Source organism: Phodopus roborovskii, unplaced genomic scaffold, assembly GCF_943737965.1.
Source record: "Phodopus roborovskii unplaced genomic scaffold, PHOROB, whole genome shotgun sequence".
Lineage (NCBI taxonomy): Eukaryota > Metazoa > Chordata > Mammalia > Rodentia > Cricetidae > Phodopus > Phodopus roborovskii.
Genome location: NW_026126658.1, coordinates 1 through 122,575, shown reverse-complemented (window position 1 = coordinate 122,575; position 122,575 = coordinate 1). Strand labels below are relative to the sequence as shown.

Sequence of the window (122,575 nt, the reverse complement as noted above, 5' to 3'; positions counted from 1 at the left end):
AAGTGGGAAGATGAAGATAACTTTATCTAGTGGTCATTCTATGATGTGGGAGTACGTTTCCTACCATTATGTATATTAAGACTAAGTGACTAGGTGGCTATGGTAGGACACACATGCCATCCCAGTGTTTGGAAATATGAATCTGGAGGGGTCACCAGTCTAACTGTGATGTCATTCTACTTAGCAATGAACAACAGAATGTGTTTGCCTCACTGAGCACTCATAGCCCACAAGGAACTCTTACAACAGTCACGCCACATGCCAATATGAATGGGAAGGTGGTTTTATTAAAATACCCGCATAGTGTTGGATATTTGAATATATGGTCCCCAGCTGATGGTGCTGTTAGGCAAGGCTTAGGACATGACGCCTTACTGGAGGAAGAATGTCACTGAGGGTAGTGTAGTACTGATTCCTGCTCGGATGAGCTTGTGCCTCATCAGCTTCTAATCCAGCTGCCACATCCTACTCTTGCAGCCATAATTTCCTGCCACACGATGGACTCATAGCCCTTTGGAACCATGAGTCAAATATACCCTTGTTTCTGTCCTCAGCCATGGTGTTTTCATGGCAATAAAAAAATAACTAATGCAAATAGATTGTGACCCACATGTCCAGGCAGGTGGCATGGACCCCTCTGGGGGATTGTCTGGCCTATACACATAGTCTTCTTCAGTCACTTTTCCTTGGCTTCGAACATGTATCAACATACAATATCAGAGGATGACCTAATGTCATGGGCAGCTAAGAAAAAAACTAGATAGCTGTTCCATCAAGGATGCCGGGTGTGGCTCAGTTCATACAAAGAGCAAAATCTCTTCCTCCTTTTCCAGCCCTTGTTTCTTGCAAAAACCCACAGGTGCTCAATCACCAGCCCACTGTGGGAGTGGGGGTGGGCACCCCAATCAAAGAAAGACATAAACTAGTTAGTGGAGCAGCCAAAATACCTAGATAATCTCACTCCCACACAAAAAGGAGGTAGTGAAGCCATCCATGATCTGCCCTTTGGTAATTTCTTTCTCCTCAATAGAAAAATAAAAATATACAAAATAACATATGAATGTTAGTAAGGGTAATTCTCTCTCTCTCTCTCTCTCTCTCTCTCTCTCTCTGTGTGTGTGTGTGTGTGTGTGTGTGTGTGTGTGTGTGTGTGTCTACACACATATGTGAAGGTCTATAGTGAGATGTTTAATTGAAAGCACCTGTGGAACAGACCATGCCCATTGTAAGGGTGGGGACAGGGGTGGATGTTACCTAGGGGAACTAGGTCTGAGGAAGGGCTGTGGGAGCTTTCTTGCTTGTAGCATGGGGACAGGAGAACAACAGGAGGCATCCTTTGGGGCCAGGAACCTGCTGGTGTTCATCTGTCTCTCGTTGTAATTTATTTCTCCATGAATAAATATCTATTCAGCCTGTTTCTCCTGATCCTCATTAAACCACAATAAAGGTCAATATCATCTCCTTAATGTCTCTCAACCTTACATTTTGAGAGACCATATGAACCTGGAGTTCATCAGTTCATCAGTTTAGCTGAGGTTAAGCTGGCCTATGAGTCCCAAGGATCCACCAATCTCTGTTCTCTGCTGCCCCTGCCTAGCTTTTATCTGGATGCCTGGAGATAATGTACTCAGATTTTAATGTTTGTATAGTAGGCAGATTTACTGCTGAGCCCATCTCCCACCCTTTAACTCACATTTTGATACAGCACATGTATAGCTGACACTATTGCTTTCCCCTTCCCCCTTCTTAGTGTCACACCCTTACCATCTCTTGTAGCTAAGAATGGTACTGGTACTTGCAGAGCAGGGCACTCTAAGAGGAAGCTGTTCTGGTTTCAGAACAGACTTTTCCTTCTAAGGAGGTGGGGGCTCCAGGGCAGGCACTTGTTGTGCCTCCTGATCTGGCTGTTGTCGTTTGCAGTTTGACAATAAGTTCCATGGGAAAACCAGCAAGCTGGATAGCAGGGGCCAGGCGTCTATGCATGGCTTAAATAACCAATGCAGGCTTGTCTTGTGGGTTACTGGGATCTGAACTGCCTCTCTTAGCCAAGCCAGTTTTCATGGGTCTTTCGATCACTTTAAATCTTCCAAGCTAACACAAGACTCATATCTCTAAAATTGGCATCTGGCCAATCTACTATTCGTGACAAAAAACAATTATTTATTGTCTCTTCAGACACACCCTAGAATGATTTTAAAGTTATACAGTGACAGTGCCATCTCCACTTCCAAATGGCAGGTAAATGTAAAGAGGATTCCAGATCTAAAACTGACCCCCTCTTCACATGGACCTTGTCACACCAGACACAGTGAGAGTCCTTCTTAAAGAACTCTTTCTAGAGAAGAAAACAGAGGGAGGAAAGCCAATAGAGCTTAGGAAAACAGAAGAATTAAGAAATAAGCAAATAGCCTTTTATACTGTCCAACTTCCTGTTTCAGCAGCATGCATCTGAGACCAATGGCCCACAAAGAGGGAACATTAGATTAAAGAGGCAGATATTCTAGTCCATAACTGGGTGGGCCTATATGGCAAGGTTGCACAGAACAGCAGGAAGTATGTGCTGGAATAGAGTTCACCCCAGTGGTACAGAGGAAGAAAGAAGACACTGGGGTCTCAATACTCAAATTCAAGGCCACAACCCAATGACCTCACTTCCTTTTTACCAGATTTTGATCTCATAAGTTCCCCTGCCTGTCAATAACATCACCATAGTGTCCAGATCTTTAATGTACAGGTGTCTGTGCACACTGGAGACCAAACAGCAGCATTCTTGTTCATTTCATCATAGATTGAAGTAGATTTGGTTATTTAAATTTTCTTCTGTTTGGAGGCCAGAGACAGTGTCCTTGGAAACACAGAATAAAAGCATGCCAAAATACCTTATTATTCATATTCTATCAATATAATGCTTGCTCTTTCTAAGGACAATAAGCATATAATCAGGTATAACCTGAGAATTCTCATAACTTATAAAATAAGTTTCCATCTACTCTCTGGAACATATAATTTTATTAGTATATTTTAGGCTCTCTCTTATGTCGAGATTTACTTGTGTTTTGTTTTATTTTTATTTTTAAGATGGGGACACACCCATAGCCAAGCCTGACCTCCAACTTGTTACATAGTCAAGGTTGATTTTCATTTTCTGACTTTCTGCCTCTTCCTCCCCCATGCTGAGATTACTGGCATGAGTGTGTCTAGTATTACATAGTGTTGAGTATAGAACACATGCATGCTAAGCAAATTATATACATCCTGGGGGTTGAACCCAGAGTGTTGAGGATGTTAGGCAGATGTTCCACCACGGAGCACCATCCTCATGTCATTTTCCTAGAAAAGCTTGGATATCAGTAGGACACTCTTGGGGGGTCTCCAGAGTGCTCCATATTTTTTTAAGCCTTTCTTCTCCAGATGTAGATGTGTGCCTTTTAACTGTTCTATCTATCACTGGGATATAGAATGTGCCCACCGAATGGAGCATCCCTAAACATTCCAGGTCCATGGGTACATGTGCTTTAAAAAGAACTGTTTAGGGCTCCTTCTTTTCTGTCTCTTGCATTCCAGCTATGGGATGGGGTTCTGCCAAACAGTCCCTGCAGTGCTATGTGGACTTACCACAAGATTATTGGGGCCAGCCCTGAGGGAAAGTATAAAACTATGGGACGCAGAAAACCCTTTCTTCTCTAAAAAGTCTGTCTCCTGTCTCTGATATCAGTTAAATGGAAACATTGTTTGCTTTGTTTTGAAGTGCTGGGAATTAACCCCAGGAACTCAAGAACAGTGTCCTCAAACTGCAACCAACCAAATGTATTTGCTACTGTGTTAAAGGACAAGTAATGTTTGGTTACCTATCATTCCTAAAACTATTTCCTACCCCTAAAATGTAAACTGTGTTATATTCTTAATCACTGTTTTCTTACACATATGTGTGTAATGATTTTGATTCCTCTTTTCGTGCCTGTCATTTTGTGTGTTCACTGGCCCTGACACCACTCTTACTCTGAAATGCTAAGAAACCGTTTACTAATAGTGTTAAATGCTATAGTTGTATTTTCTCAATTAAAAGTAAATTTCTATTCATTTTTTTTTTAATGTGTGGCTTGATGTCTTAAATCAGTTGTCTTCAAATAGCCCATGGTTTTGGAAAGTCTGAACTTTTGTCTGCTTGTTAGTTCATGTGAACTTAATATTCTTACCCAAACTTTCCACATTCCACATCCTCAAGATTCATTTTGTCTCTAAAACTTTTTAATGCCAATTAAAAGCCAAAATCAACTATTTTCAGCCTCAGTTTTCAAATGTCAGTTTGTTTTACCTAACTCTACTCAATTTATATACTGTAATTCTAAACTTCAGTATTTGACATTTCTCTACTGAAGAAAAACAGTAGAAACTCGCCAGCTATGTGGCTTTTAGAAAGTTGACTCCTCCCACCTGTGGTCTTGGGAGGGGGCAGTCTGGCTTCCTGCGCCTGCGCAGTCATCTAGAGGCGCTGCCTTTCCTGATAGCCTGGGTCAGTGAGTGCCTGAGCCCAGTAAGGTGGGGGACAGCCTATGGCGACTTTCCACGTCTGAACTCACGAACTGAACTTGGGGTGGGGGGGGGGGCTGTCGTCTAAAAAGTAAACAACAATAAAGTAAAGAGTAAAGGCTGGCTTTTCCTCCTGGCCCGTTTTCGGCTGAATCAACCAACTTTATATGCTTTGAATTCTGGATTCTAGAGGAGTTAGTTCTTGCTTTCAAGAGTAGGAAACGTGCTTTCACTATGACAATATACTAAGTAGATTTCAACTTTAAAATAATAAATAAATAAATAGAAAGGTGGTGGGATGTGCCTATTAGCCTAGCAGTCTTGCGTGGGAGGGCAAAATCCTGCTGCAAACTGCGGGAGCGATTTTTCTGCGACCTACAGAAGGCGCAATTCCTAAGAGGTTGCTGCTCAGAGAGTCAGAGAGCAGGAGAAAGACAGAATACTAGAACTCACGATACACCAAGGTTGCTAATTTTGCTTTGCCACAAGGTTGTTTTTATATAGATAACTGCTATCTCCCAGCATTACCCCCACCACTCCATCCCAAAGAACCTGCATGGCCTGATTGGACCTGCAGTAAGCCTCTGTCTCTAGTCCCTATGCAAGTTTTGTTTCTCTAGTTCCGCTTGTTCCCGGTATGAAATTGGACAAAGAACAAAAAGAAAAAGAAATCCTGAAACAAAAGAAAGGAAGAAAAGGAGAGAGGGAGAGAAGAGGAGGAGAGAGAGAAAGGGAGGGAGGGAAAAAGAGGAAGGGAGGGAGGAAGGAAGGAAGGGAGGAGAGAGAGAGAGAGAGAGAGAGAGAGAGAGAGAGAGAGAGACCGCTGGCGCCTGCCACCCTCCTGGCTATCAGAAATGCTTATTCCCGAGATTACAGTAATTACAGCTGCAGCATGAGTTCCATACAAGCGCTAAATGAAACAGCACATCAATTAAAAAATAAACACCATTCTAGGAGAAAGACAACCCCCCTGGGACGTCCTAACAAGCGTAAATGAACCTGCCAAGCCCTGGCCCCTCACACCCCCTCCCTTCTTAAGGTGGTCGCTGAAAGCGCTGGCGCTGCTGAACCCTCTTCGATTCTGTGTGTTGAGCCTAGGCAGTACCGGTCCCAGCGTCCCCGCTACTGCACAGCCCCCGCCTCTCACAGCAGAAAAGGAGGCGCATGCAAGCACATGTTAAGTTTTTAGGTAGATGAGTATATATCTTAAAAGTAGCAAGCGAATTCTGAATGCAGTAGTAATTGTCAGTGTGTCTTATTAGTCAGTTTGTGTTTGAAAGGAGGTACTGGATCCACGTGCTTCAAATATTTATTTTGTCTCATCCAAAGATCAACACCACACACACACCTTCACCCCCTCCCCCACGCAATGACATCTGTTCTGATCATTCCCGCTTTCTAGGTAAGGAATTAAGGTGCCCCAGATCACACAGCAATGGGCACTTATGTACCCTGGCATTGCAAGGCTCGGAAGTACTCCATGGGCTGCCCATGACCAAACCTGATCATCTGACTGCAACAGAAGTAGCAATACATCACCAAATCTCCAAGTCTGAAAAGACCTAGCTATGAAAATCCCTAAATACCCAGCTTCAGGTCTGGACCAGACTCGGAGCCTTCGTTGCGCTTTTGAGGCTTTTCAGAACCAGCAGGTGTTGTCCGTGGACTGAGACTAGCTGGTCTGACAGGTTCAGAGAGCCAGGGGAAGTGCACACACTACCAAAACACTGTCCCGTAAAGTCCCCAGGTGAAGACTCGGAGAAATGCGATCACGATCTCTGAAGCGCTGAGCTCTTTGGGGACAGTCTGGTAAATGCTCAATTCTTGTGGTCAATTCCGAGGTCACCAAACTCTCCATTCGCCCAAACCCAGAAAAGCAGTAGCGGAAAATACAGACTTCCTTAAGGAAGGCTGAGCCTTGAGAGCGCATAGACTCCGCCCCTGTTGCCCAGTGATTGGTGATCCCAGAAGAGGGCGGGAACCAAGTACAAACTGTATAAATATTCATGAGCCGGCCTGGAGGCGCTTGCTGACTGGAGCCGGGGTTGGGCGAGGGCAGCTCCTGCGGAGGAGGAGGTGGCTGCTGGTGCGGACCACGGCCCTCAGGTGTCCCCTTGCCTTTTGCTCTGTGTTTGTTTGTCGGTCTCGCAAGAAGGCACAGACTGCGCCCCGACCGACTGTGACCAGAACGCGACGCGGACTTTCGGCGGCGGCAGAGGCAGGAGGACCGACTGGGACCGACGCGGGAGTGAGAAGGCGGCGGCCTGACCAGAGGAGGGCCTGGAACTCTGGCAGTGGCCGGGCGGTCTGGGACGGACATGAACCCTCTGGGGCCCGAAGAGGGGCCGCTAGGTCGACCCCAGAGGCGAGCCGTCAGGCACAGCCATCTTGACTGCGGCCCGAAAGAACTTGCTGCGCGCCGCCCTCAGAGCCTTCGCTGCTGGGCGCCACGCGAAGTGGCTGGGCGTGCAGGAGGACCTGCGCGAGCTCTCTGGACGATGAGCGCAGGGGCCACCACTCGCTCCGGGAGGACTGAGTGCCACCCAGAGGGCGTAGGGCAGACCCGGTGGAACTGTGGCGCGCCTGGGGTCACCCTCGCCCCTGGAGAGGCACGGAGAGGGGCCGGACGACTTCTGCCTAAGCTTGCAACCCTGCTGCTAGATTGTTGGCGGATTCTCAGCTTTTCGGGGAGAAGCGGCACAAGACCCGCTGGTCGCCTGCTCTCCACCTTGCCTCGGATTCCTCGCTGGGTCCCCTGGGGCCTTATCGCGCGCCGCCTAGAGGAGGAGGACGTGGGGGCCGCGGCGCGCAACATGGAGTGGGGTTACCTGTTGGAAGTGACCTCGCTGCTAGCCGCCTTGGCGCTGCTGCAGCGCTCGAGCGGCGCCGCCGCGGCTTCGGCCAAGGAGCTGGCGTGCCAAGAGATCACGGTGCCGCTGTGCAAGGGCATCGGTTACAACTACACCTACATGCCCAACCAGTTCAACCACGACACGCAAGACGAGGCGGGCCTCGAAGTGCACCAATTCTGGCCGCTGGTGGAGATCCAGTGCTCCCCCGACCTCAAGTTCTTTCTTCAGCATGTACACGCCCATCTGCCTGGAAGACTACAAGAAGCCTCTGCCGCCTTGCCGCTCGGTGTGCGAACGCGCCAAGGCCGGCTGCGCGCCGCTCATGCGCCAGTACGGCTTCGCCTGGCCTGACCGCATGCGCTGCGACCGGCTGCCGGAGCAGGGCAACCCGGACACTCTGTGCATGGACTACAACCGCACCGACCTCACCACGGCCGCACCCAGCCCACCGCGCCGCCCGCCGCCGCCGCCGCCGGGCGAGCAGCCGCCCTCCGGCAGCGGCCACGGCCGCCCGCCAGGGGCAGGCCCCCACACCGTGGTGGCGGCAGTCGAGGCGGCGGGGACACGGCGGTGGCGCCCCCTCGCGCGGCGGGAAGGCGAGGCCCTCCGTGGTGGCGCAGCTCCCCCTGCGAGCCGGGGTGTCAGTGCCGCGCGCCCATGGTGAGCGTGCCAGCGAACGCCACCCCCTCTACAACCGCGTCAAGACCGGCCAGATCGCCAACTGCGCGCTGCCCTGCCACAACCCCCTTCTTCAGCCAGGATGAGCGCGCCTTCACAGTCTTCTGGATCGGCCTGTGGTCGGTGCTCTGCTTCGTCTCCACCTTTGCCACCGTCTCCACCTTCCTCATCGATATGGAGCGCTTCAAGTACCCCGGAGCGGCCCATCATCTTCCTCTCCGCCTGCTACCTCTTCGTGTCAGTCGGGTACCTGGTGCGCCTGGTGGCAGGGCACGAGAAGGTGGCCTGCAGCGGTGGCGGCTCCGGGTGCAGACGGAGCTGGGGGTGCTGGCGGCGCGGCCGCGGCGGGCGCGGGGGCGGCGGGCGCGGGGGCGAGCGGCCCGGGAGCGCGCGGCGAGTACGAGGAGCTGGGAGCAGTAGAGCAGCACGTGCGCTATGAAACCACCGGCCCCGCGCTGTGCACGGTGGTCTTCCTCCTTGTCTACTTCTTTGGCATGGCCAGCTCCATCTGGTGGGTAATCCTGTCGCTCACGTGGTTCCTGGCGGCTGGCATGAAGTGGGGCAATGAGGCCATCGCGGGCTACTCGCAATACTTCCACCTAGCCGCGTGGCTGGTGCCCAGCGTCAAGTCGATTGCGGTGCTGGCGCTCAGCTCCGTGGACGGAGACCCGGTGGCGGGCATCTGCTACGTGGGCAACCAGAGCCTCGACAACCTGCGTGGCTTCGTGCTGGCGCCACTGGTCATCTACCTCTTCATTGGCACCATGTTTCTGTTGGCTGGTTTCGTGTCGCTGTTTCGAATCCGCTCGGTCATCAAACAGCAAGGAGGCCCAACCAAGACGCACAAGCTAGAGAAGCTCATGATCCGCCTGGGCCTCTTCACCGTGCTCTACACGGTGCCTGCCGCTGTCGTTGTTGCCTGCCTTTTCTATGAGCAGCACAACCGTCCACGCTGGGAGGCCACTCACAACTGCCCGTGCCTTCGGGACTTGCAGCCTGATCAGGCTCGCAGGCCCGATTACGCGGTCTTCATGCTCAAGTACTTCATGTGTCTGGTGGTGGGCATCACGTCGGGCGTGTGGGTCTGGTCCGGCAAGACTCTGGAGTCCTGGCGCGCGCTGTGCACTCGCTGCTGCTGGGCCAGCAAGGCGCAGCAGTAGGCACGGGAGCCCGGAGGCGGCGGCCCAGGGGGCGGCGGTCCCGGCCTGGCGGGGTGGGGGACCCGGCGGAGGCGGGGGATCTCTCTGGCAGCGACGTCAGCACCGGCCTGACGTGGCGGTCTGGCACGGCCAGCTCCATGTCTTACCCTAAGCAGATGCCATTGTCCCAGGTCTGAACCCCTAAGCAGACTCCCAGAAGGAGCGGAGAGGGGTGGGGGATGGGGAACCCGAGGGCGGCGAAGGGACCCCAGACCGGCCGGGGTTCCCACCCCTTCACGGTGTTGATTGCTATTAGCATGATAATGAACTCTTAATGGTATCCATTAGCCGCTGGGACTTAAATGACTCACTTAGAACAAAGTACCTGGCATTGAAGCCTCCCCAGGCCCAGCCCCTCCCCCTCCGACGCTCTGGAGCGCCTCCCCAGGCACTGGTTTCAGTGGGCTAGGAGAGTTGGAACCCTTCTGGGTACCCTGGCTAAACCTTGAGGTCAACCTACAGACTTCACCCAAGGGACCGCTTCACCCCGACTCCGCCTGCATAAATTCACTCCTCATACACCCTGGAGGGGAGGGACGACTGCTACCTTGTGGGATTGCACGGTTTGGGTATTCTTAATGACCAGGCAGATGCCTTAAATAAACAAGAGATGTCTTAATTAGGCACCCCAAGTAAATACGGGTTTCTTACATTAGAGGATGTATTTATATAATTATTTGTTAAATTGTAAAAAAGAAAAAGAAAAAGGAAAACGTGTAAGATATGTATATATCCAAAGATATACAACGTGTACATTATTTGTAAAAAACGTTTAGAGGCTACCCTGTAAGAACAAATATAAGTATTCTATTTTGTCAATAAAATGACTTTTGATAAATGATTTAAATACCACCCTGTCCCCCGACTTTTCTGAACTGTTCCCCTTATGCTTGCTGAGGACATGTGGGGAAGCGGACATTTTTTGGCTTGCCATTCTGTACACTGACTTTAGGCATGGAGACAATTACATGTTAACCTCTAGTTCTTAAACTGTTAGCAAAGTAAATGTCATTGTTGAATTGAAATCAAAAATCTGCGTTTTTGCACTTTCCCCAAAGATGGTGTCTTTCATGGTCTCTCCTTGCTGACCTGTGAGTGACAGCTCATCTTGGTGTGTGTGGTGTGTGGGTGGACAGTTTGCATAGGCGGCCAATCCACTCAGACTGTTTATTTCGCTGGTATGATGTCACTTAAGTTGAAACAGCAGCCCTATGTGAGTATCCCGTGTGTGGTTTTTGAAAGCCATGGCCTTTTTCAGACCTGGCCACACTCTGAAATGTGGAGAGTATTTGAAGCCACAGGTCACCTCTGCACTGTAAGTCACCTGGTGTAACAGGGCAGGTGTAGCTAACAGATTAAACGAATGGGTTAACTTCTAATAGCGATCCATGCTTGTGTATTCCAAGTGTGCTGCTTTTCCTGGAGAAAAAAAAAAAAAAAAAAGCTATTGTTCCTCTGTCAAGACTAAGCTAATTTATTTGAACAGAAGGCTGTTGAATCAGCAGAAGAATGTGCTGGCAATTGTTGAACTTTTTACCTGTCTGCCCAGTGGCTCCGCACATCATTCCTTTAAGAGGAGCTAAATGAATAGGGTTAATCTGTAGGGAACTTGGTCTTTTGAGTTTGAAAAAACTTTGATCTTTTCTCCTCTCCGAATGTGCTGTGTAGTCTGAAGTTTCTTTCCCTGCTGCCTGGCTCCTCTTGGTGCAGACCAATTGGCCACCGCAGAGCCTTAACGCTCTTCCTTTAAAGGGATGTGGGACTTTTACTTTAAAAAGGAGAGGGAGAGAGGGAGACGAAGACTTGTAACAGTTAGTGAAGACCAGAGGCGCAAGTGCGCCTCAGCCTTTCAACAGCTTTCCATGGCTTTGTTAGCCAGCCTGCAGGCAGCTAGGCCTGGGCTGTACATTATAGAAGGGCTCTGATACCCACAGGTGGTCGTGCACATAATCCCCAATTTAAAGCGGTTTCCTTTGCTGGACAATTGCATTACAAAACTCCCTTCTTTTTCACTCCTAATTGAACCAATGAACTATTATAAACTACAAGTTTTCCTTTAAAAAAAAAAAAATCGTCAGTGCCTAAGTTCTATTGACTAAATGCTGGCAAATTTTCTGAACTGGACCTTTCAAACCACTTTCAGGAAATGCGTCTTCAGCAGATTTTTTTCCAGATATTTTTCTTCCTTAGGCTTTTTAATTTCTGGAAGATTAGCAATAATTTAAAAGTAATTGGTAAGGTTGTATGTTCATACTGAAAAGATGGCCCCAGGTCCCTTATTAACCTGTCAATCAAGCTAAGAAAGTGGCAGCTACCCTGCTAATAACTGGAGTCCAGCATTGTGACTGGGGAGGGGCCCTGGGTGCCCTTCTTAGATGTTTGCTTTTCCTTCAGTGACTAAAAATCTGAATTAATAAGAAGAAAACTACTTCTTTTACTGATCTCCACTGAAGAACATTTGTTTAAATGCTCTGTTCCCTTCCAGAGCCACTGTTTGTGTTAACTGGATTTTTAAAATTAGATATGTGTAATGGGAATACATGCTTCAGCTATCACACCCATCTAACCTTGAAAGATTGGGCACCTTGCCAGCAGTTTTATTCATTAAATAATTGCTGGTTTGTGACCCAGGTGCCTACATGCACTCCCATCTAACCTATGCACTGATTTGGAGGCTGTGTGTGTGTGAACTGACCCATGAACTCTGCAGAGTCAGCAATACAGTCAAAGCTGGGAGTAGGGCTTTATCATGTGTGTGTGTGGGGGGAATTGCTAAAAGTTGCTGAATTTTTGACATAATGGTATTCTTGGTGATGGTGTTCAACTATGACTTTGAGGAGTTGTCATACTCTGAAGGTCTTAGCTCATTTGTTTTCCATATACCCTTATAAAATGCCATATGTGATAACTTTTACAAGATGGCCATAAGTGTACACAACTTAGCAAACTTATGAATCAAGAAAAAGCACCATTTCTGCTCTGAGGACTCCCAGTGAGAAGGGCTGCTGCTGTCAGTAGCAGACTGCCCCCTGAACCATAGCGCTAGTTCTTGGTTTTGAAAACTGAAACATGAATCAAAAGTTGCCAACCTCCAAATGATACCTGAAGTTGATTGTAGGGGTAGGTGAAGTAAAGGAGGACCCTTCTAGGTCCCTGTGCATTAAACAAATGACATGGTAGTTGCCCTAGATACCTCTTTAAACTATGCAGGCCTGTCCTTAGTTACTACATTTAAGACGTGTTAAGATTTATCAAACATTTGAGGGCAGGCAATGTGGTTGCTGTGTGCCCAGAAGACTAAAGCAAATAAAACCCTAATGTGATTAATACGACCAGGAAACCAAAGCTTGTTGAAGCCACTTGGCAGGAATCTTGCTGAATGCCTTGTTTTTTTTTTTTCTCTGTAGTAAAGGCAACCTGGAAGTACTGTAAACAGAAGGTAGAGAGTTAATAGGAAAGCAGACCTTGTCACATCCCTCATTTCTACCCTTCTCCCTGGCTGTGCTGTGGCCACCTGCAACACTCCAAAGTTTGAGGAGAGGAAGTCAGATTGTCTTATTGAAAGGAAATCACACAGAGCCCATTGCAAAACAGGATCAATTTAAAGAACCCTGCAAACATTTTTGGTGCCGCTCAAAACAAGGGCCAGTAACCCTTTATTGGTTTCAAAAGACCGATGCTATACTGCCATCTTGTGGTATAACAAGATTCCAGAACCTGCAAAACACAGCAGTTCCTTCATTCAGTTTCTTCATTGAAACCCCACCATGAGCTGGGAGGAAGTGCTTGGCTGCTCCGGTGCTTGAATAGCATGCTCAAAGCCTTGGGTTCGAGTCCAAGCACTGCATAATCTAAGTATAGTGGCACAGGTCTGTGACCCTTTATCTCAGGAAGGGAGGCATCAGGTGTTCAAAGTCATCATCAGCTACAAATCAAGTTTGAAGTCAACCTTGGACTAGAGACTCAGAAAATGCAATCTTGAGTGTTGGCTCTGTTTCTCAGCAGACCTGCTTGCATTTGTACTCTTAATATTACAGCCATTTTCTTAAGAAAAACAACCATACTTGCCTCAGTGTAAGGTGCCACAAGACATCCCTGCCACACGGTCATAATTCTATTAAATTCTCTTGTGTTGAAGCCCAAAGTATTAACCTCTAAAATAATATTATTTTGAATGATTTTATTCAAGGAGTGGCTATGTGTCAGAACCTTAATGCCCCACTTCCATAGCAAGAGGATACAGTTTTCTTGCGTATTGATGTATTGTTTCACCTATCGTTGGAGAGAAGCAGATCTGCTGGTCCATGAGATGTCCTTCAGAGCCACACAAGGATGCACTCAGTTGTCATCCACCCAGGTGTTAGGAAACTCACCAAGGAGAGGACACTACACTAAAAAAGAGGCTAGCCATAGGGTGGGTGAGCAAACCTTTTGCTCTAGCTCTCCAAGAAGGAGGACATACAGGTGAGCAGGCCTGTGCAGGACTAGGTGAGAACTGCCTCACCAAACACACATGATTTCTTTTCCCCTTGACTGCAGCAGGCAGGCAGGCATGGCACTAGAGCAGAAGCTGAGAGTTCACATCTGATCCATAACCACGAGGCAGACAGAGAGAAAGCTGAGAACAGCATAGGCACTGGAAACCTCAAAACTCACCCCTCTGACCTCCAACAGGGCCATGCCTCTTAATCTTTCTCAAATAGTTCCACCACTTGGGGACCAAGCATTCAAACAGATGGAAGCCTAAGGGAGCCACTCTTGTTCAAACTACCACAGGTCTGACACCGTCCTTGCTACAGGTTGGCAAAAATTAATTGCTGCACTTGTGTAAGACCACTCCATCCAGAACAGGGCTGGGCCTAGAATTTGCTAGGACTGCTTGCCCCTCCTATTTCTGTAGACCTGTTCCCACTGCTCCACTCTTCTATCTAAAGCACCTATGTGGGCAGACCTATGGAAAGAGTCAGCCCTCTTGGTCCTAGGGTATCTCTTTAATCACTCACTTTCCACCTGGTCTACAAGGTCTTCTCTGAAAGGCTTAGCTCTTGGGCCCTGGGCTGACTGAGGGTAACTCTCTGATTCCTCACACCTTGTGATCATAGTTATCCTGTCGTTCCCAATGGATACCTCACTGGGGACAAAGGCCAGATATGGAAAGACTGCCTTAACCAGCAAAGTTGAGGGCCTTTCAGAAAGTGCCTCAGTGGGCCAGGGAAGGCAGTGTTGACCAGCCCCTCTTCCCTGGTGCTAGCAGGTTGGGGAGGTAAAGCAGAAAGGTCCCTGAAATGCCAGGGAGCTAACATACAGGAGACAGCTGGAGCAGGTGGCCATGCAACAGTCTTCCATAGGCTATAGCCATGGAAGTGTTCTGAGAGGATGGTGGTAGCTGGAAAGGACAGATGCTAACCAGAGAAAGATGGAGAGCAAGAGAGTGAATGATAAAGTGCCAAGGACCAGCACAAGTGGGATGAGTGTAAAATAAAGAACTAACTGGGCATGTCTTTGCAAGCCTCAGGGACAACTGTTATTTACATTACTTTACTTAATCCTCCAGGGAATTATACACTGGATTAGAAAACCAGTGACTGTTGTTTTGCTTCCACAAAACCTGTTCCTAATCACACCATGCCCCAGTGGTAGTTTCTATTTCTGCTCACTTGTAAGAGCCTTTGGAGTGATTTTTTTAAACTGCTGAGGCCAAAGGCCATGGTAATGGTGTCATGCCTCTAGTCCCTGAAGTCAGAGGACTGAGTTGGAGACTAGGATGCTCAAAAGATGAAACCATGAGTGCTTGTCTAGCATCCACAAAGATCTGGTTTTGACTCCAGAAAACATATATCTATAACCCCAGCACTCAGGAGGCAGAGTCAAGGGGATCAGAAGTTAAAGGACATCCTTTCTCAAAACAAACAAACAGGAAAACAAAATACCCCACTACTGTCCAAGATTTATCACAGACTGATAGATTTAGAAATTGTTTTTAGGGACTCTATCTGAAAAGTAAACATTTTTTGAAAACTACTGCTGGCAACTCTGATAAAAATCAGCAGATGTGATTGAATATGTCATCATCTCTAATAAAATAAATATTAATAAATAGAGATTATCAGCTGAGTGTGGTGGTGCATGTCTTTGGTCTCAGCACTCAAGAAACAGAGACAGGTGGATTTCTGTGGGCTCAAGGCCAGCCTGGTCTACATAGTGAATCCCAGACCAATTAGAACTGTGCATTTAGAACCAATCTCAAGAACGAAAAATAAAATGAAAAAATATAAATTATTAGCACTTAGAATGGTAATACTTTTCCTGTCACTAAAAGAAAACTTATATTTATTAGCATGTATTAGTAATAATTTGTTTCCTTATTAAATTTCCATTCATTTAAGTAATATATTTTGATCATATTTTTTTGAATGTTAAAAAATAATTTTTAAAAATACACACACCTTCCTTATCCCTTTATATTTCCTACTTCCAAGAGGTAAATTTTGGGAGAAAACAGGAGTGCCCCCATCTGGTAGAAAGATGGAACTTTAGTATTTGCTGTTAAGTGTTCACTATGCAGAGCAGGCATGTCACAATATACAGAGGGCACACGATTTGTAATTTTTGTTAAACTTAAGAGCCTATGAGTAACACACAATTTCAATATGTTAATTATAAAAGTAATCAGTATCAACTTTTGTTTAGTAAATGTGTATTTACTGAAACCTGCTCAGTTAGTTGGAAGTGATGGCCAGCACTGAGCCCTGGGAGAGACATGACTATCCGTTCCAGGATCAAAACCAGCCATGAGTGGGGGGGGGGGTCATCACCTCTCTGTCTCACCTAACACTGGAATGTCATCACAGCTCTGTGATGATAGGAAATTCTTTCTCTGAGCTCTTCCCTGAAGGCCCAGAAAGTGAGGCTTACACTTGTAGCCAAACCCTGGCATTTTGCTAACTGCCTAGCATGCATGCTTTCAGATCTTAATTGCTGTACTTCACCCTAATTCTTTGGGATAAAGCCTAGCCACAGAAACCTTCCAGTGGGGTGCAGACTTTTTGAGATGCTGATGATGTTACAGGCTACAGTGACGGCAATTAACTGAGTATTTCACTTCATTAAAGAGAGGATCTTAGAAGTCTCCAACAAGAGACACTTAATACTTAAACTGACTACAATAGTTTGGACTTTAAATAGTCCCCATAGGCCCATCTGTTAAAGGTCTGGTCTCCACTACAGTGTTACTGGGAAGTGACAAACAAGTAAAAGGTCTTGAGGTCATTGGGGTGTCCCTTCAGAGGACCATGGGACCCAGCTTGTACTTCTCTTTTGGTTTCCTACTAAGCGTAAGTGAATCTGCTCAGCCAACAGTCTCTACCATGACCCACAGGCCCAGCGCAACAGGGACAACTGATGACAGGTTGAGATCTCCAAAACTGGGAAACAAACTAACTTTCCTGCTATGCACTGGTTTGTATCCGGTACTTGTTACAGTAACAGAAACTAGAGTCAGGCAGCCACAGGTACAACAATAACCTGACCTGATCATTACATGTTGTATATCACAGCATACCCTGTAAATATGTTATTACTAGGTGTCGAATAAGAACATTGTAATAAAAATAAACACCTTGGGCTATTTGTTGTGTCTGTGCTTTTGGGTGAGGAAGAGTGGAAATCAGCCTTAGGGGCTCAGGCATGGGCTTTTAGGGGATTTTTTTTTCTCTTATTAGCCTAGAATTTTCCAAGTAGGTTAATCTGTCTGTACAGCAAGCCCTGGGTATCTGAGCACCTGTGCCCACCTTCCTTTGCCTCCCAAGTGCTGGGATTAGAAGTGCATGGTTTCTGTTTTGTTGTTGCTGCTGCTGCTGTTGTTTCTGTTGAACTGAAACAACACTCCAAACAAGGTTCTAATGGCTGGACCACAAGAACAGTCCCTTCATGCACTCCAGCAGGTCAAAGATGGCGCAGCTGTTAGGGTGGGCAAACCCAAGAACCAGGTTGTGGATGTGGGTCATTGGGACCACCCCCTCAGGTGAGGGCCATAGCAGCTCTCCTAGGCCTATGCTGTTGGGACCAGTGAACGGTGAAGCCATTTATCCCGAGTGCTAGGGTCAGCTCTCCCATGTGCAAGGAGTGTTGCCAGCTGCCCTGTTGTAGTGACCAGTTATCCCAGGGCCAGTGAAGGACAGGGCTGGGTCAGCACAGCCTTTAGATTTCAACACACATGGTTTCTGTGATACCACCCCCCACATACACACACCCTATGGTAACATGAGCCATGGACATCAGCCCAGACCCTAGCTGCTGTTGGGCCACAGTCCCAGACATGGCCCACAGCAGCAGCCCAGGCCTGGCCCTATGCAACTGTGTAGGCCACAGGGATTGGCATGGCCCCCATGGCATCAAGGCCCTTGAATACCAATATAACCACAGGTAGTGTCCCTGACATTGGCATTGCCTCTGATGGTATCAAGAGACACAGACATCAGCCTAGTCCCTGGCTGCTGTTGAGCCACAGACTCAGACATGGCCATAGGCAGCAGCCCTGGCTCAGACAACACCATGTCCTGGCAGTAGCATAGACCTCAGACACCAACACGATGACCACAGGATGCAGCCTAGACCCCTGGGCATTTGTGTGGCCTTTGGGGGGGGCACCATTGGCCATGGATATCACAGCCCATGCTCCAATAAAAATCCAGGGTTTACAGAAACAGACTTTGGCAAATGGTCTGCCCTGGGTTCCTTTTCTGGGTCAACAGAACCTACCTGCTGTTTCTCTCCAGGAAAAGTCAACACTCAACAATATCTGAAAAAAATTTTCACAACTATCATTTTCACTGGATAGATTTTTAATAATCTTCAGTAAACTGCAGAAAGTCCAGAACTCAATCTGCAATGTCTTTCTTCAGGCACAAACCACCTTATTTTTGGAGATGTGGTCTCTCTCTGTATGGTGACTCACTGATTAAGCTATGCTGTCTGGCCATTGAGCCCCAGGGATCCAACCATCCCCATCTCCCTATGTCCTAGGATTCTAAGCATGCACCGCCACACCCATGTTTTTGTGCTGCAGAGGGAACTCATGTCCTTGTGAGGCAATCACTTCACCAACTGCGATATTTTCCTAAACCTGGTGTCTGGTGTCTTAGAATAGTGATATGTTTTCTTGTCAGATGAGGAAATGAAGATATAGGAAGAAAGCTGATGTTCTAGAGGCCCTATATAATGAGAGAATAGAATTTCCTTGACCTGAAACCAAATTTTTCCCCTGACCTCCTTTTGAAGATTCATGCAACAAAACTTAGTGAACATTTATAAGTTGCTATAAGTCTAAAATTCTTCTAATGGATTAATGCTCATTCCCATGGCCACCTCTAGGAAATAACAGCAGACATGACCACTGAAAACTTTAAGAGTCTCTTCTCTACCAACTGAGCTAATTAAGCACCACACAAAGCAAACCCAAAGCTGTTTTCAGATCCAATGGCTCAGCTGAAAAAGACCAATTCATAAATATTTCATTGCCTTTTAAATACATTTCTAAGATGAATGGCACTTAAACTTTCTAAAGCATTGCAATAGAGTGATTCCTTTCTCCGCCCCCCTGTGGTAAGAAGCTTTTATTTGACTTACACTTTCAATTCCATAGTCCATCACTGAAGGAAGCTAGGACAGTGACAGAGTTGGAATCTGGAGGCAGATGCTGATGCAGAAGCCACCAAAGTGTGGTGCTTACTGGCTTGCAAAGAACCAAGGCACAGACCCAATCTGAACAAAGCAAAACCACACTTCAATAGTGAAAATAATTGAATGTAAAATGTCTGGGATTTACTCATGATATCCTGGGCTCCTCCAAGTGTCACAGGTCACTTCTCAGAAGCAAAGTGTGTGTGTGTGTATATATATATATATATATACACACACACACACACACATATATATATATATATTTGTTATTACTATTGTCATCGTCATCACCATCATCCTGACTGCAGTTTCCCCTCCCTCCACTCCTTCTAGCCCTTCATCCCCCCACTTCCTCTCTGTCCCCCTCATGCACTGCTCCTCCATTTCTATTCAGAAAAGGGCAGGCCTCTCATGGATACCAACCAAACATGGCATATCAAGTTGCAGTAAGACTAGGAACCTCCCTGCCAAGGATGGATTCCTAACTATAAAATAGCATGTTGTTTCATAAGCCAGTATGGAAAATAGTATGTGTCTTTGCAGATAGCCCTTTGACAGGTTGCAGCCATAAGGGTTCTTTGTAGCCAAATTGTGAACTGCTTGATGGGACAGGGATGTCCCACTGTTACATCTGATCAACAGTTTTCTGAGAATTGACACTGCAGGGTTACAGCATCTACCGCTACCATCTGTCTTGGTTGGTCAAGTTCTCAAGCCAAGTCTTTGTAGTTTTGGTAGAAAGTCGAGGGGGGGTAGAGGGGGGATGATCAGATGCATGTGAGTAAACTCATAGGAAGAAAGTCAAAACTAGGAGCTGCATCTCAAACCCACAAGGACAATCCCTTGCCTTGTTAAATGAGCTCCTTCCTATGAGACTAGGTTGTTCACACTCCCAAGCCCTGACCATATTTTTGTCTAAAATCAATCTAATAGGACTTCCCAGATGGATTGTAGGGAATTCTTAAATCCTGATTTCTATGAGCAAAGAAGATAAATATGAAAATAAAATAAAGGGGCAACGATGTATCAATGTGGAGAAGACAAACTCACATTTTATTTTGATACCTTTAACTCTTGAATCTTAACTATGATCCAAGAGAGCCCTCTGCTGGCACGACTGGGAGCAACCGAAAACCTGGAAGCCTCACCAGGTCCATCCACCACATGTCATTTCAGTTCCTGAAGACTTGCTGGCAGTTGTCTCTCAGACATCTGTGATCTCAGCTCAAGAGGCATCTTATGGGAACACGGTTAAGTGTGTCCTGAGGTTTCCGTGGTTAACCAAGTGGGATTCCCACATTCACCTGCTCCCATTGGGCGAGCCCTGTGAAAAGGGCGCAGTTTGCTGGGGTTCGAGGACTTGAGAGACTCTGGACAGATGTGCACCTGAGCTCACCCCACCTCAGATTTCTGACTGCTCGTGGCATGTGGAGAGCGCTAAAACTTCATGGAAAGGAATAGAAGAAGATGCATATGCAGAGCCCATGTGCCATAGATGATGCTTTATTGTGACTCCACAGATCTTCAAGTCTTGTTAGCCTACTGATGAATCTGTGTGGGTCTGTGTGCAGGACAAGCAGTTCTGCCTGAGAGACTGAGGGAAGAAAATCTGCCCAGTGACACCTAGAACCTTTCAAAGAATCAGATGGCAACCAGAGATGTGATGGGGGCTCACTCTGACCCTTTGCTCCTCCATCTGGGGAAGGAGGAGAGACTTCCTACTAAAATACAGGTTTTACTCAATGCTTGGGATCAAATATATGTCCTCCTGCACACTAGACAAATGCTCGATGCTGAGGCATGCCCAATTGGCATTTGCTGTAATTTTCTCAATTCTCTATAAAATGAATTTCACCTAGGTTCATCATATAAGGCTATGAAACCCTAGTATCTCACCTCTCTCTGGGACTAACTATAGAGTTGAAAGTCAAGTTTAAAGATCCCCAAGGAAGGCATTGTTGTATAGATAGATGTTGGGAGCAAGAAAACCACACTTGCATATATATACATATGCATGTAGACAAGGACATATACACACAAGGATATATGCATAAGTGCAAACACACACACACACACACACACACACACACACACACACACACTTGAAATTCAAGAAGGAGGGTGTCTGAAAGCCACTTCATTCTTAGGGAAACAAACATGTCCTCCTACCCAGCCAGGAAGATTCACCAGAGACTTTCAAAACCAGCCCCAGAGTTGGCATGGAATGAGACCCATAGGATTTACTCTTCAGTCTGTGGTCCTCACTTTGCATTCCTTACTATGCCACACTGCTCATCTTTCCTGGAACTGAATCTACACCCAGAAAAGTTGAAAGAAGTTCCCAGTGTAGATATCTGCATCTGAGAATGAGGTGCCTACTAAGCGCATACAGTACCATTTCCTTGGCTCCCTAGACTGCTTTCTATGTATACCACATTGATCCTCGTGAACTAATAAAGATTCTGCTACCTGCCTCTGCCTCCTAAGTGCTGGCATTAAATGCATGCATCACTATGCCCACCACCTTTTCATTCCTGAAGAAATGGACACTGGATTCCCCCCAGTGTAAATCCGACAAATCCCCAAACCTTTTTCAGGTCAGATATGTAACCCAAGGAATCTATCAGTGACTGTTCTGAACCCAAGGAGCCCATCAGAGGAGACTGTGTGGAGCCCATTATGCTGATCCCAGGGATCTGTTGAATACTTCTTAGGAAGCAAAGTGTACAGAAACAATCCTGCCTGAGGCACACACCAGCTAATGGTCCCTCTGATTTTCCCGCCACCCTTCTCAGTCTAGCCTCTTGCCATTAAGATGAAGTTCCTGAGAGAGGGTGTAACGAGATGTGACAGTGCCACCCCAGGTGGGCCTATGAGCCCATCTTGTCCTTTCCATGTGAGCAGATAGATGGAACTCTAGTCAAAGCAATCCCTAAGGCACCACCCGAGGCTCCGCTGATAAAGACTAAAAATTTCCCCCTATTCCCCTCATACATTTTTAAAAGTCTTTTTAAAAATTTTATTAGTTCTTTGAGAATTTCATACAGTGTATTTTGACCAGGGTTATCCCCACAGTCACACAACTTTCTGTCTCCCTGCCACAAGACTCATTTGTGCCACACAAACATTCTTGGGTGTGTAGCCTTCCACCAGAGCATGGATGATGGACCACAGGCTAGATTCTTGCAGAAATCTGATTCTCCCTCTCCCAGTAACTAACAATTGACCAGAGCTCTATCTATGGCTGGGAGTGGGACTTGGTGTCTGAATCTCATCTTCATCCTGGGCTTTGGTCTGATTTGTGCTTGCACAGGTCTTGTGCATGATTTTACAAGAACTGTGAGATCTTTCAAGGCTTGAAAACCATTGAGAGCTGCAATGTGATCCATCACAGGGTGACTTTCAGTCGTGTTGACACAGCAAAACAATCACAATCGGCATGTATTGGAAAATTAATTACAAAATCCCTGTGTTAATGGTATCTGGAGACAGGGCCTTGGGGAGGCAGTTAGAATTAGGTGACATTCTGAGGGGTGAAACCTCATGATGGTGTTAATGATATTTTAAGAAGAGAAGGCCTGAAAAAATTAAAATAAAGAGAAGGCCTGAAATGGCTTAGCAGGTCAAAGTTCTCCTCATACCAGTCTGACAACCCGAGTTCAATCCCTGGAATACATAGTAGAAAGAGAGAACTGACTCCTGTAATCTTCACAAGCACATTATGGCACACACATACACACATACAGACACATGTACACATGTACGCACTCATACACATGCACACACACATGCACATCATGCATTTAATAATAAATAAGAATCTTTTAAAAGAAGAGGAAGGGAGACATGAATTGGCCAGCTGTTCATTCTGACTCTTCATGGAATTCCCTATTGTGTTATGAAACAGCTAAAAGGACTTCTTTAGTCCAGTCTTGGCATTCCCAATCTCTGTTGATATATATATATATATATATATATATATATATATATATATATATAATTTTTTTCTTTATAATTTAGGCTCTGGTATTTTGTTACAGCAACACAGACTTTTTTGTTATTATAGCACAGCCTATGCTGGGTATTTAACAAGACGGAAAGACGGAAAGATGACCCTTAGTATGTTAGCATAACCGATGGCCATACTCAGGCAGTCTTCAATCTGAAGAGCAAAAGAGAACATGCTAGTCTAGGTCCCCCATCACTCAAAGGAGAAAACTGAGGTTTGTAAGAGTGAAGGGAGTTGGGGAGCAGTGGATGGCGAGGGAGGAGAGCTTAGGTCCCTTGCTTACAATATCACCTTCTCTTGTGGCACCCACTCAGTACAATGCTGTCTTTGTGGAGCAAATCTCAGGTTCTGATCACTCATTATAGGATTTTGGCTTTACACGCACAGCCTGTTCCTGTTATGGGGAGCCCACCAGAGATGACCAATCAGACACAATTTAGAGCCAATTGAAAGTCTTTATTACAGCTGGCAGAGACTACACAGGTATTTGGGACACAAGTGTCCCACTGAGTTTTTAGGGAAAAGGCATTTTAAAGGCCAAACACAAATCTTGGTATTTTGCCATGCAGCTGAGAGGGAGGTTTTGCTTAACCAAGCACTTTAATAAAAGCTAAGAGAAGTGGGTAGGTGTTGGGAGAGGTCTGCACCAGCAGGTAGTTTAACAGAAGGTAAGCTTACTGAATCCTAAAATGATCTCAGTACGAAGATGAGACCAAAGAACCTCTGCACTGTCTTGCCCTGTCACAATGCAAAGGGCAGCGCGGTGCTGGGGAAAGGGTGTGTGGGCTCTGCACGATTGTCTTCACACCCACTCGGACTTTTTGGTTCTCAGGTGGGGGGCGCTAGCCCGAGGTGGCCAGCAGACCAGGAGCAACAGGCTGGCTTGCTGAACAGTGCCTGGCCAGGTGGCTCTGGGTGACCAAGGGGATCTCACCTGACCGGGCGTTTTGGACCCCCAGGTCTGCTGAAGTCTCTCTGTGGGATCTGAAGGGCTCTCTGTGAGCCACTGCCAACCTGTCGCCAACTAAGGAAGTGGCCTCACTATCATCTTGGTCTGAATGCTCCATCCGCCCTGACACAATGGCCTGGTGGCTGTCATGGCTGTCGCCGCCCTGCCCTGCTGTCCACATGCTGGTGAACTCAGGCACACCCTGCTCCTCCTGCCCATTTTCACGGTCCACCTGACCCTGACTATGACAGCCCTGAGGGTCCTGTAAGAGACCAGGGGGGAGTGTGGAGACTTTGCAGACTGGTCTGGCCTCGCCCTTCACCCCCTGCATGGTCCCCCGTGTTCTTCTCAGGCTGCAAAGCAGGTCAGCCAAACTGAGCAGGAAGGATAGCGCACTCCACGGCCCACACGAACAGCATCAGAAGAGACTTCTCCGTGGGCCGCGACACGTAGCAGTCCACAGCCCCTGAGCAGGGCACACGCGAGCAAGAAACTCGGTTGGGCACAGAGAAGCCGTACAGCAAGTAGTGCAGGGAGGCCAGCCCAGCCTCCAGCAGTGTGCGCAGCAGCAGGTGCACTAGGTAGGCAGAGGACAGGTCGGGCACCCCGGGGTCTGCAGGTTCCCTCCGCAGCCAGCTTCGCACCACGGTTCAGAGCATAGGCACCAAAGACCACCGAAGGCAGGAGCAGTGCCAGGCTCTGCACCAGCCAGAACCGCAGTGGCGACACTGGGAAGAAGAAGTCGTAGCAAACGTTGGCACATCCTGGCTGCAGAGTATTGCAAACAAACCTCTCCTGTTCATCCTGGTAGATAGGGGACCCTGCCAAGACCACCACCAGCATCCTTAGGAGGACTGCGACGACCAGCCAGAGTATGCCTAGACAGTGAGAGCAAGTGGCCAGGGATCAGTGCCTAAGGTGCTTTCACACAGCAGCTTAATTACTACACTCTGGGAAGTCAGTAGCACTCAAAGCAATAGGGGCGATTATTTACACACATGCACGCATGCACTGGTGGTAACAAGGATCAAAACCAGAACCTGTTGCATGTTATGCTAGGAAAGTTCTCTACTACTGAACCCCACCACCAATCCTTTGGGGCCATTACTTCCTAAGCCTTTGCTGTACCAGAAACAGCCCTGAAATTCATGAAGGATATTTCCAGTGAGTGTATCTGTGAAGTGCATCATGCATTAAAGATGCCTTTGCATGGCCTGGACTAAAAGATCCAGAGATCATTTTGGCTGAGCAAATCTATAATGTGATTCAATTTCACCCTTCTTAGGGACTAAGCTTTTTAAAGGTCCTTAGCATATCCCCTTCATCATACTGAGCAAACAGAAGCTGGTCATTTCAGTGTCTCCCTTATTTATGATGCCAGCCGATAGGGTCTCCATAAATCATAGGTCCTGTGGCTACCATTACTTTGAATGTCTTTAAGAATGTTCCCTTTTTCTAGTATTTCCAGATTCCTTTCCCCTTAGTCCAGTCACTGTATTAACAAAAACTGTGAACAAACAGAAGAAAAAAGAAACAAGTCGTCATTTATAAAGGCAGTCAAGCTCAGAGAGAAACATTAGTAGGTGATGAGTCATGGATTTAACCTTTCAATACCAGGTTTGTTAAGATTCTACAAAATAAGAGTGAAAAAAAAAACTATCAACCTCACATCAGGCAACTCTCAACCCTTTCTCCATCCTCTTTTCAGACACTCTGAAACGGACTCATTTGGGTCAATCTCGGGCATCTTGATTATTCTTTTGTCACAAGAATAGCTAAGGTGATATATGATTATGAAAGACTGCAACCCAGCGCTTGGAAAGCTCTGACAGGAGTGGGTCAGAAGTTCAAGGCCAGCCTGAGCTATATAGCAAACTGGGGAAAGAATGAATATGTCACTAGGGGTAGGGGACATAGCTCAGATCACCTTGCCTCGGTGTCTCAGCACCTCACACCTGAGGCCCTGAGCCCTATCCTCAAGGCTACAAACAACTAATTTAAACTTGGTATCTGTTAGAGTGCTTAAGAGAATTAGTTATATTTATAACATAATCTCCACAGATAACACCTAAAAAAATAGATGAGGAGGTACAACAGAAGCACTATTTTTTTTTTCTTATTCCACCTGATTCTGCCTTTAAATTACCAACAAATGCTGGGAGAACAGATCTTGCCTGAGACTGATGCTGACCTCCACACATCCTCCCATGTTGATGGGAGCAAGGTACAACCCTTGCTTAGCATTAGCCAGGTTCTGATCACTGACCTTTCTTTTGGGGAGTGGGTCCAACAAATTGAAAATTGGAATAAACTTTTGAAAAGGCAATCTGAATATGGCAATAAAACCAGAACAAAATTTGGGAGTTTTTCCCCACAAGACTCACCCACAATGGTCATGTTGCAGTTTAAGGTGATAATGAGGAACCCCAACAAGTCCAAGTTCTCCATGCTTGCAGAAAGCCACAGGCCTGGGCTGCTGGAGGGTTGTGAGGCCTATGTACTCCAAGGATGTTTAAAAAAAAATGGATTCTTTCTACATCAGACTTCAAGGTGAGCACCAAGCTGTGGAAAGAAAGATGTGCTCCCAGGCCTGGAAGGTCAGGTCTTCTGTCTCCACACTGAGCCGGCTCTAAGCTGCTTGCCAATGAGACACTCCTGACAACTGCAGGGCCCACAGCAGGAATTGTCTCTGTGTGGCTATTCTTACCCTCACAGGACATTCCAGGCTTGTAGCTGTGTTTGCATGTCTCCATCAGGAAAGCCAGGCACTTGGGAAATAGAAGCAGCTACTTTTAGCCCAAGAAAGAAAACTTCTGTTAATTAGGCAATGAATTTTTTCTATACTTGACCTGGGGAAAATGGCTCAGGTGATAAAATGTTTGCTGCGTGAGCATGAGGACTTGACCTCAAACCCCAGCACCCACACAGAATGCCAAGCATGGTGGTGCATGCTTTTAATCTAAGTATTGGGGAGGCTGGCATGTGCAGATACTAGGGCTCCGGACTGACAGGACTCTGTTGGTGAGCCCTGGGTCCTAATGAGAGACTGTTTAAAAAACCAAAGTGAACAGCACCCGAGGCTGACACCCAAGGTTGATGTCTGTGGTAAACTGTTCCCATAGGCTCATATGTTTTAAATATTTGGTCCCAGATTGGTGGGATCAGAAAAACTATAGAAAAAATCCAAACATATAGAAACTGAACAAATCACTTTTGACTCATCAGTGAGTTACTGAATAAATGGGAAGTGAAATAAAATACTGACAAATTTATAGTAGTTATGGCCACTACAGTTGCCACCAACACTGACTTTATGAATGAGGACTGCTTGAGGGAAATACAGGGCTCTGAATTAGCCAGCTTGCATTTACAGTAACAAATACCCAAGATAACAATGAAGGAAAGGCTTCTGACACATGGTCTCCATCCATGGTCCTCTTGCTTGGGGGCAGTAGCAGCATAAGATTTCACAGTGGGACCATGTGATAGGTAAGACTGCTCATCTGGTAGTAGCCAAGAAGCAGAGAAAGAGGGCAACCAGACTCCAAGTTCACTATCTCCCCAAGCATACCCCCAATGACTTCCTCCCACTTGACTTCATCTCCTAAAGGTTCTACTAACTGTCAATAGCACCCTAGACAAGCAACCAAGCCAAAACACTTGGTTGGTCTTTGAGAGCATTTGAGGTTAAACTAAAGTGGGTTTCTGTGAACCTCTGGTTGTAACATTTCTTCATCCAAAATTGTTTTTGTATGTTTTATTGGTACACACACATATGCTTTATATGTTTAATAGATACTATTAGCTCACTTACATAAACTCATGATCAATAGCACTAATACTCTTCCCTAAATGAACATGAATTGTCACCTGGGAGGCTCATCACATGCTTCTTATATCCTGAATGAAGCAGAGATTTTCAAGTCACAGGACATTTCACAGCCTGGTTGTGCATGACTTGAGAACCCAAGACACTAGACACTCACAGTCATCAAAGATTTGCTCAGTTGGAGCTGGTTCCTCAGTTAAGAGCCCCTTTCAGAGACTCTGAATTAGGTTCCCATCACCCACATTCTGGTTCACTGTCAGTTCTAATTCCAGTTTCATGGATCCAGAGATCCAATGCCACTTTCTGGCCATTGTGGGCACAGGCATACATGTGGTGCATTACACATATTCAGAAACACTCATACACATAAAACAAAAATAAATAAATCTTTAAAACTTTTTATGCAATATATTTGGATCAGATTCTTTTCCCTCCCCATTTCCCCCCCAAAGCCTCTGTACCTCCATAACCACACAAATTTATGTTTTTTGTCTCTCTTAAAAAAAAACAAGAAAATAAGAAAGACAACATAAAGAAAAAGACAAATAATCAAAACAAACTCTAAAAAAGAAAGTCAAGAAGAGAAAACATACCAAAACAAAACAAAAAGTACACAATAGTATGGAATCTGTTTTGTGTTGGCGTGAAGCCTATCTCAGAATGCAGTTGACTGACCTAATGACACTTCATTGAGAAAGTTCATTGCTTAAACATCCCATTTAAGGCTGAGTCTCTCATTATCTGCACCATGTCCAATTGTGGTTCTCTTTATTAATTATCATCTACTCTGAGAAGAACCTTCTCTGATAACAGTTGAGTGATGCTGTGGTCTATGGGTATATCAGTGTGTTCTTAGGAGTCATTTATTGCTGTGTTCCTATAGAAGAATAGTAGGTTTTCTCCAAGTCCATGACCTGTGGAGTTTCAGGTTCTTGCTCACTTTAGCAGTGCTAGGAATGGGTTCCATACCATGGAGTAGGCATTAGGTTCAACCAGCATCTCTTCCCCCCCGCCCCCATTGTGTATGTTAAAGGGTATTCAACCTAGGGCCTCAAATTTCCCTCATATCCCTTCAACTTCATGCCTTTCTGGGTTTTTTGTTTTGTTTTGTTTTGTTTTGTTTTGTTTTTTGAGAATGTGTTTAAGTCCAAAAACACTTCCCATTCATGGGTGTGGGGCCATCCACTGGACCATAGAAAACCCACCAGTGGCCAAATTCTCAAATTCTCAAGAAGCACTTTATTGACTGAGCTACTTCCCTAGCTTTAATGTTGGGGTTTTAAAAGACAAAGCCAAATCCATTAAAAGGTAGTCAAGGTAGTGACTGGCCATCAAAATACTAGGATGGATAAGTCAAAACAGGCAGAGCTTCAAGGTGAAAAGGACTTAGTTCTAACTGCTTACTAGTGTTTTACCCCAAGGAAACATTGTATGCCTGAGCGTATTCCCAAGTGTAAGGAGTATGGTTTTCCTCCCGCTGCCAGTCTGGTCCCGCCGCCACGCCAGCCCCAATTAACACACTGAGACTCTGTATTAGATATAATTCTGTTGGCCTGGTACTAGTTTCTTATCGGCTAGCTCTGTCTTAAGTATTAACCCATTTCTGTTGATCTATGTATTTCTCTTCCGGGGAGCCGGCCGGCATACTGCTTTCTCCAAACTCTCCATCTTGACCCCTCCCCCACTACTTCCTCTTCCTCCTTCTCTCCTAGTCCCTCCTATCTTCCTTTCCTATTGGCCAACAGTGCTTTATTCATTAACCAGTATGAGAAACATTTACAGAATGGCATCTCCCATCATCTCCTCTTTTCTGTCTAAAATAAAAAGAAGGGTTTTAACCTTAACATAGCAAGATATATTACACAACAGTTATCAAGTAAGAATCACAGTCAACAATATTTAGTCCATTAACATTTAGCAAGATTTAAGAAAATATTTCATCATCTATTCTATCTTTGTGAGTCTAAAGTCCTATATGTAACTTATCTTTAAGTTTAACTAAGGAAATCTATAACCATAACTATCTGTCTTCAACTCCTTCAAAGACCACAGAAGGATAGTATATAAACTCTAGAAATGACAGAGATCTCGCCTTGTTAGTTACCTGAAGTTCTTCTGTAATCTTCCATCTTCAGTCCATAGGCCATAGTGTGTCTAACAGACTCTTCAGCAAATCAGGAAACTTTAAACTGTCTTCTTGTATTGGCAGTTTATCAGTCATTTTTCTCTGTGTCCTGTAGACTGTCTGGCAGACTCTTTCATGAAGCAGGAACTCTGTAGCAATGTCCATCTTGAATCAGCAGTCACTTTTCTGTGGGTCCTGCATGTTCAGTTTATACAGCATAAAGTCAAACAGTCCAGACAAGAGCAGTATCTTGTCCAAATGGCTAGTCTTGCTATATTGAAAGCAAACTTCATAACGCTGTTTCTTCGATGTCCATCTTCATCTTCCTTTCTGACTCAGGTTGTGTTGCCAGGAGCATTTATGTTTTACTGTCAAGAAAAACCCTAAACCATTTTAAGTGCCATATTCTGTAGGTCTTTGAAAGGTTTGAAGAATGCCTATTCATCTCAAATACATCTCTGTATATCTAGAAATCCTAACTCACTTAGCTATAAGTTTTGACTATGATAGGTATCTATAATCTGTACTAAATTATACATTACATTTCTAAATGAGCTATATAAACACAATACCTAAACAAGAGGAGAAATACACACATCATAAGATTGACCTTAAATTGTATCAATAAATGAAAGTACATTCCAAAACAAAGTATACATTTCTATAACACCCAAGTCTTCACCACTTTATGAAGAAGGCATCATATTCTCTCTCTTAAGAAAAAAATCCACTTATCTTCAGTGTATTTAGCCCCTGTGACTTTGGCCAGGCCCTGGTAATACAAAGAAGAGAAACGGATAGGTTTCTGAGATGGGCATGGTGGTCCAGTCCTGCAAACACAGGAACACAGTACTCAGAAAGAGGCAGGATTGCTGGGACCTGCGCTTTTATTTTATTTTATTATTTTTTATGATGAAGGGGGAGGAGAAGGAGGAGGAAGAGAGGGCAGGAGGGCGAGGGGGAGAGAGGGTGGGGTGGGGTGGGGAGAACAGCTTTCTGCTAGGCAGTAAGGCAGTCCGGCACTGAAATGAAGAAATGAAGGAGACATTTCAGTATAGCATCCTGCTGCCCCCAGGGTCCAGCTTCATGGTAACTAGGGAGCAGCCCTCAACTCAAGTAACTAAAGGTTAAGTAAGAAGCTTACTTCCAAAAGAAATAGTTGCTGTAATGCATATGGCAGCAGCCACCTCCACCACACACATAACACCCCAGCCCTCCACCTCCCCATTGTGTATCAATTTCCTCTGTATTGAAACATCCCCTCCTGGATTGAGGAAGGAGGCTCACATGACTCAGGAAGCTCAGAAAATTATGAGATGCAGAATATACATCACCTGACCTGTAGTCTTTCTTGGTTTCTTTTTTTATATATCTGTAGCCAAAATTTTCAGGAGGTCTCCCCCAATCAAATCTGATCTTCATTAATTTGAAGAGAATTATAACTTTTTGTACACTAGCATTTAAAAAATGAAAAGTCACCTTGTACTTCCCATCTTAATGTGCCTTATTCTTATATTATTATATTCTTCCTCTAAAGACTTTATTATGTTCAAATTATTTATCTCTATGGCAGTCTATACCCATTTTCATTTCTTTCTTTAGCATCTAAGCACATGTTAAAACATATTGTACCTTTTTAGAGGTTTTCGTGTCTGAACCTGGCTTTACTATGTGCCTGCAGCATTCTCTGACCATGTGAGACTAATCTGAAACTGTCATGTCAGTCTCAGCACTGGCTCAGCTTAGTGCATGATGCAGGCTCATCCCGCTGGCAGCTGGTTTCAGCCCACAGGCAGTGGCCAGTAGTTGTGCCTCTGTATACCGCTGAGCACCAACCAGTCTGAGAGGACTGCAGGACTAGGAAGGCAAATCTGGGTCCTTGCCCAGAACTTTTCATAGCTTCCTCAGATCCTGTGTTTAGATATTTGAGCTCCACAATGGGTACCATATGTAATAGTACTTTCTTGCCTAGTCTGCCAACTCACAAATATAATGACATAGAGAGACTTCATTAATTTTGAAAGCTTGGTCATTAGCTTAGACTTATCCCACTAGCTCTTATAACTTAAATTAACCTTTCCCTATTAATCTATGTTCTGCCACATGACTCAGTTACCTGTGCTCTGTTCCGTATGCCCAACTTCTTCAGAGTCTCTTGGCATCTCCCTGGCACAATGCACATACCTAGATTCCTCCTCCTCTTCCCCTCTTTCCATGGAAATATGACTTACATCTCCTGCCTACATCTTAGCCATTCAGTTCTTTATTAAATCAGTCACAGTGACACATCTTCACACAGTGAACAAATATCCCATAACAAGCAGTAATTAAACATCTCCCAAATAAAAATAGCCCTGGGCTAAATGGATATGGAACAGAATTCTATCATACCTTCCAAGAAGTAATAACAATATTACTAAAGGAAGGAACTTTTCAAAAATTCTTTTTGTGGCACTAATATTATCCTGATACTGAGACTGGATAAAGACCCAATACAAATTAAATTATAGGCCTGAACACAGATGCAGAAATTCTCCATAAAACACATGCAAACTGAATTCGAGAGTGCACCAAGAATGTTATCCAACATGTTCTCATCAGTTTCATACCAGAGGTATGGAAATGTTCAACACAACTTATGTAGATCAATAAATATAATTTGCCACATTAATAGACTCAAGCCCAGAAACTACATGATCATCTCAGTTGATGCAGAAAAAAAAAAAAAGCCTTTGTCAAAATCCAGCATCCATTCATAAAATCCAGGAGAATTTAGGGATATAGGAGATATGATTCATCATTATAAACACTTGGTACTCTGAATCTTTTTAAGAGTAGAAAGTAGGAGATAGCTTTTAATATGTAGGCACAGAAAGGACTCCAGCAGTGCAGCAATTAATAACAACTGGGACCACAGAACTTTACAAAGCTTCTGTACAAGCAAAAAAAAAAAAAAAAAACCAAAAAACCAAAACAAAACAAAAAACCAAAAACCTCAATCATTTGAGTGATGAGAGACTACAGATTGGGGAAAATGCCTTTATCAGCTATACATGCAACAGAGGACTAGTATCTGTAACACAAAAAGAACTAAAAAGAGAAAAAAAGAAAATATCAAGGGCGGAAAAAACAAACAAAAATGTAGCATTGGTACATGTAATGAGATACCCACCCCACCCACACCTGTTGCACTGAGCATGCCTATTTGGGCGTGGTCACAGGTGGGGACATGATGGGAAAGGCTAGGTCTGAGGTTCCAGAGCCCAGCTCCCTCTCTCTTGGTTCTGGTCAGGTCATGGAGAGTGGATCCTTGGAGAGGTCATTGGTTTCTTATGTAAGTGGCTTCTCCCATAATAAAATATATTAACCCATATTAACCTTGCTATTCCCATGTATCTTAATCTGTGCATCTTTAGCAACAAAACAGGAAGCTCTCAAACAATCAAATAGAAATGGTAAGAAATATTCTTGTCCAGGGATGAGGGAAATGCAAACCAAAACTACTTTGAGATTTCATCTTAACCCAGTCAGAATGGCTAAGATTAAAAAAAATGTTGGTATAGATATGGTGAAAAGAAAACACTTAATTGTTGTTAAATGGAATGTAAACTGGTGCAGCCACTATAGAAATCATTCTGAGGGTTACTCAACCAACTAGAAATATATCTGCTATGAGATCCAGCTATGCCACTCTTGGAATATACCTAAAGGGCTTGAAATTCTACTACAGAGATACTTGCTCATCCATGGTCATTGTTACTTTATTCACAGTAGCCAGGAAATTGAAATGACCTAGATGTTTATTAGCCAATGAACTAATAATGAAAATATTTTCATAATGGGATACTGAGCTGTTAAGAAAAATAAAAGTATGAAAATTTCAGGCAGATGGTTGAAACTGGGTGCATCATGCTGAGAGAGGTCACCTATACTCAGAAAAACATAAAGTGAATGATTTTTCTCATGAGTGAATGCTACTCTGAATCTTTAGATATGTGTGTCTCATTTGGAATAGTCATACAGGTCAGGAAGCTAGTAAGAGGAGTTGAGGACTTTCAGAGGAAGGAAAATTGAATGCAGTGAGGAAAGAGTAAATGGAAGAGGAAGAGTTAAGTGGGGTGGGGATGGGAAAACAGAGTGGTGGGGGAAGAACATGGAAGAATAATGTAAAAACAAGCTCTTTAAAAAAAGCTCTTTTAAAAAGAATTAGTTTTCTTCAAGACTGTGACCTCTGCTAGACAGATGCTCCAGAGTATGTCCCATGTCAAAGAGTATTTGAGCAGCACACATTGGATTGAAGAGGTTTTGTTTTTAAAGGACACAAAAGGTAGTGGCGCACACCTTTAATTCCAGCACTTGGGAGGAAGAAAGCAGATCTGTATGAGTTTGAGGCCAGCCTGGTCTACAGAGTGAGTTCCAGGACAGCCAGGGCTGTTACACACAGAAACCCTGTCTCAAAAAACAAAGAAACAAAAACAAAAGGAAGAAGAAGAACAACAACAACAAAACACATGTGAAGCAACTATTATAAAAGCCATTCTAAAATACACACATATATAAAAAGAGTTCAAGTGAATAATTAAGAACAATGTCCCTCGTACATATGGCAGACTACAAAATAAAAGCCCCAATATTGGGAATGGGTTACCTCTCAGTAAGCTACTGGCCTTTAGAGTCCCATAGATCTCTAAACAGTACAGGCTATTACCATTGCTCTAAGACTCTATCACTGAAGAGACTACATTCTTGAGTCACAGATCATAGAGAGATCAAGCTAATACTGATTTAGACTCTTCCCTCATGGGTATCTTTCATAATGTTGTCAGGTGCTACCCACACTACTAGAGCAGAAAATTAATCATTAATCTTTTTGCCCAGCCATGAACCCTCTAAAATGATGATCAGCCTGGCTAGATCATCATTGTATAATAGTATAATAATAACTTGTATAATAGTGGCAAGAATATCATGGGAATAGTCAACCACTTTCTAATTGGACTTAAGGTCCACTCTTCAAAATGGAACAGTTACAGAGGCCAAGAACTTGGGTGGCTGGATAAGTTGTGGGGCCTCCAAGGAAGCCTACTATTTACTCTGTTAAATGGATATAGTGTTAAACCACATCTTTGTTACTTATTGCTACATGCACAGATTGGTCCATCTCTTAACCTTGGTTAGAGAAACTCTGCAATAGATGGTGATTAACACAGAGACCTACAACTGGACAATGTGCCAAGTATAAGAAACTGCAAGGTACTCACTCTGAAATGGGACATCTATATTACACACTCTCCAAGGCTCAGATGTCATCATGGAAGATAGGTAGAAAGTATGTAAGAGTCAGAAGCACTAGATGACTACAATAAATCTGTTTCCTCCACACAATAGGGCAGTTGTACATGTGTATTCCCAGTGGTAGTGAAAGCTATGCACAAGCTGAAGCCAGGCAAAATCCCAACATGGGGTGGGAAGGTGGGCTCAAAATCCTCCCCCAGCACCTGCAGAGCAATTGGTAACCAATAGCTGCTGGGAGATGGAGAATTAGTTTTCTTCAAGACTGTGACCTCTGCTAGACAGATGCTCCAGAGTATGTCCCATGTCAAAGAGTATTTGAGCAGCACACATTGGATTGAAGAGGTTTTGTTTTTAAAGGACACAAAGTTATGTGTGTAGGGAGATGGGGGTGGATCCAGAAGGAGTTGGGAGTGGGAATGAACATGATCAAAATACATTTTATGAAATTCTCAAAGGATCACATTATTTAAAATAAATATAAACATAAAAGCAGCAACAATAACAATGGATAAAAACCTTCCTATTTTGTAGGCTCTAGCCCTCTCACAAGGTCCAAGAGCAAGATTCAGCCTGTCATTCTTCATGTTGCATACTTAATACTAAGTAATACCTATTATATGTTCTTGTAACAAGAAGGGAGACAAAGAGAGGAAGAATGAGTGAGACATACATACAGAGAGGTAGAATAAGGAAGAAGGAGGGAAAAAGGAAGGCAGGCAGATATTGTTGGGTATGATCACAACTACTTCAGTGTTATAGGAATAATTCTTGTGAAGAGGCAAAGGCAAGCCAAGTATGGAGGAACATGCCTGTTAACCCAGCTAGTTGGAGGTAAAAGAGGATGATCACTTGACCTCATGAGTTTGAAAAGACTGTGCAACATAACATAATGAGACCCAGTGTTGAAAAACAAAAGTTGAAGATGATCCAGTGGTCAGCACTTAACTTAGGTTGCATGTGGATGTGTACACCATATACACAACTTGACTTCGTGTTCCCCATCTGTGTGATTATATCTGTTCTCTCCCATGAAAGACTAGAAGGTAAGGGATAAAACTGGATCTATTTTAAAACTCACAGCTGTTAAACACAACTCTCCAAATATTAATAGACACTTTGATTTGGGACAAGTGGTTAGCCTGTGTGTCATCACCATTGAATTATTCAAAGCACAGGGCAGTGGTGTCTTGAGGGTGAGAGCAACAGTGAATTCATGCCTGAGACAATGTCACACTCGGGATACTGGAAATTTGAAACCTCCTCAGGAGGTCTTGTCAATTCACATGTTTTCTATTAATCTGCAGAAATGGAAGGTAGGCAGGAGGAGTCACTGCACCTATCTAGGACAAATGGCCTAGCCTGGGCTTCTGCGAACCTCACAGTATGGCCACCATGTTCTGTTTCCTTATCAAAACAGACAGATGACAAAGCAAAGAAGTTAAGTATGAGGAAAATAAGAAAGTATTTAAAATAGAATGAGTGGGTCCAGGTAGCTTAGTGGTGATACATTGGACAGGTGAAGGCCTTGGTTTCCATCCCCAGAGCCAAAAAAACAAAAGAATGAGTGTATGGTGGGTAGATAAGAGCCAGATCAGGGTACCACTCCTCCTCTCCCCATCTCTGTTGCTTATTACTAATAATGGTATCTCAACATGGTGCTAGGAATCACATCTAGGGTCCTCTAGCAAGGACAAGCCCTCTAGCATTGAACGGCACCCTTTGCCTAACAGGGTCTCTTTGATATGTGTCCTGGGTGAACTTTCTATGCTTGGATAGAAACAAAGCAGGATCCTGGAGGCAGGACCTGAAGCAAAGACCATAGAGGAATGAATCTTACTGGCTTTCTTCCCAAGGTTTGCTCAGGTTGTATAGCTTCTCAATACAACCCAGGACTTCCTGCCTGGGGGATGAGGGAGTGGCTCACAGTGGGCTGGGCCCTCACTCATCAATCAGTCATTAATCAAGAAAATGCCCTATAGACTTGCCTATAGGAAGCCTTTCAATTTCTTTCTTTTCTTCTCCTTTTCTTTTTGTTTATTGTATTTTATTTTTTTGAGACAGGGTCTCCATGTAGCCCTGGCTGTCCTTGTCTACTCACTCTGTAGATCAGACTGGCCTTGAACTCAAGTTCTGCCTGCTTCTGCCTCCCACGTGCTAGGATTAAAGTTGTACACCACTACCAAGCAGCTGCCTATAGGCGGTCTTACAGAAACACTTTTCTCAACTGAGTTTTCTTCTTCCCAGATGATTCTAGCTTATGTCAAATTGGCAAAACACTGAGCAGCACACATAAGATAATGATCTGGGTAGGTGTAGGGGATAGGCCACAGACAAAAATGTCTGTTCCCTTCACAGAGCTTGGTGTTTCATTAGGAAAGAAATATTAAGTTTAAAAGAGGTAGTGAAAGGGGGCTGGAGAGATAGCTTGGTTGTGAAGAGCGCTGGCTACTCTTCTGGAGGACACCCAAGTTTGATTCCCACACGGAGGCTTACAACTATACTATCATTAACTCTAGTTCCAGGGGATTTGATGCCCTCTTCTGACTTCCCTGAGCATCAGATACACATGTTATGCACATACATACATGCCTGCAAAACACATGCACATAAGATAAAAATAAGTAAGTCTCCTTTTTTTTCTTTTCTTTAAAAAATGGGGAGTTAGGTTAAAGTGATGAAGCTAGGAGCACTAGGAATAAGAAATAAAGGGACATGTAGCTGGTTATGAGATAACCACACTGGCCAGATGAGAGAAGGGCTAGAGCTCTGGGGCAATCAGAAGATACTAACAGGCTCTCAGTCCCAGAAAGACCCCTTCCCTGAAGAACGTATGCACAGCACGACTTCCTTTTCTGATAGGCTTGCTTCTAAAATAACTAATTGTACCACACTAAACTATAATAATAGCTTCTAAAAAGCTTCCATCTATCCCAGAAAGGGGACCATTGGGATCCCAGAAGTGGGGATCCAAACACAGGAAAGCCATGGCTTCAGCTTCTGCTAGTCTGTGTTTTGTGTATCCCCAACGGTCTGTATGGTAAAGGTCTGGTGTACAGGTGGGACTTAGTGAATGGAAGTCATTTAGTGGGAATGTGCTCCAAAGGGATCTGGCCAGTACCGTCACTGGTGTCACCACCACCTCCTCCTTCTCTTTTACATCTTGCTTCCTGCCCACCTTATGAGTGGTTCTACATTTATCAGTTTTGCTTGGCCATCTTGATGTTCTGTCTGTTCACATGCCTAAAGCTATGAAGGCTAGAACCTCTGAAACAGTGAGCCAAAATACAATATAACCCTTTTCACTTTTAAATACCTTCCATGCTTATGGGAGAGAGAGACAGAGCAAGCAAGCAAGCAAGCAAGCAAGCAAGCAAGCAAGCAAGCAAGCAAGCGTGCATGTGCCATGACATAAACTTATGGGTGCTGGAGCATTGGGTGTTGAGCTTGATTTTCTATCTTGCTTAAGACAAGGTCTTCAATTGTTTGCTACTGTATATACCAGGCCAGCTGGTAAGCCAGCTTTCCTGTCTTCACCTACCCATCTCATAGTTTGAGTGATGGGACTGCAGACATGCACTCCTCTGTCCAGATTTACATAGGTTTTATAAAGGGGCCGAAAACTCAGATCCTCATACACATACAATCTCTGAGCCACGTCTTCAACTCACCCTTTTCTCTCTGTATGTTGGCCATCTTCTTTGTTGTGGTTGTAGGAAGTTGAACCACATCAATTTTTGAGCTACAAGAACAAACAAAAGTTTGGTTTGGTTTTGCTTTGGATTTCTCCCTTCCCCAACACAGGTAATAGGTCTATTTTAAAAGAGCAAAGGGATGTCAATCCACACTAGTGTTCCCATTGTCTGTTCTGGGGAAGGCAGTGGGCCAGAATGAGTGACAGAGGTGGACAATGTGGGTATTTTTAACAGGCAGAACACTAAAGAACTGTCCAGGTCCCAAAGACCTAGGGCATGGCCAGCAACAAGAACATGTAGTGAGGACTACAGTAGAGGCATAAAGTGAGTGCTGAGGAGAGAATGAACTTTTATGGTTTACACACTCAACTGAGTGGGCCCTATGTGTTCTAGAAGAATACACAGGTAGGAGCTTATGAACCAGAAACTCCATCCTAACCTATTGTCTTCAGCATCTCAATTCTTTCTCGTATCTATAGCAGAGGTCACTGGGTACCAGGGAGAGCCATGGAAATTCTCATCATGAAGAAGCTGTAAGTCTGAAAGCTGCTTTTCCTTCTTGGAACCAACCATGGTCCACATTAGGCCAATGGGAGAGCTATATGAATCTCTCTGAGAAAGAAATGGCATAAATCATTTGACACTTAGTGGCAGGCAGACAACAGAGCCTTTGCTGGCAAGGTAGGAGTGAAACAACTCATTCTAATCTAGATACTACCTCAGGCCCTATCCTTGGGGAATATGACTGAGTGAATTTTAAAAGAATCAGGAAAGTGGGTATTTTAGAATGACTTTCCCAATGGAATGACCACTTTGTAATTCTCCATGAAGCTTAACAAGTTTAAATTATTCAGGATTCATATGAAGCATTGTGACTTCTAACCAAACTGCTTATAAAAAAGCATTCTCACAATGCCAGTGCAGCTCCTTGCCAGCTTGAAGAATGAGTGAATTACAAGTATCTGTAACTGTGCACTCATGGGGTGGGGGAGCTTGAAAGACAACTGTACTCTAAAATCTTATAATGGTCTCCACTATACTCCAACACTCTGAGTTCTAATGCCCTACAGTACCCACAGGTATGTTAGGGACACATAACAGAGTTGCCATCACACATACATGAACAAGCACTAATGACCCAGCATGGAAAACTGAAAAGCAGATGGGGTGTGGTGGTGAATGCCTGAGGCTGAGACTATCTCCTGAAGGTTTGTGTCTCTCCAAAACCAAAACCTCCAAAGTGATGGTGACAGGAAACTGGGCCTTCAGGAGATAGTTATGTGTTGAGAGTGGGGACTTCATGATTGGAACTGGTGCCCTTATAAAGCAGAACCCAGAAGTTGGAGAGAAGGCTCAGTGGCTAAGAGCATGTGTCATTGTCTTTTCTTTTTCCTATAAATTAGAAACAAGCTTGATTTGCATGTCAATCCCTCTCCCTCCCCCTCCCCCCACCACCAACAACCCATCCCATCTCCTTTGTACTCCCAAGGGATGGTGAGGCCTTCCATGGGGGATCTTCAAAGTCTGTCACATCATTTGGAGCAGGGCTAGGCCCCTCCCCCATGTATCTAGGCTGAGGGAGTATCCCTCCAAGCAGAGTGGGCTCCCAAAGCCCATTCATTCTCTAGGGATACTGATCCACTACCAAGGTCCCATAGATTTCCTAGGCCTCCTAACTGACACTCACATTCAGGGGGCCTGGGTCGGTCCTATGCTCGTTTCCCAGCTATTAGTCTGGGGTCCATGAACTCCCCCTTGTTCAGGTCAGCTGTCTCTGTGGGGTTCTCCAGCCTGGTCTTGTTCCCTTTGCTCATCACTTCTCTCTCTCTACAACTGGATTCCAGTTCAGCTCTGTGTATTGAGCATGAGTGATTGTTACAGAGGTCGGGTGTTCGGTTCCCAGCATACATATGTTTGTTCAAACTATCTGTAACCCCAGTTCCAGAGAATCCTGGTGCTGCCTTTTTACCTCTGTGGGCATGTGCATAGTGTACATATATACATGCAACATAAAATAACTAAAATCAAGAAAAAAAATTTAAAGAAGGACGAGAGCTGCCTCTCTTCTTCCATCATAGTAAGAAGATGTTGTGTATGACCAGAAAATAAACCTTTTCTAGACACTGGATCAGCTGGCATCTTGACCATAGGCTTCCCATGAACTGGCTTACCATTGTTTGTAAGCCAATTCATGTTATCTTGTTATAGCCACCCTAGTGAATTGAGAATTGGTAAGGACATGAACTAAATTTTAGTTCTTTATGAATTATTTTTTTTGTCTGCAGCCCTGTGGCTCACCCTGAGTACTAAAAATGTGTGGTTAGAAAAAAAGACCCAAATATTGTTGCTTTATCACCTATTTGCATTTCTCCTATTTGCAAAAAGAATGTTTAGGATAAGCAATCCTTTCAAGACAGTTAGAATTGATAGCAAAATATATTTCTTTCCAACAACTAGATTATTTTTGTCTCATTTTCATCATTTTCTTTCTGTTTGTGCACTGAGGCAAGGTTTCTATATACTCAGGTAACTTTGAACTCATGATTCTCCTGTCTCTACTTCGTGGGTATTGGGAATCACAGGTGGGCACACTATGACTGGTAGTCATATTTTAATCTTGCACAAACACTGCAAGGTTTATTATCTCCTATTTCTAGTAAATGACAATCTGTAATGACAAAGTTCCATATCTAAAGCTTCACTGCCTAGAAGACATTCTGGCATCCTCAACAGCCCATCTTTTTCTCTCAACCCTCCAGAGTGCTTTCACACTCAAGAGTGGTTCCTCTAATAAGGACTGTCATTACATACAGAGGATAAGTCCTCTGTAAGGATGTGGGCACACTGCCTATCCTTTCACAAATGCCCTTTCCCTTCCCTGTAGGTTGTAATCAAAGCACAGCGTATTGCAATAGTGAAAATATTTTAACAAAAGAGTTTAAAGGGAAGAGATGGCTCAGTCCATAGAATGCTTGCTGTGCAGGCACTAGAATGAGAACCTGAATTCAGATCTCCAGCACCCACATGAAAAGCAGAGAGGAGTGGAGTCAAAGATGGGAAGATCCTTGGAGTTTGCTGACAAGTTGGTCTGGCTGAATTGATAAGCTCCAGGTCCAGTGAGCAATACTGCCTTAAAAAAATAATATAGAGAATGACTGAGGGCACCTGGTATTAACCTATGAACTCTACATGCATATGCACACATGTGCGTGTACCCCCACATATGTACACACATACACACAGGAATGCACGCAGGCAAACATGCATGCATACACACATCAGGGCTTACGCACAGGGAGAAACCCAAGATAGACCCAGGCAGAAGAAAACTATCTACAAGCTGAGGAGGACAACTTTAGGTGAAACTAGCCCAACTAATAAAAATTTGGGCTCCTCTATGTCTTCTGGGACTGGGATCTCTCCACTTAACCATGGAGCTGTCCACATACATTGACAGGCATACATGCACACAGCAGAGTTCACACATGCCAGGGTTTATAGAGCCTTTCCAAAGCTCTTTCCTGTGTAACCCTCTAAGTTCTTAATGGGAAGTGGGACTGGGGTGCAATCCTAGCAAGACCTCTCAGGAAGCCCATTAGTGGAAACCAAAGTAAAGAAAGTTGAGTAGCACATTTTGTAGTTTTAGTTGTGAGCCCAGCCTTTAAGGGTCAAACTATCTCTCCAGGCCAAGTAGCACATTCTAAATCTGACATGTGTTTTTTAGTGTGTGTGCGTGTGTGTGTGTGTGTGTGTGTGTGTGTGTGTGTGTGTGTGTGTCTATGTGTGTATTTCTAAGGGAATGTATTAGATTGGGCATATATGGTCAGAGACTGAAGAATTCCACCATGGATAACCACAATTATCAGCCATCCAGCTGAAGAATACAGAGCCTCAAAAAGAGAGGCCAAGGTGAGGCCCTGCCCAGCTGAAATCTAAAGTCCACTTATGAGCCATAGTGCAAGTCCTCATTCAAAGACTTTAGTATCCCAAACCTGAGGTCTACAGTGACATCCTTAACCTCAGCAAGGAAGCTAGGAGGAGAGAGTAAGTGTCCCGTCTCCCTTTGCCTCCCATCCAGATTGGCTTGCTGGAGAACACAGCCCACATTCAAGATGGGTTGTTCCCACTCTATTTACTGACCTGTATTCTAGTTCCTGCAGATACCCCTGTCTCCTCACCCCCCAAATCCTTCACATATTAGTGCTCAGGCAGACTTTGTAAGGTTCATAGTTCTCTGGGTCTCCTTCAATACAGTCTCATTCACAATGAGAATGGACCATCATAGCCACTTCCACACTCCTGCTTTCCAGTCTCCTTCCTCTTGGTGAAAGAACTGATGTCCAGTTTCTTAACCTGAGATGCACATGACAGGCCTAGTTTGGTAACAGGAACACCATGGGGGACATTTCTCTGCTTCATGAGTCTTCATGTAGAATAAGTAGAAAGACCACTTGCTGATTTAGCTGTGAAAGGGGCAGTAGTGGGTTTAGGGGCTGTCTTCAAAGAAGAGTCTTTGCTGGTCCAGAGAGACATGTACCAATTGGTAGGCTAACACAGGGAGGAGTCAGTATATAGAAAGCATAACCTGGACAGAGGCTTGCATCTATAAGTGATCCTGGAGGTCTTAGGGGACAGTTCATAGTTTAAAATCATCACAGCATGCATTTCAAGTAGGAGGGAAGTGCCACAGGCTGCAAGCAGGGCATAGACTTCAGGGCTATTAAAGGGTTAGACAGAATGTGTATGTTTTGCTGCAGACTAGGAAAGACCATTGAATATCGACAGCGGAGGTGGTACAGTCAGGTTTGTATGTTAGGTAGAAGGCATTAAGCTGCTGTGAGGAGGATCAGAAAGGTAAAACTGCAGTTCCTATAGGTGCTAGGGAGACCCTGTGGAGAGGAATGGGACTAATAAGAGACACACAGAATCAAAGGGACTGAGATGGCTCAGTTGAAAATAGGTGAAGGGTTGGGGGGCATTCCTGAGAAGAGGGCATCTCATGAGTATTGGCAGTTGAAGCTGCCCTTCTTTGTGATGGACACGTTAAGCAGATGTGGGGGCAGGACAGAGGGTGGCTTCATGTCAAGAGAAATGTCTATGGAAGATGGACATGAGAACATCCCAGACAGGAAACAAAGATGTATAAATTCTGAAGACCCTTCCTTGGATTTCTAGCAAGGTTGATTCTCCATTTGTTTCTAATTCTCATCTGATGCAATCTGCCTTTTGTATGCCTCTTTCAGGGGCTCCTGAAACCTAGTAGTTCTGGAATGATACTTAGAAGCAATAGGCATCTTACCTTGGATGAACCACATCCTAGGAAAAGAGATCTAAAGACCCTAGATTCACCCTGAGGCAGTTCTCACAAATGACTCAGTCCTCATTAAAACCTCTGATGTTCCCTGAGATGATTCTTACAAATGGGTCAGCACCTACATGGATGATAGCTTGCACTCTGGGTCACTTATCTGTGTCATACTTGAATCTTCTTTCTACAATGATTGCTGGCCCTGAGAATTCAGCCTTGAATATGGGTTCTAAACAAACACAACATGATGCTGGAAAATTCTGTTGCTCTAATTGTTTGAGGAACATTTTTTCTGCTATTATCCTGTTCCTATTTGTCACAAAGTGTAAATGAAATTTCAACCTCCAGGGATGCTCAACTTTCCTCAGTATTTGGCTGAGGAGATCTGAGCATTGAGACTCAGCGGGAGTTTCCCTGTGGTGTATAAGTTTGATCTGCATTGCATTAGGCTAGTAGGTTGCTAAGAACATACATTTCCTGTGAAGCCAATCACATTCTCAGGAAGAACGAGTGGGCAGAGAAAGAAAGAGAAGGGGAGGATAAAGAGGTGACACTGTTTTATCAGTGTCAACTGTCTTCTGTTGTTAAGTAGAGGCCTTTGAGCCTGCAGTTGTAACCGTAACCTATGAAGCTTTAGTAAGGCTTTCGAAGAAGATGCTGTCTTGGGTAGCTGCTTTTTAATTTTGAAGTTTTATTTTATGTGTATGGCTGGGGTGCCATACACAGCACCCAAAAGAGGGTATCTGATCCCTGAAACTAGAGTTATAGACAAGTGAAGGCTGGAATCAGCAAGGGGTCCTCTGGAAGAGCAAACTTCACTTTTAACCAGATACATTTCTTCAGTAGTTAGTTTTAATGTATTCATCAGTACTTAGATTGGGCTTTCTAATGAGAGTGTTCAGTTAGCATCAGATTTACACTCACATTCAGGAGATGTTTGTAAGAAATTTTCTTGATGCATCTCTTACATTGATGTTTCAGGATTTCTAGAGGCAAAATGGATAGAACTAAGAAGTCAAGAGATTGCAGCATCTTGGTTTATCCCCCGTCTCTTCTTAACTCTCCCTCCCCCAGAGGAGGTAGGGTAGGATTGTGAGCCTGACCTTTTCTGTCCTCTGTGGTTTTGTTTGTTTGTTTTTTTTTTCCAAGTAGGGACTCACTCTGTAGCCTATAGGATGTCCTTAAATTTATAATCCTTCTTGGCCTCCAGAGTGCTGAGGATACATTAACTACAAATTTAAAATTATTTTTAAAAAGTAGTTTTCATTATCACTTCATACATTCTTAGGGCTTGACAATGGTCTTTCAGGGAGTGCTAACTGGGTAGATTTCATATGACTTCTACTTAAGCAGGACCTGTGTGTCACTGTTTCTCCCTAGCTGGTAGCATCGGTGGGCTGTGCTGTTAGAACTAGGCAATGGTAGCTGCCTGTCAACACCAGTTATACCCACCCTGTTATTGCACCCCAATGTGTGATGTTTTACTCTTTTGGCTCTTTGATCTTCTCTGGACTTTTTTTGGGGGCCTACCACCCAACCCCCAAACAAATCACACAGAAGCCTATTCTTTGTTATGAATGCCCAGCCTTAGCTTGACTTGTTTTCTTGCCAGCTTTTCTTAATGAAAATTATCCCACCTATCTTTGGCCTCGGGCTTTTGTCTTTATTCCTGTACACCTTTTCTCTCCTTCTTACTCCATGTCTGGCTGTGTTTCTGGGTGGCTGGACCCTGAAGTCCTCCTTCTCTCTCATTCCCAGATTCCTCTCTCCCAGATCTCTTCTCCTATTTATCCTCTCTGCCTATCAGCCCCACCTTTCTCTTGCCTCGCTATTCAGCTGGCTGTTCAGCACTTAATTAGATTATCAGGTGTTTTAGAAGGTACAGAAACACAGCTTCACAGAGTGAAATAAATGCAGCATAAACAAAAGTCACACAACTTAAAATAACATTCACCAACATCCCAAGGTACTGGATCTTCTTTACATTGAGAAGAAAGCCACCCCGGGAGCCTCCCCCCGCCCACTTAAGCAACCTTCAATAAGAATTATGCATTAACTTCCTCCACTCCTCAATCATTTCTTCCTTTTATTTGCCCTTCTTTTCTCCTACTTAGTGAGACTTGCTTTTCCTTCCTATTTTTAAGGATTTCTTAAAGTTTTTTTTAAGCATAGAATGTTACCTTGACATTTTTATACATGCCACCTACTTTGCTTATACTCACTCATATTACCTTCCTTTGATCTTTCTCATGTTACCTGCCTTCCTCCCTTAAATAGTTTCTTTCTATTGTCTTCTCATATATAACCTAGACTCCACAGGTGGGAGTGAACACATGGCTCGTTTTATTTATTTATTTATTTATTTATTTATTTATTTATTTATTTATTTTGGAGTCTGGCTTATTTCACTGCATGATTATCTCCAGTTCTATTGATTTACCTGAAAAACATATTTTTTGTTCTGTTTTAGGTGAATAAAATTCTATGTATAGACATACCACATTTCTTTATCCATTCATCTCCTGATCAGCACTTAGGCTGCCTTCAAACCTTAGCTATTGTGAATAGTACTGTAATAAGGATATGTAAGCATGTCTGTGGGATGCTTGGGGTCCTTTTGATACTCCCAGGAGTGGCAGAACTGGTTCTAGAGTAGCCCTGGTTTTCAGTTGGCAAACCTCCAGAGACTGCACCAATCCCCACCAGTGGTGAATAATGGTGATGCTCCCCCACACTGTTGCCAGAGTTACTGCTTTCTTGCTCCAGTGCATCATTCTATTCACTCATCCATCCTACATGTTCATGAGGTGTATGGTGTGGCCACCTTAAGTTCTGGTACAAAGAACAAGATAGAGAACCATTACTTTCACGGATCTCTGTAACTTGAACACAGGAGATTCCTTCCTCCTAAGAGACTGGTTGCTACTTCACTTTAGTAACAAATAACCTTTAGTGCTAGCTTAAAATAGCTGAATTCCCAGATTCTCCAAAGCTCTTACAGTAAGACTTGGCAGAAAGTAGGAAAACAGGCACTACGTCTATAAAATGCCATCCACAGGACAGCCTCACCATCTGTTTGCTTTCTGCATTTAGCAACTATAAAAATAAGCACCCAACAGCAATTATGCATTTATAAGTACATTGTTTGCTAATTCTTTATAAAGTTAGAATGTTGCAGCTGTCTCTACTCCAGGACATACTTAGTGGGCCCTGGGTGACAGGTGTAGTTTGGCTTACCATGGCTCAAAAGGACAGCTGCAAAACTGATGGCCTTTGGATAGCTGATTATACGACCTTTCCCAAGCCATACAGCCTATACAGGCTTCAGCAACGTATCAAATACAATAGGGCATACCTGCCTCCCCCCTTCATCAGGAAGCTGCAAAGAGACAAAGAAAGGCTGCCAATTGGAAGTGTCTCAAAGTAGAGATCAATAGTGTATTTCTGAAAAAACAAAATGTGTACGCATGGCATGCTCTGTGGGTTGACTTCTAGAGTCTTCCATATGACCATGTGTCTACTGAGACCAGTTGCCTCTAATGCTGCTCCTCAACAAGGTACACAGGACATGGGGAGAATCTGTGACTTGGGTTCACAAATTTCTCACTTGGTATTCTTTTGCTTCCCATTTATTTTCATTCTAGACACTTAGATAACCTGTTTCTTTATCCTCCCTCATGGCTCAACTTTTATTTTAATTAATTTATGGCAGAGTGGATGGTTTGAGACAGGCCCAGGTTGGTCTTGAACCTGCTTCCATCCCAATTTGGTATCACAGAAGTGCACCATTATGCCCTTCTTGCTTTTGCTTTTAACTAACAAATAATAAATGTATATACTTTTGGGCCATACAATCACAGGGTGGTTAAGTTGAGCTAATATGTACATCAATTCAGTTTGTGACAAACTTTTCAGCAAATTTTTAATATAAATACTGTATTATAGCCTCTTCAACAGAGCACTTAAGAAATGCTCCATTTTTTGCTTGCCACTTCCCCTTCCCATCATCCTCCTCTGCTTGCAGTCACCACTTCTGAGTTTGACTCCCCAGAGTCCTTACACTCATGCCAGTCCACCATGGAGTGTGCCCTGTGCAGTGGGCTGTCCATATGCATAGAGGTCTGTACAAGTGGATTCAGTCAATGTCAGGTGAAAACTGAAAGAATGACATGCAGTTCTGAATGTGTTCAGAATGTGCATAGCATACTGTCCATAAGCAACAGAGTATGTGCATAGCACTTACGTTTCTGAAATTATACAATAGGATTACAAACACTATTATTTCCATTTTGTATAAGGAACTTGAGCAGTCATAGCTTTGCCATTTATGGTGCGTTTTTTTCCTGGTATCAATCATACCAGGTCGAATGCGTTTATCTTTGTGACCAGTTGATTTCATATGGCATATTCTCCAGGTCCATCACCTTTTCTCTTGCTGTGATGAAATAGCAAAGCACGATAAAGGAGCATTTTACTTGGGTTCACAGTTCCAGAGTACAGTTCAGCCTGGTGGGGAAGTCATTGCAACAGGAAGAGTTTGACACATCATGTCTGTAGTCAAGCAGAGAATGACCAGTACTCATGTTCACATCTCTGTTTCCTTTTCATACAGCACTGACAATGATGCCACCCACAGAGGGTAGGTCTTAGCACTTCAATTAACTGAATCAGATAATCATGCAGAGGCATCCCTAGAGGCTCATTTCCCAGCTGATTTGAAGTTGATATTTATCATAAATGTTAATTCTCTTCTTAAGGTTTAATAGTTGTGTGTGTGTGCGTGCACACACACACATACACACACACTCGTGAGTGCATGCGAGTATAAACTTTTGTGATGCTGAGAATCAAATAGCTTTGTGCATGCTAGGCAAGCACAGTACACTAAGCTACTCCTGGTTCCAATGCTTTAGGTATTCATCCAATGATGACATCTAGATATATACTGGTGATTATAGACAGTACTATAGAGAAAATAGTACAGGGACCTCTTTGACCAGTTTTTATTTTATTTTATTCTTCAGCTATATACCTGCCTCCCCCCTTCATCAGGAAGCTGCAAAGAGACAAAGAAAGGCTGCCAATTGGAAGTGTCTCAAAGTAGAGATCAATAGTGTATTTCTGAAAAAACAAAACGTGTACGCATGACATGCTCTGTGGGTTGCCTTCTAGAGTCTTCCATATGACCATGTGTCTACTGAGACCAGTTGCCTCTAAGTTATATGATCTCTGTTCTGAGGAACCTGTCCAGTTTTCCACAGTGGCTTTATCAACTTATATTCCAGCAATGCAAGGGTTCTTTCTTCTCCACATCTTCACCAACAGTTGTTTATCTCTATAACCTAACAGATTTGGGAGGTGGCATCTCATTTATAGTGACTTAACTTCCTTGATCTTGTTAGGTAGGACCTCCGTATCTACCTGTTGGCTGTTTGGTTATCTTGTGTGATGCCTCTAGCGTGGCTTTCCTCACCTACTCTGGCTGTGGCTCCACTTCTCTAGCTCTATGGACTGTGCAGTACAACCCTTTGCTCACCATAGAGGTACAAGATGGCTTGAGCCCTGTACAGCAGGGAATGAAGAACTGAAGACTCTACCTTAAGCATCCTAGTGACCAGAAGACCATAAACAAAAGGACAAGAGAAACAACAGCTGGGAATGAGAGCTGCATGAGGCCTAAAGGTGAACTATACAGGCGAAACAGTTTCCTCATAAAAAGATATGTGGATTTAGTTGAAAAAACCCGTGAGGTGTGTGAACATGTCAGAAGTCAACAGCTCCAAGACAGATCTAAAACAACAGCAGCTTGGTGGGCTGAGAGTACAATAGATGAAGGGTGGGGTTGGGAGGCATTTTTGTGCCACCATACCTTCCCATTTAGGAAAATGGTAGTGTCTCTTATCTTCAGGTCTTCTTGATGACTCCCATTCGCCTTATTTAGGAATTATACACATGCTAGTTTCCAAGGGCTGCACTAACAAGCTTCTTCACACTGGATGGCTCCCAGCATACCTTCATTCTGCTTTGAAGTAATGTCTGTGTCAAGCCAAGGTTTTGAGAGCTATAGGGAAAGGTCTTTCCATCTCCTGGTAGTTTCTGGTGGCACAGTATACTGGAGTTCCTTGATTTGTCTATTTAATAATCTTATACTTCATTGCCACCTTCTTCTTAAAGGGACTGGATGATGGATTTAGAGCTGATCTTGATTGAGTATGGCTTCATTTGGACTATATTCACAAAGATCTCATTTCTAAAACAGGTCAGATTTTTATGTTTCAGTTTGGTATAAAAGCTGAGCAAATATTCTTCAGTCCCCTGTTTGCATTTTGTGATGGTTTTTTCTTCTCACCACTGTCAGTAAAAGACCATACAAGAGAGAGACCACAAAGCTGTGGCCAGTCTTCTAGGGTTTACCATACCACTCACCGATCAGTTTTTAATCTGCCTGACCCAAGTGAACTCATCCATTCCAACAGCACCTATCTCCTGAGACTGAGGGTTCCAGGGCTCAAGGTTTACTGTACTGGGCACACTGTAAGCACTTTCATACTTTTGCTCTCAGATTATACTATGATCTGGAATGGCATCATATTTAGTCACTGGTTATGGCTAATGAACTACAAAGTTCTCAAGTTTTGTATTGAAATCTTTAAATTTCCATCTTGCTGAAAGTGTACTCATGTCTTTCTGGTTGTCTCTTTGACTTCCTTGGTGGTAACTACATTAGTTTTAAGAGTCTCAAATCATGGTCATATATGACACCCAACAAAAGGGGGTAGAACAAAGATTATCTGAAGGAAGAAATAATGTCCAGGAAGTGGCTTATATGTATCTGTTACCAAGACAGGTTCAGATATTCTTTTTACGCCTACAGGAAGTAGATCCACTTTCCATTACTATCATATTTGAACTATATTGATCCAGCCTCAAATACTGCAGTTTTGAAAGCAAGGCCCAACATCTTGACAGAAGGTTCAGTCATAACCTGCAATAACATGATAGACACAGGAAGGGCTAATTCTTCTGAGAAGTCATACCAACAAATTATTTCATGAATTGGCTAGCTGTTTGTTGCCCATGTTTCATATATGAAGAGGGCAGAGCTTTTCCCAAGGTTGGCTTTTATGTACAAAGGCAGGAACTGTGTGTCCTACATTACTCTCTCTGAGTACCAGAAGACACACTTAAGTAACCCTTTTCACTACATCTTTCTTCCACAGGTACCTCATCTCAAAAAGGTCACTTTTATCACATTTCCCCACTCCTACCATTGCACCATCCAAGTTCAAAGTATACACTTGTAAGGTTGTTTGTTGATGAGCCCTCCTGTGAAGACCTTGTCTGTGTGCCCTGCACCGAAGGCAACACCAGCAGAATTCAGTACCAACCATACATGCACTGTCAACACGAAGCTGCTGAATAAAGTGTAAGGATCACTTAAAGCCTACATTAAAATGAACTTGCTAAACAAATACACATTTTCTGGGTAATATTCTAGAAGCATTTCAGGCACTGTCACTATAAACTCAACACTGCAGCTGACTGGACAAGACAGGCACATATGTGACAGCACTGCTGCTTTCCCACTGCCCCACTACCCCCAATCTGCCCCCCGCAAACATTAATTGGATATAAACTTCTGTTATTAGTCTCCAGAGAAAGAATTTTAGGATTATCTAAAATAAAGACAAACCCAGAATCCCTGTCACCTGCCAAGCCATCTATGAGGTCACTGAGGAGACCCCCCTCTCCCCGGTGTGGTATCTCACACTAGTTATTACTTCAGCATGTTTTACTCTCAAATGCTGGTCTTTTCCCCAGTCTACCCCAACTTTCAGGTACCCCTTAAGAATTAAGAACTGTTACAGACTTCAGTAGCTGGTGGCTCAGGCACAGACGTAGGACACTTGGAGTTGGCTGCCTATTCATCTTCTGGATAGGTAGGACAATGCCACAAGGGAGGAGGCCAAGTCCCTTCTTCAAGGTTAGGCTTCCAGGATAAATTCAGGCTCGCAATCCTGGGAAGCAGCACTCTTCGTAGAAGAGCTTCACTTAGGCAGAGAGCAGGGGTGGTGAAGTCAGATAGCCATGACATTGTTCTGTTATTTCCCAGTATCCACCAGCCCAGTCGAGAACACAATGGCTAGAACTAGAGGATTTCTACTTGATGACAAGATCAGCAGTGGCTATGGAGCTGACTTTGGAATAAGTAAGGTCTTTATGTGAGAAAGAACTGCATCTATCAATGGCCACCCTCTCTGGGAGTGGGTCTTGCAAAAGGTGAGTAGCATCCACAGGGGAACTCATGTGGGCTTAGCTTCTCTTTACATTAAGTCTGCCTTTCCCACCAAAATTTGGAGGTGCATTGCACAAGAACTACTCAGTGCCTGTGTTCATGTATTAGCACGTCTCTGACAGCCACCTCCGTTGAGGACGGAAGTGAAAGTTTAGACTTGGACTAAAACTCCAGGCTCTATTACAACACAAATCAACAATATCAACAAAATGATTACATATAAGCTCAAGTCATGGTTAACATTTTTGTCAAAACTGCATTTATTTTGAGATGACATTCTTTGATTGCACATTTGAAATAATGTATTTATATAAACAAAAGTATGCAAAAGGAATAAAATCCCCTACCCCCAAACAAATCACAAAAGGATACAAGATAATTTATCAGGACCTGTAAAACCCAAATGCCATCCAGTAAGACATGTTGGAGTGCATTTCTTACTATAAATAGATTCTTACAGAACTCCCTATGCAGTTTTTATAACAAATCTTGGCTTGGGCATAGTTCACCCTGCAGCAGCGCACACACAAAGCAGTTCACAGTGACTCCTAACACTGTTGATAAAAATAACTGATCCTGTATTGTTTACTGAAGAAGCTTCTAGTAAAAGTCACCAGAGGACTGGTGGCCTTAACATGTACATAGTAAGAAGCTCTAACAAGTAGCATATAGGAGCATGGCTTGCTCAGGTCAATAGCACTGGGGGCACATACTCCTCAGGGACTCCATCTAATACAGCTTGCTTCTGGGAGGGGTTATCTGGTGCTCCTCTGTGCTTAGCATTCAGTATGAGTGGGCTGTTATTTCCATGGGGGCCTGGAGTTTCCTTTCTTCATGAAGCTGAGGGTTCAAGCCCTAAGCTAAGGACTCTTTTTCTCTATCTCTGCTGAAGGCTATACTTCCTGTTTCCTCTTCTGTCAACAAGTATAGGCACTGACTGTCACTGGCTTTTCAGAAGACCATTCATAGTTTTAAGAACTACCCAGCCCGAGTCCTGAGATACTCCAGTGAAGGCCAGAAGACAGTGTTTTGTAAAGGAGAAACAGTATTTAATGACAGCATGTGTTTTACTTGATTCCTATTAGGTAACTTATATCATCACCTGGTTCAAGTCCCAAGTGGATCTCAGAGTCTGTAAATCACTAAAGGCTCATAAACTTTCTCACAATGCTTTTAGAATTAATTAGCTTACTCACACCACCTGTAAAACCTGGTCAATTTTATTTTTTTTGAGGCAGCGTCTTACTACATAGCTTGGGCCAGCCTCAAAATCATGATCCTTCTGCTGTTCACTGGGATTACAGGACAGTGCTACCACACTGGAAAACCTGTCCAATTTTACAACATAACCAAAAAAAAAAACAAAAAAAAAAAAAAAAAAAAAAAACCCAGAAAGGCAGACACTATTTACTCTATGTACATATATTAATTTATTTAACTTATTAAATACCTATAATGAACTAGGAATATATATAAACTCAAAGCTTAAAATATGGTCCTAGGTTGCAGTTCCTAAAGCAGCAACAATATGCAAAATCATGACTCACTAAATTCTGCCTTGAAGCTCAGTTAAGCAGCAAAAAATCCCCTGAACCAAGGGAAACCCAAAGATGGAGATGTCCCAGGCAAAGACCATGGAGAAGGAAACCAGAAGAACTAGCCCCAACAGCTGGAGGTGTGAGGCCACAGCTGGTCTCACCTGAGCATTAAGGCATGAAAGCACCTCTAGGGCCTTCAGGATCTCATTACTTTCTAACTTCATTTAAACTCAACTCCTTTCCTCTCCCAGTTCAAAGAATAAAACAAAATTTACCAGAATGTGTTTTTCTCCAACAAATTATATTTACTATTTAAATAAAGTCTAAAGTCATCAAACGGTGGCTTTCTTTATCCTTCAATGAGAATAAGCTCTCTATTAAAGGCTGCACTGAGATAGCATTCATGAACAGCATCCAGTGTTACCTGTTGGACACTGAACTACTTTACAAACAAGTTACAGTCACTATGATTTATTAACACATACTATTAGATTTGTTTTGTTTTTTCTTTTGGCAAACTTAGAACAACCAGAGAATAAAAAGTAAGTCTTTATCATTGTATTTGAAAATGAAATGGGTCTCTACCTACATGCTTAATGATTCAAGCCAAAAGGTACAATTGAAATCCTTAGTGCAAAACACACAACTAATTAATACAGATTAACACGCACTGATGTGTAGTGAAAAGTTTCCTATTCAGAGGTAGAGTCCAGTGCACAAGGCTTGAACACAATAGCCAACAGTCTGAATAAAACTGAACCAGGCCAAAAGGAGTCACTGCTGATATCAGATACCACACTGTGTGTACACACATACAATAAATAGACTGTACAATCTTTTAAAGTAGTTTAATAAACTCCACAAAATAGTATCAGGTGCATTGAAATATTTACATAAGTCAATTTCCAAATCTCCCATTCAAATAAAAGGAATAAAAATAAGATTTCTGCTATCAAGTCAGCAGTTCTTTCCTGAAATGGGCTGGTAAAATAAGGTATTATACATGAGAGGAAGGAATTCGTCTAAGAGGTATTCATATTTGGCTACGAAAAATAGGTCCCTTTTAGAGTTATAGAGATGAGAGAATATGAAATGAGACTTTCTACACTTTTAGACCTCTGTTTAAAGTTCTTGAAGACAGAAGCTGAATTTGTTTTCCGCTCAGAAGAAATCATCAGAGGTGTAATGAAGGGTAGTTAATTTTTCACTTCCTGCTTCATAAGTTTAGGCCAGAACTTGCTCATATTTCTGACTGGAAACATGACTGCACAAAACACACTCCACTGAACCCTGACTGACATTTCTGGCTCCATGCTCTTGGGATTTTGACATTTTGTTCCTTCTATTTCCAAAGTGTGCTCCATGGAGAGAAGCCTGTTGGGGTCAGGCATGTAGTTTTTGAGTTTTAATACTAACAGACAATTCTGAACTCTTCCTAGCTCACACAGAGGTGGGTGTAACAAACCAAATGCTAGCATTTGTCTCAAGTGTCTCATATAAGGAAAAACTCACGAACCTTGGTCACTGAAACCTAAGAAGATGAGCAGAAGCAAAGCAGTTGTGCATGAGTGACTTGGATTCTTAGCCTTCAGGTCAGATTTTCTCATTGACAGGGTCCTTTAACCCTTTGTTTTATTCAACAAAAGATTCTGATCTAGGCCAAAGCAAATCAGAAATAGTCAGAAAACACAAAAGTTGGTTACAATTAAGGAAGCATGAGCCTTCACAGTTTGTGTAGCTTCTCCAAGCACCCACAATGAAAATGCAAGTTGAATTTTGTTTTTTGTTTTTTGTTTTTTTTTTATTCAATCATTCTGTGAAAAATACCTCAGGAAATAGTAACATTTTATTTTATTTTTTTCCCTTTAGTGATTTTCCCATTGGAATACCCACCCATTCCCCCAACCTGTTTTTTTTTTTAATTTTATATTTTTAAAAAAATTGTATACAAATAGACTAAATTTGATTTAAAGTAAACATATAAAAGTCAAGAAGAATATTGCTTGCAACAATGGACATGGAAGTAGAAGAATGACCAGGCAGGGAGCACATGGAACGGCTCCTCACAATGAGGTCAGGCAAACCTGGCTCCCTGGATGCTTCTTTATCCAGGATGCCTATGCTGAGGACCTTTGCCTTTAGCCACAAAGTCTGATTGAGTTTTATAATTACACTTTCATGTTAGCAGAGAAAGAGAACCTGGGAGGGGGAGGGGTGACAAAAACAAAATCAAGAACAACCAATTCCAAGAAAACTGGAAGGCACAAGCACCCATGTAATCTAGATAGAACTTTCTTGGGGTGGGGCAGGAGAGGGAGACTTTTGGTTCAGCACTACAGTCAAGTTAATCCTGCTATTGTTAAAAGAGATTCTTATAAAACAGGTGTGTAGAAACAACAAGCACATCTTACTTGTGAGGAAGAAAGCTCAGAAGACAGTTAAATAGATGGTGCAGAGATAAACAAACAGTACTATTTATTTGGATGTCTGTGCCATGGTGGGTACAAACTATATCCTCTGCTTTGTGGGATCAAAACCAAACCAGAATGAAAATGAACAAACAACTCCCCTCCCCCAATCCCAAGAAAGCAGCAAGAAGGAATGCAGGAAGTCTTACAGAACATACTGATTCCAAGGGCACAGTGCGACACTCCCAAGTTGGATAGGCATTCAACTCTGCTACCTACCTCTGGCTCCATACAGATACCTCCTGGTATCTAAAACCAGACAGGGACCCAGAAAGTCAGCTACCAAGTACTCTCCGCCTCAACACAACTTCCCTTTCCTTCTGTTCCTCCTCCCGGATTAGAGTCTTTTTCCTCCATGAAAGAAGTGCTGTTCACGATGGCCAGGAAGGCTTGATACTGGATTCCAGAACACTGATTTCACGTCCTTTAAAGCCTCTGCGTACAGAATGCAGTGTGGAGGCAGGCGTGAAGGCAGCCTTGATGGGGCTATGTGTTAAAAACAAAAGGAAAAGAGAAAAACAAAACAAACCACCCCAAGTTCATCTTTTCTCAAACAAAAGGAGAAACTAAGGGATGGCATGGCCTCAGGAGGGTGCCATAATTAGGAGATGATGGCTGGGGACCACCGTGGCAGAATCAGGTTATCAGCACTTGCTGAACGCTTCCTTGTGGGCTTTCTCAGGTCCTTGTACTTGTCCTCACAGAGACGAGAGATGGCCTGAAAGGGAGAAAGATAGTGCAGGTCACACACACACACACACACACACACACACACACACACCAGGCTCCATGGGGACTCTACAGGACACACACACACACACACACACCAGGCTCCATGGGAACTCTACAGGTCACACACCCACCAGGCTCCATGGGAACTCTACAGGTCACACACACACACCCACCAGGCTCCATGGGGACTCTACAGGACACACACACACACACACACACACACACACACACACACACACACCAGGCTCCATGGGAACTCTACAGGTCACACACACACACCCACCAGGCTCCATGGGAACTCTACAGGTCACACACACACACCCACCAGGCTCCATGGGGACTCTACAGGTCACACACACACACACACACACACACACACACACACACACACCAGGCTCCATGGGTACTCTACAGGGCTGCCACCTTTGCTGGCTCAAGAGGCCTTGCTGCTCAGCATAATTCCAACTCTGAGAGGGGATGCCCAATTCTACTGGAAGGGACACCCACATTGCTGAGAGACAACCATTATAATGATGGAGAAGATAAGGTGTCCAGATAGGTGCCAACTGACATGGTGGGTGTTGGTGAGACCAGACTCATGGATTCTGAGGGACGAAGAAGCCACTCAGGGCCAGGATGAAAAGACTTTGTAGTCTGCAGCCAGTGTATACATGCTAGTACATTTTAAGAGAACATGTCAAAATTCAAAACAGCATTTTAGAAAAGTAGCTTCAGTAGCAGTAGAGAATGAGGACTGGAGTAGAGAAATAAGGCAGGCATCCATGTTGAAGGCAAATGGTCAAGAGGGAGAGCTGAGGAGTCTCGTCCCATGCATGGTACACACAGTACAGGTGGGACACAATAAAAACACAAGTCAAATTCTTCAGGGGCATCAGAATTCTTGGGTCAAGTCTTCTGCCACACATCAGCACATTCAAGAGCCATGAGGTGCAGATGTGAACAGGTGAGATGACCACGAAATCTCCCTGCAGTTGTGTTAATTCTAGCCTCTTCCCTTGCTTTACTAAATTTCTTTCTTAAGATGAATGGACTGTTGGGAGGTATAATGGCACAAGCCTTTAATTCCAGCACTCAGGAGGCAGAGGTAGGAAGATCTCTAGGCATTCAAGGCCAGCCTGGTCTGCACAGTGAGTCCAGTGAGTTCAGCCTGTCTACAAAATTAAAACAAAACAACAAACACCCAAACAAAACTATTTTAATTGTTTGCTCTTTTAACAAATCTCAAGAAAAAACTAGAACCTTTGTGTCCGAACTGACAAGTTCAAGTATAATGAGCAGGAATAGGGAAGTTAAGGTATTCTATCACTTGAGAGTCTTACTATGGAATTGTCTAGAGCAGAGTGCCCTGTGGGCTTATCTATAGACAACTGTCCTGATTGCATTAATCAATGCAGGACGATCTGTCCACTATGGGTAGCCCTATTCCCTGGTTTGTATCCTCTACAGTGTAAGAGTAGAGTAAGCTAACTGAACACTAAGCATGTATGCCTTTATTCTCCCTGCGTTCTCAGCTGTGCTATCTCTAGCTGCTTTCACTTTCTTTGAAATAACAGACAGTAACATGGTAATTTTAAGCCTAAACCCTTTCTCCCCCATGCTACTGTCAGGGTATTTTATCATAGTACCAGAAAGGAAACTAGAACAGCAGTGTTCAGCAGAATGAATGTAGAGGAAATTCATATTAAATAAAACTTCCATAGAAACAAAAAACAAAATTAAACAACCAACCAACCAAAAACACTTTCCATCTCTGGCTTGATTTTATTCAACTACTGGCCTTGTCTGAGCATTATTCCCAAGAGGGAGGGAGGCAAGCAGTGGAGTAAGTGCTACAAGGCCTTAAGAAGTTTGGAAAAAGGTCTCTTTCTTCTTTCACTGTGGTCTAAGGCTTTGTGCTAGTTAGTTTTCTGTCAACTTGACATAAGCCAGAATCATCAGAGAAGACAAAACCTCAACTGAGAAAATGCCTCTATCAGACTGGTTCATGGGCAGTGCCACCCCTGGGCAGGTGTCCTGGGTTGTATAACAACGAATGAGGAGTAAACCATTAAGCACCATTCCTCCTGCCTTTGGGTTCCCACCTTGTCTTCTCTCTCAATGATGGACTATGTTGTAGAAGTATAATTCTTCCTCCTCAAGATGGTATTGGCCAGTGTTTTAGCACAGTATAGAAACCAATTGGAACAGGCTCTATGGCTGAGATTACATTGCTTAGGAGCTGAAGTCCAGAGGGATGAGACCAGGCTCAGCACTGCTCTCTGCTATGAATCAGATGTGTAGAGTTGGTGGAAACACACATTTGCTGTGATAAACAGTCATGGGTTAGAACAACAGCCTTCAACCCAGACCACTACCAGTGAGGCAGATCTCAGCTACAGCTACAAAAGAATGCTTGAGGGAAAAAAAAAAAAAAAAAATAACATAACAATAAAAGCCTTTCTGCATTCTAAATTGCTAAGGTTACTTGGCAGCTTCCTGCTTTTAAAAAAAAAAAATGCAGGGAAATATTATTTTTGTGGGCATATATTCACAAAATCAAAACAAAGCAAAACTATAAACACAATGTTTTAAAAAAATCTTTCATTTTAAAATAGACGTGGTATACATTAAGTAAAAGCTGTCATATGGTTGTTAAAATGAAGTATACATATATTTTCAGTTAATGAACTGGCCAGCAACCCATCTAGGGTCCTGCCTTCATTTCACAGCACATACTAACACACAAAGTATGGAACACAGATATGGTAATAAAACAATGCACTGCAGTGGTGTGTGAATCCACTTACCTCAAGCTTGTGGGCACGCTCCCTACTTAAAGGCTCTAGTGGAAAACTCAGGTTGTTTGCCTCTGCCAGAGAACGAAGATCAAAATAATACTTGGCATATACGCTGGAAGGAACATTGATGTTGAACTGTAGTAATTCTAGGAACTGTCGCTCGAGCTCATTCCTGCAAAACAAAAAACAATGGCCACACTTAGCTGCCTACTATTAGGGATGGATGCCAACCCACTGAAGACCAGACTCCGGAAAACTGTATGATCCAGGAAGCAAATTCATCTAATTAACTGCTTGGTTGAGCACCAGCTATGAATATTACCACTAAGTAGGTATGAGAAGGCAAATCTACACAAGCTGAGGTCCAGAAAGATGAACCCTGACTAAAATGATCAACAGGAACTGCTCTAGAGACTGGTTTCTCTAAGGCCAGACACAGACAATGCTGCTCTCTGATTCCCTGAGGAATCCATCAAGAGCTGTAAGGACAGCTGGAGTCTCAGGAGAGATCCAGAGAAGATGGCCTCTGTAGCTGAGGTCTATAACTCCTCAATGTGTGTGTGTGATTGTGCGCGCGCACGCACGCACGCGCACACACACACACACACACACACACATACTGTTTATGGGTTTCCTATGGGAAAAAGACTAGGGGAAAGGTTCAATTTCAGTTCCACCCCTTAAAGGAATTCCAGGAGCCTGGGCATTGAGCTGACAGACTACCCCTACTCCAACCTCAGCTTAGCTGGTATGCAGACTGGACTATGCAACAGGTCCCATATGGAGTTGACTGCTTGTCAGGTCTCCACAGTGAAAAGAGAGATGTCTAGGTCCATCCAGATAGCCCACTTTTATTTTGATGAAGAAGAATGACAACCACCAGAGTAAACTTTCAAATTTCAATATTGAGAACATCTCATTCATCTTTCAAAGTAGGCATATTTATTACTATTGTAGGAGCTGGTCCTGGTTGTGCCAACACTCTGGGGCACCAGATTCTGACCTCTGTCACAGCACACTAAAACTAAAACGGTTTCTACTTGTCTTAGCCAGGATACCTGGTTTCCACACAGCTGATTTTCTAGAAAAGTAAAAGTAGGTTTGAGTAGGGAGGGTAGAGCTCTGGTGGGGAAGGGACAGTCAGAGATTGGGGAACTGCCACCAGAGGGACTCACATGCTAGAAGCCCCCCTTGCTTCCCCAGTTGTGAAGCAAAATAGTGTAGCACTGTCTTGCTCCCAGACTAAATTTGTGCCTAAGAACCACCTCATTATGGTGTCAGAAGCTGTGATAATCACAGAGACCCCACACTTCAAAGTAGCTGAGGTAGAGGGGGCTAAGACCTGAGCCACATATATTTTCAGTTAATGAACTGGCCAGCAAGAACTGAAATCCCAGCAAGCACACAGAATACAGACAGAGGGAAGGAAGAAAAGCAGTCAGTTAAGCAAGCTGCTGACAGCTCTAACAGACACTGCTACTGCTATCAGGTCTTTTATCTGACCAAACACAACAATCTTGTTTGTTTCTGTATGTTCTTATGAAAGGAGCTCACATGAACTAAATGTACAGGCTGTGCTGAATTTTATTCTCTTTAAGGGATTTAAATTAGTGTTATTTAAGATTTTTGTTTTTAAACTTCAACCAACTATATCTAAGTGAGATTTAATAAAAAGTAATCCCAGCTGAGTGTGAGGCAGCAGCTTATGGGTACAGCCTGCCTCCTAGTGAGAGACAGCATTACTGCAGAGCTTCTGCTAGGAAGAAAATCTCCTCTCCTTACTTTGAGACTAGCCTTAAGATAAGCCCCTATGATGGCACACTTCTATATTCCCAGCATTCTGGAATTTTGATAGAGGATCATGAGTTAGAAGCCAGCCTAGCAAATTCGAACAAGATTTATAAAATAAAAATAATTTCCACTTTTGATTTTTCAATCCACAGAATGAATTTAAGGACAGGTCTGAAAGCTGTGGTAAATTGACAGGAAATTATGGATTTCCTGCCTTCATCTGGGTCATCCTGAGGAAAGTGTTCTGATGTCAACATTTATCAATAACACATTCCAGTGAATAAACAAAAGCTCCCTTTAGAAGTTTCACACAGGCTGGGCAGTGGAGGTGCACACCTTTAATCCCAGCACTTGGGGGGCAGAGGCAGGCAGATCTCTGTGACTTTGAGGTCAGCCAGGTCTACAAAGCTTTACAGAGAAGACTACTGGCAGGTGAGTGAGTAAACAAAATGGGGCAATGTATACAAAATGAAAGAGTATTCAGTCTTAAAAGGAGAAAGATAACAGGTCATAAAAATAGATGAGTTCCAAGGACATTATGCAAGGATAGTTAGCTCCAAGAAGTAAACCTCATGTGATTTTATTCATATGAGGTACTGTGAGCAGCACACAGACCCACAAAAAGATTGTGGCTAGGCTGGAGGAGAAAAAGAGGAGAAGGCTGAACAACAGTGAGAATTTTATTACATGCTGAAAAATCAAAGTTTCATACTATGCATATTTTAACCACAAACTGTGCTGATATTGTGTTTGTGGTTTAACAAATAAACCTTTCCTAAAGATTAGACAAGAGAGATAGCCACTAGTTAGTTATACAGGCCAGGCAGTAGTGGCACACATCTCTAATCCCAGCAGTTGGGAGACAAAGGCAGGTGGATCTCTGTGAATTCCAGGACACCCTGGGCTACACTAGATTGATCCAGTCTCGAAGAGAAATTGGGATAGGTGGTGGTGGTCTATACCTTTAATCCCAGTACTTGGGAGTCACACACCTTTAATCTCAACACTAGGGGGGCAGGAGTGATATGGCTGGGTGGAGAGGGGAATCTAAGGTGGGAAGAGACAGGAACTCATTGCATTCAATCTGAGGATTCCTAGGGACAAGATCATTCCTTTGGTTTGAGGATTCAGTAGAGATAAGAACTAGTGGCTGGCTGGCTGGATGTTCTGCTTCTCTGATCTTTCAGCATTAACCCCTATACCTATTATTAAGACCAATTAGAATTCACACAACAAAACCAGACACCAGTCTCATACAGAGGGACTGAGACTCTCTACTTCCTCACCTGCCATGTGACACACACAAAGTACCTTGGCTTCTAGTCATTTGGGATTCCCTAGAATATATATGAAAATGGCCCTTACAGGACTACTGTAAACAAAAGACAAGGACATAAACTGCCAAGTGAAATTCTTAGAAATGTCTGAATAGAGGCTAGAAAGATGGCTCAGTGGGTAAAGTGCCTGTCCTGAACATGTGATGCCCTGACTTAGAACCCAGTAAGAGCTGGGTACAGCACTCAGTGTGTACCTAATTCCAGTGCTCCAAATGACGCTGGAAAGTGGAGGATCCTCAGAAGTTCACTGGACAGCCAGGTTGTGGTATACAGCAGGTAGAGGCCAAGGATACTGTCTCAAGGTGGAAGAAAGGAGGCGACACTGAAGGTTGTCAGACCTCTATACACGCTTACTCATATACATGCACACAAGCTATAAATGTCTATGGAGCTCAACACAGCCAGGCCTCGACACCTGCTTTCCCATCCACAGCAATGATCATTTATTTGATCCTTTGGTGTTCAAAGCTGTCCTGTGATGGTTTGGCAACTAGCCTGTGTTCTGTGTCTGCCTGCACAGGATCAGGCTGGTGTTGGAGCAGGTGTTGGAGCAGTGACTATCCGATTGAGACCCATATAAGTTTGTAGATGGAACCAACTATTCTTCTAGAGGGTTGCAGGCAGGAGTGCAGGTCAGGTGGACATGAGAACCCCATACTGCCACCCTCTGAGTAAAGTGGGTCAGCAGGCACACACTTCAGAGAGATGTCTGGCTTGGGGATACTAGGAACACAGCCCACTGCTGAGGAGGCAAAGTTAACCTTTCTCTTGGCCCAGACTCCCACTACACTCCTAAGAGGCATTTTCTTTCCTCAGTCAACTGGAAATGTTCCATTTTACTCTGGAAGACTGACAGAGCTTAGTGCAAAAGACTGGATCAGGGATTCATTAAAAAAAAAAAAAAAAAAAAAAAAAAAAAGAAAGAAAGAAAGAAAGAAAGAAAGAAAACCTAAGGCTTATAGGCTTCACTTCATTACTCAAAAGAAAACAGAGCAAGATGATAGTGCTATGGCCCTCTCCCCACAAATGTGGTTCAAGGCCACAGATGCCAAGGTAACTCCACCTTTCAGTGGTTTACAGCCTATTAGTAGTCTGCCAAGACTATTGTGACAAATGTCATAGGCAATACAATCTCCCCTCTGTAGGAGGTTCACACCTGTGGTTTCTGAGGCTTTCTTCCAGTCCTTCTGGCTCTCCCATGGTCTTGACCATGTTGTCTATGTCCTCAGGTTCTCTAATTACAGAACAATAGCCATACTGCATCAGGGTTTACCCTACTGGCCATAAACTTATTTATCACTTCAAAGACCTTCTCTTTAAATGGTTAGAACCTCTTCACAAAACTGTCAACTGGCCTCCAAGCTTCAAGTCTACCATGTATGCAGAACATATTCACTCCATCCCACCCATGACCCACTCAAAAATATTGCCTCTATGCCTACAATCTAAATATGATCGAAATCAGGAATCCATGAAATTCCAGGTGTGCCTTTTGAGATAAAATTCCTTCCTAGCTGTGAACCTGGAAATCTAAAGTTATTTGCCACTAAAATACAAGGGTACACAGACACACGATGGACATTCCCTCTGCAAAATGCAGAAATATCTAGAAAGAAAGGAGTCATGAATCTCAAGCAAGTCCAAAACCGAGGAAGGCCAACTCTAGCCATCTTCCAGCTCATTTAACTCTCCTTGTGTGACATTCTGTCACTGGCTAACAACCCTTCTTGGACATACATACCTCCCTAGAGTTCAGAAGAATCCATGTTTCCATCCGTATTTCTAGAGGCCTGTCTTGCAGAACCCCTAAATTCTGGCAATCTTACTTTGTTTTGTCCAATGTCTGTGCCTTTTAGTTCAACATAACTGACTCAACCAAGTCCACCTCTGTAGTACACTGACTATTCACACTGCAGTGATCTTTACAGAGCAGTGGTTTTTCCACAATATGAAAAGCTGAAAAGATTGTAGAGGTTTCAGACGTTCAAACTGAACATTTCATTCTTCGTTAACAACCCCTTCTTTAGCTTATTTCTCCCCTCTTATGTTTTACTCTGACAACAAAGAACCAAGCGTATCAGCACTTCACTCAAAAATCCCCTTGGCTGAATTGTTTATTTTACTTCCACATAATAATGGTCAAGGCTCTAATGTTCCTCAATGTCTGCCTGAGACATCACCAGGGACCCTTCTGTCTCATTCTCAAAGACCTTCTGTTCATGATACTTATATCTGAGATGAGTAACTGTCCTCACTGATATTTTCTTCCTGAGCCCCTCAAGAGAAGTGCCATCAACTTCTCCACTTCTATTAACAATCAAGAATCCAGGGTTAGCTTTCTTTCTTGAAAACATGCCTCCAAACTCTTCTAGCCTTTGAAACCGAGTTCCAAAGCTACTTTCCCATTTTCAGGTTTTTGATAAAATGAGAGCATACTTTCCAACACTGAAATCTGCAATAATGTGCTCAGGCAACGGGAACAAAATAGCAGGGAGACTGGGTATCTGTCCTAAGCAACAAATGTTTTCCTATGGTTCTGGAAGATGGAAGGCCAAGACAAAGACATCTTCTGAGGCCTTTCTCCTTGGCTACAGATAGCTACATTTTCTGTTCCATCTCTTTTTGTGTCTGTGGTCTAAACTCTTGTGAGGACACCCACTTATAAGAGCAACCCTAATGATCCCTTTTTAACTTGATGTCTTCTTTAAAAACTCTATCTCCAATTACAGCAAATCCTATCCTGAGTTTATGTGTCAGGACTTGAATGTAAAAACACTGTAGAGAGCTAAACACTGTAGAGAGCTAATTTGGATGCTAACAGCCAGAACCTGTTATAGGGCTCTGTATGGGTCCTAGTCTTCATGCTGGAATACACATTTATTTGCAAAAAAAAAGAATACTTCAAGCATGCTAAGAAAGTCAGCAGCATGGAGGGAAGACTTCTTCATCTGCAAATATCACTTTTGTCTGCTAAAGCTGACTGGACAGCAATCAGCTTTGAGGATGAGCACATTATTGCTTTGGCCTCTTTTCATCACTTTTCTTCTGTTTTGGGAGGGGGGCAGACTATGCATCCAGCCTTATGCAGGTTCCTCATCCTGAGGTGGAATTCCTGGAGTGTTAATATTGAGAAAACAAATAATTTCAGTGACCAGGTAATAGCAAAGTATAGGGGTACCTAGTGGACTTAGGTAATTTGTATTAATAGATAACTATAATTTTAGCATGTAACTTTGAAAGCATCAAAATAATTCAGTGGTAGTAATATACCAAAACCCTTGTAATGTCACAGTCGCTCAGCTATTAGAGAAGGTACGCGAACAATGTGAATGCAACTAGGTAATAACTGTACAATAAAATATAAACTGGTAACAGAAAAATCAGCTATACCAATCTCATTAATAGATCTATTTCTTAGAAGATTTAGTTTATCTCATAACCTTTAATAGATTCCTATCTTTTTGTTTTTGAGTTAGGGTCCAGGCTGGTTGGGAATTCATCCTATCTCTGAGTGCTGGGATTATAGACTATACCCGACTCTTTATACTGTCCTCATCAACTGAGCTCTAATGAGAAGTTTTATAAATGAGACTACTGAAGTTCAGTTTCAGTCTGTATGCACATTTTATGTTACAGACAATTTTAAGGAAAAGATTAATGAGGGAAAATCCAAAAGGAAATAGAACTCAATTAGAAAAGGGGATAATCTAAAACCGCAGGCTCTGAGAACATGGATAATGGTAGCACTCAGGCTCTAGTTCACATTTATAATTTAAAATTGTATTAATCACATATGATGGGAGAAACCTGGCCCCATGCCATCTCTTAAGTCTTGCTAACTGGCTGGCCTGCAAATCCTGGATCCTCCTGTATCAGCCTCCTGTATGCTGCGATTAAAGGTATGTGCCATAATAATTATTGAAGAAGTTTTAGTATCATCTTACATATGTAGTAGACAGACAAAATTTCCCCAAATTTTTTTTAGGGAGGGTCAACCCAAGTTAGAATGTCTGAAGACATCTTTTGTCACGGTGGATCACCACAAAGCATTCTTTTCACTGATGCCCTTCTAGGAAGAATTCTGTGGCCTGCTTTCTTTTATTGTGGATGTGGGTAGGGAGAGGGGAAGTGGGGCAAGACAGACTTGTATATCCACATATCTTCATGCATCTCATCAGTTTTCTCCTGGAGAATACACAGCTTTCCAGTGCATATACACACAGAACATATTAACACAGTCTATTCAAAATAAGAATTTTGGCTCTCAGAACAAATGGAGGGATCATCACATAGCATCTCAACAGGCTGCTACTTAGTCAGGAGAGAAAGAACACCTGATGGAGGCTTGTAGGCTCCAGAGGCAGGTGAGGGGCACAACAAATTCATGGATGAGGTCACCTTCCATTTTCTTCAAGAGGACTATTGATATTCTGGTCTTAAACTCTGGATCTTCCTGTCTTTAACTCCAAGCATTGGGGATTGCAAGATTCTGTCACCAAACCTGGTTACAGTCTACGCTTTAGGGCCAAGTGTTCATGTGTACTCAATCATGGACATGAAGACATCCAGTAGAAGCTGTATGATCTGATGAGGGTCAGTATGTGGCTTGCCTGTCAATGAGTCAGTTTGGTCACCATAGGGTTCAAAGCAAAGACAGATACTAGTGTGTAAAAAAAAAAACAAACAATTATTTTTCTTTTAACAACATATGGAACACAGAACTTTTGCATGAGTACTACTATTACACAAGCCATAATGCTTGCAAATCATGAAGAAACTGTTTTCTTCAAGAAAACCCTTACATGAAAAAAATTCTAACTTTATTATAACATATAATTGCTTAAGACACTGAAGATCCAATAAAAGAACATTATTTAGAGTGTGGTCATCAATCTCTCTTTTATAGCTACCGGGGTCCCAACCCAGGATCTTAGATGTGTCAAGCAAGCCTTTGAGCTCTATCTCCAGTCCCCAAACAATTCTTTACACTGAATTTCAGCTGAATGAACTTTGGAAAAATTTTCTAGATTTGTGTGTGTGTGTGTGTGTGTGTGTGTGTGTGTGTGTGTGTGTGTGTGTGTGTGTGTAGAAAAGGACTTGAATTCCAAGAAAAAAAGAAGTTATTTTAAAATACATAATAGTTTAAAGAATTTGGCTTCATCTGCTTGCAAGAGAAGAATGATAAATTCTGGCTGTATTACTTACCAGTCAAGGGACTTGGACATCATATTTAATTCCTGATGCCTCAAATTCATCTCAATGGGGATAATAATAGCACTTACAGTTAACCACATGACACTAATTAACACACAAAAACTGTCCCTTTAGGTCTAGGATCTATTTAGTAAATGAGCAGGAATATTCCTGCTGTTGCTGCCATCACACTGTCCAAGCAGCTTTTCATATCATGGTTATTTTAATCTTCACTATATCTGGAATTCTAAAGTAAGTATTATTTTTACTCTCTTATCTTTTTAGACAGGGGGAGAATGAATTAAGAAATGAATATTCTGGTCTTCATAGCCTAGAGACTAACACACAGCAATCCCCCCCCCACCACAGTCTTGTTAATCTTTGTCTTTTCCTTTTCTTTTCTAAGCACATGGGTTCCAAGTAATAACTGTATTTAGAAGGTAGTCTCAGTTCAGCAGCTGTTTGCTTCTATATGGACATAACTGCACAGAGAACTCAGGCACCTATACCTCAGAGTCCCAAGTCATTTCCATCTGCACAGGAAGGGTCAGATGACATTCCTTGGCATGCAACAAAGAGTTGGAGGATATCAGGGAGCTAATGAAAGAATAGTTCCTAATAAGAAGCACAGGCTAGTTATGCCCATGGGCCAGAATACAGTGCTTTAGAATCTTCTCTTACCCTGAGATATGGTAAAGGCTTTTGTTCTCTTGTGAGACTGTCTAATAACAACTTTCTGTTTTTCTTGCTGTGATGAAGCAGCAAACAGAGGAAGGATGCCTATAGCCTGGTGACTCTCCCACACAGGCTGCATGAAGATTCTCATATGCCAGGGCTGTTGGGCCCAAGAATGTGGCATGACTGGGATACAGCTGGTAACCTCCAGTCAGAAAGTCCCTCTAAGAGCTTAGCTGAAGAGCTAAGCCAAGCAAAGAATGCTAGAAGTGATGATGATACACCAGGACAGTCTTCAGGTGGTTGAGAGTTGAGTGCTTCTGGGAGTCTGTGTGGAGGTCCTCAGTTAATAGTTCTCAGAGAAGCTAAGGTCTGGCCCAGCTGGGAAACCCTCACATGTCCCTAGAAACCAGCTCTCCCCATAAGGAGGCCCCTCCACTGTTTGTGGAAAGAAATGGCAGGTGAAGCTGGTACATATCGAGCCCCAGGAATACATGAGTGATTTTTAGTACCCAAACTTGCCAAATATGTCAAAGCTAAACGCAGACATTTTAATTTAGCTTCTGAGCTTCTTCGGTTAGGCTTGTTGCACAGAGGAAAATGGGCTTTGTTACTGGTCTGAGGTGACACAGGAGACCAAATACAAACCCGCAAAGGAATATTTACCAGAAGGTACTGCCAGTACCTGTGAGTGATCAGTGTCGAGAAATACAGTTCACTACATTTCCACAGGCAGGATCCCTGAGGGGCCTGCCAACATTCAGCCCAATTCATTCATTCTACATTGGGAGCCATGTAGCCTAGCCTCTAATCATCATGTGACTACCTATTCAATGGGTTTCCTCAAGGCAAGGCACCTGAGGAAACAGACTCTCACTTGTCAAGAACAAGATCCATGGGACAGTGTAGGAATTTACAAAATTTGTGTAGCTTGATGTCTCTTTTCCCTTTCATTATATTGTTAATTTTTTGGGCAGCTTTTAGTTTTAATTTGTCAGTCACACATGCAACAGCTATAATTTTCCCTGGAAATTCTGTTCTTTTTCTAATGTTTTCCTCTAACTTTCAGCAGGGGACTAATGCTTCTCAAATCTCTTATCTGGAATTAACTACAACTTCTAGTCCTGGGAGCTTTTCTGACTCAATAGAGAAAGTTATGTACATATGAGAAAACAACACTTGGAGCAATCACAGTTCTGGAAAGGAGAGAAGGGCATGTGTATACAGGATAGGGAAAAGGCTTTGGATATAGACATAGTGCCAACTATTGAGAGTAGGTTCTCTGGACACCAAGCGTATAGAGCCAATGATAAGATCTAGTATGATCCAATGCGGAAAATGCAATGCAAAGTGTGGAGTGGAGAGATCCAACTTTGTCATCCACAGGAGCTTATACTGGGGGAAAAAGTATGGTATAGTGAGATGGGAGAGTGCTTGCCAGTGTCTGCCTTTTACAACATGGGACCCTCCTTTAAAAAAGAAAAGGGAAGGGGAACTATATAAAAGTGACTCTTGCAGATAAGAAAGCACTGTTTGGGTTTGAATGTCTATCACTTTTCAACTTTGTAACTGCAGGTAGCTGCCAGCTGACATAAGAGCTGCAAGAGCGGGATGTGTCTTGGCTGGAGATTTAGTTAAGCCTGCAAAAATGCTGAACTCTATGTCTAGAACAAGATTTTTCAGGGGGTGGGAAAGTATATTTGGGGAAGCATAAATGGGAACAATAGGGGCTTTCATAATGATTTTGATGTATTTCTTAAAAGTAAAAAATAGGAGCTAATAATAAAGCTGTTCATGTAACCCTGGTAAGGAAAACTGTTTAAAAATGTTTAACTATAAAGATGGCTTGAGCTATTGGGGGGCCACTTGAGTGCAATCCATTTGGTGGTCAGAAGTTTTCCTTGTGCTAACACCTCTCCCTTGTCTCAGGACTTAAACCTGAGCTGACGCTGGACCCCGGAAATTCTATACTGTATAGTCCAACCAAAAGAGGCATGGTCTCCCTCTAACTCAGTCCTGAAACAGACAGATGCCCAAACTTACATGTCCTCCACTGTGATGTCTTTCAGGATCTGGCAGTAATCTACATTCCACACAGCCTGGTCATCCCACACCTTAGAGGCCAGCAGGATTGCCCCCAGAACAATGCGCTTCCAGTTGGCTGGACAGATGTCAATCTCTGCATACGTCAAAAGCCTTTCAAGGTATACCTGAGGAGACACGAGGAAGCCAGTGCTAAATGCCTTCAGTTGTCTCCTCCACCCAAGTAAACTTAGCATAAATTCCACCACAATAGTCCTTTAAGCAGGGATTACCTTGACATACTTATTTCTTTATATGAATATCTGCTGTAATCACTTAACAAAGTCTTGAAAATGATGTCATTTATATAAGCAAGCAAATCAAGGGTGATGACAAAAAAAACTGTTAAACATACTTAAAAATATGATCTGATATTTTTTACTTTTTCCTGTTTTGTCTTGAAAATATTTTTTTTTCCTCAAAAACTATAGTCTGATTATAATTTTCCCTCCCTCTATTCTTACCAGTTTCTCTCCACCACCCATTCAGATCCTCCTCCTTTCAGTATCTCAATAGAAAACAAACAGGCTTCTAAGGGCTAATAATAAAAAATATAGTAAGATAGAACAAAAGCTAACACATTGGAATTGGACAAAACAAACAATGAGAAGAAAAAGAGCCCAAGAAAAGGTACAAGAAACAGAGACCCCTCATTCACACACATAGGAGTCCCATAAAACCACTAAAATGAAAGCTGTAACTGTACCAGGACATACTCATTTTTAAAAGGCTGAACAGCCAAGTGAGTTTTACTAGAATTAGGTTGGAGGCCATACACTGTAATAGTAGTAAAACAGAGCTGGCATAAATCCCCAAAAACACAAAGAATGTAAAGGCTACAAACCTATGCATTTTTTTTTAATCTATAAGGTATTTTACACTTGATCTTAGCTCATTTCCAAGAAGTCATTGGCCTATAGAGTAATTTTATTCTTAAAAACCATTTCTGTGTATGTATGCTGTATGAAGAATTCCATGCTATATAGGTGGAGGCAGAACATAGCTTTATGGAATTAGCTCTCGTTTACTTTTCTGTGGGCTCTGGGGCTGTGACTCATGTCTCCAGGCTCAAGCAGCCAGTGCCTCTACCTGCTGAGTCTTCTTGCTGGCCACTATGGAGGTTTTATTTGTTTGTTTGTAAAGACAGGGTAGCACAGCCCTATCTGATGGCAATGGCAAATATCATAGAGCCAGCACAGCTGCTTGACAAAGACCCAGCAAAGCTGAGCTGCATGATGCCGTGTCACTGTTGGTTTTCATCTCTGCATGTTGCATACTTGGGGGACTTTAATATTTGTAATTTGGGGATATTGGATTGATGGGGAATTTCTTATGAATCATTTATATCATTTCCCAGGGTACTGCTTCTAAGCTTCCCCAGGAAAGTCCTGAACATACTACCCCTCCTGCCCTTAGGGAGATATCCTTATCTACTTGAAGGTCTTCCTTATGTCTTGGAGGTTGCAACACACATAAAGAAGCCATATTTATGAGGCTGTGAGTTATTCTTGAAACATCTGTCCCTGTACTTATCCAGAAACAAGATAATCAAAGAGGAGTTGGCCGTAATCAGATTGCAAGCCTCTTTCTACTATGCACAGAGGCAATTATGTGGCAACAAAGTTAGATTAGCTGAAGTTACTCTGCCCTATAGAGATTTATATTGATGGGCAAAGAATGATGTGAAAAGATGATAAAAATTAAATGAGATGTCAGGATCTTCTTTCTTAGAAAGGTTAACTCAGGCCTATCTCTGCGGGTCCACTTGGAGTTCCTGCAGGCAAGATCCTTGACCCCCAAATCCGGGCCCCTGCAAAAGAACGAGGTCTCAGCTGGAGAGCGCCAGTTTCCAGTGAGATCCCAATACCCTGCAAAACCTTCTCAAGTTCCAGCCCAGCCCTCGTCCTCTTCTGCCGGCTATTGGCCAGAGGTGAGTCTGGGCCCAATCGGGGCTGCCTGTCCCCTTCAACCTCTTTCCCCCCTCCCCCGCCTGAACTCCCTGGATCGGCCCCTGATCCTGCTGCTCCTGTCTCCGGTCCCCTTTGAGAGCACCCTTGGAGCTCTGATACACCCCCACCCATCCCAACCTCCAGCCTACCCCCCACCCTGTGCCCTACCCCACCTACGGTCCTGCCGCTCTGGTTGAGCACTGGGACAGAGGGTGGAGCCAACAGTCCACCCTACCGGAGACCTCTCGGAGCAACTCCGAACAAAGGAGACCTGACTATCCACGTGGGACCACCTGTAATTTCCACTGGCTTGGTCCCTGACCCCGCCTCCAGTCCTCTGCTGGAGTCCCAGGCCCCTCCCAGAGATCCGCCTATCTCTGCGGGTCCACTTGGAGTTCCTGCAGGCAAGATCCTTGACCCCCAAATCCGGGCCCTGCCAAAGAACGAGGTCTCAGCTGGAGAGCGCCAGTTTCCAGTGAGATCCCACTACCCTGCAAAAACTTCTCAAGTTCCAGTCCAGCCCTCGTCCTCTTCTCCCGGCTATTGGCCAGAGAGAAGCCTCCTAGAGAGCTTGGACCACACAGAGATACAGACATTGAATCTTTGATCCACATAAGCCCATCTGGGAAGGACCATAGAGAGAGGGAAGAGACACCACCAACACCTACAGGAAGAAGCTATGGGAAGAAGGCAATACAAGAGAACACCTAACAACAGAAAGACAAACATGACACCACCAGAATCTAGGGAATCTACACCAACTAGAATGGAACACAACAACAAAGCAGAGGAAGCAGAAGGGTATGACTTAAAAATCACCATCATAAAAATGATAGAGGCCCTCAAAGAAGATATGAGAAAATCCCTTAAAGAAATAGAGGAAAAAACAAACAAAAAAGTGGAAGAAATGAACAAATTCCTTAAGGAAAGTACAGAAAGCCAAGAAAAAACAATTAACCAGGTGAAGGAAACGGTTCAAGATTTGAAAACCGAAATTGAGAAAATAAAGGCAACACAAATGGAAGGAAAGCTGGAAATTGAAAAGCTGGGCAAAAAATCGGAAACCACGGACACAAGCATAACCAATAGAATTCAAGAGATGGAAGAGAGACTCTCAGGCGCAGAAGATAAACTAGAAGAAATAGATTCATCGACCAAAGAAAACCATAAATCCAACAAATCCTTAACACACAATATCCAGGAAATGTGGGACACCATGAAAAGGCCAAAACTAAGAATAATAGGCATAGAGGAAGGTGAGGAAGCCCAGCTCAAAGGTGCTGAAAACATATTCAACAAAATCATCGAGGAAAACTTTCCAAATCTGAAGAAGGACATGCTCATGAAAGTACAAGAAGCATACCGAACCCCAAATAGGCTGGACCAAAGAAAAAAGACCCCTCGACATATAATAATCAAAACACCTAGCATACAGAATAAAGAAAAAATATTAAGAGCAGCGAAGGAAAAAGGACAGGTAACATATAAAGGCAGACCTATCAAAATTACACCTGACTTCTCCATGGAAACCCTCAAGGCCAGAAGGTCCTGGATAGATGTTCTAAAAGTATTAAGAGAACACGGATGCCAGCCTAGGCTACTATATCCAGCAAAACTCTCAGTCAATATAGATGGAGAGAACAAGATATTCAATGACAAAACCAGATTTTCCCAATATGTATCTACAAATCCAGCCCTACAGAAAGTATTGGAAGGAAAATTCCAACCCAAGGAAGGTAACTACGCCCACAAAAATGTAGGCAACAGATAATCCAACTACACCAGAAACCTAGGGTGAAGCAGAACAAATATATTCACAATACCACTGCCAACAACAAACCTAAATCAAACAACCATCAACAATCAATGGTCCTTACTCACCCTCAACATTAATGGTCTTAACTCACCTATAAAAAGACACAGATTAACAGAATGGATACGAAGACAGAATCCATCCTTCTGCTGCATACAAGAAACACATCTTAGCTCCAAAGATAGACATTACCTCAGGGTAAAGGGTTGGGAAAAGATTTTCCAATCAAATGGAAATAAGAAGCAAGCAGGCGTAGCTATCCTAATATCTAACAAACTAGACTTCAAACCAAAACTAGTCAAAAGAGATGAAGATGGTCATTTCATATTCATCTCAGGAGAAATCCATCAACACAAAGTCTCAATTCTGAACATCTATGCCCCTAATACAAAGCCACCCACATTCGTAAAAGAAACACTACTAAAACTCAAAGCTCATATAAAACCTCACACACTTATAGTGGGAGACTTCAATACACCACTCTCAACACTAGACAGGACCACAAATCAGAAACTCAACAAAGAAACAAAAGAATTAACAGAAGTTATGTCTCAACTGGGGCTAACAGACATCTATAGAACATTCCATCCAAAGACAAAAGAATATACCTTCTTCTCTGCTCCACATGGAACCTTCTCTAAAATCGACCACATACTAGGAGACATAACAAACCTCAACAGATACAAGAGAATAGAAATAGTCCCCTGTATCTTATCGGACCACCATGCTTTAAAATTGGAATTCAACAACAATACAAATAGCAGAAAACCTGCAAACTCATGGAAACTTAACAATGTGCAATTGCACCACTCCTGGGTCAAAGAAGAAATAAAGAAAGAAATTAAAGACTTTCTAATATTCAACGAGAATGAGGATACAACATACCCGAACTTATGGGACACCTTGAAAGCAGTGCTACGAGGGAAGTTCATTGCACTAAGTGCCCATATGAAGAAAACAGAGGATAGTCACATAAATGAATTAACAGCGCAACTGAAAACCTTAGAACAGAGAGAAGCGTATTCACCCCGCAGGAGCAGACGCCAGGAAATAATCAACTTGAGGGCTGAAATCAACAAAATAGAAACCAGGAAAACAATACAAAAAAATCAATGCAACAAAGAGTTGGTTTTTTGAGAAAATCAACAAGATTGATAAACCTTTATCCAAATTAACGAAAAAGCAGAGACAGAACATGCAAATTAACAAAATCAGAAATGAAATGGGGAACATAACAACAGACACAGAGGAAATCCAGACAATTTTCAGGTCATACTTCGAAAATCTGTATTCCACAAAAATTGAAAATTCAAAGGAAATGGACAAGTTTCTGGATAACTATCACTTACCAAAATGAACTATAACCCGAAATGAAATAGAAGCAGTCATCGAAAGCCTTCCAACGAAAAAAAGTCCAGGGCCAGATGGATTCAGTGCAGAATTCTACCAGACATTCAAGGAAGAACTAATACCACTACTCCTCAAACTGTTCCACAAGATAGAAACAGAAGGTTTATTGCCAATCTCTTTTTATGAGGCCACAATAACTTTGGTACCCAAACCTCACAAAGACACAACTAAGAAAGAAAACTACAGACCAATATCCCTGATGAACATCGATGCAAAAATACTCAATAAAATAATGGCAAACCGAATTCAAAAATACATCAGAGAAATCATCCACCATGATCAAGTAGGCTTCATACCTGGATTGCAGGGATGGTTTAACATACGAAAATCTATCAACGTGATCCACCATATAAACAAACTGAAAAAGAAAAACCATATGATTATCTCCCTAGATGCAGAAAAAGCCTTCGATAAAATTCAACACCCTTTCATGATAAAGGTATTAGAGAGGTCAGGGATAACAGGAACATACCTAAACATAATAAGAGCAATATACAGCAAACCAACTGCCAACATCAAACTGAATGGAGAGAAACTTAAGCCAATTCCTCTAAAATCAGGAACAAGACAAGGCTGTCCTCTCTCTCCATATCTCTTCAATATCGTACTAGAAGTTCTAGCTAATGCTATAAGACAACAAAAGGAGATCAAGGGCATCCAAATTGGAAAGGAAGAAGTCAAACTGTCTCTATTTGCAGATGATATGATAGTTTACATAAGCGACCCAATAAACTCTACCAGGGAACTCCTACAGCTGATAAACACCTTCAGCAAACTAGCAGGATACAAGATAAACTCAAAAAAATCAGTAGCCCTATTTTTTTCAGACGACAAAGAGGCAGAGAAAGAAATCAGAGAAACATCACCCTTTACAATAGCCACAAGCAACATAAAGTATCTTGGTGTAACGCTTACCAAACAAGTAAAAGATCTATATAATAAGAACTTTGTGACTCTAAAGAAAGAAATTAAAGAAGATACCAGAAAATGGAAAGACCTCCCATGCTCTTGGATAGGTAGGATAAACATAGTAAAAATGGCAATCTTACCAAAAGCAATCTACAGATTCAATGCAATCCCCATTAAAATCCCACCACAATTCTTCACCGACCTTGAAAGGATAATAATTAACTTTATATGGAAAAACAAAAGACCCAGGATAGCCAAAACAACCCTATACAATAAAAGAACATCAGGAGGCATCACCATTCCTGACTTTAAGCTCTACTACAGAGCTATAGTTCTGAAAACAGCCTGGTATTGGCATAAAAATAGACAGGTAGACCAATGGAATCGAATTGAAAATCCTGATATTAATCCATGCACCTATGAACACCTGATTTTCGACAAAACAGCTAAAATGATACAATGGGGCAAAGACAGCATCTTCAACAAATGGTGCTGGCACAATTGGATGAGGGTGTGTAGAAGACTGCAGATAGACCCATGTCTGTCGCCATGCACAAAACTCAAGTCCAAATGGATCAAAGACCTCAACATCAATCCAGCCACATTGAACCTCTTAGAAGAGAAAGTAGGAGGTACCCTTGAACAAATTGGTATAGGAGACCGCTTCTTAAACATAACTCCAGGGGCACAGACACTGAAAGAAACAATTAATAAATGGGACCTCTTCAAACTTAGAAGCTTCTGTAAGGCAAAGGACACAGTTGACAAGACCAAACGGCAGCCCACTGACTGGGAAAAGATTTTCACTAATCCTATATCCGACAAAGGGCTGATCTCCAAAATATACAAAGAACTCAAGAAACTAGTCAACAAAACACCAAATAACCCTATTAAAAAATGGGGTACAGAACTGAAGAAAGAATTCTCAATGGAGGAAATCAAAAAGGCTGAAAGACACTTAAGAAAATGCTCCACATCCTTAGCTATCAGGGAAATGCAAATCAAAACAACTTTGAGATACCATCTTACCCCTGCCAGAATGGCTAAAATTAGAAACACCAGTGATGACTTATGTTGGAGAGGATGTGGAGAAAGTGGAACACTCCTCCACTGCTGGTGGGAGTGCAAACTCATACAGCCACTTTGGAGATCAGTATGGCGGTTCCTCAGGAAAATGGGAATTAGTTTACCACAGGACCCGGCAATCCCCCCTCTTAGGCATATACCCAAAGGATTCACATCAATGCAACAAAGACATCTGTTCAACTATGTTCATAGCAGCACTATTTGTAATAGCAAGAACCTGGAAGCAACCTAGATGCCCTTCAATTGAAGAATGGTTAATGAAGATGTGGCACATCTACACAATGGAATACTACTCTGCAGAAAAAAATAATGGTATCTTGAAATTCGCAGGCAAGTGGATGGCACTTGAAGAAACCATCCTGAATGAGGTAACCCAGTCACAAAAAGAGGAACACAGTATGTACTCACTCATATATGGATTTTAGACCTAGATCAAATGATCACCAGCCTATAATTCACATCACCAGAGGAACTAGGATACAAGTTGTATTCTAAGAGATTCATATAAAGTCCCTCACAGAACTGGGAAGGGACAAGTCCCCCAGACCTCAGGTATAGTGGGGGAGGACAGCTAATGGAGAGAGAAGTAGGAGAAAATGAGAGGGAGGAGAGGAAGGCATGTGCGACTAGGAGGATTGAGCCTGGTTAGGAATGGAAAATAGGAAAGAGAGAGAGAGAGACAGAGACAGAGAGAGAGAACATAAAAGAGGGAGCCAATATTGGTTTGAAGATAAAGTTGAACACAAAGAAAGGTCGAAGGAACTACAAGACTGCTCCCAACTAACAATCTCAGCTTCCGTGGAAAGGCTATCATAAATGCCCTTCCCGGAGAGTGAGATCAACAACTAACTTCTCCATGGAGTCCTCAACTAATGCCTGTTGAAAACAGGAGCAAACACCCATACATAAACACTGAGTCAAACTAGAACCCAGAAGCAGATGGAGAGGACAAGACCATGCGGTAGAAGTACATAGAGACAGCTTACCTGAACAAGGAGTAGCTAAGGGCCACTAGACTGATAGCTGGGAAGCCAACAGGGGTCTGACTCGGACTCCCCTGAATATGGGTCTCAGCCAGAAGGTCTGAGCAGTCTAAGAGACCTCAGACAGTGGAGCCAGGATGTATCCCTGGTGCACAAAAGGACTTTGCAAACATATCCCCCATGGAGGGATAACTGCCTTATTCTAGAGATAGGAGAGAAGCCCTAGTCCCTACTTCACAGGACCTGTCAGATCTACATGACCCCAACTGGATGGCATTCCCCTACATATTGTATTGTGGTGGGGGGTTGGGAGGGGAGGGTGTTTAGAGTGCATGGGAGAGGGTAGAGAGGGTAAAAGGGAGGGAAGGAGGGAGGGAGGGCTTGGGGGGAGGGAGAGGGAACTGGGATCGACATGTAAAATAATAATAATAATAATAAAAAAAAAAAAAAAAAAAAAAAAAAAACGCTTTGACTCCAAAATTTAAGTTGAAGAACAAGTTACTGGGGAAAAGTATTTCTATTTTTGTTTCCACAGAAAATGAAAAGATGTGGATTCCTTCCAGACTAATGTGGTTTGATCACACCAGACCGCCTGAAACAGAGTACAAGCTGATCCTACATTCCAAACAGCTGGACAAAACAGCCCTACAGACTACAGCTAGGATATCTGAATCTTCTTCGAATCCCCCAAGACAGCGCCCCTTACCAGCAGGAAGTAGTTTGGAAAGAACGACGCCCAAATTCCCAAATATTGTGTATAAATGTTTGTTTTCATTTAATTGGACTTTGTTATATAAAATTAAATAAAAAATACTCTATATGAAAAAAAAAAAAGTAAAAAAAAAAAAAAAAAAAAAAAAAAAAGAAAGGTTAACTCATGTAGAGCCACTGTGATCTCATATGACCAAAGAACAAAAGAAAAACAAATTCTATAAGTACATAAAAATAAACATCGAATTATGCCAGAATCTGAATAATAACTGCAGCAACTTTGGCCTGAGGATATTTCTTGGGCACTCAGACCATTAAGAGTTAACAATATACTGCTTGGGACATGGCAATCTGTCTAGGCTGGCTTGGAGATTTTATTTTGGTCTAGTATCTTTGTAGCCACAAAAACTACTAGCCTGAGAAAAGGTTGTCACATCCCTCTAGATTCTTAATAATTATCAATGATGGTCCCATCGCCAGGTCTCTGCTGGAGGTGAGTCTAGGACCAGTTCGGGTTGAATCCCCCTACACCCTTCCCTGGGATTGGACCTGAATCTCACTCCCCCGTGTCCTGTCCCCAGCAAGAGTGCTCATGGTGCTCTGATACAACCCCCCTCCGCACCCTTTGCCCTACCTAGCCCACTGCCCCACTGCTCTGGCTGAGCAATGGAACAGAGGGCGAATCCAACAATCCTGCCACCACCAGGGAACTTCCTGGAGCTGTTCTGAGAACACTAGACCTGCCTATCCCCACAGAACCACCGTGAATCCCTGCCTGCCTGATCTTTGAACCCCATCTCCAGGCCACTGGCTAAGGAAAGACATCCTAGAGAGCTTGGACCACCTAGAGCTACTGACATCGAATTTCTGACCCACCTAAGCCCACCGGGGAAGTAGCAGAGAGAGAGAGATCCCACCTGCACCCACTGGAAGAAGTTATGAGAAGACAGCAATACAAGAAAACACCTAACAATAGAGAGACAAGCAGGGCACCACCAGAACCTAAGGACCCTACACCAACTAGACATGAACACCTCAAAGCAGATGAAGCAGAAGAGAACGACTTAAAAAATATCTTCATAAAAATTATAGAAGCCTTCAAAGAAGATGTGAGAAAATCCCTTAAAGAAATGGAAGAAAAAACAAAAAATTGGAAGAAATAAAGGAAAAGACCATGCAAAAAATGAACAAATCTCTTAAAGAAAGTAAGGAAAGCCAAGAAAAAACAATCAAACAGGCAAAGGAAAACAGTTTAAGACTTGAAAACTGAAATAGAGACAATAAAGAAAACACAATCTGGGGAAATGCTGGAAATAGAAAAATTGGGCAAAAGATCAGGAACTATAGACACAAGCATAACCAAAGAATACAAGAGGTGGAAGAGAGAATCTCAGGCACTGAAGATAAACTAGAGGAAATAGATTCATGACCAAAGAAAATCTCAAGTCCAACAAATCCTCAACACAAAACATCCAGGAAATGTGGGACAGTATGAAAAGGCCAAACCTAAGAGTAACAGGCATAGAGGTAGGTGAGGAAGCCTAGCTCAAAAGTGCAGAAAACATATTCAACAAAATCATTGAAGAAAAATTTCCCAATGTGAAGAAGGACATGCCCATGAAAGTGCAAGAAGCATACCAAACACTAAATAGACTGGACCAAAGAAAAAAAACCCCTTGACATATAATAATCAAAACACCTAACATACAGAATAAAGAAAGCATATTAAGAGCAGCAAAGGAAAAGGGCCAGGTAACATATAAAGGCAGACCTATCAAAATTATGCCTGACTTCCCCATGGAAACTCTCAAGGCCAGAAAGTCCTGGATAGATGTTCTACCATTACTAAGAGTCCATGGATGCCATCCCAGGCTACTATTCCCAGCAAAACTCTCAATCACTATAGACGGAGAAAACAAGATATTTAATGACAAAGCCAGATTTTCACAATACGTATCTACAAATTCAGCCCTACAGAAAGTTCTGGAAGGAAAATTCCAACCCAAGGAAGTTAACTATGCTCACAAAGACATAGGCAATAGATAATCCCACTTTACTAGAACCCAAGGGCAAATATATTCACATTACCACTGCCAACAACAAATCTAAAACAAACAAGCATTAACAATCAATGGTCCTTACTCTCCCTCAACATTAATGGTCTTAACTCACCTATAAAAAGACACAGCTAACAGAATGAATATGAAGACAGAATCCATGCTTCTGCTGCATACAAGAAACACATCTAAGCTTCAAAGATAGACATTCCCTCAGGGTAAAGGGTCGAGAAAATATCTTTCAGTCAAATGGGCCCAAGAAGCAAGCAGGTGTGGCTATCCTAATATCTAACAAGTTACATTTCAAACCAAAATCAATCAAAACAGATGAAGACAGTCATTTCATATTCATCACACGAGAAATCCATCAGCACAAAGTCTCCATTTTGAACAGCTATGCACCTACATTCGTAAAAGAAACACTACTGAAACTCAAAGCTCACATAAAACCTCAGACACTCACAGTAGGAGACTTCAACACCCCACTCTCATCACTAGACAGGACCACCAGACAGAAACTCAATAAAGAAACAAAAGAACTAAAAGAAGTTATGTCTCAATTGGGTTTAACAGACACCTATAGAACATTCCAAACACAAAAGAATATACTTTCTTCTCTGTTCCACATGGAACCTTCTCTAAAATCAACTACATACTAGGCAACATAACAAACCTCAACAGATACAAAGAAATTGGAATAGAGACAGCTGACCTGAACAATGAGGAGCTAATGGCCCCTCCCTCCCCTGACTGATTGCTGGGAATCCAGCATGGGACTGACTCAGACCCCCTGAACATAGGTCTCAGTTAGAAGGCCTGGGCATTATAAGGGACCTCGACAGTGGAACCAGGATGTATCCCTGGTGCACAAAAGGATTTTGGGAGCACATTCCCCATGGAGGGATATTCCCTTAACCTAAAGGCAGGAGGGAGGGCCTATTCCCTACTCCAAATGAATTGGCAGATTTAGATGACCCCTCCTGAAGGCAGGGGGCGGGTGGGAGGGGAGGATGGTGGGGGGCATGCGAGGGTGGGAGGCGAGAGAAAAAGGGAGGGATGGGGAACTCGGATCGATATGTAAAATAAAAAAATTTATCAACGATGATTAAACTTGAGGGAAAATGATTGTGAAAGGTGGTAACTCTTTTCTGTCAGTTTATCAATGACTAAATTTTTTTCAAAAGGATGTGGAACCTATTCAAACCAAAATTATATGACCTGTTTTGAAACAACATGAATCTATCCCTGCTTACTGAATTCTATATAAATAAAGAAATATTCTGGCTGCTAGTCAGTCAGGCTGCAAGATTCTCCCAATCATCATGCCTGACCCATCCTTCTCTCACTGACTCCTTACTTCCTCTCTGGGACCTGTCAATGGGCAGGGTCTTACTTACTATGTATCTCATAGAGATCCTCCTGCTTCCCTAAAGTTTTTAAAAACTGAGTATCATTGTAATTGCAATTCATATTTGGCTGCTGATAAATCTATAGTTATTACTGTGGTAGCATACGCACAAGTTGGATGGTGGTGGCACCATCCTTTGATCCCAGCCCTGGAAGGCAAAGACAGGCAGATTTTAGTGAGTTTAAGCCAGTTTGGTCTACATAATGAGTTCCAAGACAGCCTCTAAGCAAACAAACAAACAAATAAATCATACACAACACAAAGCTGTTCAATCATTTATAATTGTATCTGCAGTAGTAGGTATGCTCAATGTTCTGTAACCATCTTCACCATCTGACATGAAGCACTTTTTATTGTCCCCCAATGAAACTATGTATCTCTAAGCAACCCCTAACCCTCCCAGCCCCTGTAATTTCTTCCAAGCCCTCCTTCTGCCAATCCCTACAAGTACTCTACTTTATACCAGTGGATTATACAATATTTATCTTCTTGTGCCAGGGTTATTTCACTGAGCGTAAGATCTTCATGTTTCATCAACCTATAGCACTATCAGAACTTACTTCCTTTCCAAGGATGAATACCTCATTGTATGCTCATGTCCCACGCTGATTACACTTAGGCTGCTTCATATCTTGCATTGTGAATAATGCTGCCAACACTGCTCATTTTTGGCAAGATGTTTAGAATTGGGACAGTAGCATGGGCTGGCAGAAGTACTAGATGAAGTGAAAAGGTATCAGGCATCACCACACAGACTGAAGGACACCAGAGCACAGTGAGGGGACAGAGGAAGGAGGGCATTCACTCACCAATGTTAAGTACAGATCCCTCTCGAGGCACTATGCTAACTCTGAGCCTCCAGGTGGCAGCACTGACTGATCAGGGTCAGAAAAGGACCTGTGTAATACCACAGACTGAAGTAGCCATTGGAAGGAAAATATGAATTAGGCTGAACAGAGAAAAGCAGTGTATGAAATGGCGACCATCTCAAAATAATCCAGACACTGGCAGGAGATGACCTCAAAGCCATAGTCACCTTGGAAGTACTCAAGGCTTCTGGAATGTGCAGTTGGCTAAGTATAGTCCTTAGAAACAGCAGGGAGCAGAGCCAAGAGGCTATGCAGGGGGTGACTGCAGATCTGCCTTCATGCTCTGTGTCTAAGATGTATCAAAAGATGTCCCTAAGTTGTGAGTGTGTAACCAAAGGAGATAGGATTGAGTTTTAACCCTGAGTCAGTGAAGGCAGAACAGACCCAAGGCCCAAGGAGAACAGCAGCAGACGTGGAAGCTGGAGACAGGATGATGGGCAGAGGCCCCTTCTCTTTGCTGGGCTTACTCCTGTACGGAGAATACAAGGCTATTCCACAAACTTCTAAGTACCCAGGAAGAAAATGGAATTTCTACCTCTCATAGTGACCAACAAAGTAAAAATAAGGAGCTCAGGGTGAGAGACAGGGAAGCAGTGAGTAAAAGCTGGGGGTAGGGGTGGAAGTGGGGTGGGGTGAGGGTGGAGAAGGGCAAATGAGAAACTTACTTCTGGAAGTGAAACCTTGACTGCTTGAGGAAATCAAAAGTCAGTGAGGCAGGGTTCCTGGGCCAGCTCCTCTAGAAGCATCCATCCCTTGCCCCTGAGACAGATACAGGGAAATTGTTCTACCCAAAGTGTTGAGAAATAAAGGGCTTCCCACTGCCCCTTCCACTGAAGCAAGCTTTGCCAGGTATGTGCAGAATAAAACAGAATAAGATCCCTGTTCTGTTTTCAGTGATTCACTAATAGACATCAATCAAATCATGAAGATGTAGATTTTTATGGCTATTGTCCGATACCACGTATTACGCAGGATGGACAGGGACACATACACTGAATATAAAGGGAAAACTGTTAAGAAACATCATTCTGCTTCTTTGATACAGGGTTTCATTGTGTGGCCCATAATGACCTGGAATATACCACACAGTCCAGGTTAAACCTGTAATCTTCATGTTTCCAGTTCCCCCAATGCTGGGACTACAGGCACAGTTGTGTGCCACCACATTCAGTAAGAACTAACATTTCAGATTCCAAACAGCAATTTGTGATAAGAGACCCTGGACTTATTGAAGTAGTAAAAATTTGGACATATCTCAGTAGAGTTTCTCTTTTTCCTCTCTCTTCCTACAGCAAAATCCTAAGCTCCTGACACAAAGGTTCTAAGACCCACGGTGTAGCATCCTGCACGAGGCTGGGACAGAGTGGTGCTCCCACAGTGTCTGTCTTAAACACACCCTCAATTCCACACGAAACAACCATGGATGGCATCCGTTTAGAACTGTGAGCAATCTCAGTAGGACAGGAATAATATAGGGACTTACAGCTAGAAGATTCAGCAGGAAGTCAGTAAATGGGGAAAATGAGCATATACCACAGCATTTAGGAAAGAGCTGGTACAGGCAGAGGAAGCTAAAGCAATCAGGTTTTGAAGGACAGTTCACAGTAAGAACTCATTCTTCTGAGTCACCCAAAAGGATCAAGATGCCATTCTGGGAAGACCAAGAAATCAGGAGGCAGAGCACAGACTGCTCTACAGGAATCTTTGTGGCTTGCTCTGAGGATTTGTTGAAAGGATGAGAGCCTGCTGTTGACTATACAAATTAAAGTTACTCGAAAGTTCAGAAACAACTTTTGGATATCCCAGTTTAAATACATTTTTCATACTGGAACATCAACAGTGAGTTAGTATTTTAGACCACAATTTTTGGTTGTATAAAAATAAATAACTGGGTGGGCCAGGACCACTTTCAGCTGGACATCTTAGGAACCTTAGATTGTATTTTCCCAAAGCTTGACAACAGACTTTTACCATTCTCCACAGGACTGGAAGTCATGTAAAACTGGGATTCCTTATGTCTCTTAGTTCATAGAAATAGGAAGCATGATGCAAAATTCTTCTACATCATGGTAACTAACAGTTCCTGTGTGCATGAGTGGGGCTAATCTCTGCAATGAAATAATTTCCATTGGCTCAGTCAGGGAAGTGTCTATGAAATTTTATTTTAAATTAAAATTACCTTAGTTGATGTATTCTAATAACACATTAGGTATTGCCTGAAAAGAACAAACATGTGTTTTTGGGGTTTTTTTCCCATTTTTATTACTTTTTTATATTTATTTATTTTTACTTTACTTATTGATCCCAGTTCCCTCTCCCTCCCTCCCCCTTTCCCTCTCTCCCATCCTCTCATGTCCCCCGACCCCCACTCCACATGTAGGGTGATGCCTTTCAGGAGGGGTCTCCTAAATCTGTCAAGTCACACATCCATGCAACAAAGACATACGCTCAATTATGTTCATAGCGGCATTATTTGTAATACCAAGAACCTGGAAGCAACCTCAACTGAAGATGTGGCATAGCTACACAATGGAATACTACTCTGCAGGGAAAAAAAAAAAATGGAATCTTGAAATTTGAAGGCAAGTGGATGGAACTTGAAGAAACCATCCTGAATGAGGTAACCCAGTCACAAATAGAGAAATATAGTATGTACTCACTCATATATGGATTTTAGACATAGAGCAAAGGATCACCAGCCTATAAATCACACGGCCAGAGAAACTAGGATACAAGGTGGATTCTAAGAGATTCATATAAGGTCCCTCACAGAAGCGGAAAGGGAGAAGATCTCCTGAGCATATGGGGAGTGGTGGGGGGGGGGCAGAGAGTAGGAGAAAGAGAAGGGGAGGGGAGGAAAACACATGGGGCTAGGAAGATTGAATCAGGGGAGGAATAGAAGAGAGAAAGAGAGGAGAGAGAGAGAGCATAAAAGAGGGAGCCATTATAGGTTTGAGAGAAAATTGACTCTAGAGAAATGTCCAGAGACCTACAAGACTGACCCCAACTAACAATTTGAGCAACAGTGGAAAGGCTACCATAAATGCCCTTCTCTGATAATGAGATCAACCACTAACTTATCCACCATCATGGAGCCCTCATCTAGTACCTGATGGAAACAGAAGCAAACACCCACAACTAAACACTGAGCTGAACTAGAATCCAGATGCAGAGAGAGAGGACAAGATCAGGCTACAGAAACCCACAGAGACAGCTGACCTGAACAAGGAGGAGCTAACAGGCCCTCAGACTGATAGCTGGGAATCCAGCATGGGACTGACTCAGGCCCCCCTGAATATGGGTCTCAGTTAGAAGGCCTGGGCAGTCTAAGGGACCTCAGACAGTGGAACCAGGATATATCCCTGGTGCACAAAAAGACTTTGGGGGCACATCCCCCACAGAGGGATACTCCCTTAGCCTAGAGATAGGAGAAAAGGCCTAGTCCCTACTCCAAATGACTTGACAGATTCAGAACAAACATGTTTTATGACATGCTACTGATATCCTTTGTGGGCTTATTGAAGGAAGGAGACATCACCATAACATCGTCATAAGATGTTACATGTGGGGAAAGCAGCAGTTACACCAGAGGAGATAATTAAAGTGAGCATCTCTTACTAGTGTGTGATTCAGTAGAGCTTGTCACCATATTTGGGGAGGGGAGAGGATCCCTATTAGTATATTTTAATTCTATGCCAACTAAAGTAACATTCTATTGATTTTCATGAAGAGTATCTCCAGACAGTGCTAACGATATGGGTCAGTTAAAACATCACATTACAGTCATGTGAAAGACTGTCCTAAAGCATCTCTAGACAACACAGGTTGGTGCCAACTGTGGAGTTACAGAGGACTGTCAACTGCAGACAAAAGTTTTCAAGGGCATTTTGGGGTGGTAGATTAAATGAAAACTCACCAAATTAAGGACATACATAAACAAAGCTTCAACAATGATAAAATTGTTCTAATCTGAATTTTAAAAATTATGTGAGGTCAGGTATATGGTCTGAATTCAAACAACACAAATACTTTTTGGGTGTTAATACTACAGTCTTAAAACTATTTGGTTTAACCAATCAGAGATGGCTCCAATAATGGCCTAGGTCAAGATTACAAAATTGGCCAGCAACAAAAGTTGACAGTTTCATTTCACTCCCAAGTATATTATAGAACAAGTCTGAAAGTCGTTGAGTTGAGGGTTCCTTACAGTGAAAATGGAAACACTGGCTTTATTTAAAGTCTTGGACCTTCTACGAAATGCTGAATGAGCAAGCATTAGCTAAGATTCCCGCTTGGAAGTTTAACTCCATCTGCTCTTTCAACACTATATGTAGCAAAAGAATGGTTCCTAAGAAAATCTCAAGAATGATGAGGGTAAAGGCACTCATACAACTTCTTAGTATTTGTAATCTTTTACTCTTTAAGGGTAGATCTTTGTAGCCCTGTAGAATGTCCAAATTATCTATGAGGTATGAGGAAAAAAAGAAACAGGAGGAAAGTGGCATATACAATAATGAACACAAGCAGGCTCAAGGTTTGTCCTTAGAAGGGGCCTGCTTCCAAGGCTGGCCCTCAGCTGGCATGAGGGGGATGAGGAACAGGGAAAGGATCTTTCCCCCCTTCACTTGAGTCTTATAAAGCCAGTTTCCATATATCTGCATGCCCTACAGACAGAGTTTTACAAAACAAATCAGAAACTAGTCAGTTACACTTCATCTATCTAGGCCACGGATACAAATAATTCACTGGCATTTCACTTCATCCTGGATGTATGAATGACTACATTCTCTTATCATTAAGATTAATGTGGGGAGTGAACAAAAAGAAACTAAACATTGAGAGAGGTTGTTCTTGGTCCATACTACCTTACATCAGCCCTGAAAACATTAGCACTGATTGGCTTTGAGCGGGACCTCACACGTGTCTTTAGAAGGGGACTTTGGAACACTCCACACTCCCAAAGACACAAAGTCTCACAGCAGACACAGAAAACTTCCACCAAGTTTACCCAGGGTCACCTGATAAGAGTTTGCTATTCATACTCACCAGGGTGACAATGGCACATTCAGCTGTCAGCTGAGCAGCACTGAACAGTGTCCGAACGAACCGGTAAATCTGCTTCTGCTCTGGGTTGTGTTTGTCATAATCTGGTGGCACTTCGGATTTCTAAGAAAAAGAAGTTTTCTGATGACTGCCACGGGACAGGAGCAAGAGACAACTAACTAGATCATCTCATGAAACACAAGAGGGCAATTACCGAAAGAGGGTGGAGGTTTTCATCAAAAATATCTAAGAGCATCCTTCCATCTGGGTCCCTGGTGAGGAAAGCAATAGAAATCAGAGTTTACTTTCTGCAGAATAAATGCCATTCAAAAAGAAACAAAGCACATTTCAGTTCAACAGACAGAAATTGCTAAATTTAAGAGACACTGTTGGTTATTTGTAAATAATGAATCATTTTTCTCAGGTACAGCATTTAATCATTTTTTTGTTGTTGAATCCAGAGATTAAAAACCTCTCGGTGAATTAAGGAAAATGTTGGCTTTAACCAACCTACTTTTATTTTTTTTAAAATCTGTATTCCACTGCTTTCACAATTTTCCACCTTCCCTCTCATGAACCCTTACCTAAATCTAAAATGATTTAATTTTAACACTTGCCCCCCTAACTTTTGGTAACCATATGGTGGTTGATATGAAGCAGTCTGGGGGGTGGGGTGAGGAACGTGACATGCAGCACGAAATGTAGATCGATCTTAAATGGTCACAATACCCACCAATAATTCCAGTAACTAAGGAAATGAATTTGAGGCATCTCCAGCAGCACTTACTTGTATTGAATCATGTGACAGAACTACAGCTTTTGTTCTGAACACACTGTATGCATACTGTACCCTTGTAGCCACACTGGCTGAAACACTCCTGCTGGGACTTGAGACTGCTAGAATATTTTTACTGTATATACAAAGGTATCTGACCTTATAGAAGCATACTATTTAATTATATAAAAAAAATACAATATTTTAGTATTTTCCTACTGTCATTTCTATGCATGGAAGCATCAAAATGAACATTTCTGGATTATAGTGTGTTAGAATATCTTATCTTATAAAATGCAGTTTGAATTGCTGACTTGAATTTCATAAACTATCACTCATTAAATCTGACACGGAAAAGGACAGAATTTCTAGCCATTTCTGAAATCCCCTAAACATACTTCTGCCATTTTATATTGGGTATATATGTGAAACAGCATCCTCTGCATTAAAAATTATGAAAGTATCAGTAAATCCAGAAAAACTCAAAAGTCCCTGTGTCCTACATTCAGCTAAAGTTTCTTCATTAAATTAAACAAGCACACCCATCTCACAAGCCTGCAATTTTGTTTTCCCTTTTAATAAATGGCAAAACTGTTTTACATTGTAGTAAATTTCTCTTATCAGCATATGTGTGATTTGTATATCTGTTTATAAAACCAGAAGGGCTGTGAATGGAGCAAAGTTTAGAAGAACTAGTCCTTAGAGTAGACAAGGCTGCCAGCCATGGGTCTACATAGCAAATAGGGTTGTGGCCTCTGGTTCACATAGCACCTTAGGATGTTGACCTCAGGTGTATAGTATTTTGGGCTGCTAGCCTCAGGTTCATACACTGCTTTGGGCTACTGGTGTGTGGTCTACAGAGCACTTTGGATCACTGCTGGCATGCTGTCTACAGATCCTTGAGGTGATGGCTTCGATGTATGGGGCTTTGAGCTGTTGGTTTCTGGTGTATGTAGTGGTTTGAGATGCTGGCCTTTCATCTGTATAATGCTTTAGGGTGCTGACCTCTGATCCACACAGTGCCTTGAGTTGTTAGCTTCTAGTCTACATAACACTAAGATTCTAGCCTAGGGTGTGCACAGCAGTTTGGCCTTTGGGCCTCTGACCTATAAAGTGTTTTGAGATGTCCGACTCTAGTCTACTTGGTAGAGGCTGCTGGCCTCTGGTCAACTCAGAGCCTTGGAGTACAGAGCACATCTCATCTCATCAGCGACAGATCTGCTGTTAATATAATTTGAGTTTTGTTCACAAATTTAGTTTAAAAGCCACAACTGTTGTAAGTCCTATCTTGTTTTTCTACTGCAGTGATAAGATATCAAAAGCACTTTGAAGAGAAAAGGGACCTCTGGCTTACATGTTCTGATCACAGTTGATCACTGAGTGAATTTGAGGCAGAAATTCAAGGCAGGACCACGGAGGTAGAAGCGGAAGCAGAAACCATGAAGGAATGCTGGCTTGCCTATTTTGATTTTTTTTTTTTTTTTAATATATAACTTAAGACTACCTACCCAGGGATGGAAATGCCTACAGTCAGATGGGCCCTCCCATATCAACTTTCAATCAAAAAAATACCCCCCACATACCTTCCTATAAGCTAATCTGATAGAGACATTTTTTTTTTTCAATTGAGGTTCTATTTTAGCAGATTACTCTAGCTTATGTCAAGTTGAAAAAAAAAAAAACCAAGCAAACAAATAAACAACCCCACAGTGATTTTTTTAAAGGTAATATCACATAATTTTTAGTATGCGTATAAAGGCTCAGCTCGGGAACACCAGGCTTACTGACCTACCCCTAAATATATCTATCTATCATGTTAAAATTCTAATTTATAAAAACAAACAAACAAACAAAAAACCATTCTAATTTATGCTTTATAAATTTAACATCTCTATAAAACAGCCCAATGTCTGTTCCAGCAACAGGTATAGAAACTAACAAAAGTTCTGAGCATCTACCTACCTGTGCCCTGTACACAAGAGCCTGGCAGTAAGAGAATAGATAAACCCAAGGGAAAGAAAGGTCCAGTCCTACCACGGAAACTGAAAGCCTGTGTGTACCAGGCTGCACTGCCTCTGGCCATGTCCCCAGCCATTAAGAGTCAGCAGACCCCTTTACCTTTCCTGTGGCAAGACATTCAAAAGCCTGGCCAGCACTACACCACCAAGAGTGTTATTCAGTTTTTCCTGATGAATGGGAATCACTTAAAAAACATGCAGCATGCCAGAGAAAAATTTGCCAAAAGAAATTTGGAAAATAAATTAAGAATGTGAATGATGGGATGGTGAATGTAGCTGAGTTGGTAACAATACTGTCTAGTATTGATGAAGCCTGAGACTTGAGCCACAACATGACAGTCAGGGGTGGGAGTGTAATCCCAGTACAGAGGAGAACAGAAAGCAAGGAAGGAAAAAAGATTAAGAACTTAAGCTAATGTGACAAAAAAATTTAATGTATACTGTTTCCTTCCTCATTCTACCAAACTATGTATTTCAGGTGAATCATACTACATCCTTCCAGCTGACAGATACATGGCTAGCCCCACAGGACTGTTTAGAGGCTGTGCACGACAAAGTCTACAGACAAGACATACGTCCTGCCCTCAGAAAGGTTCAGGATTCTACCTCCAGATTAATCAAATTAACTTTATTCTTTCTCCACTTCAACTCACCTTTGACTCCATTTATCAACATCTATAAGAACAGAGGGATTAAAGGTCATGGGTAGTAAGTAGACAGGGCTCAACTCCTAAATTCCCAACTGACTACCTGTGCAGTTTTAAGGTTTTATTGAATCTCTCTGAGGTTGTTTGAATAGCAATGGCCCCAACAGGTTCCCAGACTGGAATGCTTGGTCATTAGGAGTAGCACTACCACTGATATGGATTAGGAAGCACGATCTTGCTGAAGTAGGTGTGGCCTTGTTGGAAAAAGTTATCACCGGTGGTGGGCAAGGGGGTGGGCTTTGGGGCTTCGAACACTTGTAAGGCACAGTATGTCTTTTTCTTTCTGTTCCCTGCTAATCCTGATGTAGAACTTTCAGCTATCTCTCCAGCACCATGTCTGCCAGAACACCACCATGCCCCATCATGATGACAATAGATTAACCCTCTTTAAGCCAGCCCCTGTAAAATGCCTTCTAAGAGCTGCTGTGGTCACCTTGTCTCTTCAGAGTCAACAGAACATGACCAAGACACACTTTCTGTGCCTCAATTTCATTATCTGTATAATGTAAACGATAAAAGTAACACTTCTCATATCTGTTATTTAAACTACAAATTCATGCAAAGACTGACAATAGAAATCTGAGCAAGCACATAATAAAGCTGCTTGTTACTAACATCTATAGCTAAACCAACCTTGGGATGTACTTCACTGGCAGAGGGCAGGCTGAACATCCATGGAACTCTTGGCTCAATTCTCAGCCCCAAAACAAGAACCAAGAAATGTCTTAAAGACACTCATGGAAAGTTGGTTTAAAAGCATATCTGAGTGTCACTACTGGTCTTACATGTAACTTCAGTGTTTTCAAAGTTTGAATGTGTACCAAGAAATGACAGGACAGAATCCATCCATGGTTAGATGCCAAGGCTGTGCAGCTTGCCTTCATCCAAAACTCTTAGGAGCCACAATGCACATCAATCACAATTACAGCACAGGAAAATCTGCTGCAGAACATACCTTACAGGTGTTTGCTTTGCACAGCTATGTTTCTCTAATACTGCTCCTCAGAAGCTGCCATCTATGTTGCACTCCATGGCCCCAAAACTCTCTCCTCATGTGTGAAAAGCCTGAGTAGTTATGAGGTCTGTCTTGCTGTTTGGTGGCCCTTCCTGTTCTCAAACTAGTTTTGTACTTAATAGTATGGCTATATCCACACACATTAATTACTGAAATATGACTGTGATTAAGTTGCCTTTGTGCCTATGAAATTTAAGAGGGTGCTTTGAAAAAGCTCAATAAAAGGAAATCATTGAAAAGAAGTTTGGTACATTTTAAAATAAAAACCTGAAACAACTTATACTTCATACTCTGCAGAGGTCTATCAGATTCCTCACTACCAGGGAAAACATTTTTGGGAAGGATGAATTACAGATATGGCTTAATGCCCCAGACCTGAAGCAAAAGTCTTGGTGCTAAATATATGAATTACTACATTTTTCTTCTTTTTAAATTTATTTTTATTATTTTTAATTATGCCTGTGTGTCTGGGTATATGTACATGTGAACAGAGGTGACTATGCAGAGGCCTAAGGCATCATATGCACTTGGAGCTGGAGTTTGTGAGCTAGAAGGTGAACTGCCCAATGTGGATCCTGAGAACCAAACTTAGGTCCTTCCTCTGCAAGAGTAGTGAAAACTTGCTTAGTACTGAATTTTATCTCCAGCCCCTATATTCCCCTACTTTTGAAAATGTGTCAGTAAGTGTATCTGTGTGTGAGAGTATGCCCACATGTGGAGTTGTCCCCAAGGGGGCCAGAAGAGTCATGGTCTCTCTTGGAATGGGAACTAACTTGGCATTTTCAAGCTGCATAATATGGGTGCTAAGAGCCACCATACTCTGGTCTTTGTGCTTGGGCAGCAAGAAGAACTCTTAAATTGCTAACTCACTTTTTCATATGCACTTAAATACTTCATATTAAAATTTTGGAGGAAAATTTTAAAAAATTCAGTTTTACCTGACTTTTCAAATAGAACCATTGCAAGATATACTTTCATTTGAGAAACTTCTATCATGTTTTGTCAAACTGAATTTTCAACTAAATTCAAACTAAACCTAACATTTTATAAAACACAAAATGTTAAGTTATAGAGAAAATAACCAGTACAGAGGAATCTGAGCCTTCTCAAGAAGTCAGCTGCCACCACAATCACCATATGTGGTGCTCCTGGTCCAGAAGTAGCCTTACTCGTCCCTGGCACTCTGATGTATTGACCTTTACAAGGTCTATCAAAACAGGAGTTAAGAATATAAATTCAAGGCTAAAGAACAGGAAAACCATTACAAGACGAAATGTGATACTTTTAGCACAGAATTAAGTGTCCACATACCTGTTTTTGATGTGGTAATAGATCGCAAGAGCAACACTGTAAAATAAAACACAGGAATTCAATGTTCTATAAACACACTCATCACTTAATGGACTCGGCACTATCAGGCAGTGATCACTAAATTTAATTAAAAGCCACACAGTCCACCTGTAAAGCCCCATTTCATTCACAGGGCTGATCAGAATATACTCCATATTAAGTCCCTCTGGTCGTCACCCCCCCCCCCAGGAATTGTCAGATTATCTTTGGAAATAATAGGGTAACAATGGGAAGTTATAGCTTTTCTATCAGATGTTTTTGTGTCCTCACTTTTAAAGTTCAGGTACTACATAAAACTGCTACAAATTAAACCTATTTAGAAACCGCCAATTCACTGCCTACTCATACATACATACATACATACATACATACATACATACTTGTATGTACACACACACGAATAAAAGAATAATGAGTAGCACAAACAGTGGTTGCTAGTCCTCTCACACACCATCTTGGCAAGCTATGCACCACTCACTTTCTGAAATGGTGGTGTAACTTAACCTAGGGCACTATCTTAAAACTGTCTAAACTTTCAAATACTAGAATACAATAAACATCCATTTCCCTCGATTTTTCTTTTCTAAATGTAAAATGTAATATATTCAACACAGAAATTTTGGAAAATACAAAAAGCTTAAAGAAAAATCTGAGTTAAGATGTGGTTCAATGGCAGAGTACTTGCCTAGCATGTATGTGGTCTTGTGTTTGATTCCTAATACTAGCGGGGAAACGACTTTAAAACAAAGTTGTCTTTTAGCAAGGATGGTGGTGAACACTTATAATCCTATCACTTGGGAGCAGGAGAATGGAGATTTCTAGGCCAGCATGGGTACAAAGACTTTGTCTCAAAACAAAAGAAAAACAATCTCTTTCCCCCTAAATAACTACTATCATTTTGAGCTATACAGTTACTATTTCTACCTATATGTGTATAAACAAAGAGGCTGGCATCCTATGCTTAGATTGCCATTTTAATGCTTTTCTTACCTTAGGAAATATTCCTAATGAACATGATTTTAAAAGCTGCTAGTTACATTTCATTATTTGATTGTTGAATAATCATTCTCTGTGACTGAATATTTAAATTATATGTAATATTCAGTAATTAATTCACATCATAATAAACAGACTCACAAATATCTGTAAAATCTATGGCTATATTCTTTTTACAGGAAAACATCCTATAATGGAATCACTTGGTTGCTGGGGCCTCCCAAAACATACTGCTAAGTATCTTGCCAGAGCATGATGAATATACTCCTCACCAGTGTCCTTTCGCTTCAGATTCACTAACCTTGAATACTTTGATAAAACCTTTTCCTTCTGAATAGAAAATGGCATAGTTATGATCGTGACTGGCCACCTTTAGGAAATAATTGTTTAAAATTCTTTCTATTCCTTTTGCCTTACTTTAAAATGTAGAAAAATAGCTGGGCGGTGGTGGTGGCCACTTTAATCCCAGCACTCTGGAGGCAGAGGCAGGCGGATCTCTGTGAGCTTGAGGCCAGCCTGATCTATAACAGCTAATTCCAGGATAGGGTCCAAAGCCTCAGAGAAACCCTGTCTCGAGAAACCAAAAAGTAGAAAACGGACTCCAAGTTATATTCCTAGCCTTTAACAATACAGATCATTTACAGTGTGCTCTGGTTCTCAGAGAACAGAAATGGCCCATCAAGAAACCACCAGAGGCAAAGATGATGAGAGGGGCAACAACAGAGACCTAAGTCAGCTCTGAGATCTCCAAGAAGCTTGGGTGTGTACTGGACTTACTGAGACTGAACCAGACAGGCCCTGGGACTGGCTTATATTACGACTCACATCTCTTCTCAGACCTAATGACTTACATGAATTCAGGTAGGTATGAGGATACTCAGGACCACGGGGTAACAAGTCCTTCTTCCTAAAATTTCTAAAGGTATGACTATGCTGATAGGGCTTCAGAGTTAAGATAATAATGTTTCCAGAGTATCTTCTCATATATTCATACCCCTATCACAGACCCTATATTCTAAATGAGACATCAGGTTCAAACAGCAGATCAGGATTTCTGCCCTGTATAAGAGTTGTGCCCTTTTCCTTCTAATGCATCATCTTTGGAGAGAAGGAAACTACTGCTTAGTTATCAAGTAGTTACAATGTGGTGACAGTAACCTCAAAGATAACAAATGATTTAGGAGAATCTAGTTAATAGTTTGGTCCCAATGTTTCTTTCCATATGGCCAATGGAATTAGAGACACTGGCTAAATAAAACAGATTTGTAACTGCTGGCAGCACACATGACTTGTTAGCCAGAGCTGTATGAGCAGAGTAGATGGCACCCTAAGACCTCTTGTGATCAGTCAAGAGGCAGCTGTCATAAATGACCATGTGAGCGAGGCATGAACAGTGGAACACAAGAATTCCCAGGTTCCCTGTACTCCTCTTCAGCCATCATTTGTGATTGTTCTAGGATTTAATGTGAGGAGCTGGCTATGGAGGTGTGGAGACTGGAAAGTTCAGCTCCATACCACAGACTTGGCATTTAAAGCAGTGACAGGGAATCCAACTTTTCAAAGGAAGGACTATATTCACTGGAAGTACAAGGTCACTTTTCACTTGTCCTACTGTTGGCCTCACACTGACCCTCCAGCCTATCCCCCAGTAGAGTTCACCTATCCACTTCTCCCTGATAGACTCATCCCCCAAACCTCTAGTCATCCTGGCCCCAGCAAAATTTGAACTTTCTTGCCAACTCAAACAATCCCCAACTTACAGGAGTGTTGTCACATCAAATCAGTTTATGAACCAGGGGTTTAGAACTCAGAGTACTCTCTCAAAGGAACAGCAGCTGGCTTAGGAAATCCATGTTCTGCCCAAGATATTCAGAATATCCAAAAAAAAAAAAAAGTTCTTAATAATGTTTGATCAATTCAATGACAAAAGATTGAAAGAGTCTTGGACTTAAGAGAGACAGAGAATCAGAAAAATGAATGGGATGTTCCTTTTTAGTAGGTGACCGTAAGGTTATAAGAAGTGGTGTGGGGCTGAAATCTGGCTGCTTTGTCGACCTTCACTGCTTCTTCTTTTCCTTCTAAGCATCTCTCTTATGGTGCAGAGCTACTGTCTAGAGAACTCATCAGGTTAGCTACTCCCTCTAGTTTTTGAGCACTCCGTCTCCTTGATCATAAATAAGAAGCCTGTACCTGTAGAGGATTCCAATGGCCCAACCTACTTCCCAGAGCCCATTTCAAAAGAGGATACCTTTTACAGCAACTGAAGCAGTAACTGAAGGAATTTCAAGTTTAGGGGGTTTAGATAAAATGTCTAAGTTAAAGAGATGTTGGAGAGGGAAAAAAAGACAGACATCCCTTAAATATAGAATCTTCACCCTTGGCTACCTATAAGACCCTCCCAGAAGTGGTTTCAAAGTTCAGTTTTCTAAGCCACACCCCCAGGCAGATGCCTCCAGAATGTATATATTACAAAGTTAAGCCTCCAGGTGACCTCCATTGACAACTTATGTGAATGAATCCACAACTATAACCAGGTACTTGAACCTCTCAGATATGTCACCTGGTTTTCCCACCAGGTTCCTAGTATCTGTTTCATAACCAGTGGTAATATTAAGTAACCTAAGGGCAGGAAGTAGAGAGCTTGGTTAGATCTCTCTGTGAACTTGAAGAGCTCACACTACCTCGGATACACTCCATTCTACTCTCATCTGATCTAGGATTCAATGGGAACTGGTAGATTTCACTCCAGGTTCCTCAGAGCTTAAACAACTGCCCCAAACCACAGGGCACAGAAATCTTCAGGCCTCCCCCACTCCCCACTTCCAAGGACTACTTATTTCTAAAAGGTTCTGTACTGTCCATCTCCTAGCAGTGAGCTCCATCCTAAGAAATGAATGCACTAGGAGAGGTCACTCAGATAATTATACTATATGCTATGATGATCTCTTCCCAGTTCCCATGGTGACCATCTCAAATTATGCTCACTGGCCATCACCCCATGCCTAAGTGCTGGGGCATTGAGGGAAAGGAACCCTATGCTTGATCAAGGGCCTCAGTTTCCCCCTTACAGGACTAAGACACTGACCATGGAAACTAGTTACAGTCCTCAATACCTGGACTAAGGCAGTGACTGTCACATACAATCATAAATTGTGCCTCCAACTCAGAAAACTTGGTTCATGAAAACAGAACCCTTTATAGGTAGTAATTTTAGCAATTTTTATGATAATATGGGTTGTTATTAGATGTGTACTTTCTTAAACAGATATAAAATGTCCCAGATTTTCAGTAAAGTTATTGATATTCAGACCCTAATATAAAAGGCTCTGAGACCTCTGGCAGGCCTGGCTGCTGTCACTGTGCTGATGGGGACAGGACAGTACAGAGAAAAATAGCTCTTTGCTTCTTTAAATGAAGAAAGGAAGGAAGGAAGGAAGGAAGGAAGGAAGGAAATGTAATTTCCTCCATTTTTCCTCAGATCAGGATCTGAGGCCAAATATAGAAGGATACTACAACCTAAATCCCCACCCCCCCCCCCCAACTGCGAAGAAGATCATGGTTAGACTATCCTACTTTCAGCATAGCCTAAGTCCCCATCTGGGTTTTGGAGGGAGGAAGTCTCATTTCATTTAAACAAGTCAAAACACCATTGGCTCTGTGCTGGCATGGATTCAGTCAAAATTGAAAGGGCAAAACTGTACATATATAAACACAAAATAATGAACATATTTTAGGACATCACTAAAGTAAGGTAAAGACGCTAGTTTCTTTATATAAGTAGAAATATGCACAAATATCTTAATATTCACAGTCACTTAAAAAAAATTCTTAAGTGTCAGTGACCCACATGTTTCTACTCTCCCAGGTCCTATAAAAAGCTTTTTGGTGAGGGAAAGAAGTCTGAACATCAGTGGTTAAAAGCACTGCTTGTTCTTCCAGAGGAGCCAGGGTTCAATGACCAGTACCCACAAGGCAGTTCACAACATTCCAGTCCCAGGGGGTCTGATTCCTTCTTCTGGCCTCCAAGAACACTGTATTCACATATTACAAACATTTATACAGGCAAAATACCCATACACATAAAACAAGAGAAACTTAAACAAAACAAACAACAAAAACCTTGCCAGGTACAGTGGCACGTGCCTTTAATCCCAGAACTTGGGAGGTACAGGAAGGAAGATGTCTGTGAGTTCAGGGCCAGCTTGGTCTACCTACAGACACGGTTACAGAGATCCTGGCTTTAAACACCACCACCAAAACAAACAAACAAGCCTTCAAACCCCAAACCAAATAAACAAAAAAAAGAAGTCCACACACCCACCATTTGATGGTATACTTGAGGTTTGGCTGACTGACTGTGCTGTCATCTAGGAAGATGGTGGAGCAGGAGCTGTACTTCCTTGATGTCTGGCCTGGAGGATGCTAGAAAACAAGATGACAACAGTTACACAAGGCTTAAAATTTTGCAATGTGTCAGCTAGTTTTGTCAACTTGATACAAGCTGCAGTCTTTTGGAGGGAGGGATATCAGTTGAGGAAGGGCCTCCACCAGATTGGACTGTGGGAAAGTCTGTGAAGCATTTTCTTCATTGATGATTTATGTGGGAAGGCCCAGGAAATTGTGGGCAGTGCTACCCCAGGGCTGATAGCCCTGGGTGCTGTAAGTCCTTGCTTGCCATGAGGAGCAAGTCTGTAAGCAGTGTTCCTCCATGGCCTCTGGTTCCTGCCTTGAATTCAGTAGGCAATAGAACTATGATTGGGACATTTAAGCTGGATCAAACCCCCCTCTTCAAGTTGCTTTTGGTCATGGTATTTTACCACAGCAACAGAAACCATAACTAAGGCACAACCTGACCCTTTCTCTGAGATCAGACCACAAAGGAAACATGTCTTAGCAAGAACTCCACCACAATTACTAACAGGGTAGAAATACTAGGCCACACTGGGATTTGTCTTGTTCTTCCTCACTAAGTCATCACCACCACTCCTAGTCCCCATCTTCTTTATGGGACCACTGGAAACAGGATGTCTGCAGTGGACATTTAGTGAATACATACAGGGAAGGTGGCATTTTACTTTTATGAAGTAAGATCAAGTTGAGAATCCACTGTACCCATTTTTGTAGGTGCAAAGTTGACTTGAGAGCCATAAATAATTCAGCTCAGATCAATAAAAAACCTGTTGCCTAATATGCTTAAATTCACATGAATTTCTAAGTGGAAATTTCTTATGTTAGGGACACATTGTATTCTGAAGTGGAAGACTGGGCTTTTGCACAGATGACCTTTAGGCAACAGGTGCTCCTGTGATTGTGGTTTCTTAGTGACCACACAAGTTCAAGTTCTGTGGAGAACTTTAGCAAGAAGACAGTTTCTGATAGGCAACATGAACTTTACAGCCATGATTGATAACTGAATACTAAGAGGATACTTGTCAAGTGTTTGGGAAACAGGGTTAGTAGACTTCCATCTGGGTAATGGGGGGGGTTGGAAGAGGGAGGAAGAAAGGAGAAGAATCATCAAACCATGCAAACAAGGTTCATCTTGTCTGACACTATTTTTACAGGCAGGTGTCATTGTCACCAACCCTTATAAATCACACAATCACCTGCCTGACCTGTCTATGTTTAGCAAAACCCCTGGGATAAAAGTACCTGAACTAAGGCTCAGATGTCTACTCCACATGTTCACATCTGCTTCCTATCTGTAGGTTTTCTCTGCAGTGAAACTATAAAAATCTGCAGCAACTTAAGACATATATAAAAAATGCTAAAACCACAATTTTCCCTTGAGAATACTTACTGTTTAGCATTTAGTTGTGTGGCTCTTTAAAATAGCTTTAGAGTGCATCACTAGCAGCAGTGCTGTATTTTGTTAGCAGCAGAAGGGTCAGAGGCACTAGCCTCAGGCCATTAGGTATGCTCTCAGGCCTCCAGCTCAAGCTCACTCCTAGGTGCTTGTGTGTGGAAAGGGTATTAAAAAAGGTTGCAAAGTTCAGGTTAGGATTTCAACATTAAGTTTATCATGGCATTTCAGGTCAGTCAATTAATCAATATTCTCCTTAAGGTATTCTGAGATGATATTAAAATCTATTCTATTGTAGCTACAACACTGAAGCAATATGGTATTAAGAAATATAAGAAACGAAGAAAGGCCCTAATTATGGTATTTTCATGCTACAGGAACAAAATCTACCTACTGCATCAACAGATTCTGACATAAAATTCAGCATCCAATTATCATGCTAATAAATACTTTAGAGACATGTTAGTAATTCAAACAAAGCCAACAGACAAATGGTATTTTACTTCTAGATCCTTCCTCTCTAGTAAATTCCCTGAAAACAAAAGTGTGATGCAAATTCCCAAGAAGCTGTGGGGAGGGCAGTGCTCCCCTGCAGCAAGGAATACAGCCTGAACCCCCCTTCACCTAGCTCTGAGCCGGTGGGCAATAGCACACACTAGATATGCAGACTGAGGGGTCAAATGTCAGTTTAGTCTCTCACCAAGGTATCAGTCCTGTCCTGGGATAAACCAGCTTTTAGTCACAGCATCCCAGAACTTATAGCTAACATCCCTTCTACAATGACAACAATTCCACTCCCAAACCAATAATTTCTATAACTAGTCCCCTCACCCCCAAATTTCAGCTTCAGAGTACTTTGTCACATTAGGTGCCATCGGCATCAAGCCACTATTTAAAATTCTCAGAGTGAAAGCTGTCTTTGACCTAAAACCTCATGCCACTAACATGCTAAAAGGGGAACCCTACCAGGTGTCAGGGGTGCTGCCTTGTTTGGGTTTGTGTGCTGAGCTGTTCCTCTAAGAGCACAGCATCAGACCACAGGGCCAAAACATGGCCAGCTTTAACTTCCCAATGCCTCTGATTGGCACCAAGGCACTAGTTGTGATTTCAAGAGTCAGTCACAGAACACTCACTCAGGCTTCATCAACATTTGAAATGCTATTCAATATGCTAGGTAGTTCTCAGCTTCAGCCAAATGTTTTATTTATGTTATTGCCCTATGATTCTGAAATTATACAACAAAACAGTATGCTTCTACACGTGTGGCATACACTCTCCCTGCAAGTTCCAATCTGCTAGTAAAAAGATGACAGGAAGAGGCAAGGCAGACACTGGCTACAAACCACAACAATGACCAGCACAGTAAGATATAGCCAAGGATGTAGTAGTGACATTTCTATCTTTAGGGTAACCAACAGGTATCTAATTAGACCTGAGGTCCATTCAAAAGGAGGGAATTCATGCCTGGTACTGTAATTTAACCAAACACTAATGGCTGGTGAGGCTATGAACCCTAGAGGAGAACCCACTAGTGACAATTTCCTAAACTAGTATAATTCCCAACTCCAGTCTAAATATAATATCCCTATTTCCACACTGATAAGTGTAACTCTCCTTGATCATCAATGAAACAATTTTTTTTTTTTTTTTTTTTTTTTTTGGCAGATGGGCCATCACAGAAATTTACACCTGGTCAAAACACAGAAAACTACTGAAGATAGGGTGCCCATCCCTAGTTGCTGTATCTATAGCACAACTAACAAACAACATGGAAGATGTTCTGGGCAGAAAAACTATAAACGCCAGAAGATCAGAGCGTCTGCTGAAGAACAGACATTTTCTATATATGACACAGAGGTGCTCCCATGAAATCTTAACATTATGTCTATCTAAACAAGACTTGCACAATGATACAACTAGCTGATATTCCAAGGTGGAGGGGGATAAATCTCACAAGGTCCTACCTCTAGATGAAGAACAGGCAACTAATGGTTGCTTAGTGAGGGAGAGTCAGTCTTTTCCAGGGATGAGTTCCAAGTCATCCAATCCCAAGTGGTCAGCCCAAAAAACACATACATATGAGCAACACTAAATAGACTCAGCAGGTTGTATTCATATATAAGTGTATGTTTCTCTGTCATACTGTGTGTATGCGTGCGCATTCACGCGCATGGGGGGGGGGACGGGTGGAGTAAGAGAGAGGGAGAGAAAGGAGAAATAATTAAGGAAAGTCATGAAGTTGAGAGGGAATAGTTGGGAGGAGGAAGAGTGTGAGTGGGACTGGATATAAACATGTAACCATATATAACAACCTCAAAAATGGTAACAAAATAAAATTTAAGTATAAAAGAGGGACACAGACACTATGACACCAGTCTGAGTTTGCCCCTAAGTAACTGACTGCCTGCCTGCTAGGTTATTTTGCCCCCCTCTTCTTAGCTGAATTTACTTGTCTTAGAGCAGTGAGAATAGCAGACATAGCTTCATATAGTCACTATGAGGAATACTTGATATGTTTGTAAGTGTTAGGGACAGGGTGGCATGCAGGAGACTGCTTCTGTACACAGGACTATATGTTTAAAAATGCCAAGAATGCCTTCGAAGTGGGATGTCTATAACATTCTAGAACACAAAAGAAAATGCCCATGACAGTGCTTTACTAAAAAGAGGCTTAATGGTGCAGACAGCTGAGAATTCCCTGTTACAGTTGTCTCAGTGACAGAGGAACAATCTCCAGCTCATGGCACGTCTGCTTAGAAGAGGACTCAGGCGAAAACCCACCAGGAAGAAGCAGAGCATGGATTATCTCCAATGCAGTAAGAGCACTTTTCTTTCGAACAATGAGTATTTTACAAAGTAAATTATGAATATGCTAAACGAGGTCACTGTAGAGGTACTACTAAAACAAGTCAATCTTTCTACACAATGTCCATAATACATGATAATTTACTATTTACATATATGTACTAGGTCCACTAGCACATAAAAGCTGTTGGGACTGCATGTTGAAAAGGCTAAATACAGTTATTACCTTGAGTTTTAGATATTAAGGCTATCTGCTTAGTAATCTCAACACTGACGACAGTCAGGTCCAAGAAACAAGTGTGCCTATACAAGCACACATACACCACATTAAGTGACCCTAGCCTTCATCTCATGTATCTTACCACTGTCACAATTACCAAATCAGGGAGAGGCCATCAGGAAGAATCTGCTTACCTTGAAGGTAACCTAGCCACACTGCATATAAGTACCTTGAAGGCATTTTCCTTCTCTGTTTGGTTTGTCCCTCAGAACTACTCCTCATGCTGCCTGCACGATAATGTCTATAGCTGTTGGGACTGTGTCCTCTCCTTGTGCTCTGTGCACCTTGTATTCACCTTAAGGATACTAACCATGTTATGCTGTCACCTGCATTCACTCAGCTGGATTCTGTCTAGTGCCAGGACTCAGGCTTTGAGTCACTAGATGGGCAGCCGCTCAGTTTCTTAGGGGTACATGTTCACAGTCCTACACCAAGCCTAGAAAGTCTGTGTCCCCATGATGAGCGCAGGGTCCTGTGGGAGCCTACTGTGTGACGGCAACAAAGTGACACCTTAGATCTCATAGAGAAGAAGCCTGTGCCACCCACAAGTGAAGGCAGCATGCTCAGCAAACTGGTACAGGGCACACCCAAGGAGCCATAGTTACTAAGCTGAGATGCTCAGGTTCTGAGGGAGAAGTGGCAGCTAGGCTCAGGGGCCAGTGATAAAAGATTGTCTCTCTATAGTGCAGCCTTGTTAAAAACTCTCCTAACCTGTGTCCAACTATCCTAGATTATCTTGTCCTGGCTTAGGAAATACATGGCCATCTTGGGCTCACTCTCTCCAAGGCCTGCATCCATCTACGGCAGGTTGTCAGAGCAAGGCAGGGTCAAGACACACACTCAGTTTTAAATGTTGGAGGGTAAGACAATATGGATGTTCATTGCTGGGTGTTGGTGGCGCACGTTTTTAATCCAAGCATTTGGGAGGCAGAGGCAGGTTTGAGACCAGCCTGGTCAGCCTAAGCCACAGAGAAACCCTGTCTTGAAAAACCACCCCCCCCAAGATGTTTATTTAAGTGTAGTCCTTATAATGCTGAACTCTTCAGAAACACTCAAAATTGGGTGTTAATTACATAACAAAATACCCTAAATTATATTCAAATAGTAGAAAAACCATCATCATTTACTAATATAGAACCTGGAAAGATGTACATTTACCTAATATTCTGTGAGCCATACTAGCCTATCTACATGTGCTGTAATCAGTTTGCAGATCAACTTCCTCTTACTGCTTCCCAGAGTCAAACAGGACAACCATCATGATTCATTTGAGAAGACAAAGACTAGTACTTCAAAACACTTTTCAAGACTTCTAGAACTAAGGCTTCAAGCTTCTTTTGGCTCTTGCTTAATTGACACATGATTTCAACTTAACATTATTATAAGTTTTCAGAACAATCATCTATCTTAATGTTGAAGCACATCCTCTGAAGATTTTGCACTATAACTCCTGTTTAGCCTCCTGCTTTTAAAATACATTTGTAGCACACATATTAAACCACAACACTCAGGAGGCAGAGGCAGGAGAATAGCTGTGAATTGGAGGCCAGCCTGGTCTATAGAGTAAGTTCTAGGACAGGCTCCAAAACTACACAGAGAAACCCTATCTCAAAAAAACAAGCCAAACCAAACATATGCACTAAAAAGGACATGGAAAAGGAGAAAGGACGTCCATCCCACTCCTGACCCATCTTGGAACGTCATCTTTCCACCTCCTCCAAACTTCATTAAATGTCTTAGATTAATTCCCATTACATATGCTGTTGCTAGGAGGCAGAAGGATATCAGAAAAATGAGGCGAACACAAATGGTATGAGTTTTATTGTATTTTGGGAAGATTCCCAACTGCAATTATCTACAACATTGTAATTTTTATCAGAGATTTTCACATTCTAGTTTTTAAAAAGTACTGAAATAGTTGACTTCAAAGAAAAGCAAAACCAAAACTTCAGCAAATTTATAAAAAAAAGACATTTTAAATAAAGATCTTTACACAAGGCTATAAAATTTTCCCTAATTTATCATTCTAATTACATCTAGAACAAAGGTACTGATTAGGATATTAATCTTTGTAAGTCATGTGGTTGGTTTCCTTGCTGTTGGGGCCCTCAGACTATTCTATTCCCATGCAGTAAATCTCTTAATCTTTTAATTCCTCCTTGGTCCTTCTCCAGCCTATGGCTCCATCTGGAGAAGGTCACATTCTCTGCTATAGTGGATAACAGACTGTCAACTTGATAGGACCTAAGATCTCCTAGGAAACAAACTTCTGCGCATGTCTGTGAGGTTTTCAAGATTGGGGTGTGAAGGTGTATTTTCACTGTGGGTGGCATTAGTGCATGGGCTAAAGGCCAGGCTACAGAAATAAAAAAGTTAGCTGAGCACCAAGTCACATCTTTCTGCTTCCTAACAGCACATACAATGTAATCAGCTCCCTCAAGCTCCTGCTGCCATGCCTTTCCCACCTGATGGACTACATGCTCACACTGTCAAACAAGATCATCCTTTTCCCCTTAGGCTGTATGTGTCAAGTATTTGATCACAGCAATGAGAACAGGGACCAATGCATCAACAGTTGCTATTAGTTAGCTAGGAGCAGAGGGGACCCGTGTCCATTTGTCTTCACTGGCTCATCTATAGCACCACTTTCATGTTTCTGGAGTAGCAGCATCCTCCTTGTAGATTACCTGAGCAAATTACACCACACAGGTTCTTCAGAAACTCAAAAGGAGAAACCAAACAACAATAACGTTATATAAAAAGGGACAAAAGATACCAGTTGTTCTAAAATTCAAGATCAAATTGAAATTTCTACTTAGGATCCATATTTCAAACTGAGTCCTATAATGGCCTGTAAAAGCATAAATGTCACTCACAGACAAGTTCCAACCTTGGCTCTGCTTACTTGTTTCTAGCCTACTTGTTTCTTTATGCCTCTGTTTTTCATCAGTAGAAGTGTGTAACTGAGTGCTGAGCTGGGATGGAGACTGTCCAAGTCAGTTGTTAAGTCCACACTTGGTAGAGATTCCAACAGTTAGTGTGTTTCCCACCCTCTTCCTACTGCTCTTCTTTCTTTTTAAGATCACTTATTATTTTTCGTGTACCTGTGTGTATGTATATGTATGTCCCCAAAGAGGCTAGAAAAAGGGGTGTCAAATCCCCTAGAGCTACAGGGGTTGTAAGCCTCCTACATGGGTGCCAGGAATTGAACCTGGGTCTTCTGAAAGAACAGCAAGTATTCTCAAGGTCTGAGGCATTTCTCCAGCTCCCCTTCTACTTTTCTTAACTTTTAGGTTACAAGCTGTGAAGTCAATGTGGTGGTTTGAAAGACAATGTCCTCCATAATGAGAGGTACTATTAGAAGGTGTGGTCTTGTTGGAGGAAGCTTGTCACTCTAGGCAGGCTTTGAGGTTTCAGATGCTCAAACCAGGCTAGTGGCTCACTGTCTTTTCCTCCTGTCTGTGGACCCAGATGTAGAACTCTGAGCTACCTCTCAAGTACATGTCTGCCTGCATGTTTCTCACCATGAAAATAATGGACTAAATCTCTGAACGTTAAGCCTGTGTTAAGCCAGTACCAATTAAGTGTTTTCCTTGAGTTCCTGTGGTCGTGGTGTCACGAAGCACGAACAGAAACCCTAAGACAACTACAAATGGTGTACAGACCTAATCCAGTTTGCAGATAGTCTCATTTTTATGCAGCTAGACTCTATATGGCTAAACAGCACTCAGCTTTTTCCCTAAGGAAGCAGAACTCATGTGCTCATTTGTAGGCAAGTCTATGAACAGGGTAGAAGATCACACGTTTCAGGGTTGTCTGCTACAAAGAAACTCAGCACACAGCCATCCTTATTCAGGAACAAGAATATATATGAGAGTTCAACATCTGTTTGACTTTACTGTACAACAGCATGGCAAATCACACAGGAAAGCATGAGTTGGGGCACACACCCTAAAATCCATATGCACATACTGGCCCATGGCTATTGATTCAGCAGGAGACAAATGCCAAGAGTGCACAGGATACAAGTAAGTTCACAGTGGAGAGCATATGAAAACAAATATGGAGATTGGAGCTATGAGAACACACCTGTCCCATTAGCCATTATTAAGAGTAGCCTGGTTAATCAAACTTCTTTCCTGACATGCCCTAAAATTGGCTGCTTAGGGGTCTGGTTGAAATTTCAGCTTTTCCCTTATGAGCTCTTTAGCACCTAAGTGCTAACGTGGGGAAAGCAGTCATGTATACCCACAAGTAAATAACTAGAAAAGAGGGCATAGCTTCAATCACTCACCCTTTTTTATTCAGGAATATACCCTTCCTCACAGGCACTATCTCAGCCATTTTCATCACTGCGTCTCATGCCATACACTGTGATCCCAGAAATGTTTTACAACTCTATGCTACAAACCTATAGAGCCAAGGAAGTGGTACCTGGTAGGACTTAAGTATATCCTACTGTTTAGGTTCTCTTTTTCTCATTTTATTCTCTTTTCTAGGTTTCCTTTGCTTTGGGTATGTTGAGGTTTGTTGACAAGGAGACTCATTTAAAGTCCCAAGAGTGAAATTACAGTGTGTTAAGAGTATGGGGGAATTAGTCTTAGTTTTCCCTACAAGAGATACAAAAATGGTGAAATTCACTCTTCAATGCAAAGGCCTTGCAGTTCTCCTGAAAACACATTTCTTTAACAAAATTTAATCCAGCCTTAATGAATAAAAAGAAAAAGTGCTTCTCTTTCTACCTCAGCTTTATTTTATGCCAGCTTCATGTTGTTATCTGTGATGTAATTCATACTATCAATACCACTGCTGATGTGTAAAACTGGCTGTCTAGTAACTATCTTATAGACTTCAACGGTAAAGAAACTATTGTGTCAGTTAAAAGAAAAATAAAAAATATAAACAACAAGAAAACGAATCTAGAGGGCCAGGGAAGTGCTTTAGAAGACAGAGGGCTGATGAGACAGCTCACATGCCCTCACATAACACAAGCATATTCTGAAAAACCAACTAAGTGAAAAATAACCCTGACAGGAAGTAGAGGCCCTCTGTGGAGTGCACACATTAGACAGCACGGCTGCAGAAGAGTCACCACTTCACTATGGGTCCAGCGTGTGTCTTCTCATGGCCTTAAGATTCTTACACACAGCTTTATCCTTACGCATGTCAGAATCTACAAGTTCAGAAATCCCGAATAACAATCCTGAGCCAGTTTCTGCTGGGTCAGATTCATCACTGCACTTTTCAGTGAGAGTGTAGAGCATGCTTACTCTGGCAATTCACAGAACTCTATCACTCCTTACCTTGTAGTAGCAGTTTTCTTTCTTAAAGAACAAGACACATGTTTAAACAAGAGGTGTGGTTATATCTGGTCTGTTACAGATTGCCAGGGAGTAGTGGAGAAAGACTGGAGATGGTAGGTGTACCTGTTATCATCCTGTGCACTTCCCACTGAGAGATACACTGCTCAGAATGGCCAAGGTACTCACTAGAGGGAAATTTTGAAAATACTTTTAAAATTAAAGGGCCAAGTTTAGTCTCTCCACACATAGAAACTGTTTTTGAGCACACAGACAAAAATGTGCAGCCCTGTTTCACAAACAACAATTGTGTAGAAGACAGAGAGGAAGCAGAAAAACAATTATGCTCTTGAAAAACAATTATGTATTTATTTGAAGGGAACTACACTATACAAATAAAAAAAAAGCTACAAAACAGGAATTTGGTGTGAGCAGAGATGAAAAGTTCAAAATTAAAAACCTTTTGCTTTGTTTGAGCCTGTGTAATGTGCGGTAGCACTGTGGTCTTGTCCACAGGAATACTCCCTTCCACAGCAGCCTTTAAAGAATCTGGAGACATGTGGTGGTGGGAGTGAATCCCAAGTAATGCCTGGCAAATCAGCTTTCCATCAACCCGTCACAGGCTTCTAAGCACCAAACAACACATAGGGCATTTTCACCTACCAAAGTCTATACTGTATAATCGTTAGGGAAAAAAAAAAAAAACAGGGGGAAGCAGTTTCACTTACATGGTTAATTGAAGAGACTTCTTTGTTTTTTCTCTCACAGTGAAGACAAAAGATGGAACAAAAAAATGTTACATGCTTGCATACTAACTCTGCAGGATGCTGAAGAATGGTCCTATTGTTCTATCAACCAAGGTCCCCAGTTACACATTTACCAAATTTAAGTGCAAAGAAGCTACAAAAATGCAGATCTAAACTTGACTGACAGAGGTCAATACAGAGGGTACTTAAACAATACCCATAATAACTGTAGCTGAAGTTATTGGAAGTCAGAGATTTCATTATCTGAATGAAGTGATTAGTAAATCTCATGAAAATTAAATGCATCCAATAGTTTACAGGTAACTAAGAGAATTATTTACTTAACCCTAATGGATCTTTATGGATCCACATTATATGATGAATTATTAGTAACCACATGACATCCCTAACAGGAATCCAACTGATGGGGAACAAAAAATGTTCTGCTGTGGAAGATGCCTGCTGGAGGTACTGGGAACAGGATTGAGCTTGTTTAGAATGTTCCAAGTAGCTTCCATGCTCAGGGAGTCAGATGAACCTCCCCATAGCAAATGCTGTTGTGTCCAGACTGGTCGTCAGCAATTCTGGCCTGCACTGTATAGCTTTAACCTCAGTTGTTGTTAGAACAGGCATGTTTTTTCAGCCCCAGAAACCATAAGGCTGTTAGAAGACACAGAGAAACTGGTGATAAACTGTCTCCAAATCTTGTGTTGTCTTTTCTAACGAATAGTTCCTCTGGGCACACATTAGATCCATCAACTCAGTCCTTGTAGAGGATAAGGAAGGGCAGCATTATGCAAGGAGAATGCACTAACTTAAAGTAGTGTAAATTCAGCTTGTCCTCTAAGCAAGCCATTTCCCTGTAGTCTGTACTCCAAAGCCCTCCAACTAGTAAGTTGGAAAGCCTTGAAGTTTTCCACTCTTCACTTACAGCTCGAGCTTCACAAGGAAACACTCACATTTTCCTAGAAATCTATCTTGGTGCCTTACATGTAGCTGAGCCAGAACCTTGGCCTAGTAAGTAAAGAGACTTTGTTCTTAAACACCTGTGAATGAAAAAACTGTAAAGAAAGAAACTGAAGAGAACAGAAGACAGAAAGACCTGCCAGTTCATGGATCGAGAGAGAGAAACCATCCAATACAATCCCCACCAAAATTTCAACGAAGGGTCAGGCATGGTGGCACATGCCTTTAATCAACCCACCCCAGAGTTAGTGGCAGGTGTTATTTATCTCATGAGTTAGGAGGCCAGCCAGAGCTATATTGTGAAACCTTGCCTCAAACAAAACAAACTCAATGCAATTCTTCACAGAAATTGAAAAAAGAACCTTAAAATTAATATGGAAACACAAAAGACCCAAAATATCCCAGCAAAGGACCCTGAACTATGAAAACACTGCTAGAAGCATCACCATCCCAGATTTTAAGTTACATTACAGAACTATAGTAATAAAAACCAGCATAGTACTGGAATAAAAAAAGACACATCAATCAATAGACTAGAACTGGACCCCAACAGAAGCCCATACCTATACAGCCACCTGATTTTGTCCAAAAACTAGACACTGGAGAAAAGCAGCATCCTCAAAAATGGTGCTGTTTGAATCGTTTAGGTATCTGCAGAATGAAATTAGATTTTATCTCACACACTGCATATAATTCAACTTCCAAAACAATATGGACTTGAACATAAGATCTGATACCCTGAATCTGTGAAAGGAGAAAAATAAAGGATATGTTCCAACTTACAGGACTAGAAAAAAATACTCTAACAGTACTCTGGTAATACAGCTTCAGGACCAACAACTGATAAATGGGATCTCATGAAGCTAAAAAAACTCCTGTACTACGAAGTACACTATAATGCAAGAGGAAATCCAGCCTATGGAATGGGGAAAAAATACCAGCTACACATCTGACAGTGAATTAATTTCTAGAATATGCAAAGAACTCAAAATACCTAAATGTCAAGAAAGGAACTCAATAAACAGCGGTGTTTAGAACTAATTAGAATTCTCAAAAGATGAAATACAAAATGTCGAGAATATTTTTTCAATGTTCAATACCTTTAACCACTACGGAAATGCAATTAAAATTTACTTGCAATTACACACACACACACACACACACACACACACACACACACACACACACACACACAAAGGACTCTATAGACTATAAGATGTCTGATCATACATGTTCTCTGAAGCTTTATTCACAACAGCCAGGAAATGGAAACACTCTACATGTCATCACCCAATAAAAATTTTAAGTGCACTGTCATTCATAATGTTTTTCTATTAAGAAGAAAATTAAAAATTTAAGGTAAATAGATACATCTGGAATCATTCTGGAAGAGTAACCTAGACCCAAAAAGATGAATGCTGAATACTCTAACATGTGAATTCTAGTTAAATTTTTGAACATGTGTGTGTGTTTAAATTAGAGTGCCCCATGGAGGCCAGGAGTCAACAAAGGGTCATGGGGGTGGACACTTTAAGAGAGGGGAAACAGAACACAGGTGGTATGAGAGAAAACAGAAAATGATAGGGCAAGAAGGATTAAATGAGGTAGGGAGTGGAAAGTAGGGTAAAAGGCACGGGGGAGGGGGGAAGGTGCCTAAAGAGGGGTAACTAACAAAAAGGTCTCTGAAGAAATTACATGGAAACCTAATACTACTTTAGAATACACATATAAAAGAGTGTAAATGGGAGTCATCAATAACAGCGGGTAGTGGGGAAGATGATATCAACAACATAGACAACCAGGCCCTCACAATAGCAACTAAAACCCCGCTTGAGTTGTTTGCCAGTGGGGTCCCACAGTCCCCTAAACATTATAGACTATTGCCATTGCTCTTGGTTACCCTCCAGATCTTGATGAAGGGACATTTCTAGAGACAATATCGCAGAATGACTTTATGGAAAAGCCCAATATGGACCAGTTATTCTTTGCATTGAGCTAAAAACTCTAAACAAGGTTTCAGGGGCCTGGCAAGATGGCTCAGTAGGAAAAAGGTGCTTAGCCCCCACCCAAGCTTGATGACCTGAGGTTTAACCCTGTTACTGGCATGGTGGAAGGAGAGAACAAATTCTTGTAAGCTGTCCTCTTGACCTCCCTGTGCACACCAAAGGGTATGTGTGCTCTTCTTGTACCTGCCCTACCCCTCTTGTAATAATACAACTTCAGCTAACTTCTTCATAGGTAGACATTTACTTTGAAAGAGTTTTTAATGACAAGTGCTAACCACTACAGGATACTGGGACTAGAGAGGTCTCAGACATCACCCCTCCCCACCCCACTCAGCAATCTTCCTTAGAAATATAAAAGCAGCCTACGAGGGATATGAGGAGGATAGTGGGGGAGTGAGGGCACTAGCCTGAAATGGGGATGGTTTACAGGAGCAGTATCAGCACTGGTTACTATGGAACCCAGGTAAAACGGAGCTCCACCTGGAGCAGAATGAGGCCAGGCCACTTTGGACTCAGCACTGAATTGCAGTGTTTGTTGTTTTGCTTTGTTAGAGAAGCAGACCTTCTGACTGTGGAGATAATATAACTAATGCAGATTATGAAAATATGACAAAGCAGGTGATATCTGAGTTGGAAGCTAGCCTAGTCTACATAGTGAGTTCTAGGCTAGCCAGTGTTAAATACTGAGAACCTGTTTCAAACAAACAAAACTAACTAACCAACCAACCAACCAACCAACCAACCAACCAACCAACCAACCAACCAACCAACCAACCCAAAACAAGCCAACAGTGTTGAGGCATACTTAATCCCAGCACTCTATTCTTGTGAGTTCGAAGTCAGCCTGGTCTACAGCGGTTTTAGGACAGCTGGGGCTACAGAGAAAGACCCTGTCTCAAAAACAAAAACAAAACAAAACAAAACAAAACAGAAGCAACAACAAATCTAGCTCAAAATTAAAAGTTTTGTTTCTCTGAGGATAGCATAGTTCAGGCTTTAAATAACCTATTAAAAAGTTCTGGGCACTTTTTCATAGAATAAATTTGAGATTAGCACCACACAAAGTAGAAGAGTCAATCTTTTACTTAAGGCAAAATACAACTATTATTGCTGGGAATGGTACTACATGCTTAATCTTTGCATCTGAGGAGGGAGGCAGAGAGAGATAGAGAGAGGTAGGTACACACACACACACACACACACACAACCACACACACACACACACACACACACACAAGGAAAACAAACAAAAAACAAGCAACCGGAACCAAAAGGACCCACACAAAATACCCCAGCAAGCCCTAGTTTGAATGCACATGAAACTTCCTCCTATTGAGCTAGGAAGCTGACCAAGGGTCAAGAACACAATGACCAGGATACAAAATGTACTGAAGGAGGATGCTAGCCCACACTTCCCAGTCCTGGGCAAGGCATCCTGGTGAGGTCATTCCAAGGCTGCAGGAAGGGAGCCTGGACAGTAAGCAGATCTTCATGTATTTCTAAACCTTGACCACGAGGATTGGGACATTCTATATGAAAGAGCAAATACAAGTGAGCAGGAGGGGACAGAAGCGAACAAGACAATTTCACAGGTGTGTAGGCGGAGACAAGGGGCAAGAAGGGCAATTTCACAGGAGTATACAGTCAGGAGACAAGGGGTAGCAAGGACAGTTTCACCGGTAAGAGGTAACAACTGCAGGACAGAGTATGAGGTCAGCAGGACACAGCAGAAAGCTACCTATCAGCTTGTTTCCATAGGGAATTCCTGAGCCAGAGGATTTCTTCAGAAGCACAGAAATGTCAACTAACTATAATCAGAAGACACTAGCCATATAAAAGACACATTTATGTAGAAAATTTGGAAAATACGATGTGGAAGAAGTTAAAAATGGATAATTAAAAATAAAGTTTGGGAAAGAAAAACATACTATAGCAATCCCAACAAAATATTTTGGTGTGTAGTTTTAAGTTTCTTCCCGTGTTTATTACAAATAAATATATTTTTGAAAATGGATGTTTTATACATGCACTTACATACAAACATAACAAAGGAACATGTCCATTTTTTTTTTTACTGCTACCAGCCTTTTATTTTTTAAAAATATAAATGTACTTTGTCATATGTATTATGTATTCCATACTTGATTTCATTTTTAGGAAACTTTCTCCACTGTTTTATTTTTTCAAACAGGGTCTCATTATGGCAGCCCAGGCTGACCCTGAATCACAGTCCTCCTGCCTCAGTCCCTTGAGTGCAGGGATAACAGGCAAGGGTCACCAGTCCAGTCTCTCTGCTGGCCGGAAGCTCACATGTTTACTTGCACTGCACTGGGATAATTATGATTTCACATACACTCAGGAAACATCTGAGCTAGATAGTCACTAGAACAGCATTGTGCACAGTAGGGAGGTATTGCAGTATTTTGATGCATCAAGGGAGAATCATTATTGGCTGGGTACATTATAGCAGAGCACTGCAGCCATCTTACAGACCTGATCTATTGTTTGTCTCCAAGATGTTCAGAAGTAACTCTAAAATGGAAGGTCCAAGACCAACCAATATGTAGTAAGAAAAACCAAAGCTAGAAAGATGGGAGGAACAGTTGAGCCAAGCCACTAACCCCCCCCCCCCCCAACTCTCAGCTGCAGCCCAGCCCCTCTCCTCTTTGATCCCATGTTCTGGTGTTTTATGGACAGCATGACTTCTAAAACCAAGAGAGTTGAGAGGATGGCAGAACCCTAGCTAAGGAAGAAACTCAATGTTAATGAGCCACTGGGCTTCAGTTTATTTAGACTGTGGTGCTATGTTGGGTAGTTAAATCACTTCCAGAGGACAGGAGTCAAGTTTTCATGACATACATGGGGCACAGAATACAAACTGGCTACAACCCCAGCTACAGGAGGATTCAATACCTCTGGCCCCCAAGGATATCTGCCACATGTACACACACACATACAAAGGAAAAAAAAAACAAAACAACAACAACAACAACAACAAAAAAAAAAAAACCAAAGCACAAAATAGCTAGAAAGCTTCCAGTTACTGGTAACTTCAGGAAATCCTCCCAAGATTTCTATCTGCTCTTTTTTTCCTCAAGAGTCTCATTATGTACCTCTGGCTATCCTGGAACTCACTATATAGACCAGGCTAGCCATGAACTCACAGAGATCCACCTGCTTCTGTCTCCTGAGTGCTGGAATTAAAAAGACGTGGCCACTATGCCTGGCTTCTAGCTGTTCTTAACACTGTCCCATACCAATTATTTCAGTAGCTCCCTGGATGTCAAAGGATAGGTGATCAAATGCATATTTAATGCAAGGTAGGCTACAAAGCTATGAAACACACTGAAAGGTTAGGTTAATATTAATAGAGGAGGAGCTAAAGGTGTTCAGAGAAGAAAAATAACTAGATATTACTTCTGACCAACAGACCAAAGGGCCATCTACCAGCAGTAGAATAGGCTGAATGGCAAGGGTGGGGAACACTAATCTGTTGGGCAAATCACCATCACCCCTCTCTGTTCAGTATCTGTGCTTCCATGGAAGTTCCTTACCACTGGACCTGGGGAAGCATTAGTTAAGAAAAACTCACTGTGGTTCTAACATTGCATCTTTGGATCTATGCAAACACTTTGCCCAGACTGAAAGGCCCAAGTGTTCAAATCAAAGCAATATCAAGAGAAAAGCAGATCACAGCACCTAAAGAAAGTATCCTCTCACAGACCTGGCCAGGGGAGGGGGAAAAAAAAGCCACCTCCTCTCCACCTCTCCACCCCATACCCACACCTTTCCTACAGCTCAAGGGATAACTGCAGAGAAAGAGCTGGCCTGAAGGCAGCTCTGTCACAATGAATTCAGAGTGGGAAGAGAGAACTGTAAATTTACTATGTGGGCAAATATTTCCTATGTCCTTCTGCCTTTAACCCAATGGTCTCAACCTTCCTAATGCTTTGACCCTTGACTCATGTTGCTCATGTTGTAATGACCCCCCCAACCATATAATTAGTTTTGTTGCTACTTCACAACTCTAATTTTGCTATGTTATAAACTGTAATGTAAATATTTGATAAACAGGATATATGATTGCAACACCTGTAAAAAAAGAGTTGGTATATTCCCCCAATCGCTTGCAGCTCACAGGTGGGGAACCACCTATACCTTTAAATAAAGGTAGAGGATGAGGGAGAAAGTGAAATTGCTACATTAAGTCACCTCAAGTGACATGGCTACTAAAGGAGAAGTAGGATTCTGGCTTTCATGCTTTTCTTCCCCATTCTTTGTAAGCTTCCTACACCCTGTAGAAGCAGACTTAGAAAGAGCAAACTGAGGCAGACATTCTCTCTCTTAAGCAACAGGTAACATAGAGGATAAATAGTCTTTTATCTATAAAGTACAGCTTTTGACTAGGTGGCACATACTTGCTATCTCAGGTCCTCCTGACAGTTGAGTTCCACTGGTCTGTATGGCATACAAAAGGAGACCTTATCTCAAAACACCCAACCCAAAAAGTTCACTCTGAATGATTTGAGATCCAATGGGATGTAAAGTCATCACAGAAAGATAAACACTGGTGACCTCTTGACATATGATCTCAAAGGGCTGATCATAGAAGTAGGGCCTATAACAGTAGCTACAGCCCTGGCAATATGGGAGATGGGGCTGAGAAAGGCCAATTATTATACAAAGAGCTGGCTAGGAAATCAAGTCTGGTGTTCTGTAACACAAATGAGTGAGTGAGTAATTATGGTTAGTACTATTGTATTGCACAATTAAAGATAGCCAGAAGAGAGGATCTTAGGACCAAAAAACAAACAGAAAACCTAAAAAAAGGTAACTAAGATGATGTCTAGTAACCTACAGCTCCTAAGGTGACCAGTACATAGACAGCATAGAGGTAAATATGCTGCTACCAAAAAGGATGCATACTATTGGATGACAACAAAACTTTTAGGAGTTTTAATTAAAGATGAAAGAAAACACCAAAACCCAAAACCCCAAAGGCTTTTGTCCTTTGCCTATATAATTCCAGCTACTTAGTAGGCAAGGAGGGAGATTACCTGAACCCAACATTACAAAAAAATCCAAAAAGGTGGGGGTGGGGTGGGGAATACAACTTAGGTGTATGTGTGTAGATATAAAATTGCCAAGGAACAAATTGGAAAATTATACTTGTCATAATAACTCAGGGCTGCAAGAGGTAAAGTTCATCAGCTCAGGTGTTCAGAGAGCTAAAATGGTTATGGATTAGTGACATGAGTGAGGGCTCAAGAGAGGCAGCCATTTTGAATACAGGCTGCATAATCTGCTGGCCCTGTGCATAGTGGTTCTTAATCTTCCATATATTTCCACCCTTTATTACAGATCCTCATGTTGTAGTGACCCCCAAACATAAATTATTTCATATCTAGCTTTCATAACTATAACTTTGCTACTATCATAAATTATAATGTAAATATCTGATATGTCACCCACAAAGGGGTCTTAAAGGTTGAGAAACACTGCTCTAGAGGTATGAGAAGAACCTTGACTCAACACCCAACAACGCTCCCAGTCTAGGGAGAAATCTAAGAGATAGGCTCCAAGAAAAAAGTACAGGAGAAAAATAACATGGAACTAAGGAGGGCAACAGGCTAACATAGCCTGGCAGCTTGTGGGGCAAGTGTGTCCTAAGTGCACATTTATGAATGGAAGAGCAATGGTAGCCTTAAGTTTTCTGCACCAAGTTGTTGAAATCAGTTCATAAGTAAATAACCAATTCTCTTACAATCACTTCACCCAAAAAGTAAGTCATTAAAGATGCTGAGATTGTCATGTGTATAAATTGTACTTTGTAAAATCAACTATAAACTGACTATTCATTACATAAGATTGTTCTTCAGCAAATGGCTCTGTCTGAGAAAAGGAAGAAGCTGTGCTGGTAAGGGCCAAAGGAGGAAATGTTCCCCTCAATCCCAGGAGCAGAGAAGAACATGTCCTGGAAGAGGGAACTTCCCTTTTGTTTGTAATATGAAACTTAATTATGTCTATATGTGAAGTGGGAAAATCCTCATAGTCAGGAGAAAATGAAGCAATATACAAAGATCTGAAGTTCTAGAAAAGGAGGAAGATGAACTCTAGAAGAAAGGAGACTGACCTGAACCTATTTCTGGAATAATCTTCCTCTGTTAAGTCATTTCCCTTGCCAGCACAATCAAGGTGTGTCCCCCACCCAGAGGCTCTGAGGATCCCAGGGGATTGTTTGGAAGACAGCTGGATCCAACAGGAAGAACACTATCTGGAGCTTCAGACTTTTTTCACCTCACTGTTCGGGGAAAATCAGTTTTAATTCTCATTTTCTTTTCTTTCTTTCTTTCTTTTTTTTTTTTTTTTTGAGGAAAAAAAAACGTATTACTAGAGTTTATTTAAACAGATTTTTTTCATAATTTTCTAGTGCATCTATTATTAGTCACTAGAGATTAGTACAAGGTAAATTTCCAATGTGGTAACTTAAGTATACAAATACATATTTTTACAAATTTTTCCTCATCTAAAATTAGTAGTAGTAAACATAGTCCAGGAGTAGAATAATGCTTACAATAGACTTCATTTTTACTGCAAAACAAAACAATAGCTGGACACAAACAATGAATCAGCAAGTAAAGACTCCTAAGACTGGCTGGTCTGAGTGTGCTAAGATATCAAGTCCTCTTAAATTCTCACCTCTATCCCCACTTTCTTTTGCTTGTAATATCCTACACCTCTCAGCAGCTTCCCTTACACAGGGAAAATTCTGGGTTGATTTTTTTTTTTTAAACCTAATATATTCAAAGTTTCCTTCACAAGTATTTGGTTCTCATTGACTTCTTTTCTTACTCTTGGAGAACCACCCCCCCCCCTTTTTTTTTTTTGTCTAACATGTGCCAAAGACTTGAAGTGGCCTGCTTGAAAACCATCCATATTACATCAACAATGTCCCCCTGCCAAAGCTGGCACCAAGCACTACGGAGGCATTTTCAGTTTGTATACATGAATACAGGTATGTTTGTCTTCTTTGTAGTCTCCTTGACTTAAATGAGAGCAGTCAATCTGGCAGAGTAAAGGATAGAATCTGCAGAGCTTCCTCTGACAGACACACCTTGTTCCCTTATCAGTATGCTTTACAAGTGCCCAGGACCATTTATGAAAACTGAGTCTTAATGGTCCTTCTCTTTGAAGCCACTGGCCACAGAACAGTTAGGGTAGACCAGGGGCTAAGAAGAGACAATGCCATGCCAAAGGAGAAATCCTACACTCACCTGGGACAGACTGCAAGGGTTCTAACATCTCAAAGTTCAGCTTCAATAAATAAATAACTAGATAGACAGATAAATAAATAAATAAATAAATAAATAAAAAGTAGTTTATGTGTAGGTTCAATTGAGCTCTTGAGCGACAAGACAGAGACAGTTAATTGGCTTTCAACTGCTTAGATTTCTGTTTTGTGTTACTTACTGCCTGACTAGTGAACACACATGATCTTTGAGAACTTACATATAGATCATGTCCTAAACCTTAAGACCAAAAGGTAATTTACTGACTCAATTAACTCTGTTGTGGAATATAGCGAGGTAACCCAGCTAACAAGCAAAATGAAGAGTTGTTTCAAATGAGAAATTCTAAAAATGTACTCATTACCAAAGGATAAACAAAAAGGAAATCACCAGTATGGACAGTACTTCATGGTCACTGAAGGGAACTCTACCACACACTAACCACTCAAATCCCAGCAGTGTCCACATTTAGGCTAACCACATTTACAAGCAAATGAATTAATAACCTACCATCTGTCTGAGATTTGCTAAGGAATATTGTGCTGGCCCGAGGATGGTCTGAAGGTTGAATTCCATATTCAAATCTGTAAAGGAAGAAAGAGAAGTTAAATAAGTAACAAGCCGATAACTAGGTAGAACCATGATTAGTTTTCAACTTCTCAATCTTGTTAGTACATTCCATGACTATGGGAGCCAGTTTCTGTGTTACTAGATTCTTTGGTTCCATTAAGAACACTGCTGTTGAAAACACAACGGGCAGGGAGCATAATGCTCCACAGTAGATCTAGCAGCCCAAAACTCCATCATCCTTTTCAAAGTCTGCTCTGCACCAAGAGAGGCCAACAAAGGGTTACACACAATTCCAGTGTAAGCTCTATACCTACTACAACAGGACATGTGCTCCTCAGAAATGAGCAAATGATGTCAGAGGTGATCTCAGATCACTGACACCATTATGATGAAAGGAAGTGTTTGAAAGACAAACTGTAACTGTATATGGATCATGTAGGTCTCTGATATGAGCATGGCAGGTCTATTATCTGGTCCATACTTGAAAGAAAAATTAAGTCAACACATAGTAACCACAAGATTGCTTGAGCACACATGCACGTGTGTACATACACACAAAGAAAGACAGACAGACACACAGAGGGGTAGGGGGAGGATAACTCTAATTTTCAGCGAGGCATTAGGTCCTTCAGATGCTCCAGTCCCTCTTCTGCC

The 122,575-nt window shown here is 42.3% G+C and overlaps 2 protein-coding genes and 1 pseudogene across 2 annotated transcripts; 1 reads left to right on the top strand and 2 right to left on the bottom strand.

Moving 5' to 3' along the window:
* The first annotated feature begins 7,331 nt into the window (after positions 1–7,331).
* LOC127214103 (frizzled-8-like) lies at positions 7,332–9,396 on the top strand (annotated as a pseudogene).
* Positions 9,397–23,751: 14,355 nt separating this feature from the next.
* Positions 23,752–26,346, bottom strand: LOC127214105 (gap junction delta-4 protein-like). Its single transcript, XM_051174437.1, is given in 5 exon segments — positions 23,752–23,793; positions 23,795–24,295; positions 24,297–24,503; positions 24,505–24,776; positions 26,283–26,346. Coding segments are annotated over 5 exon segments (1,086 nt in total).
* Positions 26,347–54,814: 28,468 nt separating this feature from the next.
* Positions 54,815–121,935, bottom strand: LOC127214104 (cyclin-Y-like; the record flags this gene model as incomplete). The annotated part of the gene is made up of 9 exons (XM_051174436.1): positions 54,815–57,167; positions 59,989–60,151; positions 71,019–71,185; positions 89,299–89,418; positions 89,510–89,567; positions 95,122–95,157; positions 100,478–100,578; positions 110,348–110,368; positions 121,862–121,935. Coding segments are annotated over 9 exons (857 nt in total), but the record flags the coding sequence as incomplete, so codon positions are not given.
* Positions 121,936–122,575: the final 640 nt, after the last annotated feature.